Source organism: Cetorhinus maximus, chromosome 32 (genome assembly GCF_964194155.1).
Source record: "Cetorhinus maximus chromosome 32, sCetMax3.hap1.1, whole genome shotgun sequence".
Lineage (NCBI taxonomy): Eukaryota > Metazoa > Chordata > Chondrichthyes > Lamniformes > Cetorhinidae > Cetorhinus > Cetorhinus maximus.
This window is the reverse complement of record NC_135910.1, coordinates 18,511,135-18,652,589: the sequence shown is the minus strand read 5'-3', so window position 1 is coordinate 18,652,589 and position 141,455 is coordinate 18,511,135. Positions and strand designations below refer to the sequence as shown.

Below are 141,455 nucleotides of genomic sequence, written 5' to 3'. Positions count from 1 at the left end.
CAGACCTGTACCCAACAGTACTGTACCCCAGTATATACAGTGACAGACCTGTACCCAACAGTACTGTACCCCAGTGTTATACAGTGACAGACCTGTACCCAACAGTACTGTACCCCAGTGTTATACAGTGACAGACCTGTACCCAACAGTACTGTACCCCAGTGTTATACAGTGACAGACCTGTACCCAACAGTACTGTACCCCAGTGTTATACAGTGACAGACCTGTACCCAACAGTACTGTACCCCAGTGTTATACAGTGACAGACCTGTACCCAACAGTACTGTACCCCAGTATATACAGTGACAGACATGTACCCAACAGTACTGTACCACAGTGTGATACAGTGACAGACCTGTACCCAACAGTACTGTACCCCAGTGTTATACAGTGACAGACCTGTACCCAACAGTACTGTACCCCAGTGTTATACAGTTACAGACCTGTACCCAACAGTACTGTACCCCAGTGTTATACAGTGACAGACCTGTACCCAACAGTACTGTACCCCAGTGTGATAGTGACAGACCTGAACCCAACAGTGCTGTACCCCAGTGTTATACAGTGACAGACCTGTACCCAACAGTACTGTACCCCAGTATATACAGTGACAGACCTGTACCCAACAGTACTGTACCCCAGTGTGATAGTGACAGACCTGTACCCAACAGTACTGTACCCCAGTGTAATACAGTGAAAGACCTGTACCCAACAGTACTGTACCCCAGTGTTATACAGTGACAGACCTTTACCCAACAGTACTGTACCCCAGTGTTATACAGTGACAGACCTGTACCCAACAGTACTGTACCCCCAGTGTTATACAGTGACAGACCTGTACCCAACAGTACTGTACCCCAGTGTTATAGTGACAGATCTGTACCCAACAGTACTGTACCCCAGTGTTATACAGTGACAGACCTGTACCCAACAGTACTGTCCCCCAGTGTTATAATGACAGACGTGTACCCAACAGTACTGCACCCCAGTATATACAGTGACAGACCTGTTCCCAACAGTACTGTACCCCAGTGTTATAATGACAGACGTGTACCCAACAGTACTGTACCCCAGTGTTATAATGACAGACCTGTACCCAACAGTACTGTACCCCAGTGTTATACAGTGACAGACCTGCACCCAACAGTACTGTAACCCAGTGTTATAATGACAGACGTGTACCCATCAGTACTGTACCCCAGTATATACAGTGACAGACCTGTACCCAACAGTACTGCACCCCAGTATATACAGTGACAGAACTGTACCCAACAGTACTGTACCCAGTATATACAGTGACTGACCTGTACCCAACAGTACTGTACCCCAGTGTTATACAGTGACACACCTGTACCCAACAGTACTGTACCCCAAAATATACAGTGACAGAACTGTACCCAACAGTACTGTACCCCAGTGTTATACAGTGACAGACCTGTACCCAACAGTACTGTACCCCAGTGTTAAAGTGACAGATCTGTACCCAACAGTACTGTACCCCAGTGTTATACAGTGACAGACCTGTACCCAACAGTACTGTACCCCAGTGTTATAGTGACAGACCTGTACCCAACAGTACTGTACCACAGTGTTATACAGTGACAGACCTGTACCCAACAGTACTGCACCCCAGTGATATACAGTGACAGACCTGTACCCAGCAGTACTGTACCCCAGTGTTATACAGTGACAGACCTGTACCCAACAGTACTGTACCCCAGTGTTATAGTGACAGATCTGTACCCAACAGTACTGTACCCCAGTGTTATACAGTGACAGACCTGTACCCAACAGTACTGTACCCCAGTGTTATACAGTGACAGACCTGTACCCAACAGTACTGTACCCGAGTGTTATACAGTGACAGACCTGTACCCAACAGTACTGTACCCCAGTATATACAGTGACAGACCTGTACCCAACAGTACTGTACCCCAGTGTTATACAGTGACAGACCTGTACCCAACAGTACTGTACCCCAGTATATACAGTGACAGACCTGTACCCAACAGTACTGTACCCCAGTGTTATACAGTGACAGACCTGTACCCAACAGTACTGTACCCCAGTGTTATAGTGACAGACCTGTACCCAACAGTACTGTACCCCAGTATATACAGTGACAGACCTGTCCCCAACAGTACTGTACCCCAGTGTTATACAGTGACAGACCTGTTCCCATCAGTACTGTACCCCTGTGTTATAGTGACAGACCTGTTCCCATCAGTACTGTACCCCAGTGTTATACAGTGACAGACCTGTTCCCATCAGTACTGTACCCCAGTATATACAGTGACAGACCTGTACCCAACAGTACTGTACCCCAGTGTTATACAGTGACAGACCTGTACCCAACAGTACTGTACCCCAGTATATACAGTGACAGACCTGTACCCAACAGTACTGTACCCCAGTGTTATACAGTGACAGACCTGTACCCAACAGTACTGTACCCCAGTGTTATACAGTGACAGACCTGTACCCAACAGTACTGTACCCCAGTATTTACAGTGACAGACCTGTCCCCAACAGTACTGTACCCCAGTGTTATACAGTGACAGACCTGTACCCAACAGTACTGTACCCCAGTGTTATACAGTGACAGACCTGTACCCAACAGTACTGTACCCCAGTGTTATACAGTGACAGACCTGTACCCAACAGTACTGTACCCCACTATATACAGTGACAGACCTGTACCCATCAGTACTGTACCCCAGTGTTATACAGTGACAGACCTGTCCCCAACAGTACTGTACCCCAGTATATACAGTGACAGACCTGTACCCAACAGTACTGTACCCCAGTGTTATACAGTGACAGACCTGTACCCAACAGTACTGTACCCCAGTGTTATACAGTGACAGACCTGTACCCAACAGTACTGTACCCCAGTGTTATACAGTGACAGACCTGTACCCAACAGTACTGTACCCCAGTGTTATACAGTGACAGACCTGTACCCAACAGTACTGTACCCCAGTGTTACACAGTGACAGACCTGTACCCAACAGTACTGTACCCCAGTGTTACACAGTGACAGACCTGTACCCAACAGTACTGTACCCCAGTGTTACACAGTGACAGACCTGTACCCAACAGTACTGTACCCCAGTGTTACACAGTGACAGACCTGTACCCAACAGTACTGTACCCCAGTGTTATACAGTGACAGACCTGTACCCAACAGTACTGTACCCCAGTATATACAGTGACAGAACTGTACCCAACAGTACTGTACCACAGTATATACAGTGACAGACCTGTACCCAACAGTACTGTACTCCAGTGTTATACAGTGACTGACCTGTACCCATTAGTACTGTACCCCAGTGTTATACAGTGACAGACCTGTACCCATCAGTACTGTACCCCAGTGTTATACAGTGACAGACCTCTACCCAACAGTACTGTACCCCAGTGTATACAGTGACAGACCTGTACCCAACAGTACTGTACCCCAGTATATACAGTGACAGAACTGTACCCAACAGTACTGTACACCAGTATATACAGTGACAGAACTGTACACAACAGTACTGTACCCCAGTGTTATACAGTGACTGACCTGTACGCAACAGTACTGTACCCCAGTGTATACAGTGACAGACCTGTACCCAACAGTACTGTACCCCAATGTATACAGTGACAGACCTGTACCCAACAGTACTGTACCCCAGTATATACAGTGACAGAACTGTACCCAACAGTACTGTACCCCAGTATATACAGTGACAGACCTGTACCCATTAGTACTGTACCCCAGTGTTATACAGTGACTGACCTGTACCCAACAGTACTGTACCCCAGTGTTATACAGAGACAGACGCGTACCCACCAGTACTGTACCCCAGTGTTATACAGTGACAGACCTGTACCCATCAGTACTGTACCCCAGTGTTATACAGTGACAGACCTGTACCCGACAGTACTGTACCCCAGTGTTATACAGTGACAGACCTGTACCCAACAGTACTGTACCCCAGTGTTATACAGAGACAGACGCGTACCCACCAGTACTGTACCCCAGTGTTATACAGTGACAGACCTGTACCCAACAGTACTGTACCCCAGTGTTATAATGACAGACGTGTACCCAACAGTACTGTACCCCAGTGTTATACAGTGACAGACCTGTACCCAACAGTACTGTACCCCAGTGTTATAATGACAGACGTGTACCCAACAGTACTGTACCCCAGTATATACAGTGACAGACATGTACCCAACAGTACTGTACCCCAGTGTGATACAGTGACAGACCTGTTCCCATCAGTACTGTACCCCAGTGTTATAGTGACAGACCTGTTCCCATCAGTACTGTACCCCAGTATATACAGTGACAGACCTGTACCCAACAGTACTGTACCCCAGTGTTATAGTGATAGACCTGTACCCAACAGTACTGTACCCCAGTATATACAGTGACAGACCTGTACCCAACAGTACTGTACCCCAGTGTTATACAGTGACAGACCTGTACCCAACAGTACTGTACCCCAGTGTTACAGTGACAGACCTGTACCCAACAGTACTGTACCCCAGTGTTATACAGTGACAGACCTGTTCCCATCAGTACTGTACCCCAGTGTTATAGTGACAGACCTGTACCCAACAGTACTGTACCCCAGTGTTACAGTGACAGACCTGTACCCAACAGTACTGTACCCCAGTGTTACAGTGACAGACCTGTACCCAACAGTACTGTACCCCAGTGTTATACAGTGACAGACCTGTTCCCATCAGTACTGTACCCCAGTGTTATAGTGACAGACCTGTACCGAACAGTACTGTACCCCAGTGTTACAGTGACAGACCTGTACCCAACAGTACTGTACCCCAGTGTTATAGTGACAGAACTGTACCCAACAGTACTGTACCCCAGTGTTATACAGTGACAGACCTGTACCCAACAGTACTGTACCCCAGTGTTATACAGTGACAGACCTGTACCCAACAGTACTGTACCCCAGTGTTATAGTGACAGATCTGTACCCAACAGTACTGTACCCCAGTGTTATACAGTGACAGACCTGTACCCAACAGTACTGTACCCCAGTGTTATAGTGACAGACCTGTACCCAACAGTACTGTACCCCAGTGTTATACAGTGACAGACCTGTACCCAACAGTACTGCACCCCAGTGATATACAGTGACAGACCTGTACCCAACAGTACTGTACCCCAGTGTTATACAGTGACAGACCTGTACCCAACAGTACTGTACCCCAGTGTTATAGTGACAGATCTGTACCCAACAGTACTGTACCCCAGTGTTATACAGTGACAGACCTGTACCCAACAGTACTGTACCCCAGTGTTATAATGACAGACGTGTACCCAACAGTACTGTACCCCAGTGTGATAGTGACAGACCTGTACCCAACAGTACTGTACCCCAGTGTTATAATGACAGACCTGTACCCAACAGTACTGTACCCCAGTGTTATACAGTGACAGACCTGCACCCAACAGTACTGTAACCCAGTGTTATAATGACAGACGTGTACCCATCAGTACTGTACCCCAGTATATACAGTGACAGACCTGTACCCAACAGTACTGCACCCCAGTATATACAGTGACAGAACTGTACCCAACAGTACTGTACCCAGTATATACAGTGACTGACCTGTACACAACAGTACTGTACCCCAGTGTTATACAGTGACACACCTGTACCCAACAGTACTGTACCCCAAAATATACAGTGACAGAACTGTACCCAACAGTACTGTACCCCAGTGTTATACAGTGACAGACCTGTACCCAACAGTACTTTACCCCAGTGTTAAAGTGACAGATCTGTACCCAACAGTACTGTACCCCAGTGTTATACAGTGACAGACCTGTACCCAACAGTACTGTACCCCAGTGTTATAGTGACAGACCTGTACCCAACAGTACTGTACCACAGTGTTATACAGTGACAGACCTGTACCCAACAGTACTGCACCCCAGTGATATACAGTGACAGACCTGTACCCAGCAGTACTGTACCCCAGTGTTATACAGTGACAGACCTGTACCCAACAGTACTGTACCCCAGTGTTATAGTGACAGATCTGTACCCAACAGTACTGTACCCCAGTGTTATACAGTGACAGACCTGTACCCAACAGTACTGTACCCCAGTGTTATACAGTGACAGACCTGTACCCAACAGTACTGTACCCGAGTGTTATACAGTGACAGACCTGTACCCAACAGTACTGTACCCCAGTATATACAGTGACAGACCTGTACCCAACAGTACTGTACCCCAGTGTTATACAGTGACAGACCTGTACCCAACAGTACTGTACCCCAGTATATACAGTGACAGACCTGTACCCAACAGTACTGTACCCCAGTGTTATACAGTGACAGACCTGTACCCAACAGTACTGTACCCCAGTGTTATAGTGACAGACCTGTACCCAACAGTACTGTACCCCAGTATATACAGTGACAGACCTGTCCCCAACAGTACTGTACCCCAGTGTTATACAGTGACAGACCTGTTCCCATCAGTACTGTACCCCTGTGTTATAGTGACAGACCTGTTCCCATCAGTACTGTACCCCAGTGTTATACAGTGACAGACCTGTTCCCATCAGTACTGTACCCCAGTATATACAGTGACAGACCTGTACCCAACAGTACTGTACCCCAGTGTTATACAGTGACAGACCTGTACCCAACAGTACTGTACCCCAGTATATACAGTGACAGACCTGTACCCAACAGTACTGTACCCCAGTGTTATACAGTGACAGACCTGTACCCAACAGTACTGTACCCCAGTGTTATACAGTGACAGACCTGTACCCAACAGTACTGTACCCCAGTATTTACAGTGACAGACCTGTCCCCAACAGTACTGTACCCCAGTGTTATACAGTGACAGACCTGTACCCAACAGTACTGTACCCCAGTGTTATACAGTGACAGACCTGTACCCAACAGTACTGTACCCCAGTGTTATACAGTGACAGACCTGTACCCAACAGTACTGTACCCCAGTGTTACACAGTGACAGACCTGTACCCAACAGTACTGTACCCCAGTGTTACACAGTGACAGACCTGTACCCAACAGTACTGTACCCCAGTGTTACACAGTGACAGACCTGTACCCAACAGTACTGTACCCCAGTGTTATACAGTGACAGACCTGTACCCAACAGTACTGTACCCCAGTATATACAGTGACAGAACTGTACCCAACAGTACTGTACCACAGTATATACAGTGACAGACCTGTACCCAACAGTACTGTACTCCAGTGTTATACAGTGACTGACCTGTACCCATTAGTACTGTACCCCAGTGTTATACAGTGACAGACCTGTACCCATCAGTACTGTACCCCAGTGTTATACAGTGACAGACCTCTACCCAACAGTACTGTACCCCAGTGTATACAGTGACAGACCTGTACCCAACAGTACTGTACCCCAGTATATACAGTGACAGAACTGTACCCAACAGTACTGTACCCCAGTATATACAGTGACAGAACTGTACCCAACAGTACTGTACCCCAGTGTTATACAGTGACTGACCTGTACGCAACAGTACTGTACCCCAGTGTATACAGTGACAGACCTGTACCCAACAGTACTGTACCCCAATGTATACAGTGACAGACCTGTACCCAACAGTACTGTACCCCAGTATATACAGTGACAGAACTGTACCCAACAGTACTGTACCCCAGTATATACAGTGACAGACCTGTACCCATTAGTACTGTACCCCAGTGTTATACAGTGACTGACCTGTACCCAACAGTACTGTACCCCAGTGTTATACAGAGACAGACGCGTACCCACCAGTACTGTACCCCAGTGTTATACAGTGACAGACCTGTACCCATCAGTACTGTACCCCAGTGTTATACAGTGACAGACCTGTACCCGACAGTACTGTACCCCAGTGTTATACAGTGACAGACCTGTACCCAACAGTACTGTACCCCAGTGTTATACAGAGACAGACGCGTACCCACCAGTACTGTACCCCAGTGTTATACAGTGACAGACCTGTACCCAACAGTACTGTACCCCAGTGTTATAATGACAGACGTGTACCCAACAGTACTGTACCCCAGTGTTATACAGTGACAGACCTGTACCCAACAGTACTGTACCCCAGTGTTATAATGACAGACGTGTACCCAACAGTACTGTACCCCAGTATATACAGTGACAGACATGTACCCAACAGTACTGTACCCCAGTGTGATACAGTGACAGACCTGTTCCCATCAGTACTGTACCCCAGTGTTATAGTGACAGACCTGTTCCCATCAGTACTGTACCCCAGTATATACAGTGACAGACCTGTACCCAACAGTACTGTACCCCAGTGTTATAGTGATAGACCTGTACCCAACAGTACTGTACCCCAGTATATACAGTGACAGACCTGTACCCAACAGTACTGTACCCCAGTGTTATACAGTGACAGACATGTACCCAACAGTACTGTACCCCAGTGTTACAGTGACAGACCTGTACCCAACAGTACTGTACCCCAGTGTTATACAGTGACAGACCTGTTCCCATCAGTACTGTACCCCAGTGTTATAGTGACAGACCTGTACCCAACAGTACTGTACCCCAGTGTTACAGTGACAGACCTGTACCCAACAGTACTGTACCCCAGTGTTACAGTGACAGACCTGTACCCAACAGTACTGTACCCCAGTGTTATACAGTGACAGACCTGTTCCCATCAGTACTGTACCCCAGTGTTATAGTGACAGACCTGTACCGAACAGTACTGTACCCCAGTGTTACAGTGACAGACCTGTACCCAACAGTACTGTACCCCAGTGTTATAGTGACAGAACTGTACCCAACAGTACTGTACCCCAGTGTTATACAGTGACAGACCTGTACCCAACAGTACTGTACCCCAGTGTTATACAGTGACAGACCTGTACCCAACAGTACTGTACCCCAGTGTTATAGTGACAGATCTGTACCCAACAGTACTGTACCCCAGTGTTATACAGTGACAGACCTGTACCCAACAGTACTGTACCCCAGTGTTATAGTGACAGACCTGTACCCAACAGTACTGTACCCCAGTGTTATACAGTGACAGACCTGTACCCAACAGTACTGCACCCCAGTGATATACAGTGACAGACCTGTACCCAACAGTACTGTACCCCAGTGTTATACAGTGACAGACCTGTACCCAACAGTACTGTACCCCAGTGTTATAGTGACAGATCTGTACCCAACAGTACTGTACCCCAGTGTTATACAGTGACAGACCTGTACCCAACAGTACTGTACCCCAGTGTTATACAGTGACAGACCTGTACCCAACAGTACTGTACCCGAGTGTTATACAGTGACAGACCTGTACCCAACAGTACTGTACCCCAGTATATACAGTGACAGACCTGTACCCAACAGTACTGTACCCCAGTGTTATACAGTGACAGACCTGTACCCAACAGTACTGTACCCCAGTATATACAGTGACAGACCTGTACCCAACAGTACTGTACCCCAGTGTTATACAGTGACAGACCTGTACCCAACAGTACTGTACCCCAGTGTTATACAGTGACAGACCTGTACCCAACAGTACTGTACCCCAGTGTTATACAGTGACAGACCTGTACCCAACAGTACTGTACCCCAGTGTTATACAGTGACAGACCTGTACCCAACAGTACTGTACCCCAGTATATACAGTGACAGACCTGTACCCAACAGTACTGTACCCCAGTATATACAGTGACAGACCTGTACCCAACAGTACTGTACCCCAGTGTTATACAGTGACAGACCTGTACCCAACAGTACTGTACCCCAGTGTTATACAGTAACAGACCTGTACCCAACAGTACTGTACCCCAGTGTTATACAGTGACAGACCTGTACCCAACAGTACTGTACCCCAGTGTTATACAGTGACAGACCTGTACCCAACAGTACTGTACCCCAGTGTTATACAGTGACAGACCTGTACCCAACAGTACTGTACCCCAGTATATACAGTGACAGACCTGTACCCAACAGTACTGTGCCCCAGTATATACAGTGACAGACCTGTTCCCATCAGTACTGTACACCAGTGTTATACAGTGACAGACCTGTACCCAACAGTACTGTTCCCCAGTATATACAGTGAAAGACCTGTACCCAACAGTACTGTACCCCAGTGTTATAGTGACAGACCTGTACCCAACAGTACTGTACCCCAGTATATACAGTGACAGACCTGTCCCCAACAGTACTGTACCCCAGTGTTATACAGTGACAGACCTGTTCCCATCAGTACTGTACCCCAGTGTTATAGTGACAGACCTGTACCCAACAGTACTGTACCCCAGTGTTATACAGTGACAGACCTGTACCCAACAGTACTGTACCCCAGTATATACAGTGACAGACCTGTACCCAACAGTACTGTACCCCAGTGTTATACAGTGACAGACCTGTACCCAACAGTACTGTACCCCAGTGTTATACAGTGACAGACCTGTACCCAACAGTACTGTACCCCAGTGTTATAGTGACAGACCTGTACCCAACAGTACTGTACCCCAGTATATACAGTGACAGACCTGTCCCCAACAGTACTGTACCCCAGTGTTATACAGTGACAGACCTGTTCCCATCAGTACTGTACCCCAGTGTTATAGTGACAGACCTGTTCCCATCAGTACTGTACCCCAGTGTTATACAGTGACAGACCTGTTCCCATCAGTACTGCACCCCAGTGTTATAGTGACAGACCTGTTCCCATCAGTACTGTACCCCAGTATATACAGTGACAGACCTGTACCCAACAGTACTGTACCCCAGTGTTATACAGTGACAGACCTGTACCCAACAGTACTGTACCCCAGTGTTATACAGTGACAGACCTGTACCCAACAGTACTGTACCCCAGTATATACAGTGACAGACCTGTACCCAACAGTACTGTACCCCAGTGTTATACAGTGACAGACCTGTACCCAACAGTACTGTACCCCAGTGTTATACAGTGACAGACCTGTACCCAACAGTACTGTACCCCAGTGTTATACAGTGACAGACCTGTTCCCATCAGTACTGTACCCCAGTGTTATAGTGACAGACCTGTACCGAACAGTACTGTACCCCAGTGTTACAGTGACAGACCTGTACCCAACAGTACTGTACCCCAGTGTTATAGTGACAGAACTGTACCCAACAGTACTGTACCCCAGTGTTATACAGTGACAGACCTGTACCCAACAGTACTGTACCCCAGTGTTATACAGTGACAGACCTGTACCCAACAGTACTGTACCCCAGTGTTATAGTGACAGATCTGTACCCAACAGTACTGTACCCCAGTGTTATACAGTGACAGACCTGTACCCAACAGTACTGTACCCCAGTGTTATAGTGACAGACCTGTACCCAACAGTACTGTACCCCAGTGTTATACAGTGACAGACCTGTACCCAACAGTACTGCACCCCAGTGATATACAGTGACAGACCTGTACCCAACAGTACTGTACCCCAGTGTTATACAGTGACAGACCTGTACCCAACAGTACTGTACCCCAGTGTTATAGTGACAGATCTGTACCCAACAGTACTGTACCCCAGTGTTATACAGTGACAGACCTGTACCCAACAGTACTGTACCCCAGTGTTATACAGTGACAGACCTGTACCCAACAGTACTGTACCCGAGTGTTATACAGTGACAGACCTGTACCCAACAGTACTGTACCCCAGTATATACAGTGACAGACCTGTACCCAACAGTACTGTACCCCAGTGTTATACAGTGACAGACCTGTACCCAACAGTACTGTACCCCAGTATATACAGTGACAGACCTGTACCCAACAGTACTGTACCCCAGTGTTATACAGTGACAGACCTGTACCCAACAGTACTGTACCCCAGTGTTATACAGTGACAGACCTGTACCCAACAGTACTGTACCCCAGTGTTATACAGTGACAGACCTGTACCCAACAGTACTGTACCCCAGTGTTATACAGTGACAGACCTGTACCCAACAGTACTGTACCCCAGTGTTATACAGTGACAGACCTGTACCCAACAGTACTGTACCCCAGTATATACAGTGACAGACCTGTACCCAACAGTACTGTACCCCAGTATATACAGTGACAGACCTGTACCCAACAGTACTGTACCCCAGTGTTATACAGTGACAGACCTGTACCCAACAGTACTGTACCCCAGTGTTATACAGTAACAGACCTGTACCCAACAGTACTGTACCCCAGTGTTATACAGTGACAGACCTGTACCCAACAGTACTGTACCCCAGTGTTATACAGTGACAGACCTGTACCCAACAGTACTGTACCCCAGTGTTATACAGTGACAGACCTGTACCCAACAGTACTGTACCCCAGTATATACAGTGACAGACCTGTACCCAACAGTACTGTGCCCCAGTATATACAGTGACAGACCTGTTCCCATCAGTACTGTACACCAGTGTTATACAGTGACAGACCTGTACCCAACAGTACTGTTCCCCAGTATATACAGTGAAAGACCTGTACCCAACAGTACTGTACCCCAGTGTTATAGTGACAGACCTGTACCCAACAGTACTGTACCCCAGTATATACAGTGACAGACCTGTCCCCAACAGTACTGTACCCCAGTGTTATACAGTGACAGACCTGTTCCCATCAGTACTGTACCCCAGTGTTATAGTGACAGACCTGTACCCAACAGTACTGTACCCCAGTGTTATACAGTGACAGACCTGTACCCAACAGTACTGTACCCCAGTATATACAGTGACAGACCTGTACCCAACAGTACTGTACCCCAGTGTTATACAGTGACAGACCTGTACCCAACAGTACTGTACCCCAGTGTTATACAGTGACAGACCTGTACCCAACAGTACTGTACCCCAGTGTTATAGTGACAGACCTGTACCCAACAGTACTGTACCCCAGTATATACAGTGACAGACCTGTCCCCAACAGTACTGTACCCCAGTGTTATACAGTGACAGACCTGTTCCCATCAGTACTGTACCCCAGTGTTATAGTGACAGACCTGTTCCCATCAGTACTGTACCCCAGTGTTATACAGTGACAGACCTGTTCCCATCAGTACTGCACCCCAGTGTTATAGTGACAGACTTGTTCCCATCAGTACTGTACCCCAGTATATACAGTGACAGACCTGTACCCAACAGTACTGTACCCCAGTGTTATACAGTGACAGACCTGTACCCAACAGTACTGTACCCCAGTGTTATACAGTGACAGACCTGTACCCAACAGTACTGTACCCCAGTATATACAGTGACAGACCTGTACCCAACAGTACTGTACCCCAGTGTTATACAGTGACAGACCTGTACCCAACAGTACTGTACCCCAGTGTTATACAGTGACAGACCTGTACCCAACAGTACTGTACCCCAGTGTTATAGTGACAGACCTGTACCCAACAGTACTGTACCCCAGTATTTACAGTGACAGACCTGTCCCCAACAGTACTGTACCCCAGTGTTATACAGTGACAGACCTGTACCCAACAGTACTGTACCCCAGTGTTATACAGTGACAGACCTGTACCCAACAGTACTGTACCCCAGTGTTATACAGTGACAGACCTGTACCCAACAGTACTGTACCCCAGTATATACAGTGACAGACCTGTACCCAACAGTACTGTACCCCAGTGTTATAGTGACAGACCTGTACCCAACAGTACTGTACCCCAGTGTTATACAGTGACAGACCTGTACCCAACAGTACTGTACCCCAGTGTTATACAGTGACAGACCTGTACCCAACAGTACTGTACCCCAGTATATACAGTGACAGACCTGTACCCAACAGTACTGTACCCCAGTGTTATACAGTGACAGACCTGTACCCATCAGTACTGTACCCCAGTGTTATACAGTGACAGACCTGTACCCAACAGTACTGTACCCCAGTGTTACACAGTGACAGACCTGTACCCAACAGTACTGTACCCCAGTGTTATACAGTGACAGACCTGTACCCAACAGTACAGTACCCCAGTACATACAGTGACAGAACTGTACCCAACAGTACTGTACCCCAGTATATACAGTGACAGACCTGTACCCAACAGTACTGTACTCCAGTGTTATACAGTGACTGACCTGTACCCATTAGTACTGTACCCCAGTGTTATACAGTGACAGACCTGTACCCATCAGTACTGTACCCCAGTGTTATACAGTGACAGACCTCTACCCAACAGTACTGTACCCCAGTGTATACAGTGACAGACCTGTACCCAACAGTACTGTACCCCAGTATATACAGTGACAGAACTGTACCCAACAGTACTGTACCCCAGTATATACAGTGACAGAACTGTACCCAACAGTACTGTACCCCAGTGTTATACAGTGACTGACCTGTACGCAACAGTACTGTACCCCAGTGTATACAGTGACAGACCTGTACCCAACAGTACTGTACCCCAATGTATACAGTGACAGACCTGTACCCAACAGTACTGTACCCCAGTATATACAGTGACAGAACTGTACCCAACAGTACTGTACCCCAGTATATACAGTGACAGACCTGTACCCATTAGTACTGTACCCCAGTGTTATACAGTGACTGACCTGTACCCAACAGTACTGTACCCCAGTGTTATACAGAGACAGACGCGTACCCACCAGTACTGTACCCCAGTGTTATACAGTGACAGACCTGTACCCATCAGTACTGTACCCCAGTGTTATACAGTGACAGACCTGTACCCGACAGTACTGTACCCCAGTGTTATACAGTGACAGACCTGTACCCAACAGTACTGTACCCCAGTGTTATACAGAGACAGACGCGTACCCACCAGTACTGTACCCCAGTGTTATACAGTGACAGACCTGTACCCAACAGTACTGTACCCCAGTGTTATAATGACAGACGTGTACCCAACAGTACTGTACCCCAGTGTTATACAGTGACAGACCTGTACCCAACAGTACTGTACCCCAGTGTTATAATGACAGACGTGTACCCAACAGTACTGTACCCCAGTATATACAGTGACAGACATGTACCCAACAGTACTGTACCCCAGTGTGATACAGTGACAGACCTGTTCCCATCAGTACTGTACCCCAGTGTTATAGTGACAGACCTGTTCCCATCAGTACTGTACCCCAGTATATACAGTGACAGACCTGTACCCAACAGTACTGTACCCCAGTGTTATAGTGATAGACCTGTACCCAACAGTACTGTACCCCAGTATATACAGTGACAGACCTGTACCCAACAGTACTGTACCCCAGTGTTATACAGTGACAGACATGTACCCAACAGTACTGTACCCCAGTGTTACAGTGACAGACCTGTACCCAACAGTACTGTACCCCAGTGTTATACAGTGACAGACCTGTTCCCATCAGTACTGTACCCCAGTGTTATAGTGACAGACCTGTACCCAACAGTACTGTACCCCAGTGTTACAGTGACAGACCTGTACCCAACAGTACTGTACCCCAGTGTTATAGTGACAGACCTGTTCCCATCAGTACTGTACCCCAGTGTTATACAGTGACAGACCTGTACCCAACAGTACTGTACCCCAGTGTTACAGTGACAGACCTGTACCCAACAGTACTGTACCCCAGTGTTATACAGTGACAGACCTGTTCCCATCAGTACTGTACCACAGTGTTATAGTGACAGACCTGTACCGAACAGTACTGTACCCCAGTATTACAGTGACAGACCTGTACCCAACAGTACTGTACCCCAGTGTTATTGTGACAGACCTGTACCCAACAGTACTGTACCCCAGTGTTATACAGTGACAGACCATTCCCCATCAGTACTGTACCCCAGTGTTATACAGTGACAGACCTGTACCCAACAGTACTGTACCCCAGTATATACAGTGACAGACCCGTCCCCATCAGTACTGTACCCCAGTGTTATACAGTGACAGACCCTTCCCCATCAGTACTGTACCCCAGTGTTATACAGTGACAGACCCTTCCCCATCAGTACTGTACCCCAGTGTTATACAGTGACAGACCTGTACCCAACAGTACTGTACCCCAGTGTTATACAGTGACAGACCTTTACCCAACAGTACTGTACCCCAGTGTTATACAGTGACAGACCTGTACCCAACAGTACTGTACCCCAGTGTTATCCAGTGACAGACCTGTACCCAACAGTACTGTACCCCAGTGTTATAGTGACAGATCTGTACCCAACAGTACTGTACCCCAGTGTTATACAGTGACAGACCTGTACCCAACAGTACTGTACCCCAGTGTTATAATGACAGACGTGTACCCAACAGTACTGCACCCCAGTATATACAGTGACAGAACTGTTCCCAACAGTACTGTACCCCAGTGTTATAATGACAGACGTGTACCCAACAGTACTGTACCCCAGTGTGATAGTGACAGACCTGTACCCAACAGTACTGTACCCCAGTGTTATAATGACAGACCTGTACCAACAGTACTGTACCCCAGTGATATACAGTGACAGAACTGCACCCAACAGTACTGTACCCCAGTGTTATACAGTGACAGACCTGTACCCAACAGTACTGTACCCCAGTGTTATACAGTGACAGACCTGTACCCAACAGTACTGTACCCCAGTGCTATAATGACAGACGTGTACCCATCAGTACTGTACCCCAGTATATACAGTGACAGACCTGTACCCAACAGTCCTGCACCCCAGTATATACAGTGACAGAACTGTACCCAACAGTACTGTACCCAGTATATACAGTGACTGACCTGTACCCAACAGTACTGTACCCCAGTGTTATACAGTGACAGACCTGTACCCAACAGTACTGTACCCCAGTATATACAGTGACAGAACTGTACCCAACAGTACTGTACCCCAGTGTTATACAGTGACAGACCTGTACCCAACAGTACTGTACCCCAGTGTTATACAGTGACAGACCTGTACCCAACAGTACTGTACCCCAGTGTTATACAGTGACAGACCTGTACCCAACAGTACTGTACCCCAGTGTTATAGTGACAGAACTGTACCCAACAGTACTGTACCCCAGTGTTATACAGTGACAGACCTGTACCCAACAGTACTGTACCCCAGTGTTATAGTGACAGACCTGTACCCAACAGTACTGTACCCCAGTGTTATAGTGACAGACCTGTACCCAACAGTACTGTACCCCAGTGTTATACAGTGACAGACCTGTACCCAACAGTACTGCACCCCAGTGATATACAGTGACAGACCTGTACCCAACAGTACTGTACCCCAGTATATACAGTGAAAGACCTGTACCCAACAGTACTGTACCCCAGAGTTATAGTGACAGATCTGTACCCAACAGTACTGTACCCCAGTGTTATAGTGACGGAGCTGTACCCAACAGTACTGTACCCCAGTATATACAGTGACAGACCTGTACCCAACAGAACTGTACCCCAGTGTTATACAGTGACAGACCTGTACCCAACAGTACTGTACCCCAGTGTTATACAGTGACAGACCTGTACCCAACAGTACTGTACCCCAGTGTTACACAGTGACAGACCTGTACCCAACAGTACTGTACCCCAGTGTTATACAGTGACAGACCTGTCCCCAACAGTACTGTACCCCAGTGTTATACAGTGACAGACCTGTACCCAACAGTACTGTACCCCAGTGTTATACAGTGACAGACCTGTACCCAACAGTACTGTACCCCAGTGTTATAGTGACAGACCTGTACCCAACAGTACTGTACCCCAGTGTTATAGTGACAGACCTGTACCCAACAGTACTGTACCCCAGTATATACAGTGACAGACCTGTACCCAACAGTACTGTACCCCAGTATATACAGTGACAGACCTGTACCCAACAGTACTGTACCCCAGTATATACAGTGACAGACCTGTACCCAACAGTACTGTACCCCAGTGTTATAGTGACAGACCTGTACCCAACAGTACTGTACCCCAGTATATACAGTGACAGACCTGTACCCAACAGTACTGTACCCCAGTATATACAGTGACAGACCTGTACCCAACAGTACTGTACCCCAGTGTTATACAGTGACAGACCTGTACCCAACAGTACTGTACCCCAGTATATACAGTGACAGACCTCTACCCAACAGTACTGTACCCCAGTGTTATACAGTGACAGTCCTGTACCCAACCGTACTGTACCCCAGTGTTATACAGTGACAGACCTGTACCCAACAGTACTGTACCCCAGTGTTATACAGTGACAGACCTGTACCCAACAGTACTGTACCCCAGTGTTATACAGTGACAGACCTGTACCCAACAGTACTGTACCCCAGTGTTATACAGTGACAGACCTGTACCCAACAGTACTGTACCCCAGTATATACAGTGACAGACCTGTACCCAACAGTACTGTACCCCAGTATATAGAGTGACAGACCTGTTCCAATCAGTACTGTACCCCAGTGTTATACAGTGACAGACCTGTACCCAACACTACTGTACCCCAGTATATACAGTGACAGACCTGTACCCAACAGTACTGTACCCCAGTGTTATAGTGACAGACCTGTACCCAACAGTACTGTACCCCAGTATATACAGTGACAGACCTGTCCCCAACAGTACTGTACCCCAGTGTTATACAGTGACAGACCTGTTCCCATCAGTACTGTACCTCTGTGTTATAGTGACAGATCTGTACCCAACAGTACTGTACCCAGTATATACAGTGACAGACCTGTACCCACCAGTACTGTACCCCAGTGTTACAGTGACAGACCCATCCCCACCAGTACTGTACCCCAGTGTTATACAGTGACAGACCTGTACCCAACATTACTGTACCCCAGTGTTACAGTGACAGACCAGTACCCAACAGTACTGTACCCCAGTGTTATAGTGACAGACCTGTACCCAACAGTACTGCACCCCAGTGTTATACAGTGACAGATCTGTACCCAACAGTACTGTACCCCACTGTTATACAGTGACAGACCTGTACCCAACAGTACTGCACCCCAGTGTTATACAGTAACAGACCTGTCCCCACCAGTACTGTACCCCAGTGTTATAGTGACAGATCTGTGCCCAACAGTACTGTACCCCAGTGTTATACAGTGACAGACCTGTACCCAACAGTACTGTACCCCAGTATATACAGTGACAGACCTGTACCCAACAGTACTGTGCCCCAGTGTTATAGTGACAGATCTGTACCCAACAGTACTGTACCCCAGTGTTATACAGTGACAGACCTGTACCCAACAGTACTGCACCCCAATGTTATACAGTGACAGACCTGTCCCCACCAGTACTGTACCCCAGTGTTATAGTGACAGATCTGTACCCAACAGTACTGTACCCCAGTGTTATAGTGACAGACCTGTACCCAACAGTACTGTACCCCAGTGTTATACAGTGACAGACCTGTACCCAACAGTACTGTACCTCAGTATATACAGTGACAGACCTGTACGCAACAGTACTGTACCCCAGTGTTATACAGTGACTGACCTGTACCCAACAGTACTGTACCCCAGTGTTATAGTGACAGACCTGTACCCAACAGTACTGTACACCAGTGTTATACAGTGACAGACCTGTACCCAACAGTACTGTACCCCAGTGTTATACAGTGACAGACCTGTACCCAACAGTACTGTACCCCAGTATATACAGTGACAGACCTGTACCCAACAGTACTGTACCCCAGTGTTATACAGTGACAGACCTGTACCCAACAGTACTGTACCCCAGTGTTATACAGAGACAGACCTGTACCCAACAGTACTGTACCCCAGTGTTATAGTGACAGACCTGTACCCAACAGTACTGTACCCCAGTATATACAGTGACAGACCTGTACCCAACAGTACTGTACCCCAGTGTTATACAGTGACAGACCTGTACCCAACAGTACTGTACCCCAGTATATACAGTGACAGATATGTACCCAACAGTACTGTACCCCAGTGTTATAGTGACAGACCAGTACCCAACAGTACTGTACCCCAGTGTTATAGTGACAGAGCAGTACCCAACAGTACTGTACCCCAGTGTTATAGTGATAGACCTGTACCCATTAGTACTGTACCCCAGTATATACAGTGACAGACCTGTACCCATTAGTACTGTACCCCAGTGTTATAGTGACAGACCAGTACCCAACAGTACTGTACCCCAGTGTTATAGTGATAGACCTGTACCCAACAGTACTGTACCCCAGTGTTATAGTGATAGACCTGTACCCAACAGTACTGTACCCCAGTGTTATACAGTGACAGACCTGTACCCAACAGTACTGTACCCCAGTGTTATACAGTGACAGACCTGTACCCATTAGAACTGTACCCCAGTATATACCTGACAGACCTGTACCCAACAGTACTGTACCCCAGTGTTATACAGTGACAGACCTGTACCCAACAGTACTGTACCCCAGTGTTATACAGTGACAGACCTGTACCCAACAGTACTGTACCCCAGTGTTATACAGTGACAGACCTGTACCCATTAGTACTGTACCCCAGTGTTATACAGTGACAGACCTGTACCCATTAGTACTGTACCCCAGTGTTATACAGTGACAGACCTGTACCCAACAGTACTGTACCCCAGTGTTATAGTGAGAGACCTGTACCCAACAGTACTGTACCCCAGTGTTACAGTGACAGACCTGTACCCAACAGTACTGTACCCCAGTGTTACAGTGACAGACCCATCCCCACCAGTACTGTACCCCAGTGTTATACAGTGACAGACCTGTACCCAACAGTACTGTACCCCAGTGTTACAGTGACAGACCTGTACCCAGCAGTACTGTACCCCAGTATATACAGTGACAGACCTGTACCCAACAGTACTGTACCCCAGTGTTATAGTGACAGACCTGTACCCAACAGTACTGTACCCCAGTGTTATAGTGACAGACCTGTACCCAACAGTACTGTACCCCAGTGTTATACAGTGACAGACCTGTACCCAACAGTACTGTACCCCAGTGTTATACAGTGACAGACCTGTACCCAACAGTACTGTACCCCAGTGTTATACAGTGACAGACCTGTACCCAACAGTACTGTACCCCAGTGTTATACAGTGACAGACCTGTACCCAACAGTACTGTACCCCAGTGTTATACAGTGACAGACCTGTACCCAACAGTACTGTACCCCAGTATATACAGTGACAGAGCTGTTCCCAACAGTACTGTACCCCAGTGTTATACAGTGACAGACCTGTACCCAACAGTACTGTACCCCAGTGTTATACAGTGACAGACCTGTACCCAACAGTACTGTACCCCAGTGTTATACAGTGACAGACCTGTACCCAACAGTACTGTACCCCAGTATATACAGTGACAGACCTGTACCCAATAGTACTGTACCCCAGTGTTATACACTGACTGACCTGTACCCATCAGTACTGTACCCCAGTGTTATAGTGACAGACCTGTACCCAACAGTACTGTACCCCAGTGTTATACAGTGACAGACCTGTCCCCATTAGTTCTGTACCCCAGTATATACAGTGACAGACCTGGACCCATTAGTACTGTACCCCAGTATATACAGTGACAGACCTGTCCCCAACAGTACTGTACCCCAGTGTTATACAGTGACAGACCTGTACCCAACAGTACTGTACCCCAGTGTTATACAGTGACAGACCTGTACCCAACAGTACTGTACCCCAGTGTTATACAGTGACAGACCTGTACCCAACAGTACTGTACCCCAGTGTTATACAGTGACAGACCTGTACCCAACAGTACTGTACCCCAGTGTTATAGTGACAGACCTGTACCCAACAGTACTGTACCCCAGTGTTATACAGTGACAGACCTGTACCCAACAGTACTGTACCCCAGTGTTACAGTGACAGACCTGTACCCAACAGTACTGTACCCCAGTGTTATACAGTGACAGACCTGTACCCAACAGTACTGTACCCCAGTGTTATACAGTGACAGACCTGTCCCCAACAGTACTGTACCCCAGTATATACAGTGACAGACCTGTACCCAACAGTACTGTACCCCAGTGTTATAGTGACAGACCTGTACCCATTAGTACTGTACCCCAGTGTTATACAGTGACAGACCTGTACCCATTAGTACTGTACCCCAGTATATACAGTGACAGACCTGTACCCAACAGTACTGTACCCCAGTGTTATACAGTGACAGACCTGTACCCAACAGTACTGTACCCCAGTGTTATACAGTGACAGACCTGTACCCAACAGTACTGTACCCCAGTATATACAGTGACAGACCTGTACCCAACAGTACTGTACCCCAGTGTTATACAGTGACAGACCTGTACCCAACAGTACTGTACCCCAGTGTTATACAGTGACAGACCTGTCCCCAACAGTACTGTACCCCAGTGTTATACAGTGACAGACCTGTACCCATTAGTACTGTACCCCAGTGTTATACAGTGACAGACCTGTACCCAACAGTACTGTACCCCAGTGTTATATTGACAGACCTGTACCAAACAGTACTGTACCCCAGTGTTATACAGTGACAGACAAGTACCCAACAGTACTGTACCCCAGTGTTATAGTGATAGACCTGTACCCATTAGGACTGTACCCCAGTATATACAGTGACAGACCTGTACCCATTAGTACTGTACCCCAGTGTTATACAGTGACAGACCAGTACCCAACAGTACTGTACCCCAGTGTTATAGTGATAGACCTGTACCCATTAGGACTGTACCCCAGTATATACAGTGACAGACCAGTACCCAACAGTACTGTACCCCAGTGTTATAGTGATAGACCTGTACCCAACAGTACTGTACCCCAGTGTTATACAGTGACAGACCTGTACCCAACAGTACTGTACCCCAGTATATACAGTGATGGACCTGTACCCAACAGTACTGTACCCCAGTGTTATACAGTGACAGACCTGTACCCATCAGTACTGTACCCCAGTGTTATACAGTGACAGACCTGTACCCAACAGTACTGTACCCCAGTATATACAGTGACAGACCTGTACCCAACAGTACTGTACCCCAGTGTTACAGTGACAGACCTGCACCCAACAGTACTGTACCCCATTGTTACAGTGACAGACCCATCCCCACCAGTACTGTACCCCAGTGTTATACAGTGACAGACCTGTACCCAACAGTACTGTACCCCAGTGTTATAGTGACAGACCTGTCCCCAACAGGACTGTACCCCAGTGTTATACAGTGACAGACCTGTACCCAACAGTACTGTACCCCAGTGTTATACAGTGACAGACCTGTACCCAACAGTACTGTACCCCAGTGTTATACAGTGAAAGACCTGTACCCAACAGTACTGTACCCCAGTGTTATACAGTGACAGACCTGTACCCAACAGTACTGTACCCCAGTGTTATACAGTGACAGACCTGTACCCAACAGTACTGCACCCCAGTGTTATACAGTGACAGACCTGTACCCAACAGTACTGTACCCGTGTATATACAGTGACAGACCTGTACCCAACAGTACTGTACCCCAGTGTTATACAGTGACAGACCTGTACCCAACAGTACTGTACCCCAGTGTTATACAGTGACAGACCTGTACCCATTAGTACTGTACCCCAGTATATACAGTGACTGACCTGTACCCAACAGTACTGTACCCCAGTGTTATACAGTGACAGACCTGTACCCAACAGTACTGTACCCCAGTGTTATAGTGACAGACCTGTACCCAACAGTACTGTACCCCAGTATATACAGTGACAGACCTGTACCCATTAGTACTGTACCCCAGTGTTATAGTGACAGACCAGTACCCAACAGTACTGTACCCCAGTGTTATAGTGATAGACCTGTACCCATTAGTACTGTACCCCAGTGTTATAGTGACAGACCAGTACCCAACAGTACTGTACCCCAGTGTTATAGTGATAGACCTGTACCCAACAGTACTGTACCCCAGTGTTATAGTGATAGACCTGTACCCATTAGTACTGTACCCCAGTGTTATAGTGACAGACCTGTACCCAACAGTACTGTACCCCAGTATATACAGTGACAGACCTGTACCCAACAGTACTGTACCCCAGTGTTATACAGTGACAGACCTGTACCCAACAGTACTGTACCCCAGTTTTATACAGTGACAGACCTGTACCCAACAGTACTGTACCCCAGTGTTATACAGTGACAGACCTGTACCCAACAGTACTGTACCCCAGTATATACAGTGACAGACCTGTACCCAACAGGACTGTGCCCCAGTGTTATAGTGACAGATCTGTACCCAACAGTACTGTACCCCAGTGTTATACAGTGACAGACCTGTACCCAACAGTACTGTACCCCAGTATATACAGTGACAGACCTGTACCCAACAGTACTGTACCCCAGTGTTATACAGTGACTGACCTGTACCCAACAGTACTGTACCCCAGTGTTATAGTGACAGACCTGTACCCAACAGTACTGTACCCCAGTGTTATACAGTGACAGACCTGTACCCAACAGTACTGTACCCCAGTGTTATACAGTGACAGACCTGTACCCAACAGTACTGTACCCCAGTATATACAGTGACAGACCTGTACCCAACAGTACTGTACCCCAGTGTTATACAGTGACAGACCTGTACCCAACAGTACTGTACCCCAGTGTTATACAGAGACAGACCTGTACCCAACAGTACTGTACCCCAGTGTTATAGTGACAGACCTGTACCCAACAGTACTGTACCCCAGTATATACAGTGACAGACCTGTACCCAACAGTACTGTACCCCAGTGTTATACAGTGACAGACCTGTACCCAACAGTACTGTACCCCAGTATATACAGTGACAGATATGTACCCAACAGTACTGTACCCCAGTGTTATAGTGACAGACCAGTACCCAACAGTACTGTACCCCAGTGTTATAGTGACAGACCAGTACCCAACAGTACTGTACCCCAGTGTTATAGTGATAGACCTGTACCCATTAGTACTGTACCCCAGTATATACAGTGACAGACCTGTACCCATTAGTACTGTACCCCAGTGTTATATTGACAGACCAGTACCCAACAGTACTGTACCCCAGTGTTATAGTGATAGACCTGTACCCAACAGTACTGTACCCCAGTGTTATAGTGATAGACCTGTACCCATTAGTACTGTACCCCAGTATATACCTGACAGACCTGTACCCAACAGTACTGTACCCCAGTGTTATACAGTGACAGACCTGTACGCAACAGTACTGTACCCCAGTGTTATACAGTGACAGACCTGTACCCAACAGTACTGTACCCCAGTGTTATACAGTGACAGACCTGTACCCATTAGTACTGTACCCCAGTGTTATACAGTGACAGACCTGTACCCATTAGTACTGTACCCCAGTGTTATACAGTGACAGACCTGTACCCAACAGTACTGTACCCCAGTGTTATAGTGACAGACCTGTACCCAACAGTACTGTACCCCAGTGTTACAGTGACAGACCTGTACCCAACAGTACTGTACCCCAGTGTTACAGTGACAGACCCATCCCCACCAGTACTGTACCCCAGTGTTATACAGTGACAGACCTGTACCCAACAGTACTGTACCCCAGTGTTACAGTGACAGACCTGTACCCAGCAGTACTGTACCCCAGTATATACAGTGACAGACCTGTACCCAACAGTACTGTACCCCAGTGTTATACAGTGACAGACCTGTACCCAACAGTACTGTACCCCAGTGTTATAGTGACAGACCTGTACCCAACAGTACTGTACCCCAGTGTTATACAGTGACAGACCTGTACCCAACAGTACTGTACCCCATTGTTATACAGTGACAGACCTGTACCCAACAGTACTGTACCCCAGTGTTATACAGTGACAGACCTGTACCCAACAGTACTGTACCCCAGTGTTATACAGTGACAGACCTGTACCCAACAGTACTGTACCCCAGTGTTATACAGTGACAGACCTGTACCCAACAGTACTGTACCCCAGTATATACAGTGACAGACCTGTTCCCAACAGTACTGTACCCCAGTATATACAGTGACAGACCTGTACCCAATAGTACTGTACCCCAGTGTTATACAGTGACTGACCTGTACCCATCAGTACTGTACCCCAGTGTTATAGTGACAGACCTGTACCCAACAGTACTGTACCCCAGTGTTATACAGTGACAGACCTGTCCCCATTAGTACTGTACCCCAGTATATACAGTGACAGACCTGTACCCATTAGTACTGTACCGCAGTATATACAGTGACAGACCTGTCCCCAACAGTACTGTACCCCAGTGTTATAGTGACAGACCTGTACCCAACAGTACTGTACCCCAGTGTTATAAAGTGACAGACCTGTACCCAACAGTACTGTACCCCAGTGTTACAGTGACAGACCTGTACCCAACAGTACTGTTCCCCAGTGTTATACAGTGACAGACCTGTAACCAACAGTACTGTACCCCAGTGTTATACAGTGACAGACCTGTCCCCAACAGTACTGTACCCCAGTATATACAGTGACAGACCTGTACCCAACAGTACTGTACCCCAGTGTTATAGTGACAGACCTGTACCCATTAGTACTGTACCCCAGTGTTATACAGTGACAGACCTGTACCGAACAGTACTGTACCCCAGTATATACAGTGACAGACCTGTACCCAACAGTACTGTACCCCAGTGTTATACAGTGACAGACCTGTACCCAACAGTACTGTACCCCAGTATATACAGTGACAGACCTGTACCCAACAGTACTGTACCCCAGTGTTATACAGTGACAGACCTGTACCCAACAGTACTGTACCCCAGTGTTATACAGTGACAGACCTGTACCCAACAGTACTGTACCCCAGTGTTATACAGTGACAGACCTGTACCCATTAGTACTGTACCCCAGTGTTATACAGTGACAGACCTGTTCCCATCAGTACTGTACCTCTGTGTTATAGTGACAGATCTGTACCCAACAGTACTGTACCCCAGTGTTATACAGTGACAGACCTGTACCCAACAGTACTGTACCCCAGTGTTATACAGTGACAGACCTGTACCCAACAGTACTGTACCCCAGTGTTACAGTGACAGACCTGTACCCAACAGTACTGTACCCCAGTGTTATACAGTGACAGACCTGTACCCAACAGTACTGTACCCCAGTATATACAGTGACAGATATGTACCCAACAGTACTGTACCCCAGTGTTATAGTGACAGACCAGTACCCAACAGTACTGTACCCCAGTGTTATAGTGACAGACCAGTACCCAACAGTACTGTACCCCAGTGTTATAGTGATAGACCTGTACCCATTAGTACTGTACCCCAGTATATACAGTGACAGACCTGTACCCATTAGTACTGTACCCCAGTGTTATATTGACAGACCAGTACCCAACAGTACTGTACCCCAGTGTTATAGTGATAGACCTGTACCCAACAGTACTGTACCCCAGTGTTATAGTGATAGACCTGTACCCATTAGTACTGTACCCCAGTATATACCTGACAGACCTGTACCCAACAGTACTGTACCCCAGTGTTATACAGTGACAGACCTGTACGCAACAGTACTGTACCCCAGTGTTATACAGTGACAGACCTGTACCCAACAGTACTGTACCCCAGTGTTATACAGTGACAGACCTGTACCCATTTGTACTGTACCCCAGTGTTATACAGTGACAGACCTGTACCCATTAGTACTGTACCCCAGTGTTATACAGTGACAGACCTGTACCCAACAGTACTGTACCCCAGTGTTATAGTGACAGACCTGTACCCAACAGTACTGTACCCCAGTGTTACAGTGACAGACCTGTACCCAACAGTACTGTACCCCAGTGTTACAGTGACAGACCCATCCCCACCAGTACTGTACCCCAGTGTTATACAGTGACAGACCTGTACCCAACAGTACTGTACCCCAGTGTTACAGTGACAGACCTGTACCCAGCAGTACTGTACCCCAGTATATACAGTGACAGACCTGTACCCAACAGTACTGTACCCCAGTGTTATACAGTGACAGACCTGTACCCAACAGTACTGTACCCCAGTGTTATAGTGACAGACCTGTACCCAACAGTACTGTACCCCAGTGTTATACAGTGACAGACCTGTACCCAACAGTACTGTACCCCATTGTTATACAGTGACAGACCTGTACCCAACAGTACTGTACCCCAGTGTTATACAGTGACAGACCTGTACCCAACAGTACTGTACCCCAGTGTTATACAGTGACAGACCTGTACCCAACAGTACTGTACCCCAGTGTTATACAGTGACAGACCTGTACCCAACAGTACTGTACCCCAGTATATACAGTGACAGACCTGTTCCCAACAGTACTGTACCCCAGTATATACAGTGACAGACCTGTACCCAATAGTACTGTACCCCAGTGTTATACAGTGACTGACCTGTACCCATCAGTACTGTACCCCAGTGTTATAGTGACAGACCTGTACCCAACAGTACTGTACCCCAGTGTTATACAGTGACAGACCTGTCCCCATTAGTACTGTACCCCAGTATATACAGTGACAGACCTGTACCCATTAGTACTGTACCGCAGTATATACAGTGACAGACCTGTCCCCAACAGTACTGTACCCCAGTGTTATAGTGACAGACCTGTACCCAACAGTACTGTACCCCAGTGTTATAAAGTGACAGACCTGTACCCAACAGTACTGTACCCCAGTGTTACAGTGACAGACCTGTACCCAACAGTACTGTTCCCCAGTGTTATACAGTGACAGACCTGTAACCAACAGTACTGTACCCCAGTGTTATACAGTGACAGACCTGTCCCCAACAGTACTGTACCCCAGTATATACAGTGACAGACCTGTACCCAACAGTACTGTACCCCAGTGTTATAGTGACAGACCTGTACCCATTAGTACTGTACCCCAGTGTTATACAGTGACAGACCTGTACCGAACAGTACTGTACCCCAGTATATACAGTGACAGACCTGTACCCAACAGTACTGTACCCCAGTGTTATACAGTGACAGACCTGTACCCAACAGTACTGTACCCCAGTATATACAGTGACAGACCTGTACCCAACAGTACTGTACCCCAGTGTTATACAGTGACAGACCTGTACCCAACAGTACTGTACCCCAGTGTTATACAGTGACAGACCTGTACCCAACAGTACTGTACCCCAGTGTTATACAGTGACAGACCTGTACCCATTAGTACTGTACCCCAGTGTTATACAGTGACAGACCTGTTCCCATCAGTACTGTACCTCTGTGTTATAGTGACAGATCTGTACCCAACAGTACTGTACCCCAGTGTTATACAGTGACAGACCTGTACCCACCAGTACTGTACCCCAGTGTTACAGTGACAGACCCATCCCCACCAGTACTGTACCCCAGTGTTATACAGTGACAGACCTGTACCCAACATTACTGTACCCCAGTGTTACAGTGACAGACCAGTACCCAACAGTACTGTACCCCAGTGTTATAGTGACAGACCTGTACCCAACAGTACTGTACCCCAGTGTTATACAGTGACAGATCTGTACCCAACAGTACTGTACCCCACTGTTATACAGTGACAGACCTGTACCCAACAGTACTGCACCCCAGTGTTATACAGTAACAGACCTGTCCCCACCAGTACTGTACCCCAGTGTTATAGTGACAGATCTGTGCCCAACAGTACTGTACCCCAGTGTTATACAGTGACAGACCTGTACCCAACAGTACTGTACCCCAGTATATACAGTGACAGACCTGTACCCAACAGTACTGTGCCCCAGTGTTATAGTGACAGATCTGTACCCAACAGTACTGTACCCCAGTGTTATACAGTGACAGACCTGTACCCAACAGTACTGCACCCCAATGTTATACAGTGACAGACCTGTCCCCACCAGTACTGTACCCCAGTGTTATAGTGACAGATCTGTACCCAACAGTACTGTACCCCAGTGTTATAGTGACAGACCTGTACCCAACAGTACTGTACCCCAGTGTTATACAGTGACAGACCTGTACCCAACAGTACTGTACCTCAGTATATACAGTGAGAGACCTGTACCCAACAGTACTGTACCCCAGTGTTATACAGTGACAGACCTGTACCCATTAGTACTGTACCCCAGTGTTATACAGTGACAGACCTGTTCCCATCAGTACTGTACCTCTGTGTTATAGTGACAGATCTGTACCCAACAGTACTGTACCCAGTATATACAGTGACAGACCTGTACCCACCAGTACTGTACCCCAGTGTTATACAGTGACAGACCTGTACCCAACAGTACTGTACCCCAGTGTTATACAGTGACAGACCCATCCCCACCAGTACTGTACCCCAGTGTTAAACAGTGACAGACCTGTACCCAACATTACTGTACCCCAGTGTTACAGTGACAGACCAGTACCCAACAGTACTGTACCCCAGTGTTATAGTGACAGACCTGTACCCAACAGTACTGTACCCCAGTGTTATACAGTGACAGATCTGTACCCAACAGTACTGTACCCCACTGTTATACAGTGACAGACCTGTACCCAACAGTACTGCACCCCAGTGTTATACAGTAACAGACCTGTCCCCACCAGTACTGTACCCCAGTGTTATAGTGACAGATCTGTGCCCAACAGTACTGTACCCCAGTGTTATACAGTGACAGACCTGTACCCAACAGTACTGTACCCCAGTATATACAGTGACAGACCTGTACCCAACAGTACTGTGCCCCAGTGTTATAGTGACAGATCTGTACCCAACAGTACTGTACCCCAGTGTTATACAGTGACAGACCTGTACCCAACAGTACTGCACCCCAATGTTATACAGTGACAGACCTGTCCCCACCAGTACTGTACCCCAGTGTTATAGTGACAGATCTGTACCCAACAGTACTGTACCCCAGTGTTATAGTGACAGACCTGTACCCAACAGTACTGTACCCCAGTGTTATACAGTGACAGACCTGTACCCAACAGTACTGTACCTCAGTATATACAGTGACAGACCTGTACCCAACAGTACTGTACCCCAGTGTTATACAGTGACTGACCTGTACCCAACAGTACTGTACCCCAGTGTTATAGTGACAGACCTGTACCCAACAGTACTGTACACCAGTGTTATACAGTGACAGACCTGTACCCAACAGTACTGTACCCCAGTGTTATACAGTGACAGACCTGTACCCAACAGTACTGTACCCCAGTATATACAGTGACAGACCTGTACCCAACAGTACTGTACCCCAGTGTTATACAGTGACAGACCTGTACCCAACAGTACTGTACCCCAGTGTTATACAGAGACAGACCTGTACCCAACAGTACTGTACCCCAGTGTTATAGTGACAGACCTGTACCCAACAGTACTGTACCCCAGTATATACAGTGACAGACCTGTACCCAACAGTACTGTACCCCAGTGTTATACAGTGACAGACCTGTACCCAACAGTACTGTACCCCAGTATATACAGTGACAGATATGTACCCAACAGTACTGTACCCCAGTGTTATACAGTGACAGACCAGTACCCAACAGTACTGTACCCCAGTGTTATAGTGACAGACCAGTACCCAACAGTACTGTACCCCAGTGTTATAGTGATAGACCTGTACCCATTAGTACTGTACCCCAGTATATACAGTGACAGACCTGTACCCATTAGTACTGTACCCCAGTGTTATAGTGACAGACCAGTACCCAACAGTACTGTACCCCAGTGTTATAGTGATAGACCTGTACCCAACAGTACTGTACCCCAGTGTTATAGTGATAGACCTGTACCCAACAGTACTGTACCCCAGTGTTATACAGTGACAGACCTGTACCCAACAGTACTGTACCCCAGTGTTATACAGTGACAGACCTGTACCCATTAGAACTGTACCCCAGTATATACCTGACAGACCTGTACCCAACAGTACTGTACCCCAGTGTTATACAGTGACAGACCTGTACCCAACAGTACTGTACCCCAGTGTTATACAGTGACAGACCTGTACCCAACAGTACTGTACCCCAGTGTTATACAGTGACAGACCTGTACCCATTAGTACTGTACCCCAGTGTTATACAGTGACAGACCTGTACCCATTAGTACTGTACCCCAGTGTTATACAGTGACAGACCTGTACCCAACAGTACTGTACCCCAGTGTTATAGTGACAGACCTGTACCCAACAGTACTGTACCCCAGTGTTACAGTGACAGACCTGTACCCAACAGTACTGTACCCCAGTGTTACAGTGACAGACCCATCCCCACCAGTACTGTACCCCAGTGTTATACAGTGACAGACCTGTACCCAACAGTACTGTACCCCAGTGTTACAGTGACAGACCTGTACCCAGCAGTACTGTACCCCAGTATATACAGTGACAGACCTGTACCCAACAGTACTGTACCCCAGTGTTATAGTGACAGACCTGTACCCAACAGTACTGTACCCCAGTGTTATAGTGACAGACCTGTACCCAACAGTACTGTACCCCAGTGTTATACAGTGACAGACCTGTACCCAACAGTACTGTACCCCAGTGTTATACAGTGACAGACCTGTACCCAACAGTACTGTACCCCAGTGTTATACAGTGACAGACCTGTACCCAACAGTACTGTACCCCAGTGTTATACAGTGACAGACCTGTACCCAACAGTACTGTACCCCAGTGTTATACAGTGACAGACCTGTACCCAACAGTACTGTACCCCAGTTTATACAGTGACAGAGCTGTTCCCAACAGTACTGTACCCCAGTGTTATACAGTGACAGACCTGTACCCAACAGTACTGTACCCCAGTGTTATACAGTGACAGACCTGTACCCAACAGTACTGTACCCCAGTGTTATACAGTGACAGACCTGTACCCAACAGTACTGTACCCCAGTGTTATACAGTGACAGACCTGTACCCAACAGTACTGTACCCCAGTATATACAGTGACAGACCTGTACCCAATAGTACTGTACCCCAGTGTTATACACTGACTGACCTGTACCCATCAGTACTGTACCCCAGTGTTATAGTGACAGACCTGTACCCAACAGTACTGTACCCCAGTGTTATACAGTGACAGACCTGTCCCCATTAGTACTGTACCCCAGTATATACAGTGACAGACCTGGACCCATTAGTACTGTACCCCAGTATATACAGTGACAGACCTGTCCCCAACAGTACTGTACCCCAGTGTTATACAGTGACAGACCTGTACCCAACAGTACTGTACCCCAGTGTTATACAGTGACAGACCTGTACCCAACAGTACTGTACCCCAGTGTTATACAGTGACAGACCTGTACCCAACAGTACTGTACCCCAGTGTTATACAGTGACAGACCTGTACCCAACAGTACTGTACCCCAGTGTTATAGTGACAGACCTGTACCCAACAGTACTGTACCCCAGTGTTATACAGTGACAGACCTGTTCCCAACAGTACTGTACCCCAGTGTTACAGTGACAGACCTGTACCCAACAGTACTGTACCCCAGTGTTATACAGTGACAGACCTGTACCCAACAGTACTGTACCCCAGTGTTATACAGTGACAGACCTGTCCCCAACAGTACTGTACCCCAGTATATACAGTGACAGACCTGTACCCAACAGTACTGTACCCCAGTGTTATAGTGACAGACCTGTACCCATTAGTACTGTACCCCAGTGTTATACAGTGACAGACCTGTACCCATTAGTACTGTACCCCAGTATATACAGTGACAGACCTGTACCCAACAGTACTGTACCCCAGTGTTATACAGTGACAGACCTGTACCCAACAGTACTGTACCCCAGTGTTATACAGTGACAGACCTGTACCCAACAGTACTGTACCCCAGTATATACAGTGACAGACCTGTACCCAACAGTACTGTACCCCAGTGTTATACAGTGACAGACCTGTACCCAACAGTACTGTACCCCAGTGTTATACAGTGACAGACCTGTACCCAACAGTACTGTACCCCAGTGTTATACAGTGACAGACCTGTACCCATTAGTACTGTACCCCAGTGTTATACAGTGACAGACCTGTACCCAACAGTACTGTACCCCAGTGTTATAATGACAGACCTGTACCAAACAGTACTGTACCCCAGTGTTATACAGTGACAGACAAGTACCCAACAGTACTGTACCCCAGTGTTATAGTGATAGACCTGTACCCATTAGGAATGTACCCCAGTATATACAGTGACAGACCTGTACCCATTAGTACTGTACCCCAGTGTTATACAGTGACAGACCAGTACCCAACAGTACTGTACCCCAGTGTTATAGTGATAGACCTGTACCCATTAGTACTGTACCCCAGTATATACAGTGACAGACCAGTACCCAACAGTACTGTACCCCAGTGTTATAGTGATAGACCTGTACCCAACAGTACTGTACCCCAGTGTTATAGTGATAGACCAGTACCCATTAGTACTGTACCCCAGTATATACAGTGATGGACCTGTACCCAACAGTACTGTACCCCAGTGTTATACAGTGACAGACCTGTACCCATCAGTACTGTACCCCAGTGTTATACAGTGACAGACCTGTACCCAACAGTACTGTACCCCAGTATATACAGTGACAGACCTGTACCCAACAGTACTGTACCCCAGTGTTATACAGTGACAGACCTGTACCCAACAATACTGTACCCCAGTATATACAGTGACAGACCTGTACCCAACAGTACTGTACCCCAGTGTTACAGTGACAGACCTGCACCCAACAGTACTGTACCCCATTGTTACAGTGACAGACCCATCCCCACCAGTACTGTACCCCAGTGTTATACAGTGACAGACCTGTACCCAACAGTACTGTACCCCAGTGTTATAGTGACAGACCTGTCCCCAACAGGACTGTACCCCAGTGTTATACAGTGACAGACCTGTACCCAACAGTACTGTACCCCAGTGTTATACAGTGACAGACCTGTACCCAACAGTACTGTACCCCAGTGTTATACAGTGAAAGACCTGTACCCAACAGTACTGTACCCCAGTGTTATACAGTGACAGACCTGTACCCAACAGTACTGTACCCCAGTGTTATACAGTGACAGACCTGTACCCAACAGTACTGCACCCCAGTGTTATACAGTGACAGACCTGTACCCAACAGTACTGTACCCGAGTATATACAGTGACAGACCTGTACCCAACAGTACTGTACCCCAGTGTTATACAGTGACAGACCTGTACCCAACACTACTGTTCCCCAGTGTTATACAGTGACAGACCTGTACCCATTAGTACTGTACCCCAGTATATACAGTGACTGACCTGTACCCAACAGTACTGTACCCCAGTGTTATACAGTGACAGACCTGTACCCAACAGTACTGTACCCCAGTGTTATAGTGACAGACCTGTACCCAACAGTACTGTACCCCAGTATATACAGTGACAGACCTGTACCCATTAGTACTGTACCCCAGTGTTATAGTGACAGACCAGTACCCAACAGTACTGTACCCCAGTGTTATAGTGATAGACCTGTACCCATTAGTACTGTACCCCAGTGTTATAGTGACAGACCAGTACCCAACAGTACTGTACCCCAGTGTTATAGTGATAGACCTGTACCCAACAGTACTGTACCCCAGTGTTATAGTGATAGACCTGTACCCATTAGTACTGTACCCCAGTGTTATAGTGACAGACCTGTACCCAACAGTACTGTACCCCAGTATATACAGTGACAGACCTGTACCCAACAGTACTGTACCCCAGTGTTATACAGTGACAGACCTGTACCCAACAGTACTGTACCCCAGTTTTATACAGTGACAGACCTGTACCCAACAGTACTGTACCCCAGTGTTATACAGTGACAGACCTGTACCCAACAGTACTGTACCCCAGTATATACAGTGACAGACCTGTACCCAACAGTACTGTGCCCCAGTGTTATAGTGACAGATCTGTACCCAACAGTACTGTACCCCAGTGTTATACAGTGACAGACCTGTACCCAACAGTACTGTACCCCAGTATATACAGTGACAGACCTGTACCCAACAGTACTGTACCCCAGTGTTATACAGTGACTGACCTGTACCCAACAGTACTGTACCCCAGTGTTATAGTGACAGACCTGTACCCAACAGTACTGTACCCCAGTGTTATACAGTGACAGACCTGTACCCAACAGTACTGTACCCCAGTGTTATACAGTGACAGACCTGTACCCAACAGTACTGTACCCCAGTATATACAGTGACAGACCTGTACCCAACAGTACTGTACCCCAGTGTTATACAGTGACAGACCTGTACCCAACAGTACTGTACCCCAGTGTTATACAGAGACAGACCTATACCCAACAGTACTGTACCCCAGTGTTATAGTGACAGACCTGTACCCAACAGTACTGTACCCCAGTATATACAGTGACAGACCTGTACCCAACAGTACTGTACCCCAGTGTTATACAGTGACAGACCTGTACCCAACAGTACTGTACCCCAGTATATACAGTGACAGATATGTACCCAACAGTACTGTACCCCAGTGTTATAGTGACAGACCAGTACCCAACAGTACTGTACCCCAGTGTTATAGTGACAGACCAGTACCCAACAGTACTGTACCCCAGTGTTATAGTGATAGACCTGTACCCATTAGTACTGTACCCCAGTATATACAGTGACAGACCTGTACCCATTAGTACTGTACCCCAGTGTTATAGTGACAGACCAGTACCCAACAGTACTGTACCCCAGTGTTATAGTGATAGACCTGTACCCAACAGTACTGTACCCCAGTGTTATAGTGATAGACCTGTACCCATTAGTACTGTACCCCAGTATATACCTGACAGACCTGTACCCAACAGTACTGTACCCCAGTGTTATACAGTGACAGACCTGTACGCAACAGTACTGTACCCCAGTGTTATACAGTGACAGACCTGTACCCAACAGTACTGTACCCCAGTGTTATACAGTGACAGACCTGTACCCATTAGTACTGTACCCCAGTGTTATACAGTGACAGACCTGTACCCATTAGTACTGTACCCCAGTGTTATACAGTGACAGACCTGTACCCAACAGTACTGTACCCCAGTGTTATAGTGACAGACCTGTACCCAACAGTACTGTACCCCAGTGTTACAGTGACAGACCTGTACCCAACAGTACTGTACCCCAGTGTTACAGTGACAGACCCATCCCCACCAGTACTGTACCCCAGTGTTATACAGTGACAGACCTGTACCCAACAGTACTGTACCCCAGTGTTACAGTGACAGACCTGTACCCAGCAGTACTGTACCCCAGTATATACAGTGACAGACCTGTACCCAACAGTACTGTACCCCAGTGTTATAGTGACAGACCTGTACCCAACAGTACTGTACCCCAGTGTTATAGTGACAGACCTGTACCCAACAGTACTGTACCCCAGTGTTATACAGTGACAGACCTGTACCCAACAGTACTGTACCCCATTGTTATACAGTGACAGACCTGTACCCAACAGTACTGTACCCCAGTGTTATACAGTGACAGACCTGTACCCAACAGTACTGTACCCCAGTGTTATACAGTGACAGACCTGTACCCAACAGTACTGTACCCCAGTGTTATACAGTGACAGACCTGTACCCAACAGTACTGTACCCCAGTATATACAGTGACAGACCTGTTCCCAACAGTACTGTACCCCAGTATATACAGTGACAGACCTGTACCCAATAGTACTGTACCCCAGTGTTATACAGTGACTGACCTGTACCCATCAGTACTGTACCCCAGTGTTATAGTGACAGACCTGTACCCAACAGTACTGTACCCCAGTGTTATACAGTGACAGACCTGTCCCCATTAGTACTGTACCCCAGTATATACAGTGACAGACCTGTACCCATTAGTACTGTACCGCAGTATATACAGTGACAGACCTGTCCCCAACAGTACTGTACCCCAGTGTTATAGTGACAGACCTGTACCCAACAGTACTGTACCCCAGTGTTATAAAGTGACAGACCTGTACCCAACAGTACTGTACCCCAGTGTTACAGTGACAGACCTGTACCCAACAGTACTGTACCCCAGTGTTATACAGTGACAGACCTGTACCCAACAGTACTGTACCCCAGTGTTATACAGTGACAGACCTGTCCCCAACAGTACTGTACCCCAGTATATACAGTGACAGACCTGTACCCAACAGTACTGTACCCCAGTGTTATAGTGACAGACCTGTACCCATTAGTACTGTACCCCAGTGTTATACAGTGACAGACCTGTACCGAACAGTACTGTACCCCAGTATATACAGTGACAGACCTGTACCCAACAGTACTGTACCCCAGTGTTATACAGTGACAGACCTGTACCCAACAGTACTGTACCCCAGTATATACAGTGACAGACCTGTACCCAACAGTACTGTACCCCAGTGTTATACAGTGACAGACCTGTACCCAACAGTACTGTACCCCAGTGTTATACAGTGACAGACCTGTACCCAACAGTACTGTACCCCAGTGTTATACAGTGACAGACCTGTACCCATTAGTACTGTACCCCAGTGTTATACAGTGACAGACCTGTACCCAACAGTACTGTACCCCAGTCTTATACAGTGACAGACCTGTACCCAACAGTACTGTACCCCAGTGTTATAGTGACAGACCTGTACCAAACAGTACTGTACCCCAGTGTTATACAGTGACAGACCAGTACCCAACAGTACTGTATCCCAGTGTTATAGTGATAGACCTGTACCCATTAGGACTGTACCCCAGTATATACAGGGACAGACCTGTACCCATTAGTACTGTACCCCAGTGTTATACAGTGACAGACCACTAACCAACAGTACTGTACCCCAGTGTTATAGTGATAGACCTGTACCCATTAGTACTGTACCCCAGTATATACAGTGACAGACCAGTACCCAACAGTACTGTACCCCAGTGTTATAGTGATAGACCTGTACCCAACAGTACTGTACCCCAGTGTTATAGTGATAGACCAGTACCCATTAGTACTGAACCCCAGTATATACAGTGACAGACCTGTACCCAACAGTACTGTACCCCAGTGTTACAGTGACAGACCTGTACCCAGCAGTACTGTACCCCAGTATATACAGTGACAGACCTGTACCCAACAGTACTGTACCCCAGTGTTATAGTGACAGACCTGTACCCAACAGTACTGTACCCCAGTGTTATAGTGACAGACCTGTACCCAACAGTACTGTACCCCAGTGTTATACAGTGACAGACCTGTACCCAACAGTACTGTACCCCATTGTTATACAGTGACAGACCTGTACCCAACAGTACTGTACCCCAGTGTTATACAGTGACAGACCTGTACCCAACAGTACTGTACCCCAGTGTTATACAGTGACAGACCTGTACCCAACAGTACTGTACCCCAGTGTTATACAGTGACAGACCTGTACCCAACAGTACTGTACCCCAGTATATACAGTGACAGACCTGTTCCCAACAGTACTGTACCCCAGTATATACAGTGACAGACCTGTACCCAATAGTACTGTACCCCAGTGTTATACAGTGACTGACCTGTACCCATCAGTACTGTACCCCAGTGTTATAGTGACAGACCTGTACCCAACAGTACTGTACCCCAGTGTTATACAGTGACAGACCTGTCCCCATTAGTACTGTACCCCAGTATATACAGTGACAGACCTGTACCCATTAGTACTGTACCGCAGTATATACAGTGACAGACCTGTCCCCAACAGTACTGTACCCCAGTGTTATAGTGACAGACCTGTACCCAACAGTACTGTACCCCAGTGTTATACAGTGACAGACCTGTACCCAACAGTACTGTACCCCAGTGTTACAGTGACAGACCTGTACCCAACAGTACTGTACCCCAGTGTTATACAGTGACAGACCTGTACCCAACAGTACTGTACCCCAGTGTTATACAGTGACAGACCTGTCCCCAACAGTACTGTACCCCAGTATATACAGTGACAGACCTGTACCCAACAGTACTGTACCCCAGTGTTATATTGACAGACCTGTACCCATTAGTACTGTACCCCAGTGTTATACAGTGACAGACCTGTACCGAACAGTACTGTACCCCAGTATATACAGTGACAGACCTGTACCCAACAGTACTGTACCCCAGTGTTATACAGTGACAGACCTGTACCCAACAGTACTGTACCCCAGTATATACAGTGACAGACCTGTACCCAACAGTACTGTACCCCAGTGTTATACAGTGACAGACCTGTACCCAACAGTACTGTACCCCAGTGTTATACAGTGACAGACCTGTACCCAACAGTACTGTACCCCAGTGTTATAGTGACAGACCTGTACCCATTAGTACTGTACCCCAGTGTTATACAGTGACAGACCTGTACCCAACAGTGCTGTACCCCAGTGTTATACAGTGACAGACCTGTACCCAACAGTACTGTACCCCAGTGTTATAGTGACAGACCTGTACCAAACAGTACTGTACCCCAGTGTTATACAGTGACAGACCAGTACCCAACAGTACTGTACCCCAGTGTTATAGTGATAGACCTGTACCCATTAGGACTGTACCCCAGTATATACAGGGACAGACCTGTACCCATTAGTACTGTACCCCAGTGTTATACAGTGACAGACCAGTACCCAACAGTACTGTACCCCAGTGTTATAGTGATAGACCTGTACCCATTAGTACTGTACCCCAGTATATACAGTGACAGACCAGTACCCAACAGTACTGTACCCCAGTGTTATAGTGATAGACCTGTACCCAACAGTACTGTACCCCAGTGTTATAGTGATAGACCAGTACCCATTAGTACTGTACCCCAGTATATACAGTGACAGACCTGTACCCAACAGTACTGTACCCCAGTGTTATAGTGATAGACCTGTACCCAACAGTACTGTACCCCAGTGTTATACAGTGACAGACCTGTACCCAACAGTACTGTACCCCAGTGTTATACAGTGACAGACCTGTACCCATCAGTACTGTACCCCAGTGTTATACAGTGACAGACCTGTACCCAACAGTACTGTACCCCAGTATATACAGTGACAGACCTGTACCCAACAGTACTGTACCCCAGTGTTACAGTGACAGACCTGTACCCAACAGTACTGTACCCCATTGTTACAGTGACAGACCCATCCCCACCAGTACTGTACCCCAGTGTTATACAGTGACAGACCTGTACCCAACAGTACTGTACCCCAGTGTTATAGTGACAGACCTGTACCCAACAGGACTGTACCCCAGTGTTATAAAGTGACAGACCTGTACCCAACAGTACTGTACCCCAGTGTTATACAGTGACAGACCTGTACCCAACAGTACTGTACCCCAGTGTTATACAGTGAAAGACCTGTACCCAACAGTACTGTACCCCAGTGTTATACAGTGACAGACCTGTACCCAACAGTACTGTACCCCAGTGTTATACAGTGACAGACCTGTACCCAACAGTACTGCACCCCAGTGTTATACAGTGACAGACCTGTACCCAACAGTACTGTACCCGAGTATATACAGTGACAGACCTGTACCCAACAGTACTGTACCCCAGTGTTATACAGTGACAGACCTGTACCCAACAGTACTGTACCCCAGTGTTATACAGTGACAGACCTGTACCCATTAGTACTGTACCCCAGTATATACAGTGACTGACCTGTACCCAACAGTACTGTACCCCAGTGTTATACAGTGACAGACCTGTACCCAACAGTACTGTACCCTAGTGTTATAGTGACAGACCTGTACCCAACAGTACTGTACCCCAGTATATACAGTGACAGACCTGTACCCATTAGTACTGTACCCCAGTGTTATAGTGACAGACCAGTACCCAACAGTACTGTACCCCAGTGTTATAGTGATAGACCTGTACCCATTAGTACTGTACCCCAGTATATACAGTGACAGACCTGTACCCAACAGTACTGTACCCCAGTGTTATAGTGATAGACCTGTACCCAACAGTACTGTACCCCAGTGTTATAGTGATAGACCTGTACCCATTAGTACTGTACCCCAGTGTTATAGTGACAGACCTGTACCCAACAGTACTGTACCCCAGTATATACAGTGACAGACCTGTACCCAACAGTACTGTACCCCAGTGTTATACAGTGACAGACCTGTACCCATTAGTACTGTACCCCAGTATATACAGTGACAGACCTGTACCCAACAGTACTGTACCCCAGTGTTATAGTGATAGACCTGTACCCAACAGTACTGTACCCCAGTGTTATAGTGATAGACCTGTACCCATTAGTACTGTACCCCAGTGTTATAGTGACAGACCTGTACCCAACAGTACTGTACCCCAGTATATACAGTGACAGACCTGTACCCAACAGTACTGTACCCCAGTGTTATACAGTGACAGACCTGTACCCAACAGTACTGTACCCCAGTGTTATACAGTGACAGACCTGTACCCAACAGTACTGTACCCCAGTGTTATACAGTGACAGACCTGTCCCCACCAGTACTGTACCCCAGTGTTATACAGTGACAGACCTGTACCCAACAGTACTGTACCCCAGTGTTATAGTGACAGACCTGTACCCAACAGTACTGTACCCCAGTGTTACAGTGACAGACCTGTCCCCACCAGTACTGTACCCCAGTGTTATACAGTGACAGACCTGTACCCAACAGTACTGTACCCCAGTGTTATACAGTGACAGACCTGTACCCAACAGTACTGTACCCCAGTGTTACAGTGACAGACCCATCCCCACCAGTACTGTACCCCAGTGTTATACAGTGACAGACCTGTACCCAACAGTACTGTACCCCAGTGTTACAGTGACAGACCTGTACCCAGCAGTACTGTACCCCAGTATATACAGTGACAGACCTGTACCCAACAGTACTGTACCCCAGTGTTATAGTGACAGACCTGTACCCAACAGTACTGTACCCCAGTGTTATAGTGACAGACCTGTACCCAACAGTACTGTACCCCAGTATATACAGTGACAGACCTGTACCCATTAGTACTGTACCCCAGTATATACAGTGACAGACCTGTACCCAACAGTACTGTACCCCAGTGTTATACAGTGACAGACCTGTACCCAACAGTACTGTATCCCAGTGTTACAGTGACAGACCTGTACCCAACAGTACTGTACCCCAGTGTTATACAGTGACAGACCTGTACCCAACAGTACTGTACCCCAGTGTTATACAGTGACAGACCTGTCCCCAACAGTACTGTACCCCAGTATATACAGTGACAGACCTGTACCCAACAGTACTGTACCCCAGTGTTATACAGTGACAGACCTGTACCCAACAGTACTGTACCCCAGTGTTATAGTGACAGACCTGTACCCAACAGTACTGTACCCCAGTGTTATAGTGACAGACCTGTACCCAACAGTACTGTACCCCAGTGTTATACAGTGACAGACCTGTACCCAACAGTACTGTAACCCCAGTGTTATAGTGACAGACCTGTACCCAACAGTACTGTACCCCAGTATATACAGTGACAGACCTGTACCCATTAGTACTGTACCCCAGTGTTATAGTGACAGACCAGTACCCAACAGTACTGTACCCCAGTGTTATAGTGATAGACCTGTACCCAACAGTACTGTACCCCAGTGTTATAGTGATAGGCCTGTACCCATTAGTACTGTACCCCAGTATATACAGTGACAGACCTGTACCCAACAGTACTGTACCCCAGTGTTATAGTGATAGACCTGTACCCAACAGTACTGTACCCCAGTGTTATAGTGATAGGCCTGTACCCATTAGTACTGTACCTCAGTATATACAGTGACAGACCTGTACCCAACAGTACTGTACCTCAGTGTTATAGTGATAGACCTGTACCCAACAGTACTGTACCCCAGTGTTATAGTGATAGACCTGTACCCATTAGTACTGTACCCCAGTATATACAGTGACAGACCTGTACCCAACAGTACTGTACCCCAGTATATACAGTGACAGACCTGTACCCAACAGTACTGTACCCCAGTGTTATACAGTGACAGACCTGTACCCAACAGTACTGTACCCCAGTGTTATACAGTGACAGACCTGTACCCAACAGTACTGTACCCCAGTGTTATACAGTGACAGACCTGTACCCAACAGTACTGTACCCCAGTATATACAGTGACAGACCTGTACCCAACAGTACTGTACCCCAGTGTTATACAGTGTCAGACCCATCCCCACCAGTACTGTACCCCAGTGTTATACAGTGACAGACCTGTACCCAACAGTACTGTACCCCAGTGTTACAGTGACAGACCTGTACCCAACAGTACTGTATCCCAGTGTTATACAGTGACAGACCTGTACCCAACAGTACTGTACCCCAGTGTTATACAGTGTCAGACCTGTACCCAACAGTACTGTACCCCAGTGTTATAGTGACAGACCTGTACCCAACAGTACTGTACCCCAGTGTTATACAGTGACAGACCTGTACCCAACAGTACTGTACCCCAGTGTTATACAGTGACAGACCTGTACCCAACAGTACTGTACCCCAGTGTTATACAGTGACAGACCTGTACCCAACAGTACTGTACCCCAGTATATACAGTGACAGACCTGTACCCAACAGTACTGTACCCCAGTGTTATACAGTGACAGACCTGTACCCAACAGTACTGTACCCCAGTGTTATAGTGACAGACCTGTACCCATTAGTACTGTACCCCAGTGTTATACAGTGACAGACCTGTACCCAACAGTGCTGTACCCCAGTGTTATACAGTGACAGACCTGTACCCAACAGTACTGTACCCCAGTGTTATAGTGACAGACCTGTACCAAACAGTACTGTACCCCAGTGTTATACAGTGACAGACCAGTACCCAACAGTACTGTACCCCAGTGTTATAGTGATAGACCTGTACCCATTAGGACTGTACCCCAGTATATACAGGGACAGACCTGTACCCATTAGTACTGTACCCCAGTGTTATACAGTGACAGACCAGTACCCAACAGTACTGTACCCCAGTGTTATAGTGATAGACCTGTACCCATTAGTACTGTACCCCAGTATATACAGTGACAGACCAGTACCCAACAGTACTGTACCCCAGTGTTATAGTGATAGACCTGTACCCAACAGTACTGTACCCCAGTGTTATAGTGATAGACCAGTACCCATTAGTACTGTACCCCAGTATATACAGTGACAGACCTGTACCCAACAGTACTGTACCCCAGTGTTATAGTGATAGACCTGTACCCAACAGTACTGTACCCCAGTGTTATACAGTGACAGACCTGTACCCAACAGTACTGTACCCCAGTGTTATACAGTGACAGACCTGTACCCAACAGTACTGTACCCCAGTGTTATAGTGACAGACCTGTACCCATTAGTACTGTACCCCAGTGTTATACAGTGACAGACCTGTACCCAACAGTGCTGTACCCCAGTGTTATACAGTGACAGACCTGTACCCAACAGTACTGTACCCCAGTGTTATAGTGACAGACCTGTACCAAACAGTACTGTACCCCAGTGTTATACAGTGACAGACCAGTACCCAACAGTACTGTACCCCAGTGTTATAGTGATAGACCTGTACCCATTAGGACTGTACCCCAGTATATACAGGGACAGACCTGTACCCATTAGTACTGTACCCCAGTGTTATACAGTGACAGACCAGTACCCAACAGTACTGTACCCCAGTGTTATAGTGATAGACCTGTACCCATTAGTACTGTACCCCAGTATATACAGTGACAGACCAGTACCCAACAGTACTGTACCCCAGTGTTATAGTGATAGACCTGTACCCAACAGTACTGTACCCCAGTGTTATAGTGATAGACCAGTACCCATTAGTACTGTACCCCAGTATATACAGTGACAGACCTGTACCCAACAGTACTGTACCCCAGTGTTATAGTGATAGACCTGTACCCAACAGTACTGTACCCCAGTGTTATACAGTGACAGACCTGTACCCAACAGTACTGTACCCCAGTGTTATACAGTGACAGACCTGTACCCATCAGTACTGTACCCCAGTGTTATACAGTGACAGACCTGTACCCAACAGTACTGTACCCCAGTATATACAGTGACAGACCTGTACCCAACAGTACTGTACCCCATTGTTACAGTGACAGACCCATCCCCACCAGTACTGTACCCCAGTGTTATACAGTGACAGACCTGTACCCAACAGTACTGTACCCCAGTGTTATAGTGACAGACCTGTACCCAACAGGACTGTACCCCAGTGTTATAAAGTGACAGACCTGTACCCAACAGTACTGTACCCCAGTGTTATACAGTGACAGACCTGTACCCAACAGTACTGTACCCCAGTGTTATACAGTGAAAGACCTGTACCCAACAGTACTGTACCCCAGTGTTATACAGTGACAGACCTGTACCCAACAGTACTGTACCCCAGTGTTATACAGTGACAGACCTGTACCCAACAGTACTGCACCCCAGTGTTATACAGTGACAGACCTGTACCCAACAGTACTGTACCCGAGTATATACAGTGACAGACCTGTACCCAACAGTACTGTACCCCAGTGTTATACAGTGACAGACCTGTACCCAACAGTACTGTACCCCAGTGTTATACAGTGACAGACCTGTACCCATTAGTACTGTACCCCAGTATATACAGTGACTGACCTGTACCCAACAGTACTGTACCCCAGTGTTATACAGTGACAGACCTGTACCCAACAGTACTGTACCCTAGTGTTATAGTGACAGACCTGTACCCAACAGTACTGTACCCCAGTATATACAGTGACAGACCTGTACCCATTAGTACTGTACCCCAGTGTTATAGTGACAGACCAGTACCCAACAGTACTGTACCCCAGTGTTATAGTGATAGACCTGTACCCATTAGTACTGTACCCCAGTATATACAGTGACAGACCTGTACCCAACAGTACTGTACCCCAGTGTTATAGTGATAGACCTGTACCCAACAGTACTGTACCCCAGTGTTATAGTGATAGACCTGTACCCATTAGTACTGTACCCCAGTGTTATAGTGACAGACCTGTACCCAACAGTACTGTACCCCAGTATATACAGTGACAGACCTGTACCCAACAGTACTGTACCCCAGTGTTATACAGTGACAGACCTGTACCCATTAGTACTGTACCCCAGTATATACAGTGACAGACCTGTACCCAACAGTACTGTACCCCAGTGTTATAGTGATAGACCTGTACCCAACAGTACTGTACCCCAGTGTTATAGTGATAGACCTGTACCCATTAGTACTGTACCCCAGTGTTATAGTGACAGACCTGTACCCAACAGTACTGTACCCCAGTATATACAGTGACAGACCTGTACCCAACAGTACTGTACCCCAGTGTTATACAGTGACAGACCTGTACCCAACAGTACTGTACCCCAGTGTTATACAGTGACAGACCTGTACCCAACAGTACTGTACCCCAGTGTTATACAGTGACAGACCTGTCCCCACCAGTACTGTACCCCAGTGTTATACAGTGACAGACCTGTACCCAACAGTACTGTACCCCAGTGTTATAGTGACAGACCTGTACCCAACAGTACTGTACCCCAGTGTTACAGTGACAGACCTGTCCCCACCAGTACTGTACCCCAGTGTTATACAGTGACAGACCTGTACCCAACAGTACTGTACCCCAGTGTTATACAGTGACAGACCTGTACCCAACAGTACTGTACCCCAGTGTTACAGTGACAGACCCATCCCCACCAGTACTGTACCCCAGTGTTATACAGTGACAGACCTGTACCCAACAGTACTGTACCCCAGTGTTACAGTGACAGACCTGTACCCAGCAGTACTGTACCCCAGTATATACAGTGACAGACCTGTACCCAACAGTACTGTACCCCAGTGTTATAGTGACAGACCTGTACCCAACAGTACTGTACCCCAGTGTTATAGTGACAGACCTGTACCCAACAGTACTGTACCCCAGTATATACAGTGACAGACCTGTACCCATTAGTACTGTACCCCAGTATATACAGTGACAGACCTGTACCCAACAGTACTGTACCCCAGTGTTATACAGTGACAGACCTGTACCCAACAGTACTGTATCCCAGTGTTACAGTGACAGACCTGTACCCAACAGTACTGTACCCCAGTGTTATACAGTGACAGACCTGTACCCAACAGTACTGTACCCCAGTGTTATACAGTGACAGACCTGTCCCCAACAGTACTGTACCCCAGTATATACAGTGACAGACCTGTACCCAACAGTACTGTACCCCAGTGTTATACAGTGACAGACCTGTACCCAACAGTACTGTACCCCAGTGTTATAGTGACAGACCTGTACCCAACAGTACTGTACCCCAGTGTTATAGTGACAGACCTGTACCCAACAGTACTGTACCCCAGTGTTATACAGTGACAGACCTGTACCCAACAGTACTGTAACCCCAGTGTTATAGTGACAGACCTGTACCCAACAGTACTGTACCCCAGTATATACAGTGACAGACCTGTACCCATTAGTACTGTACCCCAGTGTTATAGTGACAGACCAGTACCCAACAGTACTGTACCCCAGTGTTATAGTGATAGACCTGTACCCAACAGTACTGTACCCCAGTGTTATAGTGATAGGCCTGTACCCATTAGTACTGTACCCCAGTATATACAGTGACAGACCTGTACCCAACAGTACTGTACCCCAGTGTTATAGTGATAGACCTGTACCCAACAGTACTGTACCCCAGTGTTATAGTGATAGGCCTGTACCCATTAGTACTGTACCTCAGTATATACAGTGACAGACCTGTACCCAACAGTACTGTACCTCAGTGTTATAGTGATAGACCTGTACCCAACAGTACTGTACCCCAGTGTTATAGTGATAGACCTGTACCCATTAGTACTGTACCCCAGTATATACAGTGACAGACCTGTACCCAACAGTACTGTACCCCAGTATATACAGTGACAGACCTGTACCCAACAGTACTGTACCCCAGTGTTATACAGTGACAGACCTGTACCCAACAGTACTGTACCCCAGTGTTATACAGTGACAGACCTGTACCCAACAGTACTGTACCCCAGTGTTATACAGTGACAGACCTGTACCCAACAGTACTGTACCCCAGTATATACAGTGACAGACCTGTACCCAACAGTACTGTACCCCAGTGTTATACAGTGTCAGACCCATCCCCACCAGTACTGTACCCCAGTGTTATACAGTGACAGACCTGTACCCAACAGTACTGTACCCCAGTGTTACAGTGACAGACCTGTACCCAACAGTACTGTACCCCAGTGTTATACAGTGACAGACCTGTACCCAACAGTACTGTACCCCAGTGTTATACAGTGTCAGACCTGTACCCAACAGTACTGTACCCCAGTGTTATAGTGACAGACCTGTACCCAACAGTACTGTACCCCAGTGTTATACAGTGACAGACCTGTACCCAACAGTACTGTACCCCAGTGTTATACAGTGACAGACCTGTACCCAACAGTACTGTACCCCAGTGTTATACAGTGACAGACCTGTACCCAACAGTACTGTACCCCAGTGTTATACAGTGACAGACCTGTACCCAACAGTACTGTACCCGAGTATATACAGTGACAGACCTGTACCCAACAGTACTGTACCCCAGTGTTATACAGTGACAGACCTGTACCCAACAGTACTGTACCCGTGTTATACAGTGACAGACCTGTACCCATTAGTACTGTACCCCAGTGTTATACAGTGACAGACCTGTACCCATTAGTACTGTACCCCAGTATATACAGTGACTGACCTGTACCCAACAGTACTGTACCCCAGTGTTATACAGTGACTGACCTGTACCCAACAGTACTGTACCCCAGTATATACAGTGACAGACCTGTACCCAACAGTACTGTACCCCAGTGTTATAGTGACAGACCTGTACCCAACAGTACTGTACCCCAATATATACAGTGACAGACCTGTACCCAACAGTACTGTACCCCAGTGTTATAGTGACAGACCTGTACCCAACAGTACTGTACCCCAGTGTTATACAGTGACAGACCTGTACCCAACAGTACTGTACCCCAGTGTTATACAGTGACAGACCTGTACCCAACAGTACTGTACCCCAGTGTTATACAGTGACAGACCTGTACCCAACAGTACTGTACCCCAGTGTTATACAGTGACAGACCTGTACCCATTAGTACTGTACCCCAGTATATACAGTGACTGACCTGTACCCAACAGTACTGTACCCCAGTGTTATACAGTGACTGACCTGTACCCAACAGTACTGTACCCCAGTGTTATACAGTGACTGACCTGTACCCAACAGTACTGTACCCCAGTGTTATAGTGACAGACCTGTACCCAACAGTACTGTACCCCAGTGTTATACAGTGACAGACCTGTACCCAACAGTACTGTACCCCAGTGTTATACAGTGACAGACCTGTACCCAACAGTACTGTACCCCATTGTTATACAGTGACAGACCTGTACCCAACAGTACTGTACCCCAGTGTTATACAGTGACAGACCTGTACCCAACAGTACTGTACCCCATTGTTATACAGTGACAGACCTGTACCCATTAGTACTGTACCCCAGTATATACAGTGACTGACCTGTACCCAACAGTACTGTACCCCAGTGTTATACAGTGACTGACCTGTACCCAACAGTACTGTACCCCAGTGTTATACAGTGACTGACCTGTACCCAACAGTACTGTACCCCAGTGTTATAGTGACAGACCTGTACCCAACAGTACTGTACCCCAGTGTTATACAGTGACAGACCTGTCCCCATTAGTACTGTACCCCAGTATATACAGTGACAGACCTGTACCCATTAGTACTGTACCCCAGTATATACAGTGACAGACCTGTACCCAACAGTACTGTACCCCAGTGTTATACAGTGACAGACCTGTACCCAACAGTACTGTACCCCAGTGTTATACAGTGACAGACCTGTACCCAACAGTACTGTACCCCAGTGTTATACAGTGACAGACCTGTCCCCATTAGTACTGTACCCCAGTATATACAGTGACAGACCTGTACCCATTAGTACTGTACCCCAGTATATACAGTGACAGACCTGTACCCAACAGTACTGTACCCCAGTGTTATACAGTGACAGACCTGTACCCAACAGTACTGTATCCCAGTGTTACAGTGACAGACCTGTACCCAACAGTACTGTACCCCAGTGTTATACAGTGACAGACCTGTACCCAACAGTACTGTACCCGTGTTATACAGTGACAGACCTGTACCCAACAGTACTGTACCCCAGTGTTATACAGTGACAGACCTGTCCCCAACAGTACTGTACCCCAGTATATACAGTGACAGACCTGTACCCAACAGTACTGTACCCCAGTGTTATACAGTGACAGACCTGTACCCAACAGTACTGTACCCCAGTGTTATACAGTGACAGACCTGTACCCAACAGTACTGTACCCCAGTATATACAGTGACAGACCTGTACCCAACAGTACTGTACCCCAGTGTTATACAGTGACAGACCTGTACCCAACAGTACTGTACCCCAGTGTTATACAGTGACAGACCTGTACCCAACAGTACTGTACCCGTGTTATACAGTGACAGACCTGTACCCAACAGTACTGTACCCCAGTATATACAGTGACAGACCTGTACCCATTAGTACTGTACCCGTGTTATAGTGACAGACCAGTACCCAACAGTACTGTACCCCAGTGTTATAGTGATAGACCTGTACCCAACAGTACTGTACCCCAGTGTTATAGTGATAGACCTGTACCCATTAGTACTGTACCCCAGTGTTATAGTGACAGACCAGTACCCAACAGTACTGTACCCCAGTGTTATACAGTGACAGACCTGTACCCAACAGTACTGTACCCCAGTGTTATAGTGACAGACCAGTACCCAACAGTACTGTACCCCAGTGTTATAGTGACAGACCAGTACCCAACAGTACTGTACCCCAGTGTTATACAGTGACAGACCTGTACCCAACAGTACTGTACCCCAGTGTTATACAGTGACAGACCTGTACCCAACAGTACTGTACCCCAGTGTTATAGTGACAGACCTGTACCCAACAGTACTGTACCCCAGTATATACAGTGACAGACCTGTACCCAACAGTACTGTACCCCAGTGTTATAGTGATAGACCTGTACCCAACAGTACTGTACCCCAGTGTTATAGTGATAGACCTGTACCCAACAGTACTGTACCCCAGTGTTATAGTGATAGACCTGTACCCATTAGTACTGTACCAGTGTTAAAGAGGGGTAGACCTGTAGTTTTGGGTGTTTCACAGTCGAATGAACAGAGAGAAAGTGATAAACTCCTACTGGTGTGCACTATTACAGTGTGTGTACCATGTTATTAACAGGCTGGTGATCCACACCTGAGAGTCCCCATCAGCCCACAGACAGACTGTCTTTCGGTATCTGGGTGAGCGGAGTGGGAGAAACTGTGAACGAAAGCAATGCTGCCAGGCGTGGATGCAAACAGCTTTAATTATTGAGGCTCAGTCCCGGGCACGAGTTTAATAACACGCGGCCTTTTACTTTTTCTTTTGAACGTGAGCACAGTCGTACTTCCCGCGCACGACTTTTAGCTTGACGCCCGGGAGGTCTTGCGTGCGGCCCCCCTCCACCAGCACGATGTTGTGCTCCTGGAGATTGTGGCCCTCTCCGGGGATGAAGACGATCACCTCCTTGCCGTTGCTCAGCCGGACGCGGGCACACTTGCGGTTGGCTGAGTTGGGCTTCTTGGGTTTGCGGATCATGGTCTTCAGCACCACCCCTTTCAGCTGGGGCCGGCTGAAGGTGGGGCCCACCCTGGGGGGCGGCCGCTTAGGCTTGCCCATCTTGTGCATCTGGTGGAGGGTGGCCATGGTGCGGCTGCTCTGCTGGCAAACGGAGGGAGGCAGCGTGACCCCGGACGGGAAAGCTCGCTGGAGATGGGAAGCTGGCGAGGAGCTGATCAGTCTCGTGGCTCCTAAAGGAACATTAACAATTTCTTTAATGAGAACAAATAATATTGTAACTACAGCAGAGAAACAGTAGCAGCAGTGTGTGCACCATCTACAAGATAAACTGCAGGAATTCACCAAGCCTCCTTCGACAGCACTTTCCCAAACCCACAACCACTACCATCTAGAAGGACAAAGACACATGGGAACACCACCACCTGGAAGTTCTTCTCCAAGCCACACACCATCCTGACTTGGAAATATATCGCCGTTCCTTCACCGTCTCTGGGTCAAAATCCTACAACTCCCTCCCTAACAGCACCTACACCACATGGACTGCAGCGGTTCAAGAAGGCAGCTCACCACCACCTTCTCACGGGCAATTAGGGATGGGCAACAAATGCTGGCCTAGCCAGCAACATTGAAATCTCATGAATGAATATAAAAAAAATACAGAAACAGGCCATTTTCCCAACAGTTCCCTGCCAAAGTTTACACTCCACACTAACCGCCTCCTGCCCATACTGCACCTCGACCACAGCAGGGGGGCACTAAAGAGGAAACAAGAAAGAAATAGTTTCACTTTTTAATAGCTTTTCACTATCCTAATTAGCCAGTGTTCTCAAGTTATGATCTTATTCTATTTGTCACATTGATCAGTGGAATTCATGCTGACAGGAGAAAGGAATTAGATTAGGAATTGATCTATTTATGATCATGATCTCCATTGATCAGGAATGGATCACCATGTCTCCTCCATCACCATAACTACTGCGATTCCTCTCTCGTCCCAGGCTCTCTCCTCCATTCTTCAACAGGTTGGAACTCTATAAATGGCGTTGGATGACGACGATCTTGGAGAACTTTGCTCCTTTCACCACCTCAGGACATAGAAAAGTGCTTTACAACTAACAAAGTAGCTTTCGCGGTCCCTGGGGAACAGGCCAGGTTTATCAACGCGAGTGTGGAACAGAAAGCTAATGAGGTAAAGATTATGCAGTCAGGATCTGGAGATGAATCGAGAATGTGATGGAGAGTTAGGGCTGGGAGGTGCAGAACGCTGGTTGGCAGTGGGTTTTGAGGCTCTTGGTGGAGCTTTTATATCTACAGAGGTGAGGAGGGTCAGGGGAGGGGTTTTGGTCGTAGCAGAGATTGGGGTTGTCCTTGTCCTGCAGGATGGTTCTGCAATAAATGGGAGATTAATTGGTGGAGAGGCACAACAGTTTGAGCTGGTCTGGCTGATCTAGCACTGGACAGACAGGCTGGTCTAATGTCTGGGGCATGAGCCTGCCAGGAGGACTGGGTGAGAGTGTCCAGGGATCTTTTGCCCCCCCAGGGGTGCAGAAAGGGGGTAGAGGCAGCAAGTCAGCATATTTGCTGAAAAATGGAGGAAACACAGTAAAATTAACCAACCAGTGCTAAATTCTCGAATGGTTACAGCAATGGAGGCCACTCGCCCATCATGTCATAGAATCATGGTTTACAGCACAGGAAGAAGCCACTTGGCCCATCGTGTCTGCACCAGCCAAAAAACGAGCCACCCTCTGAATTCAACCAATGCCTTTCCCCCTTAGCCCTGCACACCTTTCCTTTTTGGATAATGATCCAGTTCCCTTTCTCCACCACAACCTCGGGCAGCGCATTCCAGATCCTAACAACACGCTGTGTGAAAATGATTTTCCTCATGTCATCATTGCTTCTTCTGCCAAATGTCTCATTCCTAAAACAATCTACACATCACAAACTTTTCATAAGAACAATATTATCCTCCCTGCGAATTACATTTCTCCTGATTCCTGCGTTCCACAGGCACCAGCTCTCTATTCAACAAGCTATTTGTCCAAAAGGCACAATGCCTGAGTTTGATCCTATTCCTTCCTGACACCCACTTGCTAAAAAACGATCAGGGGCCAGGGGAGGGGCACTGTCCTCTAGAATTCAAAGCCAATCGAAAGAAAACAAATTCTGACATGAATAAAACTCTCACCCAAAGTCACCGATGATATCCAGGTCCTCATCACACCTGTGGAGAACATCTCTTCAGGTGTGTCCACACCAAGGGAGCTAAGCAGCTTTCAGTCCTACACAATGAAAACAAATAAGCGTGGTGAGGCACTTCAGTTATGTGGAGAGATTGGAGAAACTGGGACTGTTCTCCTTAGAGCAGAGAATATTAAGGGGAGATTTGATAGAAGCGTTCAAGAATAAATAAGGAGACACTTTACTTTGGTAAGAGGGTAAGTAACCAGAAGGACACCGATTAAGGTACAAAAGCAAAAGAACCAGAGGGGGAGATGAGGTGAATATCTTTTATGCAGTAAGTACTTGTGATCTGGAATGTGCTGCTTGAAAGGGCAGTGGAAGTAGATTCAATAATAACTTAAACTATTCATTAGATATGAGCATCGCTGGCTGGGTCAGCATTTATTGCCCATCCCTAATTGCCCTTGAGAAGGTGGTGGTGAGCTGCTTTTTGAACCGCTGCAGTCCATGAGGTGTAGGTACACCCACAGTGCTGTTAGGAAGGGAGTTCAAGGATTTTGACCCAGCGACAGTGAAGGAGCGGTGATATATTTCCAAGTCAGGATGGTGAGTGGTTTGGAGGGGAACTTCCAGGTGGTGGTGTTCCCATCTATCTGCTGCCCTTGTCCTTCTAGATGGTAGAGCTCAGAGATTTGGAAGGTGCTGTCTAAGGAGCCTTGGTGAATTCCTGCAGTGCATCTTGTAGATGGTACACACACTGCTACTACTGTGCGTCGGTGGTGGAGGGAGTGAATATTGAGCCTGGTGACAATTTTAACTGATATTCCAGATGAACTTGTATTTGGGAAACCTTTCATCTGAAGTGAATGAGAGGAACTCGGGAAATCAGTTTCACTCGGATGCCAAGTCCAGGGTATTTATGGTTCCCCTTTTGCAGGGAACAGAGGGGTTTGTTTACTGGAAATCTAAGATCAACTTCCTCCCTGAGATTTTGGGTGCAGGGACCACAGTTGACAGCCAGTGTTTACCCCCACCCAGCCGCTCCACCCCCAACCAACAGGTATTCAGCACCCCCCATGCAGGCACCTTGATCACAGTCGCCAATGAACAAGCAGGGCAATGAGGGTGAGCATGATATTTGACTGGGTGGTGCATCATGCCCAATTCTGTCTAGCAAGAGTCATTGGTAAACGATTGGCCAACTGACCACTCCAACCCGATCCCAGGGGTACTGAGGACAACTGACCACTCCAACTCGACCCCAGATGTACTGAGGCCAACTGACCACTCTAACCCGACCCCAGGGGTACTGAGGCCAACTGACCACTCCAACCCGACCCCAGGGGTACTGAGGCCAACTAACCACTCTAACCCGACCCCAGGGGTACTGAGGACAACTGACCACTCCAACTCGACCCCAGATGTACTGAGGCCAACTGACCACTCTAACCCGACCCCAGGGGTACTGAGGCCAACTGACCACTCTAACCCGACCCCAGGGGTACTGAGGCCAACTAACCACTCTAACCCGACCCCAAATGTACTGAGGCCAACTGACCACTCCAATCCGACCCCAGAGGTACTGAGGCCATCTGACCACTCCAACCCGACCCCAGAGGTACTGAGGCCAATTCCCGGCCCCAGGTGGGAGCAGCACAGGGCGAGGAAGGAGCCTGGGGTCCGGAAACCGTGGGGAGGGAGGATATGGACCGAATAATGGAGCCCGTGGCTCGGGGCCTACCCTCCTCCCTGTGGGTGATCGCAGCCCCGCCGGGGCCGAAATTCGGCAGAAACTCACCCGCGGAGCCGGCACTCGATTCAGGCTTGGGGAGCGGATCTAGGCCGCGTTGCCATGGGAGCGGCGGACGGCGGCCGGGGCGGAGCGAGAACTCGAAATGATCCCGGGAGCTGGGAGTCAGCGAGAGAGAAATCAACCCGACCCCAATAAATCAACCCCAATAAACCCTAATACATCAACCCGACCCCAATAAACCCCAATAAATCAACCCGACCCCAATAAATCAACCCCAATAAACCCTAATACATCAACCCGACCCCAATAAACCCCAATAAACCCTAATACATCAACCCGACCCCAATAAACCCCAATAAATAAACCCGACCCCAATAAATCAACCCCAATAAACCCTAATACATCAACCCGACCCCAATAAACCCCAATAAATCAACCCGACCCCAATAAACCCCAATAAATCAACCCGACCCCAATAAATCAACCCCAATAAACCCTAATACATCAACCCGACCCCAATAAACCCCAATACATCAACCCGACCCCAATAAATCATCCCCAATAAACCCTAATACATCAACCCGACCCCAATAAACCCCAATAAATCACCCCGACCCCAATAAACCCCAATAAATCAACCCGACCCCAATAAATCAACCCCAATAAACCCTAATACATCAACCCGACCCCAATAAACCCCAATAAATCAACCCGACCCCAATAAATCAACCCCAATAAACCCTAATACATCAACCCGACCCCAATAAACCCCAATAAATCAACCCGACCCCAATAAATAAACCCGACCCCAATAAACCCCAATAAATCAACCCGACCCCAATAAATCACCCCGACCCCAATAAACCCCAATAAATCAACCCGACCCCAATAAATCACCCCGACCCCAATAAACCCCAATAAATCAACCCGACCCCAATAAACCCCAATAAATCAACCCGACCCCAATAAATAAACCCGACCCCAATAAACCCCAATAAATCAACCCGACCCCAATAAATCAACCCGACCCCAATAATTCCAACTTTAATAAACCTTAATCAATAAATCCAACTCTAATAAACCTTAATCAATAAATCCAACTCTAATAAATAAACCCAACCTTAATAAATAAACCCAACTCTAATAAACCTTAATCAATAAATCCAACTTTAATAAACCTTAATCAATAAATCCAACTCTAATAAACCTTAATAAATAAACCGAACTCCAATAAATAAACCGAGCCTTAGTAAACCTTAATAAATAAACCCAACTCCAATAAACCTTAATAAATAAACCCAATTCTAATAAACCTTAATAAATAAACCCAACTCCAATAAATAAAACCAACTCTAATAAACCTTAATAAATAAACCCAACTCCAATAAATAAAACCAACTCTAATGAACCTTAATAAATAAACCCAACTCTAATAAATAAACCCAACTCCAATAAATAAACCCAACTCTAATGAACCTTAATAAATAAACCCAACTCTAATAAACCTTAATAAATAAACCCAAGTCCAATAAATAAACCCAACTCTAATGAACCTTAATAAATAAACCCAACTCTAATAAACCTTAATAAATAAACCCAACTCTAATAAATAACCCAACTCTAATAAACCTTAATAAATAAACCCAACTCTAATAAATAAACCCAACTCCAATAAACCTTAATAAATAAACCCAACTCTAATAAATAAATCCAACTCTATTAAACAATAAATAAACCCAACTCTAATAAACAATAAATAAACCCAACTCTAATAAATAACCTAACTCTAATAAACCTTAATAAATAAACCCAACTCTAATAAATAAACCCAATTCTAATAAACCTTAATAAATAAACCCAAGTCTAATAAATAAACCCAACTCTAATAAACATTAATAAGTAAACCCAACTCCAATAAACCTTAATAAGTAAACCCAACTCTAATAAACCTTAATAAATAAACCCAACTCTAATAAATAAACCCAACTCTAATAAACAATAAATAAACCCAACTCCAATAAACCTTAATAAATAAACCCAACTCTAATAAATAAATCCAACTTTAATAAACTAATAAATAAACCCAACTTTCATAAACCTGGGGGCGGGGTTCTCTCTCTTTCTGTCCCTGGGGGTGGGGGTCTCTCTCTCTCTCTCTTTCTGTCCCTGGGGCTGGGGGTCTCTCTCTCTCTCTGTCCCAGGGGGTGGGATCTCTCTCTCTCTCTCTGTCCCAGTGGGTGAGGGTCTCTCTCTCTCTGTCCCTGGGGGTCTCTCTCTCTGGGGGTGGGGTCTCTCTCTCTCTCTGTCCCTGGGGGTGGGGTCTCTCTCTCTGGGGGTGGGGTCTCTCTCTCTCTCTGTCCCTGGGGGTGGGGATCTCTCTCTCTCTCTGTCCCTGGGGGTGGGGTCTCTCTCTCTCTCTGTCCCTGGGGGTGGGGGTCTCTCCCTCTCTCTCAATCCCTGGGGGTCTCTCTCTCTGGGGGTGGGGTCTCTCTCTCTCTCTGTCCCTGGGGGTGGGGGTCTCTCCCTCTCTCTCAGTCCCTGGGGGTCTCTCTCTCTGGGGGTGGGGTCTCTCTCTCTGTCCCTGGGGGTGGGGTCTCTCTCTCTCTCTGTCCCTGGGGGTGGGGGTCTCTCTCTCTCTCTCTGTCCCTGGGGGTGGGGTCTCTCTCTCTCTCTGTCCCTGGGGGTGGGGATCTCTCCCTCTCTCTCAGTCCCTGGGGGGTGGGGTCTCTCTCTCTGTCCCTGGGGGTGGGGTCTCTCTCTCTCTCTCTGTCCCAGTGGGTGAGGGTCTCTCTCTCTCTGTCCCTGGGGGTCTCTCTCTCTGGGGGTGGGGTCTCTCTCTCTGGGGGTGGGGTCTCTCTCTCTCTCTCTGTCCCTGGGGGTGGGGTCTCTCTCTCTGGGGGTGGGGTCTCTCTCTCTCTCTGTCCCTGGGGGTGGGGTCTCTCTCTCTGGGGGTGGGGTCTCTCTCTCTCTCTGTCCCTGGGGGTGGGGATCTCTCTCTCTCTCTGTCCCTGGGGGTGGGGTCTCTCTCTCTCTCTGTCCCTGGGGGTGGGGGTCTCTCCCTCTCTCTCAGTCCCTGGGGGGTGGGGTCTCTCTCTCTGTCCCTGGGGGTGGGGTCTCTCTCTCTGTCCCTGGGGGTGGGGTCTCTCTCTCTGTCCCTGGGGGTGGGGTCTCTCTCTCTGTCCCTGGGGGTGGGGGTCTCTCCCTCTCTCTCTGTCCCTGGGGGGTGGGGGTCTCTCTCTCTCTGTCCCTGGGGGGTGGGGGTCTCTCTCTCTCTGTCCCTGGGGGTGGGGGTCTCTCTCTCTCTCTCTCTCTCTGGGGGTGGGGGTTTTTTCTCTGTCTTTCGGCGACTTCCGGGTCTCTACCGGAAGCGCTTCCGGTTCGTTTCCGTGGCAACAAAAGGATGGAGAGAATGTGAGAGAGAGAGGGAGGGTGAGAATGGAATGGAGGAAGGATGGAGGGAGTGTGGGAGGGAGGATGGAGGGAGTGTGAGAGGGAGGATGGAGGGAGTGTGAGAGGGAGGATGGAGGGAGTGTGGGAGGGAGGATGGATGGAGTGTGGGAGGGAGGATGGAGGGAGTGTGGGAGGGAGGATGGAGGGAGTGTGAGAGGGAGGATGGAGGGAGTGTGGGAGGGAGGATGGATGGAGTGTGGGAGGGAGGATGGATGGAGTGTGGGAGGGAGGATGGAGGGAGTGTGGGAGGGAGGATGGAGGGAGTGTGGGAGGGAGGATGGAGGGAGTGTGGGAGGGAGGATGGAGGGAATGTGGGAGGGAGGATGGATGGAGTGTGGGAGGGAGGATGGAGGGAGTGTGAGAGGGAGGATGGAGTGTGGGAGGGAGGATGGAGGGAGTGTGGGAGGGAGGATGGAGGGAGTGTGAGAGGGAGGATGGAGGGAGTGTGAGAGGGAGGATGGAGGGAGTGTGGGAGGGAGGATGGATGGAGTGTGGGAGGGAGGATGGAGGGAGTGTGGGAGGGAGGATGGAGGGAGTGTGAGAGGGAGGATGGAGGGAGTGTGGGAGGGAGGATGGATGGAGTGTGGGAGGGAGGATGGATGGAGTGTGGGAGGGAGGATGGAGGGAGTGTGGGAGGGAGGATGGAGGGAGTGTGGGAGGGAGGATGGAGGGAGTGTGGGAGGGAGGATGGAGGGAATGTGGGAGGGAGGATGGATGGAGTGTGGGAGGGAGGATGGAGGGAGTGTGAGAGGGAGGATGGAGTGTGGGAGGGAGGATGGAGGGAGTGTGGGAGGGAGGATGGAGGGAGTGTGAGAGGGAGGATGGAGGGAGTGTGGGAGGGAGGATGGAGGGAGTGTGGGAGGGTGGATGGAGGGAGTGTGGGAGGGAGGATGGAGGGAGTGTGGGAGGGAGGATGGAGGGAGTGTGGGAGGGAGGATGGAGGGAGTGTGGGAGGGAGGATGGATGGAGTGTGGGAGGGAGGATGGAGGGAGTGTGGGAGGGAGGATGGAGGGAGTGTGGGAGGGAGGATGGAGGAAGTGTGAGGGAGGATGGAGGGAGTGTGGGAGGGAGGATGGAGGGAGTGTGGGAGGGAGGATGGAGGGAGTGTGGGAGGGAGGATGGAGGGAGTGTGAGGGTGGATGGAGGGAGTGTGAGAGGGGAATGTGATGGGAGGTGCGGGAGTGAGCGATGGAGTTGATGAAGGTAAGATGGAGAGCAGGTGTTTGCAAGGAGGAGGTGTCACAAGTGTCCCTGTTTTATTTCAGTCTGACCAGTGCTGGTGAGGAGTCCGGTCTGTAGCGAGATGCCCCGTGCCAGTGACATCTGGAAATATGTAACCAGGAGAGATGAGAAAACCACCGTGTGCAACATCTGCAGCAAGGAGCTGGTCACTTCGGGCAGTGCCACTGTCCTCCGGCTACACCTGGAGAGGAATCATCGCATCCACTTTACAGAGGAGGCTGTTGACCACAATAAGCTGCAGGGAAACAGCAGAGCTGAGCGAATCCCTCGCATCCTGGCCAGCAAGGCCAGAACTCCAAAAATCACACAGCTTCTTGGGATAGATAGTCCTGTGAGTTATTGTTCCCAACTTCAATATCCGAACATGAAATTGTGAGACTGGTTTCTCCTCCTCTCCTGCCGCAGATTGCGAGTAGCAGCTCCGCTGGTTTCTGACTCAGTTCAGCGAGCTCGGGATGGGCGTTGAATCTGTGACCCTTTGGTCTGTGTAGCTTAACAAATAATAAAGTTACAATGCGCCCCACCTCCCACCCCCGAATCTCCCTGTCCACACCCACACCCTCTCTCCTCACAACCCCACCTCCCCACAACTTCCCCCTCCCCGTTTCAGTCAAACACTGAGATGAGAATGTGTAGATTCTGTAGCCAATTTCTTCCCATCGCAGGGCAGGCTTTGAAGAAACTATTAATGTTGTTCCTTTATTCCGTCAAGGTAACCTTCACGACATACAGCAGTAAGAGGATATCGGATATGCTGCGAGAGTGTGCAGCTCGATTAGAGGCTGACGAGGACCAGGAAATCAACCCCTTTGCTGGAGTTAGTGAATCCTGTACTGCATTAGCTGAAGGTACAGTCACAGCCTAGGGTGGAATGTTAGTTTAAATTTAGCCAGTGCTCACTAACTCTGTCAGTAAATTCAACCCCACTGCCCCGTGCCTGTACCCCACTGTCCGGTGCCTGTACCCCGCTGCCCGATGCCACCACTGTCCGGTGCCTGTACCCCACTGTCCGGTGCCTGTACCCCACTGTCCGGTGCCTGTACCCTGGTGCCTGTGCCCCGGTGCCACCACTGCCCGATGCCTGTACCCCACTGCCTGGTGCCTGTACCCCACTGCTTGTACCCCACTGCCCAGTGCCACCACTGCCCGTTGCCTGTACCCTACTGCCTGGTGTCACCACTGCCCGGTGCCTGTACCCCACTGCCCGGTGCCTGTACCCCACTGCCCAGTGCCATCACTGCCTGGTGCTTGTAACCCAGTGCCCATACCGTGCTGCCCAGTACTACACTAGGGAGGATGGAGAGAGGGTGAGAGGGAATGTGAGTGGTGCCCAGTGCCTGAACCCCACTGCCTGAACCCCACTGCCTGGTGTCCATACCCACTGGTCAGTGATCTGCTATTATTAAGTTTGCAGGTGTTGGTGTCAGGATAATGAGGAAGGGTCTGCGCTTCTGAATGGAGATAGGAAACTAAAGAAAGAGCAGATGTTTTAAATAGGACAGGCGGTTGTCAGGAAGCTGGGGGATCTGTGAGAGGAGGAGAGGGAACAGCAGCAAATCCCAGTGCAGTCGTTATTGTATAACCAGGCTGGACGAAGGCTCAGACTGACTTGGGCAGAAGCTGCTGAGGATTTGCAAAGTGGGGAGCATGGCAAATGGTACAGGACTGAAGTCACCAGATCTCTCTGATCATTTGCAGTCAGTTCCACAATATTACTGTGCTGATCTGGAATGCAGTGCGTGAGAGACTGGTGGAAGTAAACTTCATAATAACTTTCAAAAGAGATTTGGATAAATATCTGAAGGGGAAATATCTACAGGACAATGTAGAGAGAGCAGGAGAGTGGGATTAATTGGATAGCTCTTTCAAGGAGCTGGCAGAGGCACAATGGGCTGAATGGTATTGCTGTGTGACATGTTGTGGCCTACTCCTGCTCCTAATTAATATGTTTGTATGTGTGCTCTTTCATTCTGGAAATGCTGAACAAGATGAGGGCTCTTTTCTCTGGAAAAGAGAAGGCTGAGGGGCAACCTCTTGGGGTCTTTAATATCATGAAAGGATTTGATCAGTAGGTGTACAGAAAATGTTCCCACTTGTCGGGGGCGGGGAAGACCAGAACTCGGGGTCATCAATCTAAGACAGTCACTAATAAATCCAATGGGGCATTCAGGAGAAACGTCTTTATCCAGAGAGTGGGGAGAATGTGGAACTCACTCCCACAGGGAGCAGTATAGATACATTTAAGGCGAAGATGGATAAATACATGAGGGAGAAAGAAACAGAAGGATATGTAGATAAAGTGAGATAAAGATAAGAGGGAGGAGGCTTGTACCATGAACAGCACAGATCTGTTGGGCTGAATGGCCTGTTTCTGTGCCGCACATTCTGTGTTATGTTCTGATTCTGTGAACTGGACGTTTGGCTGTCCTGAATGTTTTTGTGTGTTCATGTGCAGACGAGCTCTCCATGGTGCTGCGATCTTACCACTTGGCCAGGGAGGGGAGTGCGGGGTCCAGGAGGAGGAAGGGAGGCGAGCTGAACTTCAATCGAGCCTCACCCGTGAGCTGCCAAGAAAAGACCCAAACCTGGGAATTCTTCAAGAAGCTGAACGAGCGCTGTGTGGAGTGCAGTCTCTGCCGGAAGCAGCTGTGCTACCACAACAGCATGACCAGCCTCCGCGAGCACCTGAGACGCAAACACAACCTGAGTGAGCTCGATCTTCGCCAGTCCCAGGACGAGGGCTCCTCGTCCTCTGAGTCCATGGGGCAGGAGCCTGAAGTGAAGAAGAACAAGCCAGTGAGCATCTCCGAACTTGTCCTGCACGACGTCAGGCCCTGCTCGGAGAAAAGAGAGGAGGTGATCAGCGACCTGATCCTGGGAATGGTTTTCCGAGACCTTCAGCCCCTCTCTCTCATCAACAACGAGGGCTTTAGGAGGCTGCTTGGCTTTCTGGACTCGAGTTATAAAATACCCTCAAGCACACTTTTAGCCACTAGCCTGAGACACAAATTCACCCTTGCCAAGTTACAGTTGGAGCACTATCTACACTCGGTCCCATCTCTGACTCTCTCCACTGATACCTGGACTTCACAGGGCAAACAGACCTACCTCACCATCGTGGGGCATTTCATTGACTGTCGCTGGCGCCTGGCGCGCTGCGTACTCAAGACCACCCCCCAGTACAACCCAGCACCGGATTATATCGGTGAGCTGCTCTTCTCGGTCATCGGCGAGTTTGGCATCTCCAGCAAGGCGGTGAGCTGCGTGGTGCACGACAGTGCGGGCAGCCTGCTGAGCAGCTCGCGCCTGCTGCAGGAGCAGTTTGGCTGGTCCAGTCTGTGCTGCGCCGGCCGCATGCTGCAGCTGTGCATCAGGCTGGGGCTGCAGGTGGAGCAGGTGCAGCACACGCTGAGCGTCGCTCGCCGCGTCGTCAACCACTTCATTCACAGCACCCGGGCAAATGCCGAGCTCAATGCCAAGCTGGCAGAGATGAACAAAGAGCGGCTGACGCTGGTCATGGACGCTGCTACTCACTGGAGCAGCACCTTGGACATGTGCGAGAGACTGCTGGAGTTGCGTTGGACAGTGAGCATGGTGCTGGAAGAGGATCGAACTGGGCACCTGACTGTTCCAAACCTGTCTGATCACCAGTGGAAACTTCTGCAGGATCTACTGCCCATCCTCAAGACTCTTAAAGTGGCCTCATCTTTCTTAAGTGAAGAGCAAAATGCCTCCGTGTCCTCCTTGGTCCCCTGTCTCCATGGAGTGATAACAGCCCTCATGCATCACCACAGTGACCAAGGCTGTATCGTCAGAACAGTGAGTGCAAAGATCAGGTCAGAGATTGCCAAACGCTGGCACCTCCCTGACGATGATGAGATGATGGAGAGTCCCGCAATAGTGGCATCCTTTTTAGACCCTCGATTCAAGGACCTTCGCTTCCTGAGCGCCGACACACGGGACAAGGTCCACAACAAGGTGAAGAACATGCTGTCCAGTGCCGTGCCCAGTCCCCAGTCCCACTCCTCCAGCTCCTCCTCAGACGAGCACAACGCCACGGTACACGAGCTAGGCAGCAAGCACCGAGATCGCAAGGGCAGCCACAAGCCCAGCCAATGCGAGTACGACCTCCTGTTCGGTGAAGATCCCACTGAACGGATGCCAGAGATTCACCAGCAGCTGGAGAGTTACCTTGCCGAGCCCCTGCGTAAACGCAACACCAACCCCTTCGAGTGGTGGAGAAACAATGAGCATCGCTTCCCCGCTGTGGCCAGCCTGGCCAAACAGTACCTGGCCATTCCCGCCACCTCTGTCTCCGCCGCCACAGCTTTCTTCTGTTCCAGTAACATTCCAGACCAGACCAGATCAGCTCTGCTACCAGACGACATCGACCAGATCCTGTTCTTGCACAAAAACTTTGATTATATCGAATCACTAAAGAGATACAGACAGTGAGGCCCATGGACACTCGGTTTCTACAGATTTGCAGGGACAGATTTAATTTGTTTCTTTCTCAACTTGTTCATTAATTGGGGGTTTATTTGAATCTCTGGCCAATAGTATTTTGTCCCCCCCACCTCTGCAACTGTTGATGACCTCCAATTTCCCCTCCACACCCACGGGTTCCATCAGGTTTCCAATTGTACACCCGTAACAGCCAAAGCTGTGAGTTTTGGCAGGTAGATCGACTAAGGTTGGCATCCCAGCTGAGGCCAATCCTGCCGTAGGGTGCCGGAAAACTGGCATATCTCTCCTCCCCGGTAAAAGTGGAATTCAAGCTCCCCTTGGGGGAGCCTCACAGCCTCACACAGGGTGTGTTCAGATAACTCGGCAATGACCAGGACTCCAGGAAGAAATATCTCACCCAAGAGAAACTCTTAATGTCAGTCCATTAGATTTGACAAGTTGTTTCTCCACAGCCCTCAGCAAAGCAGCTGAAAGCACTTTCATTTCTGGAGCTCCTTCTACCTCCTCAGGATGTCACAAAACACTTTAGGGCCATTGAAAGCTTCTGAAGTGCAGTCACTGTTGTAATGTACGACATCAGTGTAATCTGGCTGGTCATGCACGACAAGATCCCCCAGGCTGCTTTGAGATGAGCACCTGTCAGACCAACGCCTGGGAGGCGGTGGCACAGTGGTATTGTCACTGGACTGGTAACCCAGAGACCCAGGGTAATACTCTGGGGACCCAGGTTCAAATCCCACCGCGATGGTGGCATTTGAATTCAATTAAAAGTCTAATGAAAACATTGTCGATTGTCATAAAAACCCATCTGGTTCACTAATGCACTTTAGGGAAGGAAATCTGCCGTCCTTACCCAGTCTCGCTGACATGACTCCAGACCCAACGTGGTTGACTCTTAAACATGCGCTCTGAATGAGGGCAGTTAGGGATGGGCAATAAATGCTGGCGAACAAATAAAAAAAAAACAGTATTCAAAAGCCTCGGATCCAGTGTATAACCTAACCTGATCCGCTTTAACTCACTCGGTGTTCAGGAACATGACACATGCTGGCCTTCCTGTAACATCCCATGGTGGGTCAGACCTGGCAAGCGGGTTTCTGCTGCCATGGGTTACAAAAGGCAAGTTTCGGGGGTGTGGGGGTTGGGTTTCTGGGGGTTTGCCTTCACCCAGAACCATAACAACTGGAGCCTGTAGCCCAGGAGGTGGCTGAGGCCATTAAAGGAACAGTTGAATGGGGCAATGGAAAGAATAGGATCAGATGAGCTGAATGGTCATTCCCAGACTGACTCGGAGAGTGCACCTGGGAGAGGCAGGTGCAAGATGTACAAAGCTTGAAACATAAAAGAGCTTCTCAGGAGCTGGACATGTTTCCTGATGTCACAAACTAAATGAACTGTCAGCTCACTCCCCAAACCTTGTGTTTCGGAGAACAGGAGAATAACATTACTGGCAAAACGATAGAAAGGAATCTCAGTCAGTGTGCTTCCGCAGAGTCATGTCAGTTATTTTCTGTTTATGAGATGAATATAGAACCGATACATTATCTTCAATGCTTACATCCCTTGTGATTCAGTGAAATGTATGATTTTTTGGGATCGATGTTTTAATGTGTGCAGGAGCAGCAGTGAAATTCTGATGGGCAAAGTGTGGATTAACCTTGCTCCCTTTAAACCGGTGGGGACCAACAAGTGACCTGTTGTCTTGTGTAATGTTCCTCTTTTGAGGATCCACCTGCTTTGAACCTTGTGCTGCTGTGAAGAGGTGTGCAGACTCTCTCTTGGACTGAGCCAGTGATCAGGAGGATCCAGGCACTACCTGGGTGTAACTTCTGAATTATCTCCCCACTGTTTGGGAGCCTAGGACTAAGGGTAGAGCCTAAAAATTAGAGGCGGTCCTTTCAGGAGTGAAATTAGGAAACACTTCCACACACAAAGGGTGATAGAAGTTTGGAACTCTCTTTGTCAAACAGCAGCTGCTGTTAGATTAGTTGTTAAATTTAACTCCGATTGATAGATCTCTGTTATCCAAAGGTATTAAGGGGAATGGGGCAAAAGCCGATATATGGAGTTAGATCACTGATTAGCCATGATCTCATTGAATGGCAGAAAGGTTCTATGGGCTGAATGGCCTCCTGCTCTTATGTTCATCCAGGCAGGGAGGTGCTGCAGCTTCAGTTCAGAAACAAAGTGGTGCAGCAATGGATCTCAGCCTGTCCTGTATACTGTGGTTCTGTGCACTGTTCACAGGAAGGCTCAGCATCTCCATATTATCCTGGTGTCAGTGATTCAGCTGAACGAGGTCTGTGTTCTCAATTCTCCATTCTCCACTCCACCAGCCCAACCACAGACCAGCAGAAAGGCCAGGAACGAACCAGCAGAGATATGTCACAGGAGGAGGCCATTTGGCTCATCATGCCTGTGCTAGCTCTTCCTCTTTACTCAGTCATTAGGAGGTGTGTATGTGGTATCTGGGAATGTTCCCCCACCCCCACTTCCCCCACACAGCCCAGCACCGAAACTGCACCTCCCGGCTCTGTCCTAACAAACAAACAAAGATCCTCCTCACCAGATATCACAGGGTACAAGTTCTGAACAACCATTTATTCCAAGTTGAGTCATTGCCCATCAAGGCACCAGAATCGGGAGATGTATTTCCAAGCGAGGGGAGGTGTAAATTGTTGAGGTTAATGGGTGACTTGGGGGATTGAGATTCAAAAGTAAAGAGCTGCCACATTTTAGAAAATGATGGAGCAGCCTCAATGTGCTGAATTGACAGTTCCTACCAGGATAAAATATTACTTTGTCTAAAAGTGCTCGAATCCACCACAGGATTAGGAAACACTTCCACACACAAAGGATGGTAGAAGTTTGGAACTCTCTTTGTCATACGGCAGCTGATGTTAGATTAGTTGTTAAATTTAGCTCAGAGGTTGAGGTCAGGGAGTAGCACGCGATAGTTCATCAACCTGGAATAGTACCAAAACCACAAAGCATTGGCGCAATCTGCAGGCGTATTATCCAAAAGTGCTGTATCCCATTCTTTCCTTTTGTAAGGATAATGACTGGGAATGGGGGAAATTCAGGGTGTTCACAAAGTAGTAACCTACTGCCAAACCAGTTAATGACCTAACACAGCACAGGGCTGGGAATGAACTTGGAACCTGATTAACTGTGGACAATGCATTGAGCAACCGCTCCGCAAACATAGCTGCTCAGGCAGCCTCGAATGTTCTCAAGAAAAGGAAATTACAAAGCGAGTTTACACTGAAATTTCTGTACCATAAGAACATAAGATCAAAAGAAACAGGAGCAGGAGTAGGCCATTCAGGCCTTGAGCCTGCTTTGCCATTCAGTAAGATCATGGCTGATTTGATTGTGGTCTCAACTCCACTTTCCTGTCTGTTCCCCCATAACCCTTGACTCCCTTGTTGATCAAAAATCTATCTAACTCAGTCTTGGATATATTCAATTATTGAGCCTCCACTGCTCTCTGGGGAAGAGAATTCCAAACACTAATGACCCTCTTGAGAGAAGAAATTCCTCCTCATCTCGTCTAAAGTGGGAGACCCTTTATTTTTAAACTGTGCCCCCCTAGTTCTAAATTCCCCCATGAGGGGAAACGTTCTCTCAGCATCTACCCTGTCAAACCCTCTCAAAATCTTATATGTTTCAATAACATCACACCTCATTCTAATCTCCAATGAGTATAGGCCCAACCTGCTCAACCTTTCCTTATAAGACAACCCTGTCATCCTTCAAGTCAGCCTTGTGAACCTTCTTTGAACTGACTCCCACGCAAATATATCCCTCCTTAAGTAAGGAGACCAAAACTGTATGTAGTACTCTAGGTGTTCTCTCAATGCTCTGTACAGTTGTAGCAAGACTTCCCTACTTTTATATTCCACCCCCCTCACAGGAAAGGCCAACATTCCATTTGCCTTCCGAATTACTTGCTGTACCTGCATGCTAACTTTTTGTGATTCATGTACCAGGACACCCAGATCCCTCCGTACTGCAGTATTCTGCAGTCTCTCTCCATTTAAATAACATTCTGCTTTTCTATTCTTCCTGCCAAAGTGAACAACCTCACATTTTCCCACATTATACTCCATCTGCCAATTTTTTTGCCCATTCACTTAACCTATTTGGACGCTTTGTAGCCTCCTCACAACTTGCTTTCCTAGCTACCTTTACATCATCAGCAAAATTGGCTACAATACAGTCAGTCCCTTCATCCGAGTCATTAATATAAACCATAAAATGATTGTGGTCTCAGCACTAATCCTTGTGGCACTCCACTAGGTACAGTTTGCCAGCCTGAAAATGGCCCATTTATCCTGACCCTCAGTTTCCTGTTAGATAGCTGATCCACTACCCTTGCTAAGATATCACCCCCAACACCATGAACTCTTACCTTGTGCAGTCACCTTTTCTGTGCAACCTTATGAATGCCTTTTTGGAAATCCAAATACACTACATCTACTGGTTCCCCTTTATCCACCTTACTTGTTACATCCTCAAAGAACTCTAATAAATTTGTCAAACACAGTTTCCCTTTCACAAAGCCATGTTGACTCTGCTTGATTGTAATGTGATTTTCTAAATGCCCTGCTGCCACTTCCTTAAGAATCGATTCTAGCATTTTCCCAGTGATAGATGTTAGACTAACCGGCCTATAGTTTCCTGCTTTCTGTCTTCCTCCTTTCTTGAACAGAAATGTTACATTTGTGGTTTTCTGATCCTCCAGGACCTTTCCAGAATCCAGGGAATTTTGGAAGAATAAAGCATTATCTCTGCAGCTACTTCTTTTAAGATGCGAGGATACAGGCCATCAGGTTCAGGGGACTTGTCCGTCTTTGAAACCATTAGTTTTCCTAGTACGCTTTTCTTTAGTGATTGTGATTGTTCCTTTCTCCCTTTTTACCTCCTGCTTTTCTACGATTCTTGGGATGCTTTTTGTGTCTCTTATTGTGAAGACAAATACAAAATACTTGTTCAAAGTCTCTGCCATTTCCTTGTTTATTGATCCCCCAGTCTCACCCTCTTAAGGGACCAATGCTCACTTTAGCTCTTTTCCTTTTTATATACTCGTAGAAGCTTCTGCTGTCTTGTTTTTATATTTCTTGCTAGTTATCTCTCATATTCCATACGCTCGCTATTTATTAATTTTTTAGTCACCCTTTGCTGGTTTTTAAAATTTTCCCAATCTTCCAGCCTGCCAATAATCTTTGCAGCTTTGTACATCTTTTCTTTCAAATGATACAATTCTGAACTTCCTTAGTTAGCCACAGGCGGTGCATCCTTCTCAGAGTCTTTCTTTCTCAATGGAATATATCTTTATTGAGTTATGAAACATCTGCTTAAATGTCTGCCACTGCTTCTCTGCTGTCTTACCTCTTAACCTGTTTTCCCATTCCAGCTTAGCCAACTCTGTCTTCATACACTTGTAATTGCCTTTAATTAAGTTAAAAACTCTGGTTTCAGACCAACATTGCTCACCTTCAAACTTAATGTGAAATTCTATTATGTTGTGATCACTCTTACCAAGAGGATCCTTTACTATGAGGTCATTAATTAATCCTCATTGCATATTACCTAGTTTAAAATAGCCTGTTCCCTGGTTGGTTCCAGAATTTATTCTAAGAAACTGTCCTGAATAAATTCTATGAACTCGTCCTCCAGGCTACCTTTGTCAATTTGATTCACCCAATCTATATGAAGATTAAAATCTCCCACAATTATTGCAGTACCTTTCTGACAAGCCTCCATTATTTCTTGATTTATACTCTGTCATGCAGTATAGCTACTGTTAGGGGGCCAATAAACTACCCCCACAAGTGACTTCCCTTTTCTTATTTCTTATCTCTACCCAAACTATTTTTTTATATTCATTTACAGATGTGGGCAGTACTGGCTAGACCAGCATGTATTGCCCATCCCTAATTGTCCTTGAGATGGTGGTGGTGAGCCTTCTTGAACCGCTGCAGTCCATGTGGTGTAGGTACACCCACAGTGCTACTAGGAAGGGAGTTCCAGGAATTTGACCCAGAGACAGTGAAGGAACGGCAATATATTTCCAAGTCAGGATGGTGAGTGACTTGGAGGGCAACTTTCAGGTGATGGTGTTCCCATCTATCTGCTGCCCTTGTCCTTCTAGATGGTAGTGGTTGTGGGTTTGGAAGGTGCTGTCTAAGGAGCCTTGGTGAGTTTCTGCAGTGCATCGTGTAGATGGTACACCCTGCTGCCACAGTTCTCTGGTAGTGGAGGGAGTGAATGTTTGTGGATGGGATGCCAATCAAGCAGGCTGCTTTGTCCTGGATGGTGTCAAGCTTCTTGAGTGTTGTGGGAGCTGCACTTATCCAGGCAAGTGGGGAATATTCCATCACACTCCTGACTTGTGCCTCGTAGATGGTGGACAGGCTTTGGGGAGTCAGGAGGTGAGTTACTCGCTGCAGGATTCTTAGCCTCTGACCTGCTCTTGTAACCCCAGTATTTAAATGGCTAGTCCAGTTCAGATTCTGGTCAATGGTAACCCCCAGGATGTTGATAGTGGGGGATTCAGTGATGGTAATGCCATTAAGTGTCAAGGGGTGATGATTAGATTCTCTCTTGTTGGAGATGGTCATTGCCTACATCTTGATCTTCTGAACCAAGATCATTTCTCACTACTGTACTGATGCCATCCTTTATTAACAGAGCCATCCCACCTCCTTTTTCTTTCTTTCTGTCCTTCCAATATTCAGGTCCCAGCAGTGGTCACTTTGCAACCACATCTCTTTTATGGCTTTCATATCATACTCATATATTTCTATTTCTGCTATCAATTCATCCATCTTGTTAGGAATGATGTGAGCATTCAGATAATGAGTCTTTAATTCTATCTTTTTACAGTTTTCCCTACTCTGACCTTATTTGCTGGTGTAATCTTATGTTTGTGTCTGCTCTGTCCCTGTCACACTCTGGTTATTGTTACCTCTACTGCAAGCCTGCACTATTGCCCTGTCCTTCCTCCTCAACCTTCCAAATTCCCTCTCACATGAACCCTCCCACCCACTATTTAGTTTAAAGCCTTCTCTACAAATGAAATTATTGATTAAATTAGTGGTTCAGAAGAAAATTGCTGATCTAGAAAAGCGACTGTTGAAAGAACGAACTTGCATTTATAGAGCGACTTTCAGAACTGCAGGATATCCCAAAGCGCTTTACAGCCAACAAAGTCTTTTTGAAGTGCAAACGCTGTTCTAATGCAGGTAATTGTACACAGCAAGATCCCACCAACAGCAATGTGACATTGACCGGATAATCTGCTTCACTGGTGGTTGAGGGATAAACATTGGCCAGGACAGTGGAGAGAACTCCCCTGCTCTACTTCAAAATAGTGGCCATGGGATCGTTTCCATTCACCTGAGGGGGCAGATGGAGCCTCAGTTTGATGTCTCATGCTGAAACATGGCGCCTCCTACAGTCAAAGTGTCAGTCTGGATTTTATGCTCAAGTGTTTGGAGTGGGACTCAAACCCATTAACCTCTGACTATAGTGCCACCCGCTTAGCCACTGCCATTGATTAAATATGAGCAGACCAGTGGCTTCTGTTTGTGTAAATATGTGTTTGGTGCTTGCGCCAGCTACCAGTTCGCAGACTGAGTAATTGCCTCAGTCTGTAGGCATTAAATAGTTTGAGTATTTTGTTCAACAAGATATCCCAGACTCAGGCCTGTCCTCCTATCTGAGTGTCACAGATCTGAATAAAAAGCACTGCGGCCAGTGAGACTGTCGGATCCTAAGTAAGCCTCCGTTAGAGTGCCACTTGCTCAGGATGGGCGTGAACACATCTCCCAGCCTGCTTCCCTTCACCTGGCCAGGAGTCACTGCAGCTCCTCAGGGATGAGCAGGATGGCGAGTTGTTATTTAACTGTTGCCCTCCTCCTCCTCCGGGTGCAGTCAGCTACCCTGGAGCAGAGCAAAGAGGAGCTGAGATGAGTGACTCAATATTCCTGAGTCATTCCAAAACTCTTACAGCACAGAAGGTGGCCATTCAGCGCATCGTGCCTGCACCAACACTCTGAAACAGTTTTCCAATCAATTCTGCTCTCTCCTGCTTTTTCCCTAAAGTCGTGCAATTTTTTATTTTCCTATTCAAGTCTATATCCGATTTCTTTTTTGAAAATTGCTATTATATCTGCTTCTAACTGCTTTCGAGTATAATAGTGCATTCCAGATCATGTCAACTGTCCTTGTCATCTCCTGTCTGATTATTTTGCCAATTATCTTTGATCTGTATCTCTGGTTACCAACCCTCCTTCAGGTGGAAGCAGATTCTCCTTATGTACTCTTGTCAAAACTGAACACCCCTTTTAAATCTCCCCTTAACCTTCCCTACACAAAGAAAACCTATCCCAGCTTCTTTAGTCCCTTTCACACGGTTAAAATCTCTCATCCCTGGCATTCTACTAAATGTTGGCACTCTCTTCATTAACACATTTCCTAAAGTGCTTTGCCAAGAATTGGGCCAAGATTCTCAGCTTGGTCCTGTCACCTTCAAAAATTTGTATTTGTGAACCCCCATGTGTCCCTTCCTGCACCCCCTCAAAAATTGTAGCATTTAATTTATGATGCCAATCTTCATTCTTCCATCCAGAATAAATCACCTTTCTGTATTAAATTTCAGCTACAATGTGTCTGCCCATTTCACCAGTTAATACTGCAGTCTCTGCTAGTATCCACAAACTTGCAAACTTTGAAATTGTGCTCTGTATATCCAAGTCCAGGTCATCAATAAGAGCAGTGGTCAAAACACGTCAGGTGGGGAACATCGCTGTTTGTGCTGGTCTGAGGAACAACTGTTCACCACTGCTCTGCTTTCGGTCCCTTAACCAATTCCATACCTATGCTGCCACTGTCCCTTAATCCCATGGGCTTTAATTTTGCTATTAAGTGGTACCTTGTCAAATGCCAGATCCACAACATCAACTGTACTTTTCTCACCGAACTCTCCATTTACTTCGTCCAAGAACTCAAATCAAATTGGTCAAACGGAGATATCGGTAATGCCACTGGACTAAGAATCCAGAGGCCCCGGGCTAATGCTCTGGGGACGTGGGTTGAAATCCCGCCACGGCAGCTGGTGAAATTTATAAATTCAATTAATAAATCTGGAATTGAAAGCTCGTCTCAGTAGTGGCGACCGATTGTTGTTTAAGCCCTTTAGGGAAGGAAATCTGCCGTCCTTACCTGGTCTAACCTAGATGTGACTCCAGACCCACAGCAATGGGGTTGACTCTTAACTGCCCTGTGAAATAGCCAAGCAAGATACTCAGCTCAAGGGCAGTTAGGGATGGACAACAAACGCTGGCTTTGCCAGAGACGCCCACATCCCATAAAGAATAAATTTTAAAAATCATCCCATAAAGAATAAATTTTAAAAATCATCCCATAAAGAATAAATTTTAAAAATCAATTTAATTTTTCCTGGATCATTGTTTCTAAAAGTTTCCCCAAAAACTTGTTATAAAAGGATGTTAAAGTTTGTGAGAAGCTTCAGGCTTTGTTCAGTAAACCCAGTGTCCAATGTGAGACGTTTATTCCTGAAGTTTCAGCAAATTTTGCAAAACTTTTCCTGAACTTTTGTTGAAGTTTTTTTTGGGGCGGGGCTGACGTCAGCGCGTTTCCGGGTTAAAGGTCGAGGCTTCCGGCTTCCATTTTTTTTCTCGTGAGGCATCAAACCAGCGAAAAATAAAAATGGTGAGAAACCCCAGGCCGGCTCCGGGCGGGGGGGAGCGGGGAGAGGGCGGGGGGGTCCCGGGGGGAGAGGCGGTGGATCCCGCCGGGGTCCCGGGTGGGGTTAGGGGGAGGGAGCGGGAACCTTCCCGGGGCCTGGAGCCCACCGACCCGGGGAGGGCGGCTCAGAGGCAACAAAACCCCGATAACCCCCCAAAACCCCGATAAACCCCCCAAGAACCCCGATAAACCCCCCAAAAACCCCGATAAACCCCCCAAAAACCCCGACAAACCCCCCAAAACCCCGATAAACCCCCCAAAACCCCGATAAACCCCCCAAAAACCCCGATAAACCCCCCAAAAACCCCGATAAACCCCCCAAAACCCCGATAAACCCCCCCAAAAACCCCGATAAACCCCCCTAAACCCCCCAAAAACCCCGATAAACCCCCCAAAAACCAGATAACCCCCCCAGAAGCCCCGATAAACCCCCTAAAAACCAGATAAACCCCTCAGAAGCCCCCCAGAAACCAGATAAACCCCCTAAAAACCAGATAACCCCCTCAGAAACCCCGATAATCCCCTCATAAACCCCCTTAAACCCACCAAAAACCCGATAAAACCCCCAAAAACCCGATAAACCCCCTAAAAACCAGATAAACCCCTCAGAAACCCCGATAATCCCCTCATAAACCCCCTTAAACCCACCAAAAACCCGATAAAACCCCGATAATCCCCTCATAAACCCCCTTAAACCCACCAAAAACCCGATAAACACCCCAAAAACCAGACAAACCCCCCAAAACCCCGACAAACCCCCCAAAAACCAGATAAACCCCCCAAAAACCCCGATAAACCCCCCAAAAACCCCGATAAACACCCCAAAAACCCCGAGAAACCCACCAAAAGCCTGGATAAACCCCCCGATAATCCCCTCAGAAACCCCCCAAAACCCCGATAAACCCCCCAAAAACCAGATAAATCCTGATAAACCCCCCAGAAACCCCAATAAACCCCCCCGAAACCCGATAAACTCCTCAAAAGCCCCGATAAACCCCCCAGAAACCCAATAAACTCCTCAAAAGCCCCGATTAAACCCCCCCAAAAACCAGATAAACCCCCCACAAACCCCAAAAAACACGATAAACACCCCTAAACCCCCGAAGAACCCGATTAAACCCCCCAAAAAACCCAATTAAATTACCCCCCAAACAAACCGATATACCAACCCGGGGAGGGTGGCTCAGAGCCAACAAAACCCGTTTAAACCCCCCCCAAAGAAACTCCAAACCCAACAACCCAGGAGGGTGGCTCAGCGCCAATAAATCCCCTCCTATTAAAAACCCAATCCCCCATAAAAAACCCAAAGCCAGCAAAAACCCCCAACCTTCCAAAAGTCCCCATTAAAAACCCAACGCTCTCCCAAAGCCCGACCATCCTCCAACAAAAACCCCTAAAATCCAACAAATCCCCCCTACCAAGAACAAAGAAAAACCCCAAAATACCTCACCCAAAAAAACCTCAAAACCCAACAAAACTAAAAAAACCTCCCCCCATCCCCCAACACCCCATCCTATCTCTGTAATCTCCAACAGCCCTCCAAAATCTCTGCTCCGCCAATTCCGGCCTCTCGCGCATCCCCTGATTTCCATCGCTCCACTATTGGCATCCGTGCCTTCAGCTGCCTGGGCCCCAAGCTCTGGAGTTCCCTCCCTAAACCTCTCCGCTGACCCTTTAAGACGCGCCTTAATACTTTACCTCTGTGACCAAGCTTTTGATCACCTGACCTAGTATGTTGCTGTTTGAAGTTTTGTTGGATAGTCGCACCATGGGATGTTTTATTACATTGATGGTGCTGTATAAATGCAGGTTGTTACAGTTTAGGAATTGAAAATGGTGACGGGGATTCACAGGGTAACCAGTGAAGGACCCATCCCTCAAACGGGAAACCCAGAACGAATAACAGTAGCTTAAGAAGTGAAGTCAAACCAGATGAAATTGCCCAAATCGTTGGGAGAATGTGGAATACACTATCGCCGGAAGACATCTGCAGTGTTTAGGAGAAAGTTTGGGTTACAAGGAATGGAGGAAAGGTTGAGGTTTGGGATTGAAGCAATCAAACTGTTGTAGTTGGTGATGACCAAATAGCTTGAATGAGAGGAGTGTCTTCGTACTGTTCCTATAGCTTCTAATTAATCTCTTTCCCGTTTATTTTATTTTAGTCACACACCATTCTCCTCGTACAGCCTACAAAACGACCAGAGGGAAGGACCTATGCAGATTATGAATCGGTCAATGAATGTATGGAAGGTATGGCACAGGAATCAGTCTTTATATACCTCTGCAGTTTTAATTTCAGTATTTTAACATGAATCTGTAGGAGGGTTTCTCTCTTGACCCATTTGTCTATTCAGGAACAGGACATTAGAGTCGGGTCAATTGCTGTCTTGAGAAAACGGTTTAACTACCTTGGACTTTTTGTTTACTGGAGCCTGCTTTGTATTTGCAACTTATTTCCTACCCGTCCTGCTGAAGGCAGCTCTCGCTGTGCTTTGCGTTTCAAGGGTACCATTCCTAACGTGTGAGTCAACCAACATATTTGTCGTCAGGATATTCTGCTGTGGAAACCCTTTGTCCAAAATCTATGTCCGCAAACATTGTGGTTTCTCTTCTGCCAGTTCCTGATGCCATTTCTGCCTCTCGAATGTGATCCGACAGGAGCCACTGATGCTGGTTGTAAGACGTTCCTTAAAACCCACCTCTTTGACCAATCTTTTGGTCCTAATATATCATGTAGTGTGGTGTCAAATTTTTCTCACCCTCCTGTGTATTGCCTTGGGGTGTTTTACTTTGTTAGAGGTGCTATATAACTGCAAGGTGATATTGGATTATCTAGATTTGCATGGCTTGTTTTTTGTGTGGCAGCTCCCAACCACTTGTTTTCTTGTGGTCTCCCCTTTGACACCCCAGTTACTTTCCTTCTAAGAAAACTAGCCAGTACATTGTGGTAGATCTGCTAATCCTGATATGCAACAAAGTTCTGGGAGCGGTGATTGCAGGGGGTGAGTGGGGAGGGGGGTGGGGGAAGAGTTTGGGGAAAAGGTGTGCATGCAGGGACTCTTGTTTTGTTTTCCTTGCGAGAATTCACCGTTCCTTCACTGTCACTGGATCAAAATCCTGGAACTCCCTCCCTAACGGCACTGCCTGTGTTCCTACAACACATGGACTGCAGCAGTTCAAGAAGTCAACTCACCACCACCACCACCTCAAGGTCAATTAAGCATGGGCAATAAATGCTGGTCTAGCCGGCAAAGCCCACATCCCACAAAGGAATAAATACAAGTTCAGCAGCTCCCAGCATGCTAGAGGTTTCAAACTAAAGTTAAAAGATATTGAGACTCACCCAGAGTTTGCTTTTGTTCCTCCCCAGGTGTCTGCAAAATGTTTGAAGAGCATTTGAAGAGGATGAACCCAAACAGTCCATCCATCACGTATGACATTAGCCAACTCTTTGACTTCATTGATGACCTTGCTGACCTCAGCTGCCTTGTGTAAGTGCTGTTGCTGTTACTTCTTCACCTGCGCCATTTGTCCCCTTGAGCCTGTCCACCAGTCAGTTAGATACGCCTGATCTGTCTTAATTCCATCGACCTGTCTTTGTTCTTTAACCCTTAAAACTCCAAGAAAAATTTTATCAATCTTGGTTTTGAAATTTTTAATTGACCCCCAGCTCAGCCACAACAGGTTTTATGGGGGGAGAGAGTTCCAGATTTTCACTAGCCTTTGTGTGAAGAGCTTCCTGAAATCACCACTGAACGGTCTAGAAAATTCACGTGCGTCTGCCAATATTAACAGCTCACAGCATGTTTGCCCGCATTGATACTAGCCTGGGGATCCTGTCGTTAACTTATCAGAGAATTTTAGAATGCACAAGGAAGCCAGTAAGCCCATTGTGTCTGCTCCAGCTCTTTGAATTAGCTATCTGTTTAGTCCAACCCTGAAAGGTTGTTAGCTACCCAAAGAATAATGGCATTATCATTGCAGAGAACACTTTTACTTTAGTGTACAGCAGCAGGAATGATTTTCTAGTAAATCAACACTTGCCCTGTGGATGGCCTCTAAATCCCGATGTACATGAATCTGATGATCTTTGACCTCCCAGCCTGGAAACCAGTTTTTAAATGAAAAAATGCCTCACGATTTTTGATGGAATAATTAAATCTGTGCATAAAAGGTAGCTCCACACTTCTGCCGTTTTTCCTTTTGCAAATAATTGAGAGTCAGTGTGCACAGACGCAGGGCAAGGCAATGTGCTTTCTGACACTTTGGTTGCAAAATCACTGTACCCTCTAAAAATGGCTGAGTAGTGGGAGGGGTGGGGGTGCGTGCTGAAGATTGAAAGCTGAACATCAGAATGCATGAGCCTTCCGGTTTTACAAGCTGCAGGAGTCTGGTATTGAACAATGAAGCTTTTAGATAAAACACTTTGATTTTTGCTCTCCAGATATCGAGCAGACACGCAGACTTACCAACCTTACAACAAGGACTGGCTCAAGGAGAAGATCTACATCCTGCTCCGCCGACAAGCCCAGCAGGCAGGGAAGTAGCTGCTGTCCTGGCTCAGCGGATCAATGCTCTGCAAGGAGAGTGATTGCACCAATTTTTTTTTTTAGCTCAGATGTTCCTCTTCAGATCTTGGGAGCACCTCATTGTGCTGCTTTGTAGATCTCAGTATTTTTGTAGAAATAATTTGATTTATTCTCACCACCCCCTACACCCCCCCACAACCAGCCCATTAGAAAGCTTGCTCCTTTTTATTATACATTGGTGTTTTAAAACAGGAACCGTGATTGAATGGAATGAAGGGCCCTGCTCTTACATTCACACACCAATGTCGAAAACATACCTGACTGCTTTTGTCATTCATGGGTGGACTCTGACATAATACTGGCACTTCGGCTTGTTTGTGTTCAGACCAAGATCATCATAGATGAGAGTGGTTTTACAAACACTTTTTCTGTAACCTGTCCTGTTGATAGAACTGAGGACTGAACAGACTGTCTTGGAAGAAAAGCTCTTTTGGGTTAAACATTTTTCTAGAAAGTTGAAATTTCTTGTCTGATGTGTTGTTTCTGCAGAGTTGTTTCTGTGGGACCAAAGTTCTGGTTACCCAGTAATTTGGTTTTTTTTTGTTGCTTCAGGTTATGGTTTTTGCAGATTAAATGTTTTTGTTTTAATATGAAAACTGTTATTTCATCAGTTTCATTTATACATTGCCATCAGAATGGGATGTCACACAGAGTGTAGGCTGGAGGGTGCCTCGAAATCTAACACCATTCTGCTTCCTCAGAGAGGGGAACATTGCCTGGTGATTCACTCCTGGCTACCATGTCTTGGGGTTGGGAAAAGTTGTCCTTTTAGGTATGTCTTGTGTATACTTCAGCCAGTCAGTCTGTTAAACACACTCACCTTCACTGGAAATGAGAGGAATCTGGCTGCGTAGTTAGTCCTGGTTATGAAAATAATGCTTTGTGTTGGGAAATACAATGATTGCTGGAGTGGAGGAATTAAAGGAAGTTAATGAGAACGAAAAGCATTAAATGTTAAGCTGGCTCATTTTTGGTATAGGTTACATGGCTAGCATTCAATAAAATCCCAGTACTGCATTGGGACTTAAAACTCATAACCCTGAAGATTGATACCATTCACGTGTTTAATAGTCTAGGCATCAGGTAAGGGCAGGATCGGATTCCTTGGTTTGTATAGCTGCTTGCAATCACTGTCTGGGCAAGGTGGGGGGCAGAGGTCACACTTAAGAAAATCCATACTGTAAAACTCTGGTCCCAACTAACCTGAAGCAATCTCAGCACTGTTATCTCCACAGCAACAGTGATCGAACAGTTATCATTTAATTCTGCTCAAACCGGCACCCTCATTACTTTTGGGGGGGGTGGGGGTGTGTGAGTGGTGGTAAACTCAGGATTGTGGAGCGTAACTAATTGTCTCCAACAGCAGTTATTTTTCCTGATTTTTTTTTTTGACCCAGTAAAAGGTTTTTGGGGCTAGAAGAACTGACCAACTCTGGAGAAAAGTATCTGATTAAACAAATTGATCGCACTGCATAAAAGGTCAGTCAGCATCTGAATGAGACCATTACTGAGGTTTCAGGTGTAAGGAAGTGTCACATATAAAATACTGCCTGACTGAGTATTTCCAGCATTTTCTGTTTTTATACCTGGCTAGTTGTGTTTCCTGAAGTTGAGTAACTTACTAGTGTTCTTTCAGGGAGTGAAAAAGGAAAACCAGTTGTGCTCTTTCCTCTGCCCCAAATGTTTGTGCATACCCTGCTTTCCTTACAAAGCTGAAATAATACTTCCAACAGTCAACATCACATTTATTGAAACAATCCTGCACACTTGTAAAGCAACAGGGCCATGTGCTTACAGCATTGGTGGGTTTTCACCTAATTATTTAACAGATTTTATTTTCCACACAAACAAAACCCCAACTCGATGAATCTGAAACACTTCAGTGCTGCTGAACACTGGCAGCACACGGCTTCAAGGAGGAATCGAGGTAATTGGATCAGAGAGGGCAATCTCCACTCCCTTCCTCCTTTTACCATCTTCAACAGAAATGCAGAAACACACTTAGGTATGCAGCATTTGTAAAAATTCTCTTATATACAAAAAAACTGCACTTATCAGCAAAAAAAGTAAAAATACATCCACTCGTAATGCAATTTTCTAGTGATCTATGAACTGCCTTTTGGATTTGTACTTTTAAGGAAAATATACAGCAATGTACAATAGAAAATTAAGAGATAAATCTCGTATGTAAAGCAAAAGCTGTTTCATTTTTAGATTTTCCAGATTGTGAAATAATCTAAAACTGAGATTAGGTTTACTTTTTAAAAAAATCTTTAGTTTGGGTGAATTTATGAAGGAAACTTATTAGACCACATTCCTCATCTCACCTGTCAAACAGAAATAGTTAAAGCTCTGATACTTTCTAGCGCCCAACTCAATTATGTTATCATGCATTTTTTAAAGAGTTGTTCATGTATTATTATAAACCATGACTTTAATCAAAAATGTGAAACAGAACTACAGAAATAGTTGCTCTGGTGCTTAATGCATTCCCATTCTCTTGTATAAGACAATAATTCAACCTGTGAGACTGAGAGTTAGTCTGGTGTAAACTAACAGGAGACAGATCTACACTGGCTGGTTGGAGGCTCAATTTACAGATAATGCTGGGACTGCATAGCACGTCTTGTCAAGCTGCGTAACGTTACCAGATCCTAGAGGTGTACACCCCAATATTTAACCCATCCCTCTATACAGAGGCTGATAGATCGGCTGTGCATTTCTGAAACATACTGGTTTTATTTCAGCTTTTCAGTGTTTGGTGTTGCCTGGCTTTTTAGGGATTCCAATTTGAATGGATTTTGGGACAGCTAGAGTCAAATTCTTAGAGGATGACGGTGTGTAGCGCAAAGCGTTATATAAATTTGACATGAATTCTGTAGTCTCACAGACTACATGAACAGGGATGAGGAAACAAGACAAACTTAGTAGGAGGCCTCGAAGTTAAAATACTTTGGGGTTACTTTCAATCTAAAATACTTGCTCCTCTCCCATAAATTAAAAAAATTCTCCTTAATGAGGAAATGCTGACCTCTGTTTTCTGATAAAAGATTTCTTATAATGTAATATGATTGCAAAAAGTTTATAATTTGAATACTGCCCCACAGCTTCCCTAAATGAAAATTAATAATAGGGCAGGTTGGTTTTCAGCTGGCTCAACATTGAATCTTTCCCACTCCTCGATGTATACCTAATGCTCGGGTACAAAGTTTGATGCCTTTCAGGTCCAGCCGCCATAAAAAATAGTCTGTGCAAATCCTACCCAGAGATTTGGCATAAAGACATCTCGGTGATTGTCTTCAGTTAAAAAAGTTTCCTGCTCCTGCCTGAAGTGACTCGTGTGTTGACCAGACTCTTGGAGATAAGAGGGCACAGTCTCCCACTGGCCCAGCTTTACCTCTGGTTTAAAACCACTAAAATTTACTGCAAAAGTTTTATCTTAAAATGGTACATAAAATATAAGACTATAGCAATTATCTTTGCATTGCCACAGACAGTGAAAAAATCACCAATGTCAAAAATGCTTGTTAAAAATGCAAAGCAAGAGGATAAAAACAACATTGAGCATTTTTTCAGGGCAGGACAACTATTGAAATGCTAGTTACCCTCAGCACCTGTAAACGTAGAGTTGAAATATTGTTCGTAATTCCTGCTCACTATCTAGTCACTCTTGCCGGAAGATATTCGTGTGTGAACATTACACTGGGTTGGAGCAGCAAAGTGGGTGTCTCAGAAGCAGTGTGGTACAGCTTCCATCCCCTGCATTGCTGAGCAGGCATCTACCAACTGAAACCCATGCCCTGTTCTCGTAGGGAGACTTGCTCCTGAAACAAACTTGTGCACCTCCTAGTGACATTGGGCACAAGACTTGTACAGGTCATTTCCCCAGCCCATCCTCTGGTTGCCCTTAGTGCACACACCCTGGTAGAGACCATAAAGGAGAAACAGAGGAAAGTTATCCTCAAATTTAAAGGAAGAACTTCCCTGGGAGGCAGAGTGCTAGATTATGGAAGATCTTGTCCATGTGCCCTGCCAGAAGCAAGGAGTTCACTCCTCAGGACAGAAGGAAAGATCTGAAGTTGTCACCTGTTTCCTCCCTCAAATCAGCTGGTTACAAAAGACACTGATAGAAGCCGACCAACCATTATCTGCTTACCTGCCCTGTGGAGATCTCAGCTCATAGAGACCAAAAGTAGCTCCAAAGCCTTTTTATACCACATAGTTACAGATTGGACATTGCACTAGGTAGCAGCTAATATGCAGTTTATCCACTCACAACACTAACCTCCCCGCTTGTCTCTCATTTCCATGAGAACTTGGAGATGGTGTTTGATCATCATTGCCTGTTTATAAACTGTTCCTGAAGTTAGCTTCTGCTGTGATGCATGGAACCCCTGTGCTCACATCCCCTAGTCTAATCATCTTCCCTTTTCCACTATCCTACGTTTTCCATTTTGGGAGAAGGGATTTCTTTCCTTGAACCTCTGCCTTTTTGCCTGTTATTCATGTTCCACATCCCTACTGTTTTGCTGATCTTGATCAGTGATTTTACTTTAGAATCTAGGGCATCACCAGTTTCTATCTGTCCACTGGCTGGTTAGTAGGGCAGCAATAGAACATTCTCTAACGATGACTGAAATACAATGGTACTGGTGTTTATTACCTTTTGAGAGCTTCTATGTCTCTACACTAGACCAAGGTCATTTTGGGCAATAGATTACTGCAAGCTTAGCACCTCAGTGTTGGGAGTACAGGTTTAACACGTCATTATTGAACCAGGTTTTCTCTATCCCACTAGTAAATCTTGTGGCTTACACTAAGCACATAGGTCAGGAGCTGTCTTCACCTTGAAAAGTGTCCAAAGTAAGATTAAAATAAAAATTCAACATTTTTTTCTGCAGACTCCAGAGTGTTTTTGTGCATCTGGCAGTCTAGACTTATAAGATGTTATGAGTGGTAATGTGCACTCCCTCCCTGCCTCCAGATAAACCAAATCAAAATACCTAGAACCAGAGATATTTACAGTACAGGGCCAACTGGCCCTGTCTCTGTGCTAGCTCTTTGTACAATCCAAAACTCAGACTACTGCTCCATGCTCTCCCCATAGCCTTCTTTCTACCTCTGCTAATCACAAGATGCTGGAAACGTCTTTATGGTGTCGTAATGTTTGACAGATTGTTAGATGTGAAGACCAGAGTGGTCTCCTCTGGTTCCTCCTTTGGCTCAACTTTCAAACGTATCCTCGATCGTTTCATCTCTGCCTGTCTTTCTTGCTCCTCCTGCTGCCTGTGGCATTTCATGTGAGCATTTCGACTTTTCACTTTGTCAAACACTCTGAAATATACGTGCATAATAAAGATTAATATGTGGTAACAAGGGTTCTTAGTTTATAAGTCAATTATGGTTATTTGACATCAAAAATAATCAAAGAAAGCTCTGCTGATAACAGAAGGAAGTAAACCTCAGCTCTTTGTCAACTATGTGATGCTGTAGTGCAAAGCACAGTTTAAAAAAGTGTGACGGTATGAGGTCTCTTGTCATTGCAAGTTGCTGTTTACACTGTAATACTCAAAAGTGCTCCTTCGCAGAGAATGAAGGTTTACACCCACATGCAGCTCTGAAAATAAAATGCTTTGAAGAGTTGATCATGGTTGAAAACTGCAGCAGAAAGGTTTCAGACAGTGAAGAACCATCGGTGCCCTAACGGTTGTACAACTAACTCTTCACAATTCACTCTGCTTAGGGGGAAAACTAGTTCAGAATTTCACACACCATGTATCTCCCCCAACACCAATTGATTCCATGTACAACCCTAAAACTAATCCTTTATTTTAAAACGGTGAGGTTATCAGAGTGAGTATCTCCAACCTGAAACTCCTCATGCCTTAAGGCCATGTTCTCTAGCTGTGGGAGATGGTGAGTTCAGGGCCATGTTAATAACTGAACACCCAATCCCCCCACCCCCCCCCCACCACCTTATTTAGCCTCGGGTTCTTCATATGTTTTATCCTCTTGCAAGAGATTGAGTGCTGATGGGAGGGAAACCTGGGAGCCATGATTAGTTGTGTCACAACTGATTTTTGTCCAATAACTCCCCTGTAAAGTGCCTTGGAATGTTTCACTGTGTTAAAGGTGCTATCCAAGTGCAAGTCGTTGTTGATTTCTGTCTTGGAACAGGTTAGATGGACCAAGCTGTTTATCTTTTCGTACTTGTTGCAGTTTCACCACAACAGGAAGATAAAGTGGGAACTGGCTCTGGAAGATTCACAGAGCATGAGGGAGTGGAGAAGTGAGTGAAGTCATAAACCTTCCTGAGCAAAGGTTAAAGAGAAGGCTGCTCATTGGGTTTGGAGTCAGAAGTGGAACCCAAAACTCACCTAAGAATGGTAGAGGAACATTATCCTGTTACTAAACAAAAACAAAAATACCTGTAAAAACTCAGCAGGTCTGAGAGCATCTGCGGAGAGGAACACAGTTAACGTTTCGAGTCCGTATGACTCTTCAACAGAACTAAGGAAAAATAGAAAAGAGGTGAAATATAAGCTGGTTTAAGGGGGGTGGGACAGGTAGAGCTGGATAGAGGGCCAGTGATAGGTGGAGATTGCCAAAAGATGTCATAGACAAAAGGCTCTACCTGTCCCACCGCCTTAAACCAGCTTATATTTCACCTCTTTTCTATTTTACCTTAGTTCTGTTGAAGAGTCATACGGACTTGAAATGTTAACTGTGTTCCTCTCCACAGATGCTGTCAGACCTGCTGAGTTTTTACAGGTATTTTTGTTTTTGTTTTGGATTTCCAGCATCCGCAATTTTTTGCTATTATCCTGTTACAGTTGTGGGAGCTTGCTGTGCACAATTTGGGTGCTCCATTTCACTATATTTCAACAGTGACTGTACTTCAAAAGCACTTAAAAGTACTATAAAGTGCTTTGGGATGACTTTAGGTGGTGAAAGGTCCTATATAAACGCAAGTTATTTAATTGTGGACCTTAATAGCAGTTAACCAGAAAATCACAACTTGAGTATTGCTGAAGAAAGACTTATTATCAAAACTTTTCATCCCCTGACATTGGTATTTTCTTGCAAATTGTCCTGATGAGTGCATGATGAAAAGTTTTGACAAAAAAGTCTCTCTCTTTCAGCAATACTCAAGTTCTGTACTATCAAACGAAAATCACAACTGTTAGAAACACTGCAGTATCACACAACTTTCACCCAGACCCCACCACTCACAGCTCTACCTACTTTGTGCATTCTTTACATGGGAAATTTCCCACGGTAAATTTTTTCTCATTCTTGTTCTGGACTCCTGTCTGACAGTGAACTGATGGAGAAGGGCTCGGCTTAGCCCGTGTAATTTTCTTCTTTAGTTTTTCTCGGCTCTCACTTGTCTGGGAAGGAATGCTCATACCCTGTGAGGTTAAGAACGACTGGAGGGGGGGGTGAAAAAAGCTGAGTTGAAATTATTTACCCACTGTTTCTGATAAAATATTACAACTAATGATATTTACTATTGCTGTTACTAGAACTTCTTTCTTATGTAGAAGCATAGGACAGTGCAGGAAAAGAATGCTGCAGTCCACCTGGTCAGCGCTAGAAACAAAACAATTCTCTCTTAATGGTCTCACATTACTTGCTTGCACTGCCTCCATAGGTAGTAGTCCCAACCACATTTTCACCATGCTCTGCCTCAACTGATGGTGCATCTTCCCTTTTCTAATGCCCTCTTAAAAACATCCCAGGTTTAGCATCTCATTCAAGGGACAGTAGCTCTGACAATGCAGCACTCCATCAATACTGCACTGGAGTCTCAGCCTGATTTATAAACTCAAACTCTGGTGTAGGGCTTGAAGATCCAGAGGTCAATGGCGCTAAGCTGAGATCTATCCCTGACACAATCAGCAAATTCACTACCTTTCTGACAGGTGCTAGTCTGCTTGTCCCAATCTATATGAAAGTTAAAATCTCCCAGTAAAACTATTCAGCATTTGTTACATGCTTGTCTAATCTCTGTACTTATACAACCTACAACTTCACACTTGCTACAGGGGGTCTATAAACAAATCCCATTACAGTCTTATTCTTTTCTATCAATTCTATTCATGCAGTTCCCATAGTCTGCTTAACCTCTCACTATATCCTCTCATATCATTAGTGATTTAGAACGAAATCACTTCAATACTATTGCTCCCTTCTACTGTTTTCTGGTAAAATTTAGTTTCCAGTCCTGATCGTCTTACAGCTATGCTTTAGTAATGGCTACCATGTCATACCCTCCACATTGAATCTGTGTCCTCAATTCATTCATTTTGTTCCTTATACTCCATGGGTTTGGATAAATAACACCTATTTGAGCCACACAACCTTTCTTGTCCTTCTGCTCTAATGTTTTACTGACACTTTGCTTATTCTTTTACCCCTGTTTAATTTCTTTAAATCTTTTGGTTTTTCCCAATATCTGTGGCGTCTAAAGCTCAATTTCTGACAATTAATCTACTGTCTTCCCTTTCTTTTGTTTTTGAGCTATTATCTATACTACCATTGAGCCCCACTCCCCTCCAAACGCCCTTTTGATCAATTTGATCAAAGCCTTTCTGACATCCTATTTAACCTTTCAACTAGGCGACTAGGGCCCTAGTCTCAGCCCAGTTCAGGTGGAGCCTGCCCAAATGGTATAGTTCCTCCTTGTCCCACTACTTGTGCCAGTATTCCATGAAATGGAAACTTCTTTTTCCTACTCCACTCCTTTAGCCATTTACCTCACTAATCATCATATCCCTGTGCCAATTTACAGGTGGCTTGGGTAATCCAGAGATTAAAATGCTTGAGGTCCTGTTCTTTAATTTAGCTCCTAGTTCCTGGTAGTCACTTGCCTGCCCTTCCCTATGTTGATGTGCCAACACGAACCATGACAAATGGATCCTCCCCAATCCTTTCCAGCCATGTCAAGATGTCCTAAACCCTGACACTGGGCAGGCAACATAACCTTCAGAACTTCTAGTCGTGACTAGTGAACAGTATCCATCCCCTCTCACTAAACTATCCCACTACCATATTCTTTTTCACTTTCCCTACTTCAGTGGCCTCCTGTACCATAGTGCCGTGGTCAGTTTGTTATTCACCCTGCAGAGTTTGCCCTCATCCACACAGGCAGCAAAAATCTCATACCTGCCAGATAAGGACAAAGACCAAGGCTCCCCCTGCGCTGGGCTTGAGTTCCCCTTACTTGCCTGCATATCACCTCACTGGCCTAAGCATAATCAGCAGCATTTCTAACCAGCTTTTTTATTTCTTTTCCATCACCGGGACTGTCTGCCTCATGCTTTATCTCCTCTTCCTCAAGCAAGTGTGTTCTTTTCCACTCAAATTTTAGCTGTTTCTTCCAGGTGTAGTAATATTCGACACACTGTGCCACAGTCTTGTGTTTTATCTGTAAAACAGCAGGTCCCATGAATGCAATAATCCTTTTCTATCAGGAATGATTTTCCAAGTGTGTGCTAATAGTGGGGAGTCTCACCTGGGGCAATGCACTTGTGCAATATTTTGGATCCAAAACTCCTGCGATTTCTCAATATGTACAGAGTGTGTGGTTCCCAATGGTAGCAGTAATTTGTAAAATCAGCCCTATAATCTATAGCAAGTCTGCCGCCGCCTCCTATTCAATTTTAAATCATTCCTATATTTTACTCTTTAAAGAAACATGTTTTGAGTTCAGTAGGTTGCGGGATGTTCTTGCACTTCCTGGTATCATTAGCGTGGACACATACAGGATTTTAAACTGGACAGTCTGATTTCTGGCCTGGTGGCTTTTCATTACACAATTTTTAAGAACAATATTCTGTAATGGTGCCTCAATGGCTTATCTGTCCTACATTCACCAGCCATTCTGTCCTGATATTCACTGTGAGTCTGTCCCAACTAGAAATTCCCAGTTTTAAACCTTTAGATGTAGAATTAAGCTATCTCTGTTGTAAAAACAGCAGCCTCTAATAGTTCCACTGACATCAGCCCTTGCAATGGTCTCTTTGTGGAAAATAGTACTGTATGCTGTGAGCTCACAGGAAGGGGACTGGGACTGTCCCCAACTCGTTTCATTCAAGCTAGTAGACCAGGAGGAAAGATTTATTTAAGGAATAGTTACATCTTGGAATAGGAAGGTGTTTGTGTTAGAAGGATGAGCTGAAAGGCTTTCTTCATCCAAATGTTTTTCGTGCAGACACTTTCATTCTGTGCATTGGACTCAAACCCAAGTTCCACAAATGTGAAGTAATTATTTGGATGTTGACTGGCTAAAGGTCATCTTGCAGTTTCAGTTAAAATCCTAACAGCAGCAGTCTTTTTCTTTTATCACTGGGTGGTAGCAGCAAACTGGAGTACTGCAGGGAATTCTAACAGTGAACCAACAATCCAAAATTGTAGAAATAGAACTTTATAATGCCCGAATTACTTGATTAAACTATAATGTGATTGTTTTTCCAAGGGTGTCCCAGGTGTATGGTTTAAAACATTTATAGGTAGAATAATATTGCACTTTACAATGATACCACTTCAGGCTGCTAACCAAAATATGCTGTTTTAACTGCGTCATCTGCCATTAAACTCTTACAATTCCATGGTGCGATATAACAATAAATAGATCACACACCAGTAATAAGGTGTCAGTGTTTGTGCCGGCTGATAAATGTTTCCAGGAGCTGGGCAATGCGATGGAATGCAGTGAGAATGGGATTCTCTCTTCTGAGACCTGGAGTTTCATTAAGATCAATAGGATGAAAGCTCCCTCTCCATTTATGAACTGTAAAGATCGAAATTTCTTTGGACAGGACTCTAATTTTCAGTAGGAACTGAGATTAAGATAGCAGTGTAACCTAGGAAACTAGGAGGTTGACAGTGTGGGGAAAGTAAAATGGGCGGCTTCCACAACAGACAGGTACCCTGCTCTGTCAGTTTACTGCCCACAGTGAAGGTGGGAATTGCTCCCAAAAAATTCAATATTGTATATAGAGTCAATTTTGACATGTTGAAGAATTGTGCATTTAACTGCCTTTTATACACTGGCTTTGCTATTTGATTATCTCTTACCATCTTCTGCATGAGAAAGAAATCCTTGTTGTGAAAGCAAATTGCTTTATTGAACATCTTTTTCTCTGCAGTAGTCCACTTCTCAGTACCTAAATTCAAAAGATACATATTGAAGAATTCAAAATGTAGATAAAATGAAAAACTGCTAATGTCCAAAGTCTGGAAAGGGGACAGAAAGTTCTGGAACTACACTACAAGCCAGTTGGCATATGAAAGGCAAGAAGTCATTAAATTTTAGTAAGATTCTTCATCATTCTGAGGAAGTGTTCAATTAAGAGTCTCGTTCAGATGCTGACTAACCTCTGTTATTCATGTAATTTTCTGAAAGTCATCTTTTCATTTTTAGCTGTTTATTTATGGCATACATATATATCATCATTGTAACAGATTGGGTATTATTAATGACATTAGTACCAAACTATATCACCCTTAGAAATGAGACAAAGATTGCCTTAAGGAATGGACAGAAGTAAGCTGTCCCACTCACCCTGCCTGATAAAAAAAAAGTGTATGGTCTCCGGGTTCATTCATTTCGTGATGCCTGCCATACATTACCAAAGTACAATGGAGCTCCACATCGCCATGGACTGACAGGACAATGGAGCTCCAGCACATCACCATGGACTGACAGGACAATGGGGCTCCAGCACATTACCATGGACTGACAGGACAATGGGGCTCCAGCACATCACCATGGACTAACAGGACAATGGGGCACCAGCACATCACCATGGACTGACAGGACAATGGAACTCCAGCACATTTCTATGGACTGACAGGACAATGGAGCTTTAGCACATTTCTATGGACTGACAGGAGAATGGAGCTCCAGCACATCACCATGGACTGACAGGACAATGGAGCTCCAGCACATCACCATGGACTGACAGGACGTCACCATGGACTGACAGGACAATGGGGCTCCAGCACATCACCATGGACTGACAGGACAATGGGGCTCCAGCACATCACCATGGACTGACAGGACAATGGAGCTCCAGCACATCACCATGGACTGACAGGACAATGGAGCTCCTGCACATCACCATGGACTGACAGGACAATGGAGCTCCAGCACATCACCATGGACTGACAGGACAATGGAGCTCCAGCACATCACCATGGACTGACAGGACAATGGGGCTCCAGCACATTTCTATGGACTAACAGAACAATGGGGTTCCAGCACATCACCATGGACTGACAGGACAATGGAGCTCCAGCACATCACCATGGACTGACAGGACAATGGAGCTCCAGTACATCACCATGGACTGACAGGACAATGGGGCTCCAGCACATCATCATGGACTGACAGGACAATGGAGCTTCAGCACATTTCTATGGACTTGACAGGACAATGGAGCTCCACATCACCATGGACTGACAGGACAATGGAGCTTCAGCACATTTCTATGGACTGACAGGAGAATAGAGCTCCAGCACATCACCATGGACTGACAGGACAATGGAGCTCCAGCACATCACCATGGACTGACAGGACAATGGATCTCCAGCACATCACCATGGACTGACAGGACAATGGAGCTCCAGCACATCACCATGGACTGACAGGACAATGGGGCTCCAGCACATCACCATGGACTGACAGGACAATGGGGCTCCAGCACATCACCATGGACTGACAGGACAATGGGGCTCCAGCACATCACCATGGACTGACAGGACAATGGAGCTCCAGCGCATCACCATGGACTGACAGGACAATGGAGCTCCAGCACATCACCATGGACTGACAGGACAATGGAGCTCCTGCACATCACCATGGACTGACAGGACAATGGGGCTCCAGCACATCACCATGGACTGACAGGACAATGGAGCTCCAGCGCATCACCATGGACTGACAGGACAGTGGAGCTCCAGCACATCACCATGGACTGACAGGACAATGGGGCTCCAGCGCATCACCATGGACTGACAGGACAATGGGGCTCCAGCGCATCACCATGGACTGACAGGACAATGGAGCACCACATCACCATGGACTGACAGGACAATGGAGCTCCTGCACAAGGTGCCATAGAGTGGTAGATGAATGGAGCACCAGCACACAGTGACATGGAGTGATAGAAAGACTTGCATTTCTATAGTGCCTTTTATGAATGTAGGATGTCTTAAATTACGTTACAGCTATTAAAGTGTGGTCACTGTTGTAGGAAACGCAGCAGCCAGTATGCACACGGCAAGCTCCCAAAAACAGCTATGTGCTAATGGCCAGATCATCTGTTTTTGTGTTGATTGAGGGATAAATATTGGTCAGATACTCTAGCTCCAGCACACAGTGATATGGATTGGCAGCGCAATGGAACTCCAGCACAGTGGCATTAGCAATAATTGGGGAACGAACTGTCTGTTTGCCACTTTGACCAGGAAATAGTGAATCACAAAGTGACATTTCAAATGAGGAGAGAAGAAAACTGCTTAGAAAAAATGAGGGGGAGCGGAGGGCTGTTCAGATTGAAACGTTCTCCTCCCTAAAATAAAACAGGATGCTACTGCCTTGCTACCACATAATACCTTATTTACTTCCCATTCTTTTCCTCTCCTATACAGAAGAGGGCAGGATTTTCCGCTCGGTGTGCGGGTGTGCCCGAGTGTGAAATAGCACGCGATATTTTGGTCGGTGGGCACGCACAAGAGTCGGCAGCGCGCCTGCTGGCGATTAAGGCGCCTATTATGCCATTAATCAATTAACTTTTTTTTTGCTGCCCATCCAACATTACGGTTGGCGAGCGGGCGAATCGGGCAGGCGGTCTTTGCATTTTTTAGGAAACCTCATCCACGGGCAGCATGAGGTTTCTGCAATTAAATTTTTTAAAAATAAAAATTTTGGGGCAGAATTTTTATTACATTTCTGTTCCTGTGAGTGAGTCCTATGTGGGGACATTTTTTTCAGTTTTCAAAATCTTTGTTCTTGATTTTAAAATTCTTCAGCTCCCTTGCCTTCAGGGAGCTTTCAGTATGCGCTCCCCGCACATGCGCAGACTTTTGCGCTCGCCCTCCTCCCGCCCCCACTGAGCTTCTCAGCGCGCCTCTCACGTGAATTTGCAGCCATGGGCTGCAGGCCGTTTCCCAGCTGCTCCCAGGCCCACCCGACAACCGGAAAATCCTGCTCAGTTAGTTCAGCGCTCAGTGGCAAATTAACCAGCCGTAAACAGCAGGTTTGATGCTTGATTTGTGCTGAAGGGAGGGAGAAAACAAAAATCAGCTAGCTTCTGGCTATCAAGCTGCAAAGTACAGGTGTATGTGGATGTCGAATGAGGACAGGATTGAACTCAGCCCCTTGACCATCATTGCTGAACAGCCTGCTGACACCAAGTAGGCACAGGCATGAAGGATGACCATTCAGGTGAGATACTAGATGGTGCCTGTGAATCATACTCCAACATGGAGAAGACAGGTAAGGGAGGAGCGGGGTGAGGTGTGGTGCTGAACATAAGAATGTTTATTTCTCACTCTCCTACCCACGCGTGGACTCTCTTCCTTATCTCAAGCAGTTCAAAAAGACCGGCTGATAGTTTTACATATTCATCCCCTCCTGACAGGTACTGATCTAATTTATTAATTGACACAGACATTTTGAAGCCAAAGTTTTAGGGCTTTCCCTTACCATCCAGCACTATAACTGACTGCAAACTAAACGTGCCCAATAAGATCAGGGTGGTTTAGATACTAGTTAATGGTGTGACCCCATGGCTGTGAGCTCAATGCTGTACCCACTAAACCACCTGAATGTTCAATCTATCTTCTATGTAAGTGGCTTTGTTCTTACCAGTGTAGTGGTAATCTCCCAGGGGGTGACAAGGGTCTCGCCTCACACCTTTCATTAGTAACATATCCAGGGCAGCCTAGAAAAACAAAAAAAAAAGAGCTGGAAGTAAGACAAATCTGGAAACTGTTGTACTGTATTAACATCTGAATCAAATTGTTCTCAAGCTACTTTGAGAAGCTTAATGCATCTTAAATATCAGACGAAGAAATTTAATATAAATATCTAAAGCGTTTTTACAGTAAGTGCTATCTCCATGCTGTAATTACTAAATGCAACTGAATTCTTCCAAATCCACACATTTTGCTGTGCAACACTTGAAGCAGGGGCTTTATTTACAGGGATAGGAGTTATGACTTGCCATTTTAAGCAAACTGAGGTAGGAATTAGTCTAGACCAGTTTTCAGTCCCAACTCAAGTGTTGTGCAAATTGTACACACCCCAACCAAGAAAACAAAGCCAGAAGGGGACAACGGGGTGGTGGGGGTTGTGACTATTGTGGAGTCAGGGGAGCACTACAGGGAGAGAGAGGCATCCCTTATACCCAGTGTTGCCAGGGCACAAGCAACAGAATATAAACATATAACATTTGTGTCTAATTCCAATGCACCCACCTAGATTTATTTTCCCTAACACATACTTGTTTCAAACCTCTTAACTCTTAGTTGCCCTTCCTCTATCTTTACTGATTTCATACTATTAGTGTGCTTATAAGAAAGTATTTTTTAATTACACTCTGGGCAGAATCGTCCCAGATTTGCACAAAGTGCGGTAGCGGGCGGAAAAAAAGTAGTTTTACCCGCCGGTCGCAATGGTAGATTTTGCGCCATATCGTCCGCTTCCCGCCTTATTAATTATGCAGCCACAGGAAACATGCTGTCTCACTGGCGAGCAACCTCTGAATCACTCACCACGCCGAGACGTCAGTTTCCTCATTCCAGGTGCCATATCTAAACTGTAGCTACGCGCGCACAGTTCTCAATGCTTGCAGCTCAGGACTGCTCCAGTGAAGACATGGCCCTGAAAGCCAGGAAGATTCAATGACCAGTCACTGGAATGCCTTTTGGAGGCCCGCCGTGATGTCCTCCACCTCTGCTCTGGCCACAGGAAGTCCAGAAATCTCTCCTACAGCTTGGGAGGCGGTGGCAGTGGTGGTCAGTGCCAATGCTGCACAGAAGAGGTTGGCCATCCAGTGCAGAAAAAGGATGATAGATCTCATCCATGCCACCAGGGTTAAGCAATCATCTCATCACTCTAAAGTCACACTGACAAGGTCAACACACATTTCACTGGCATCTCACTCACTGCCAGCTCAAGGGACATCACCACTCACTCTCTCACACTCAACCTCAAATCTCCATCGGGCCTCATTTCAATGAGAAAGAAAAGTTCCAAGGATACAGCCCACCATCCATGGTTAACTAAAAAAGTCAGTATCAAACTTAAAGAAAAAGCATATAATTACGCAAAGACAGGTGGCAGGTCAGAAGATTGGAAAAAATATAAAGAACAGCAAATAATGACAAAAAGATTAATCGGGAGGGAAAAATTAGAGTATGAGAGAAAACTAGCTAGTAATATAAAGACAATATAAAGATAAGAGTTTCTATAGATATTTAAATAAGAAAAGAGTTAATAAAGTGACCGTTGGTCCTATAGAGAATGCATCTGGGGAATTGATAATGGAAAGTAAGGAATTAGCGGATGAATTAAACAGGTATTTTGCTTCAGTCTTCACTAGTGGACACAAGTAACATCCCAGAGATAGCTGTAAATCAGGGAATGGAAGGGAGGGAAGGGAGGGAGGAACTCAGGAAAATTACAATCACCAGGGAAGTGGTATTGAGCAAATTGTTGGGGCTGTGGACTGACACATGTCTGTCCTTGGCTTGCTGCATTGTTCCAGTGAAGCCCAACGCAAACTGGAGGAACAGCACCTCATCTTCCGACTAGGCACTTTACAGCCTTCTGGGCTGAATATTGAATTCAACAACTTTAGATCTTAAACCCCCCTCCCCCCATCCCCACCCCGTTTCTTTTCCCCCCCCACCCGCCTTTTTTTTCAATAATTTATATAGATTCTTCTTTCCCCACCTATTTCCATTATTTTTAAATCTAAAACTAAAACCTTTAGTCCTTCCACCCCACCCCCACTAGAGCTGTACTTTGAATATCCTGTCTTGCATTCTTAATTAGCACTTTTCTCAGACAAAGACCGCCACCTTCAACACCTCTTTGACCCTTTTGTCTCTGACATCTTTTGATTATCTGCTCACACCACACCCTCAATGTGTCTCTTCCCCCCCACCCACCTTAAACCAATTTATATTTCTCCCTTGTTGAAACTATGCTTCAGTTCTGCTGAAGGGCCATGAGGGCTCGAAACGTTGACTGATTTCTTCTCCGCCGATGCTGCCAGACTTGCTGAGTTTTTCCAGGTAATTCTGTTTTTATTTTGTTTTGGATTTCCAGCATCCGCAGTAGCTTTTAGCTTTTTGTTTTTATCCCCAGGTCCAGTTGGACTTCACACTAAGGTCTTGAAAGGAGTGGTTAGTGAGATAGTTGATGCACTGGTTTTAATTTTCCAAAATTCTCTAGATTCTGGGAAGGTTCCATTATATTGGAAAATAGCAAATATAAATCCTTTATTCAAAAAGGGAGGGAGACAGAAAGCAGGAAACTAAAGTCTAGTTAGCCTAACATCTGTTATTGGGAACATGTTAGAAGCTATTATTAAAGATGTTATAGCAGGACACTTCAAAAAATTCAAGGCAATCAGACAGAGTCAACATGGTTTTGTGAAAGGGAAATCATGTTTAACCAATTTATTGGAGTTCTTTGAAGGAGTCACGTGTTGTGGATAAAGGGGAACTGGTGGATATACTGTACTTGGATTTCCAGAAGGCATTTGATAACGTGCCACATCAAAGGTTACTGCAGAAAATAAATGCTCATGGTGTAGGGGGTAACATATTGGCATGGATAAAAGATTGGTTAGATAACAGGAAGCAGAGAGTTAGCATAAATGGGTCTTTTTCTGGTTGGCAGGATATAACAAGTGGTGTGTCACAGGGATCAGTGCTGGGGCCTCAATGTTTTACAATTATATAAATTACTTGGATGAAGGGACTGAGGAATGATTGCTAAATTTGCTGATGACACAAAGATAGGTAGGAAAGTAAATTGTGAAGAGGACATAAGGAAGCTACAAAGTGACATAGATAGGTTAAGTGAGTGGGCAAAGATCTGGCAAATGGGGTATAATGTGGAGAAGATGTTTCCTCTTGTCGAAGACTCTAGGTCACTGTTTAAAAATAAGGGGTTGCGCATTTAAGACAGAGGGTAGCGGTAAATGGTGCTCAGTGTAGCTAATGCAGAGTAAGAAATGCAACGAAACTCCAATTATGAAAGTTCAGAACAAGCACTATGCTCTTTCAAAAAAAAACATAACCAGTTACCAAAATGTCTCCTTGAGTGTCATGCAGGCAATGCAGAGCTAGTTCCAGATTAGTACCTCCTCCAGGCAGCACACTTGAACAAGCTAAGTTCAGCAGGTCCGTCACTGCAGAAAAGTAAGTTACAGAAAATAGTCACCGTAAGGAACTACTTTTTAAGCAGTAAAATGCAGTAGCATGGTCTGTTGTTTCCTCGCTCTCCAACCTCCGAAATACTCCAATTTTCTATCAACGGTGCCAATTCCAACATCCACCGATGTATATACGCCCTCTACTGAATAATGACCCATAGCAAGAATTGATGCTATACCTCATCCAAAGGCTGATTACCTTTGTATGGAAATTAGTACAAAAAAGGCATGATTTCAAGAAAATACCACAGATCCAGAAACAGGTGAGGAAAATGAAAATCTGTTGTAAAAAAAAAAGACCTTTGGAGCCACTCAAAAACAAGACTTCCAGTCGTAAACCAGACAGGTAAAAAATAATGGGGGGAAAAGCTAACAGGAGCAAGATTTCTTAATAACATAGTTCTATTATTCATTATGATTAGATGATGGAAATTTCTCCCAAAGATTACAAATTACAAGAAAATTTCACTAAGATCTCCCTCAACATAAATAAACCAATTTTCAGTTTGTTAAATCATGTGAGCTATTAGAGCTTCTTTAAATGCACACTTATTTGCAAAAGAATAATTTATAGCAGTTCATGATCAGAAATCAAAACTCTCTGAACTGGAGCATTACAGGATAGGAAGAGTTTTCATATTTGCATCAAGTAATCTAGTTACATCAGATCCCAGGGCTTTGGCATATTTCAGTCCCTCCAGTTTTGCTCTGCCGCTATTAATTTCCTCACTCTTTTTAGTCCCTAGGTTACCGTATATTTCTGGAACTTGTGTCTTCTACTGTGAAGACAGACGTAAAATATTTGTTCAATGCCTCTGCTACTTCCTCATGATACTTTCTCCTATCTCTGTTTTTAAGGGACCAATGTTTACTTTAGCTACTCTCTTCCTTCTCTTACAATCTGTTTATATTCCTGGCTAGTTTACTCTCATTCTATTTTTTCCTTTTTTAATCAACCTTTTGGTGTGTCTCTGCTGGTTTCTAAAACACTCCCAATCCTCAAACTTGCTACTGTTTTTGGCAACATTGTAAGCCTCTTCTCTTAACCTAATACTAGCCGTAACTTCCTGAGTGAGCCACGGATGGGTCTTTCTTGCTGAGTTTTTGTTTTTCAATGGAATGTATTTTCGTCGAAGATTTTGAATTGTTTCTTAAAATGTTTCCCACTGTTCATTCACCCCCTTGCCTGTTAGTCTATTTACCCAATTAACCTTAGCCAGTACTCCCCTCATACCTATGTAATTGACAATTTTTTTAAGTTTAAGGTTTTTGTTTGCTATTGGAGAATGTCACTTTCAAACTTAACATGAATTCAATGGTGTTATGATCACTATTTCCCAGTGGATCTTTTACTATGACATTACTAATTAACCCTGCTTCATTACACAATACTAGATCCAAGATAACTTTATCCCTAGTCGGTTTCACAACATATCACTCCAAGAAACTGTCACGAACTCATCTTCTAGCCCACTCTTGCTAATTTGATTGTCCCAGTCTATATGAAGATTAAAGTCCTCCACAGTCATTACATTTCCTTTGTTACAAGCTCTAATCATTTCTTGTTTAATGCTCTCCCAATGGTATAACTACTGTCAGGGGGCCTATAAACTATTCCCACTGGTGTTTTCTGACTCTTGCTATTCCTAACTTTCACCCATACTGATTTTACTTCATGATCTTCTGAAGCCAGATACTTTCTCATTAATGTCCTTTTCATCCTTTACTATCAGGGCTACCCCTCCTCCTTTGCCATTCTGTCTGTTTTTCCTAAATATTGTGTTCCCTGGAATATTTATTTCCCATCCATTACCTTGTGACCATGGATGGAATTTTACACCTCTGTCGCAGTGGAGCGCGGGGTCGGAAAATGTGGTGAACTGTTCAAAAGTCCGCAATGGGAGGGGTTTTAAAATTCCACCCCGTGTCTCTGTAAAGGCGATTAAATCTAAATAATTTATCTCTATTTGTGCCAACTGAGACAACCAATTTCCAAAAGAACAATCCTATAGGCAAACTCACCTCTCGCCTGAGTGACTTTATTGGTTTCAATGTCCTCCCATGGTTTCCATACTAGATCTGCTTGGTGAACACTATCATCAACCAACGACTTGTCTTGCAGTAGCGGAATCTCTGCCTGGAACCGTGTCCCAATGTTAATGTGCCTAAAGTGAGTTACACAGGAGTTATGACAAATATGCGGGAACACAGGAGATTGAAATGCCCATTTTCTGAGAATGGAGAACCCGGAATTCTTCATACACAAAGATCCTAATCTCAATTGGCTTGCCTGTGAGGAGACACCAAAGGAAGAAAATATCCGCAGAACATGTTACTAAGTTTAGGAAACCAGTATTTTGTTTTCCTCTATCATCAATTAAGGGGTATGGTAGCATAGTGGCTATGTTATTGGACTAGTAATCCAGAAGCCTGGACTAATGATCTGGTGAAACAAGTTCAATTCCCACCACAGCTGCTGAGGAATTTAAATTCAGTTAATAAATCTGTAATGAAAAAGTTAGTATGAAACAATTGGATGGTCATAAAAATCCACCACTAATGTCTACTGGGAAGAAAATCTGTTATCCTTATCTGCTCTGGCCTAAATGTGATTCCAGACCACAGCATTGTGGTTGACCCTCTGAAATGGACTTGCAAGCTACCTAACTGTTCTAGGAACAGGAGAAGGCCATTTGGCCCCTCAAGCCAGTTCTGCTATTCAATGAGATCACGGCTGGTCTGCATACTGTCTTCATATAATCGGTTTTGCCCTTTATCCCTTAATACCTTTGGTTAACAAAAATCTTACAATGCCAGATTTAAAATTAACAACTGATCCAGCATCAGTTGCCATTTGCAGAAGAGAATGCCAAACTTTAACTACTCTGTCTGTAGAAGCATTTCCTAACTTCACTCCTGAAAGGTCTGGCTCTAATTTTTAAACTACATCATGCATCCGCCCTCACACCTCCTTCTCCCTCCCAGAAACATGATAGGGTCCCCCTTGTCCTCACTTATCACCCCACCAGCCTCCGCATTCAAAGGATCATCCTCTGCCATTTCCGCCAACTCCAGCATGATGCCACCACCAAACACATCTTCCCTTCACCCCCCCAGCGGCATTCCGTAGAGATCGTTCCCTCCGTGACACCCAGGTCTACTCCTCCATCACCCCCTACACCTCAACCCCCTCCCACGGCACCTTCCCATGCAACCGCAGAAGATACAACACCTGCCCCTTCACTTCCCCTCTCCTCACCGTCCAAGGGCCCAAACACTCATTTCAAGTGAAGCAGCATTCCACTTGCACTTCCCTCAACTTAGTCTACTGCATTCGTTGCTCCCAATGCGGTTTCTTCCACATTGGAGACACCAAATGCAGACTGGGTGACCGCTTTGCAGAACACCTTCGGTCTGTCCGCAAGCATTACCCAGACCTCCCTGTCGCTTGCTATTTCAACACTCCACCCTGCTCTCATGCCCACATGTCCGTCCTTGGCCTGCTGCAATGTTCCAGTGAAGCTCAACGCAAACTGGAGGAACAGCACCTCATCTTCCGACTAGGCACTTTACAGCCTTCCGGACTGAATATTGAGTTCAACAATTTTAGATCATGAACCCTTTTGCTCCATCCTCACCCCCTTTCCAATTTTCCCCCCTTTTTATTTTTTCCAATAATTTATGTAGATTTTTCTTTTCCCACCTATTTCCATTATTTTTAAATGTATTTCCATCCATTGTTTTATCTCTACCTTTTAGCCTTTTTCGATTCCTTCACCCCACCCCACCCCCACTAGGGCTATCTGTACCTTGCTCGTCCTGCTTTCTACCCTTAATAAGCACATTCCTTTAGATAATATCACCACCTTCAACACCTCTTTGTCCTTTTGTCTGTGACATCTTTTGGTTACCTCCACTTTTCACTGGCCCTCTATCCAGCTCTTCTTGTCCCACCGCCCCCCCCGCCCCAAACCAGCTTATATTTCACCCCTTTTCTATTTTTCCTTAGTTCTGTTGCAGAGTCATGCGGACTCGAAACGTTAACTGTGCTCCTCTCCACAGATGCTGCCAGACCTGCTGAGTTTTTCCAGGTATTTTTGTTTTCATTTAAGTCCTAGCCTGATGACTTAGCACCACCTTCTCAAGGACAATTGGGGACAAACAATAAAAGCTGACATTCCCAGTGATGCCCACATTCCATAAATGTAGAAAATAATTTGCTAATTAGGCGTGTATACAAGGATAATGCACGTTAGCGATCTACTCAGCTGGCAGGTGGGTGGGAGGAAATCACACCTGCACTTGATCTCCCCCACTCCCTTACTCATCATCCACATGAGCACATTTTCCAGCAAAGCTCAACGTACTGTAATCAGCAGAAGGAAACCAATGTTTTACAACATTCCTACTAATGTTGACTCTTAACATAATGCAAAAATTGTCCTCACTCCAAAGGAACAAATTAAAAGGGTTTTTGTTCTATCTTCTGGACAATAAATGCTGATATAGTGGACTGAAATTTAATAAATAACTTACGGTTCTATGGAAACTATGGAGTCATCTTTAACCACAGAGATGCCACAAATTCCATCTACACCATCTGGAAAGGACAGAATTTTATAAAGAATAAAACAAAACTTAGTCCAACACAAAAAATATATCAGGCCAGTGCACACTCGTTCCTGATATTCACAATGTGTCTCAAGTTATGGGCCTGAATTTTTGCTACAGAGGCAGATAGCTTGAGTTGGGAAATTTCCCAGCTTGCCCCACCAACCAAGAAAAAAGGCCCCCGAATGTCACAATCTTCACTCAGGGGACAGATGTGCGATAGAGTCAGGCCACTGATCCCAGATAGAGAATAGGTGGCCACAGGAACAGGCAAATGCCAAGGCTGGTTGGTTTGAAAGTTTGCCTGAGTTTTCTGGTACTTGGATGTCCCGGTTGTGTTATAATATTTTAGGCCTTCTAGCATCGCCCCCCACCCCCCTCAAAGACTCATTATACCCCCATGCCAACATGCCCCCTACACAACCCCCAAGGCTCCTTATACCCCATACCAACTTAAGTCAACTCACCCAGTATCCATTCTGGGCAGACCTCAGGAGCCATGTGGAGATTAAATGAAGCTCTGAAAATCTAATATAGATTTCACTATACACACTTGAAATTTTAAAAATCCCATACATAATAGCCCGAACATTTTTTTTCAAGTTAAGTGCTTAATCTCTTCTAAAAACAAACTTCTATTCATACCCCACATCAAAGACAGCTAATCCTTTAATAGCCTCTTTATCTGCCAATCTAACTGTGAGCTCAGAATCCCCTGTTGAGATAATTGTAGCTTTTGGAAGTTAACCAAGCATTTATAAAGATCCCTTAGGGAAATGTCAACATTGACTCGTGAAACTGCTAGAACAGTTTTTTATTTAACTCTCACTGACACCTTAATAACTTTACATCATACAGATCTTCTCCATCAAGAGCCTTTACATCTACTCCATAAATATGTGAATCCCACACTGCAAGTTAAGTCCTTTGCAGCAGCAAAAATGGGGTGCTTTGAACTCAGCACTGAGCTCAAGTGGCCCTGCTGAGATCGAGTTTCCCTCATGCGTGAAGCCTGCCCCGCCCCCTTTCCCCTACCGCAAAAATTTCATGAAGGAAGTGGGGGCTGGACTTCCACATCCAGGTCCCACTCGCTATTAATAGAAGCTCCACATAGTCTCCATGACTTGTTTTCTTCGGTTGATGGATATTAGCACTGGTGAATGGTACATATTTCCACTTTAGCCACCCTGCATCAGAATCAAGCTCCTGGAGGTCAGATTTAATGGATGCAAAGTAAAATTCTCTCCATCTTGCCCCAAAAGTGCCTTAGCCTTGATCGCATTAGATGCCCCCCAACTGTCACCAACGCAATACTAATAAATTTCCCACATCAGCCATCATGTAGCCTCTTGGAGTGAAACAGCCAATTTAATGTTGACCTGTGACAGTTTTACGTTAGGATATTAGGATACTACAATAGGAATTGTGAGGTAACATAGAGGGCACTATACCCTGTATTTAACCTGTGCCAAATTTAACCTGAAATGCTTAAATCTGACAGTGGTTACCTAAAATGGAAGCGTTCTATTCCTCAATACTGATATCTCAGACATTTCTAAAATACACTTTAAAAAGCGTAAATGTGCATGGACATTATTTTGAACTACTGTTTTTTTCTAAATGGTTTTACAGATTATCTGGTGAGACTTCGGTAACAACCACCCAACGATTTAACTTCCTTTAACGGGATACTGCTTTACATATTCAAATAATCCGTTATGCCTTATTTTAATTTGGTCGTTAAACCTTTTAACATGATCTTCACTCATTTTAAATGAATTAACAACTGCATTAAAATTGTATAGATTAATTTTACACAAAAATCTTAAGTACTACATAGCAGCAAAAATGTTGTAAAGACAAATATTAGTAAAGCATTAAAAAACAGTTTACCTATAACGCTGCCCAGGATTCCTTTAGGAGCGTATGTATTGTGCGGTCCCTTGCTCCCTGGCAAAGAACAGATCCTGTTAAAGTAAAGCCCTGAGCCATGACGGATGGGACTTAACATCGGTGGAGGCGTGTATGGCGGAGGTTGAAAATTTTTCTCTAGAAGATGATCAGCTAAGCAAACGGGGGAACGCATATGGCTCTGGTACAGCACCATCCCTGGCAGCACCCCAGTTTGATTTGATGCTGGAGTTGGGATAAATAGGGGTTCTGGACGAGATCGCTTCCTTCGTTGCTTTTTGGAGTGGCCTCTACAATTTACGTTTGCTTGTTTGCCAGTTTCCGTGACCTACAACATATAAATCTCAAAAGTAACACACATTTCAAACTATAAATCTCCAAAGTAATATACATTTTAGTGCAACACTGAGGGAGTGCTGCACTGTTGGGAGGTGCTGTCTTATGCTGTGTGATGTCACCATAGAAATATTAATCCCTTATAACATAATGTGCTGACTCATAAGAGAAAAGCGGCTGTGGCTATTATAGTGAATGCAACACTGTTCATACATACAGTCCCAAGTCACTCAGAGGTAAGAAAAGCCACAAATGCTGGAAATCTGAAACCAAACCAAAACCTCCCTCACTGGATCTAATAAAGATCCCTTCTGAAATATAGTCCTATTTTCCTATTTCAAGTGCCTGACTCTCTGCTCGTTTCCAGCTACTTCTGTTTTCACTTCAGTTACATGCTGCTGGGGTTGACGCTCAAATCCGTTTGCGTGATGACTACACCGGAATAGTTAAACTTTACAAGACCATTCTCACCTGGGCAGAGCTGTCATTTGAGGACACTACTAAATCAGTCAGCCTTGTTGTGACCGACTTCCTTGGTGTAACCGGTGAATTTTCAGATTTCCCTGTTTTGCCATCTTTCTTGGGTCCAGTAGATTTCACAGGTACAGAGACTGGAATCACTAGAGGCATCGTCACACTTTCCTCTAATGGCTTCTTGAGCAGAAGAGCACTGAGTTTATCCTCCAGGTACTGAAAGAACAATCCACCATGCTCCATTTTCTCAATTCCATTATCAGTCACCTAAAGTTAGAATTACAAAATAATATTTTGTCACATTACTTAGAAATAGCCTATTATAATGGTTCGAGTTGATAAAAGAAAACCTACTGATATCATCCTTTCTCTCTATATATAATATATACTCATATATGCATTTAAAAAAATATTCATTCGCAGGATGTGGGCACTGCTGGCAAGGCTAGCACTCACTGCCCATCCCCAACTGTCCTTGAGAGATGCTGGTGAGCTGCCTTTATGAACCGCTACCATACACTCACTGGCTTTTTAGTACAGATTTGGTACAACTGGACCCATTTCAGAGGGCATTGCTTTGTCTGCAGTCAAATATAGGCCAGGTCAGTAAAGACAGCAGCTTTCTTTCCTTAAGGGATGCTGGTAAACCAGACGTCTTTTTTTTTTTACAATAATCCAGTAGATACATGGTCATTTGATAGAACAGAACTTGAGTATTGCAGAAAAGACATGTTGAAGCTTTTCATCTTGCACTCATCAGGACACCGCAAGAATACCAATGTAAGGGGAAAACAACAATTTATACAGTATGAAGAGAGTGCTGGTTGATTGGCATGTGGACCCTGATTGGTAGAGGCATTGCCATGGAGAATGCACCAGTCATGGTGACTGACAGTTAACTGCCAAACATTGTTTGAAATTTAAACCAGGCAGCTTGACCCTGATTGGTCAAGGCATTGCCCTTAGGAATGAGTCAATGAGTGGCTGTCACTTATTTTGTTTAGCTAAAACAGGCACAATATGTGCACATTTTCTTTCTGTTTGAAAAGAACAGGCCCTGAGTATTAACATATGTAGATTCCAGTACACGCAAATATGCCACTCCATAAATACATTGCGCCTGTTTCAGCTAATCAATGTAAGTGACAGCCATTCACTGAATCATTCCTCAGGACAATGCCTTGACCAATCAGGGTCAAGCTGCCTGGTTCAAATTTCAAACAATGTTTGGCAGTTAACTGTCAGCCACCATCACTGGTGCATTCTCCATGGCAATGCCTCTGCCAATTAGAGTCCACTTGCCAACCAATCAGCACTCTCTTCTAACAGTACAAATTGTTGTTTTCCCTTTATATTGGTAGTCTTGCGAAGCATGCAAGAAAGCTTTGATACGTCTCTTTTTTCAGCAATACTCAAGATACTTGATCACTATTACTGATACTAGCTTTTTATTCTAGATTTTTTTTTAAATTTCACAGCTGCCATGTTTGGATTTGAACCCATGTTTCATGAATTCAAGATTAGCCCAGACCCCTAGATTACTAGGCTAATAACATAAGCACTCTACTAGTATATTCTTAATTTATCTATGGAGAGAGATTATAGAACTCTTGAAGTACAGGGGGATTTGGGTGTCCTGGTACATGAATCATAAAAAGTTAGCATGCAGGCGCAGCAAGTGAATAGGAAGGCAAATGGAATGTTGGTATTTACTGCAAGGGAAATGGAATATAAAATTGTTAAGTTTTGCTACAGTTGTAGCAACAGAACGTTGGTGAGACCACGTCTGGAGTACTTAGTATAGTTTTGGTCTCCTCATTTAAGAAAGGATATAAATGCGTCAGAAGCAGTTCAGAGAATGTTCACTCAACTGATACCTGGAATGGGGGGGGGGGGGCGCGTGTTATCTTATGACGAAAGGTTGGATGGCTGGGCCAATGCATCCATTGGAGTTTAGAAGATTGAGGGGTGATCTTATTGAAACATATAAGATCCTGAGGGGACTTGACAGGTTGGATGCTGAAAGGACGTTTCCCTTTATGGGAGAACCTAGAACTATGGGACAGTTTAAAAATAAGGGGTCTCCCATTTAAGATGGAGATGAGAAGGAATTTTTTTCTCTCTCAAAGGGTCGTGAATCTTTGGAACTTTTCTCCAGAGAGCGGTGGAGGCAGGATCATTGAATATTTTTAAAGCAAAGGTAGCTATACAAGGTTATCAGAAGCAGGCGGAATGTGAAATTGAGGCCACAATCAGATCAACCATGACCTTATTGAATGGCAGAGCAGGCTTGAGGGGCCTAATGGCCTAGTCCAACTCCTAATTTGTATAATCGTATGTATGTATTTTGATAAAGTAGTATACTAAGGGGTTGGGTAGGCTGAAATTTCTCAGCAGTTCCCCAAACTGGTGAAACCCAATGGTAATTACAGATGATCTTTGCCAGTTCTGAGTTCATTGTAAGGGGTGAAACCTCAGCCTGTGAATCAGTAAAGTTCAGAACATTCTGAGTTGAGCTGTACTATCTTCCAGACGGGGAGCTGTGGGCCCCAGCAACAGAACAAAAAGCATCAGAAACCAGATTAGTTCCTTGGAACAGAGGTAACAGTTAAATTTTTTTATGACAACCTGGTCAGCTTTCAACGGCATTTTCCTTGGTAACAAGTTCACCCATGGTGAGATTATAACTCACAATCATCTAGGCTGCCATTCAGCATCATATCTATTAAGCTATCATATTAAACCGCTGTGCTTCTTGTAACTAATTGAACCACGCCGTTTCTTACTCAAGAGTGGTTCTGTGGCACAATCGCAGCTGCACTAGCACTCTGCTAAAGCCAAAAGTAAGTTCACAAACTTCAGTAGTTGCAGATCCCTTTACTTATGCCTACAGCATCACTAATGCACTGAGAGTAATTCCCTTGATCCTGACTTCCCAAATGACTCCGAATGTGTATAATTTTCCTAACCTTCTGTGACTTAATGCCATCTTCCAATAAATGCTGCTTTCCCATTCCTTCCCGTGGACAAGTGTGGCAGTTTAGTCCTTTTAGAAAATGGAAAACACCTTGACATCTTTCGCACCTGAAGTTCTCTTCATTTTCATCCAAATTTTGGGAAGTGCTGCTACTCACCAAGTCCCTGCTGTGTATTGAAGGTTAGGTAAAATCAAGAAAAAAGGAAGACGGTTAGTGCTGGAAGCCTCAAATACAGGGTGGAATCTTGTTGAGGCATCAAGGCTCTTGCCTGCCGGCTGGAGAGCCGACAAGAGACCTGCGCTGCCACTTTTCAGGAAACCTGCTAAACCACAAGTCAATCAGGCAGTGGTGAGGCCACCAGCTGGCTTTCTCCTGGGTAGCTCTTGTGCACAGCAGAGCCACCGGGGGGGCTGTGGCTGCTGCCAGTATGCACCAGAGTCTCAGGAGTCACCCAGGCCACAGGTTAAGTAATGGAGGGCGAGGTCATGAAGACTGCAGGAGTGTCATGAGACGGAGAACTGAGGGCAGATGTTTCTCAGGAGTGTCATGAGACGGAGAACTGAGGGCAGATGTTTCTCAAATTCCCAAATTGCACCAAGAAAAGGAAGGAAGATAAGAAAATTGGGCACTAATCTCTTTCCCCTGTTCTGCATCTGAAATAACCTTAGCTATGACCTTGCTCTATTGGTTTTTCTCGTGGTCACACCTGAGTGTGTTTGAAGAGACTGCAGCGACATAATTTATCTGCAGATGGGTGTCATATGGGTTTACACGCAGATTTTATTTAATGTCATGAAGTACGGATCAGGGCAAAATGCTCGTATAAGACCTAGCAGTACTGCTTCCTCAGCTAAGTTTTGGTGCCTTCATCACTTCAGTGTACACAAAATGGTGAACTGCACAGCAGCTTCTGGGAAAGTGTATCTGGGGAAAATGGTCTTAGCTGTATTATAGTTACAACAGTATTCTAAAAACACATCTGTAACAAAGTAAAAATCTATAATTGGTTACCGTATAATTTTCTAAAATCACGTGTACAAATTCTTCAGCCTGAATTTTTCATTTGGCAGACGGGCTCGGTGGTCACAGAGCCGACTGCTGCCCGCGATCAGCTCCACGCCGCCATTTTATGCAGGCAAGCCAATTAAGGCCCACCCAGCATAAGACGTGAGCCGTAGCGCTCAGAACTACCTATGTGGGCGGGGGTGGGGGGGAGGGAGAGTCAGGGCCAGCGCTGAGTACTTCAATCTCCCTGAGGCACAAGCTGCCTCAGGGAGATTGAAGCGATTGCTAAAAAAAAATAAATGGATTAAAAATTTAATTAAACATGTCCCCTCATGGGATGTTTTTATATTTCAGGAATTTTTAAAATTTAATTAATAAAAGCTTTAGGAAACCTCATCCCACTTGTGGATGAGGTTTCCTAAAAATCGAGGAGGCCACTTCCCTTTTCGAGTGCCCGCCAACCTTAATGTTGGATGGTCAACGTAAACAATTACATTAATTAATTTGTCAAAGGCCTTAATAGGCCTATCAGTTATTGGTGGGCGCGTAACTGACTCCGGTGTGCGCCCACTGAACGAAACATCGCGACGACGTCGGTGTCATCGCGCATCATTTTACACGCTGGCGTGTCAGGCCCGCACGCCGACTAAAAAATTCAGGCCTTAGAATTAGGACAAAATGGAATAGTGCTGGGGATCCTCCTGCTCCAGCCCCTTTAACATTGTTGTTTAATGTACTTTCAAGGCACCTGCCAAGCTGTGAGCTTGCACTGTATAATGCATTCTCACACGTGCGGGATTACTTACATTAGACCCAAGAGGAGGTTGAGGAGCTAAGCTTTTGGTATCAGTGGTACTCATTTGCGGTGCACTCTGCCAAAATTATCCCAGATAGGGCTAACAAAGCAAATTTGGCACAGCACATCGTTAATCTTTTTACTAGCATATTCTTAAAATATTTCTCTGATTTCCCTTATGTTTCATACCCACCACATCCCATTTTTGACTAGAGGACAGGATGGTGGTCTGCTCCAGGCCTCTGACTAGATATCTGATAGAGTGCCCTTCAGGATATCAACTGTCTTTTACTCAAACACCAAAGTGATCACACAAAAATCAACAGCTCACTGTTCAGGGACACAGGTAGAAACTTGCATCCCACTACTCAATGGCACTAAAATCTCCGCTCACCCACCCCCAAATCAATGGAACCATGAGCAGATGTCATCCATCCTCTCTACATATATATTTTTACAAAGGAAAATCTCATACCACAACACTGTTGACGATCCATCTCCCTCTTGTGGCATGCTGGAAAGACTGTAAATATCTTCACCCTGAAAAGTCAAAGCTCATTACATACAGGATAACAGAAGGTTAAAAGAGCTTTGCAAGTGGGGATATTTTGGATCGAGGGTTTTTACGGGAAATAGAATCAAAAAAACATTTAAGTGCTTTATGTTGTTGAGTCTAAAGTGCTGTTCTATACTTTTATTTCTATAATATAAAATATAAGTATTCAAGTTGGGACTTGTGTTCCTAAGAGGTCCGAGATGATCAAATTTCTGAATATCTGGAGCCAGCTGTACCATACATTTCAGGCAGTGTCTTGAGAATTCTATATTTTCTCTCTTTTGTATTTGTTAAGTTTGTGGCATTGTTTCCCTTCAGGCAGCTGACAGTCTTTTGGAATTTAGGGCAGTGGATGGCTGAGGGAGTGTCAACATTTGTAGGGAGTCCCCAGGAACATGTCAATATTTCCAGGGGCTCGCTATACAGAAAGGTTTTAAAACTGTTACAGAACAAATACAGTGCTTGTGGTCAAAAAAATTCTAAAACATTATGCTAAACAAGAACATTGCTCTGACAGTGTCTCCGTTATCAGTTTCCGATCTCGTATATAGGAAGGTGTTCAGCTTGCCTCAAAGGAACGGAAAATCAAAGGTTATCACCTCAGTCACCTCATGTCCCATTAGGATGGCCTGGGAGACTGTGTTCCATGAAGATATTTCAAAATTTAAAAAAAAAACACAAGAACAAAAGGTCTGAAATTCTATTCTTGTGGTCCAGATACAGAGCGGGTTTGGCTCCAACTGCTCAACTTTGCTTGTCCTGTGTTTTCTCATGGGCATGAGCTGGAGCTGTTCTATTCTGCGCCATTCGTGTGTCCCACCTGCTCCAGAATTCCAAGGTGTTGCCCCATTGGCAGGTCAGTGCTGTGCACTTTTAAAAGCTGGAACAAAGCACACTCCTACTAGCACACATCCACCAGTAATAGTCTTCGAAATACCCATCCTATGCTTCTGGGGAGATCAGTTTTTGCGCAGGTATTTTTCAATATCATATTGCTTGTTTCTTTGGTTCAAATCAATTTGCTCCTTTTTGTGTGTACTGTACTACTGACATTCAAGAGAATTCACCAGATATAGGCTGCCCTACTTGCCCTTCAGCACAAAAAACAGAAAATGTCCTATTTCAACCTGCATTACCAACAGTGGCTTTGTACCTACCCCACCTGTATATTTCTGCTCTCGCCCCGGATATACAGCTCCCAGGCCTCTGTAGGAGGACAAACACTGCACCAGGAGTGTATGAGCACTGTGTAGATGAGGGGCCAGTGGAAATTGCATGTAATGTCTCTCAGGGCACCAGCAGTGCAGTGCCACTCATGTTAGCACTGTGCTCATATTCAATTTCAGCCCATATTTTCCACTGGATTACAGTTAGCATATCAATAAATGCTGGAAAACTCAAGAAATCTCCCCCCTATGGAAATGAAGGAACATGCATTGCTCTGTGGGGTAGGTACTAACCCACATAAACTGCAAGATCTTAGATCCAGTTCCACCCTGTGGTGCATTAACTGATCTTATCTGGGGCTACAGTTGGAGCGTCACAATTGTTCTTGGTTAGGAAGAAGTTCCTGTTCCTCCTGCAATCTTTAGATGTCAGTTGAAAGAAGGATCAGGCTCAAATGTCCTCACAGTTAAAATGCCTGCCAACATTCACTATTTAGACTTACCAAGGAAAACTGAATACTTGGGAGAGGCACTGGAGAGCTGCTGCCACATGCAGAATTGCACTCTAGTAAGAGTCAGTGCCTTCAGGAGAGGAGGCAAGAAAAGCGGGTTAAAAGGAAAACCTAATGAGAAATTAAGTTAATTACCTGGACACTAGCATGAAAAGATGCTTCCTGAAGACAGTCTTCCATACTCCTCGTCAAAGAATTCTGAACAGAAAAGGAGTTCATAGCCACCTGACTAGGAGGAGCAGTGCAATTGGGATCTAACTTCTGTCGCTCCTTTCGAGAAACTGACACACTCTTACTGGATTTACCTGCAACAGTGTAATGCTTTATACACACATCTTTATTAGAGATTCTGCCTCTCTTGTTGCTACAGGGTGGAAGTGACCAACCCTCCAGCTGCTCTGACTGTGACTGAAGCTGATTCTGAACAACTTCTTCTTCACACACTGACTGAAGAGGATGTTGTGCCTTGAATGGACTCTTCTTGGATATCTTGTGACATTCTGAGATACCTCTTAACGCAGACTGCAAACCAGGTCCTGTCTGCTCCTCTGTATTTTCTGTCTCTTGTGGATAGCAAGGGAGAATGTTCTTGGAGAGTTGGCACTGTTTTGTGGTTTCAAATTGTAAAAATGGAGAAGTGGTTTCCTGCCTTAAGGAATGCTGGAAATCTTGTGCTAATTCTGAGGGATGATGCAATTGGGATTCATTATTCTGGATCTGGGATGAAATTTTCTGGGCAAGTACATGCTGGGACTGGGTAACTAGCACTTGTGATTGACTTACCGAATTCTGGGATTGAGACAGATTGTATTGAGTGTCAGAGATCAGCTGGAGCATATGGTTTTGAAATTGGTCTTGGTTCTGCATTGGGGAGGCCTCCTGATCTCCCATGTAGACCTGTGTAAAGAGTGAAGTTGCTATCTGCTGTTGATGTTGCTGGTGCAGAGAGTACTGTTCCTGCAGTATTTGATGCTTCTGTTCAGGAAAGGCTTGCCACTGGTTCAAATTAGCTTTGTAACTCAAAAGCTGTCTGAAGACATTTCCACAAGCATCAAATTCAGACACTGCTGAATTTTCACCCTGGGTCTTTGCAACAGAGGAATTTGACTGAATATCCAAATTCTGTCTTGTAAATGCCTGAGCAAATGAGTCAAGTTTATGCAAAGCACCACTGGAAAAAGTGGCAGACACCTCTTCAGGAGGCTGGGAATTGGGGACAATATAAGAATAACTTCCTTTGCTGCCACTATAAGTTGCCAAGTTGTTGGTCCACACAAGATCTTGACTTGGTTGTTGCTTGGTAGAAACAGTTTCATTTCTTGATAATGTATGATTTGTGCTCACAGCTTGTGGCCAACTTGCCGGTCTTGATGACTCCAAAGTATATTGTGCAGGCTGTGAGGGTCTACCGGGAATCACTGAATCCGTAATGTAAGAATCTAGACTTTCTACACAAGAGGCACTGGGGTCTGCTGCAGAAAAATGAGGAGGGTTTACTCTGTTGTATGGATCTGACATGTTACAGTTCAAGCCAGAAGAATGCTCTCTCTGCATTATGCTATATTTGGCTTGTCTAACAGTTCCTGACCTTTCTGACAAACAAATACTTGGGCTAGTAAGCACACTTGCTGTACGGTGGGTTTGTGTGGGATAGTGCAAGGTGATTTTGCTTCCACTGGTTCCAGTTTCACATGGTATTTTTTGGCTTAAGCTGCTTGTTAGGGGCCTCAGCAGTTCTCGGTTAGGCACAGAGGATCTTTGAGAAAGAGACTCAACTTGTGATGTAGGCCTCTGTGCCATTCCCATTTCACACTGAAGGGTCTGAGTATGTCCACTCTGTAGGTACAGCATGCTCTCTGTTGAATCCACATCTTTGGAGCTGCTGTCAGCAAAGGGCTCCCTCTGACAATACAAGCCATGCTGGACTTCATAGTGACGTCGTAAGGATCGGGAGTCACAATAACTCTTGTCGCATCCATGTTCCATACAAACATAAGGTTTATTTTTTTGGTGCGTTAACAAATGTCCAGATCTAAGGAGAATGCAGAATAAAATGTTTCACTAAATTCACCTACTAGTAAAATTTTGCTCCCTACATTTGTTACATGACAATACTTTGCAATCCCATTATTATTCCCTCATGGAACTGACCTGTGTTAAGTATCATAAATAATCATTAGTCGGATGCTTGGAAAACAATCACATACACACACTATACTCTTGCCTCTCTTTCTATCCTTTGATGAAATTAGCATAAACCAGTTTCTCTCCTACCTTCCCTCATTCATTCGCCAAGCTCATCTTGACTATGAGGAAATGCTGCTGCCCCTTTGACCCCATTCTTACTTACTGCTGATCACCCAGCTTGTTGTGAATTTCAATTATGGGCCTGGCCAACAAGCAACTCTGACCAAACTATCGCAAACAAATCTCATGTGGAATTCTTACTGCCACTAGGATGGGGACACTGTGACCCTTTCAATCTCACCTAAAATCAAACATAGGTTCCAGAGATTAAACGGTGTACCAACCTCCTGTGCAATCCAGTAACATAGCATTAGCAATCAGTGGAATCAGTCTGTATAGGAAGCAATCAATAGTTTTTTTTGTCTAGCCTCCACTGAGGATTTGGGCTGTTGGCTTACGGTCAAGTAACTTAAAACTGTTTCCTACGGTTTATTTTTAAATTCTTTTTATTCATTCACAGGATGTGGGCTTCGCTGGCTGTGCCAGCATTTGTTGCCTGTCCCTAGTTGCCCTTGAGAAGGTGGTAGTGAGCTGCCTTCTTGAACCGCTGCAGTCCATGTGGTGTAGGTACACCCACTGTGCTGTTAGGGGTTCCAGGAATTTGACCCAGAGACAGTGAAGGAACGGCAATATATTTCCAAGTCAGGATGGTGAGTGACTTGGAGGGCAACTTCCAGGTGATGGTGTTCCCATCTATCTGCTGCCCTTGTCCTTCTAGATGGTAGTGGTCATGGGTTTGGGAGGTGCTGTCTAAGGAGCCTTGGTGAACTCCTGCTGTGCATCTTGTAGATAGTACACACTGCTGCTACTGTGCATTGATGGTGGAGGGAGTGAATGTTTGTGGATAGGGTGCCAATCAAGCAGGTTGCTTTGTCCTGTATGGTGTCAAGCTTCTTGAGTGTTGTGGGAGCTGCACTCATCTAGGCAAGTGGAGAATATTCCATCACACTCCTGATTTGTGCCTTGCAGATGGTGGACAGGCTTTGGGGAGCCAGGAGGTCAGTTACTTGTCGCAGGGTTACTAGCCTCTGACCTGCTCTTGTAGCCAAAGTATTTATATGGCTAGTCCAGTTCAGTTTCTGGTCAATGGTAACCCCCAGGATGTTGATAGTGGGGGATTCAGTGATGGTAATGCCATTGAACGTCAAGGGGCGATGGTTAGATTCTCTCTTGTTGGAGATGGCACTTGTGTGGTGCGAATGTTACTGTCACTTGTCAGCCCGAGCCTAGATATTGTCCAGGTCTTGCTGCATATGGACATGGACTGCTTCAGTATCTGAGGAGTCATGAATGGTGCTGAACATTGTGCAATCATCACCGAACATCCCCACTTCTGACCTTATGACGAAAGGTCATTAATGAAGCAGTTGAAGATGGTTGGGCCTAGGACCCTCCCTGAGGAACTCCTGCGGTGATGTCCTGGAGCTGAGGTGACTGACCTCCAACAACCACAACCATCTTCCTTTGTGCTAGGTATAACTCCAACAGCAGAAATGTTTCCCCCTGATTCCCAGTGACTCCAGTTTTGCCAGGGCTCCTTGATAACATGCTCGGTCAAATGCAGCCTTGATGTCAAGGGCAGTCACTCTCAACTCACCTCAGGAGTTCAGCTCTTTTGTCCATATTTGAGTCAAGGCTGTAATGAGGTCAGGAGCTGAGCGGCCACTGAGCATCAGTGAGCAGGTTATTGCTAAGCAAGCCACTTGATAGCATTGATAATGACCCCTTCCGTTACTTTATTGATGATTGAGAGTAGACTGATAAGGCAGTAATTGGCCGGATTGGATTTGTCCTGCTTTTTGTGTACAGGACATACTGGAACAGTTGGCTAGGGGTGCGGCAAGTTCTGGAGCACAAGTCTTCAGTACTATTGCCAGAGTATTATCAGGGCCCACAGCCTTTGCAGTATCCAGTGCCTTCAGCCGTTTCTTGATATCACATGGAGTAAATCAAATTGGCTGAAGACTGGCATTTATGATCCTGGGGACCTCCGGAGGAGGCTGAGATGGATCATCCACTTGGCACTTCTGGCTGAAGATTGTAGCAAATGCTTCAGCCTTATCTTTTGCACTGATGTGCTCCCCCATCATTATCTATCAGTAAATGCTTACCACTTAAATACCAACAACTCAGTTATCATCTCTTTTAACTTTGGTCGATAATTGATCTTTTTAAAGGAGCAAGTCCAGTCTCAGTGACATTTTCCTCCATGTAACTTGATATTACTATACAGAATCACAGAGTGCAGAAGAGGCCCTTCGGCCCATCGAGTCTGCTCCGACACGTGAGAAACACCTGACCTACCTACCTAATCCCATTTACCAGCACTTGGCCCATAGCCTTGAATGTTATGACGTGCCAGATGCTCATCCAGGTACTTTTTAAAGGATGTGAGGCAACCCTCCTCCACCACCCTCTCAGGCAGCGTATTCCAGACCGTCAGCACCCTCTGGGTAAAAAAGTTTTTCCTCACATCCCCCTAAACCTCCTGGCCCTCACCTTGAACTTGTGTCCCCTCATGATTGACCCTTCAATTAAGGGGAACAGCTGCTCCCTATCCACCCTGTCCATGCCCCTCATAATCTTGTACACCTCGATCAGGTCGCCCCTAAGTCTTCTCTGCTCCAACGAAAACAACCCAAGTCCATCCAACCACTCTTCATAACTTAAATGTTTCATCCAGGTAACATCCAGGTGAATCTCCTCTGCAACCCCTCCAGTGCAATCACATCCTTCCTATAATGTGGCGACCAGAACTGCACAAACAGAACAGCTGTGGCCTCACCAAGTTCTATACAACTCCAACAAGACCTCCCTACTTTTGTAATTTATGCCTTGATTGATAAAGGCAAGTGTCCCATATGCCTTTTTCACCACCCCACTAACATGCCCCTCCGCCTTCAGAGATCTATGGACACACACCAAGGTCCCTTTGTTCCTCAGAAATTCCTAGTGTCATGCCATTCATTCAATACTTTTTTGTCAAATTACTCCTTCTAAAGTGTATCACCTCACACTTTTCAGGGTTAAAGTCCATCCGCCACTTATCTGCCCATTTGACCATCCCATCTATATCTTCCTGTACCCCAAGACACTCAACCTCACTGTTAACTACCCAGCCAATCTTTGTGTCATCCGCAAACTTACTAATCCTACCCCCCACATAGTCACCTATGTCGTTTATACAAATGATGAATAATAGGGGACCCAGCACAGATCCCTGTGGTACGCCACTGGACACTGGCTTCCAGTCACTAAAGCAGCTTTCTGTCATCACCCTCTGTCTCCTACAACTAAGCTAATTTTGAATCCACCTTATTAAATTACCCTGTATCCCATGTGCATTTGCCATCTATACAAGTCTCCCATGTGGGACCTTGTCAAAGGCTTTGCTGAAATCTATATAAGCTACATCAACTGCACTACCTGGTCACCTCCTCAAAAAATTCAATCAAATTTGTTAGGCACGACCTCCCTCTGACAAAGCTATGCTGACTATCCCTGATCAAACCTTGTCTCTCCAAGTGGAGATAGATTCTACCCTCAGAATTTTCTCCAATAGTTTCCCTACCACTGACGTGAGACTCACTGGTCTGTAGTTCCCTGGCTTATCTCTACAACCCTTCTTAAATAGCGGAACCACATTGGCTGTTCTCCAGACCTCTGGCACCTCCCCCATGGCCAGAGAGGAATTAAAAATTTGGGTCAGAGCCCCTGCAATCTCCTCCCTTGCCTCCTTCAGCAGTCTGGGACACACATCATCCAGACATGGAAATTTGTCCACTTTTAAGCCTGCCAACACCTCCAATACCTTGTCACTCCCTATATCAATTTGCTCAAGAACCTCGCAGTCTCTCTCCCCGAGTTCCATACCCTCATCCTCATTCTCTTGGGTGAAGACAGATGTGAAGTATTCGTTCAACACTACCGATGTCCTCTGGCTCCACCTATAGATTGCCCCCTTGGTCCCGACTCTTTCCCTAGTTATCCTCTTCCCATTGATATACTTATAGAATATCTTGGGATTTTCCCTACTTTTACCAGCCAGAGCTTTCTCATATTCCCCCTTTGCTCTCCTAATTGCTTTCTTAAGCTCCGCCCTGCACTTTCTGTACTCCACTAATGCCTCTGCTGATTTGCTTCCCTTGTACCTGCTAAAAGCCTCTCTTTTCCTTCTCATCGTATCCTGAATATCTCTGGTCATCCATGACTCTCTAGGCTTGTTACTCCTTCCTAACACCCTAGAGGGAACATATTGAGCCTGTACCTTCCCCATTTCCTTTTTGAACGTCCCCCACTGCTCTTCTGTAGATTTCCCCACAAGTAGCTGTTCCCAGTCTACCTTGGCCAGATCCTGCTTTATTTTACTAAAATCCACTCTCCCCCAATCCAAAACATTTTTTTGCAACTTGTCTATTTCTTTGTCCATAACAAGCTTAAATTGTACCATGTTGTGGTCACTATCACTAATGCTACCCCACCACCACCTCAGCCACCTGTCCGGCTTCATTCCCCAGAATTAGGTCCAGTACTGCGTCGTCCCTTGTTGGACCCTCTACATATTGACCTAAAAAGTTCTCCTGTACACATTTCAAGAAATCCATTCCATCCAAGCCCTTAACACTATGTCTATCCCAATTAATGTTGGGAAAGTTGAAATCACCTCATATAATTACCCTATTTTTATTGTTTTTATACAACTCCACGAATTGTGCACATATTTGCTCCTCAATTTCTCCCTGACTATCCGGGCATCTATAATAAACACCTAACAATGTGGCTGCCCCTTTTTTGTTCTTAAGCTCTACTCACAAAGCTTCATTCGATGCCCCCTCCAAGATATCATCTCTCCTTACTGCAATAACTGACTCCTTAACTAATAATGCAATGCCTCCTCCTCTTTTACCCCTTCCCCGGTCTTGCTTGAAGATTCTATATACGCATCAACAGACTTAATTTAAAATCATCGATGGATGTAACACAGGAGGAGGCCATTTGAAAGAGCTATGCTAACCAATTAGTCCCATTCCCCCTGCTCTTTCCCTGCAAATGTTTTCTTTCCAAGTATTTATTCAATTCCCTTTTGAAAGTTCCCTTTGGAACATGCCATTCACATACAAGTGTAGTATTAGAGAAGAACCTCACGTATGGACAACTTTATATTTAGACCTAGAACCTGTGTATTCCTATTAGCTTTTAGTACTATCCCTTTGAATCTAGCATTGTTTTCTGTTCTATGATTCAGGTCAATAATCCTTCTTCAACCAAGGCCCAGAACTACAGATTAACTGGTCGTTCATCTCATGGCAGTTTGTGGAGTGCTGCCAGGCAGTCACTTTTACTCTTACAAGATTGTAGCCTGTTAACTACTTGAACACTGGGAGTGCCTAATTTCATTCCACAAATCCAACCTTCATCTTACTTGGAATGAATAAAAAGAAATCCATAATTCAGTTTCACTCTGGGTGCACAAAGGAAGTCTGTTTAAAAAATAACTAACTCAAATTCCTGAGTTAAATAATGTTCACATACAAGTGGTCCTGTCTCTTAAAGGCCTTATTGCAGATCCTGCAGACATGCCGACGTTCATGACTATGCGTCAGGTAGTGTTTGCTCAGGGCACTGGCACTGCTGAATGACTTTCCGCACTGGCTACACTCCTAGACAATAAAGTATAGAAAATTATTGTTTATTTTTGCTTCAAATTCAATTCACTATAAATGTAAAATATTGACAGGTTTTAATATTTAAATTATTATTGATCTCCCTAATATATTCTATTATTACAGAACAAACCAGGACTTACTACTTTTGACAAAATTTGTACGTGTTCTCAGATTTGGAGTTTTTTTTTAAGTAGGTAGGTCAAGTATACTGTAGATTACAAACCATCTGATGCAACGTTTTTTTAGGACTCTAAAACCAGGCTGACTGGAAGAACAAGCATATGCTGTGCTAACCTGGAATGCTTGCTGTGGAGAATGCCTCGTGGAGAGACGCCTTCTCTTCTGCAGCCCTCCGTATTTCCCTTCACTTTTACTTGCACATTTCTCAGGGGTATTCTTTTGAGGGAGAGGACTGATACCTGTACAAAGTCGACAGGAAAAACCAGTAATATTTCAGTTTTTTTTTTGTTGCTGTTTCAACCTTTTACAGAAGAAATACGTACTTAAATTATAAATCGGCACATATGAGTTGGGCTGAATGGCCAGCTTCTGTGCTGCCTTTTCTATGTATTATTAAGTCATTCCCTGTGTCAAAAAGGTCCTTTATCAAAAGTAGGTAAAGTGCAAGTTCAATGCCAAACATCAGGGTTGAACTTATTGCTCCCTTTACTCCAGCATAAATTGGGCAGTGTGCTTTTTCAATTTTTCAAAAACAAAGTCTAAATGATCTCCAGTCCTGTAGGGCGGCCCTCTGCACACAAGAAACCAAAATTAAACTAGAGGTCTCAGGAGATTGCTAGCTGCCTTTTACAGACCCTTCAATCTGTAAAAGGGAGGTAGCGGCATTGTCACTGGATTAGTATTGAACCCTGGTTCAAATTCCACCACGGCAGATGGTGAAACTTGAATTCAATAAAAATCTGGAATTAAAAGTTTGGTGATGACAATGAAACCATTGCCGATTGTTGTAAAAGCTCATCTGGTTCACTAATGTCCTTTAGGGAAGGAAATCTCATGTCCTTACCTAGTCTGGCCTACATGTGACTCCAGACCCACAGCAATGTGGTTGACTCTTAAATACCCTCTGAACAAAGGCTGTTAGGGATGGGTAATAAATGCTGGCCTAGCCAGTGGTGCCACATCCCATGAATGAATAAAAAAATAAATCTGAAGTGATAGCTCAGCAACCTCTAACGTGTAGTTTCCAAGAGTGGCTTTCAGCACTCCTCCAATTCTGTCCTCCTGAGCAGCCCCAATTTTAAACACCACCTTTGGCAGCCATGCCTTCAGCTGCCAAGGCCCTAAGTGCTGGCGTTTCCTCCTTAAACCTCTCTGCCTTACTCTCTTTTAAAACTCTCCTTAAAACCTACCTCTTTCACCAAGATTTTGGTCGCTTGTACAAAGTAACTGTGCTTTGGTGTCAAATTTTGTTTGATAACACCCCTGTGAAGCACCTTGGGATAGGTTGCTGCATTAAAGATGCTGTATAAGTCTAAGTTGTGTAGACATCAGGTGGGGACAGGGTTAGGTTCAGCTATAATGCCTTCCAACAAAAAAACCTGCTGACAATCATATTTAGGCTTAAACAGATGAAGTACCACAATAAGTCCCACTTGTGAACTGAACCCTAACCTTAAGAGGAAAGATAAGTGGAGGAAAACAAAAAGAGTATGTAGGAACATAGGAAATAGGAGCAGGGGAAGGCCATTCGGCCCCTCAAGCCTACTCATCCATTCAACTAGATCATGACTTTCCTCAATGCCATTTTCCCATACTATCCCCATATCCCTTGCTATCTTTAATATCTACATAATGTAAAAGCGTTAATATCGCAAATTATAAACGTAAATCATCCATACATACAGATTTTGTTGTAGCTGTTAAGTGCAAGGAACATAGTTACAAAAAGGATTTCACATAGCATTTACCAGCAGCACTACAAACTATGTCACAAAATCTGTGTTAGCTGCTTTTAGGAATCACTAGAGTCAGGGAGGGTCCCAGGGGACTGGAAAATCGCTAATGTAACCCCCCCTGTTTAAGAAGGGAGTGAGGCAAAAGACGGGAAATTACAGGCCGATTAGCTGACCTCGGTCGTTGGTGAGATTTTAGAGTCCATTATTAAGGATGAGATTTCAGAATACTTGGAAGTGCATGGTAAAATAGGGCAAAGTCAGCATGATTTCATCAAGGGGAGGTCATGCCTGACAAATCTGTTAGAATTCATTGAGGAGGTAACGAGCAGGTTAGACAAAGGAGAGCCAATGGATGTTATCTACTTGGACTTCCAGAAGGCCTTTGACAAGGTGCTGCACAGGAGGCTGCTCAGTAAGATAAGAGCCCATGGTGTTAGAGACAAAGTACTAGCATGGATAGAAGATTGGCTGTCTGGCAGGAGGCAGAGAGTGGGGATAAGGGGGTCCTTCTCAGGATGGCGGCCGGTGACTAGTGGAGTTCCACAAGGGTCAGTGTTGGGACCACAACTTTTCACTTTATACCTTAATGGTCTAGATGAAGGAACTGAGGGCATTCTGGCTAAGTTTGCAGATGATACAAAGATAGGTGGAGGGACAGGTAGTATTGAGGAGGCGGGGAGGCTACAGAAGGATTTAGACAGGTTAGGAGAATGGGCAAAGAAGTGGCAGATGGAATACAACGTGGGGAAGTGTGTGGTCATGCACTTTGATAGGAAGAATAGAGGCATAGACTATTTTCTAAATGGGGAGAGATTTCAGAAATCTGGAGTGTAAAGGGACTTGGGAGTCCTAGTCCAGGATTCTCTTAAGGTTAACTTGCAGGTTGAGTCGGTAGTTAGGAAGGCAAATGCAATGTTGGCATTTATTTCGAGAGGACTAGAATATAAAAGCAGGGATGTGCTGCTGAGGCTTTATAAGGCTCTGGTCAGACCACATTTAGAATATTGTGAGCAATTTTGGGCCCCGTATCTCAGGAAGGATGTGCTGGCCCTGGAGAGGGTCCAGAGGAGGTTCACGAGAACGATCCCAGGAATGAAAGGCTTAACATATGAGGAACATTTGAGGACTCTGGGTCTATACTCGATGGAGTTTAGAAGGATGAGGGGGGATCTGACTGAAACTTACAGAATACTGAAAGGCCTGGATAGAGTGGACGTGGGGAAGATGTTTCCATTTGTAGGAGAGACTAGGACCCGAGGGCACAGCCTCAGAGTGAAGGGAAGACCTTTTAGAACAGAGATGAGGAGAAGCTTCTTTAGCCAGAGAGTGGTGAATCTATGGAATTCATTGCCACAGAAGGCTGTGGAGGCCAGGTCATTGAGTGTATTTAAGACCAAGATAGATAGGTTCTTGGAAAAACTCAGCAGGTCTGGCAGCATCGGTGGAGAAGAAAAGAGTCGACGTTTCGAGTCCTCACGACCCTTCAACAGAACTGAGTATAGTTAGGAGAGGGGTGAAATCCTAACTATACTCAGTTCTGTTGAAGGGTCGTGAGGACTCGAAACGTCGACTCTTTTCTTCTCCACCGATGCTGCCAGACCTGCTGAGTTTTTCCAGGTAATTCTGTTTTTGTTTTGCATTTCCAGCATCCGCAGTAGTTTTTTGTTTAGCTAGGTTCTTGATTGGTAAGGGGATCAAAGGTTACAGGGAGAAGGCAGGAGAATGGGGTTGAGAAACTTATCAGCCATGATTGAATGGCGGAGCAGACTCAATGGGCCGAATGGCCTAATTTCTGCTCCTAAGTCTTATGGTCTTTTATAATGAAACACACAAGTGGAAAAGGCAACCTTTGCAGCATTAGCTTTCTGATAAGAGAACAAATGAAAAGAACACCAGACCAGCAGGAACCATCCAGACAGGCAGATTGACTTACCTGTGCTAATGACCTACTTGTATATTGGGGGTAAAGGTCTCTCTTACTCACCATGCTAATTTATGATTCCTGCCTTACTATTATGGAGAGCTTCCACAATTAAGTCATTCAAAATGCATTCATGCATCTTCTACAGATGCTGGGAATGAATAAAGTGCATTCACTTTAGAATATTATCTTGCTTAACAAGGCTAAATAAGGAGAGCAAAATGATACACATGAAGTAGAATACAGTACATTTACACTAATACACAGGAAATTCTTTCTTCTAGGTGGCGGCTAATACCTGGTGCGTGGTAAACAGATTGTAAGTTTGAATTGTCTTGTTAAAGGGCAAACTGGCCATTTTGGTATAAACCTACACCTAAAGATAACCATGAAGCACCCATAAAATTAAACTTTCAGACTTTATGGGGTAAGCTTTCCTTAGGCGTTCTCTGATCTCCTGCCATAATTTCAGCGGAAACCTTCGAAAAGCAGCATCAACTGCTGTTTCTGCCGTTTCTGAGTGGATTCTGCCTACAGTGAGAGAAGGAGATCAGAAAAAACATGTAGAAATTCCAGGTGCTTAATTTGTTTCCCCAGTATTCTCATCTGGTCTTCTGAAAGAACTGACTTATGGTAAGGGATAGTTACAGCCCTCTGTTATTATTCTTTATGTGTAAAGCTAAGCAATGAAAGTTATCAGGTTATTCAACTAAGAAGGGAATCACATTCAAGTTCTGATTCATCCTGCATGCAGCATTCATAGATTTTTTTCTACCCTGCAGGATTTATCTAAATTGGAGTTGGGAACTCTGAATGAAGCCAACTGTAGTGCCCACTGTTGCTCTGGTTAACTCAGCACCAACAAGATATGAAGTGTGGACCTGTCCATTAGGCAGCCTCTTTACCAAACAGCCATTAAGCAATTCAACAAGTAAATTTTAACGAGATCTACTACCAATCAGAATTGTAGAAGTTTTATGTTAGTAATTCTGGTTGGGGATTTACTTTGAACCAGCAGCAAAACAAATTTATCCCAGCAGCAAAACAGTTACAATAGCACTGCTGCACTTAAAGAAAAATGCATGCACATTCAAGTACCTAGCAACATGGGTGGAGAATCTGTGTCCGTGGAGTCACTGGGAATCTTTGGGGAGTCACATCCCTTATCTACAGTATACAGGGATAGATCTACATTGTCAGCAAATGGATCGCCAGGAATTTCTGCAGCCTCCAGGTTAGAATCAAGTTCTATACTTGTCATTCCTGCATAAATAATATCATCAGGGTCTGAGATGAATTCTTGTCTCTGGATATTACTTGCAATGGGCAACTCACTGTCTGATAGCAAAGGCAGATGCATTTCAGTTTGGAGAGAGCTTTCATCGGTGAAGCTGTAGCAATCCATGGCTCCCGATTTGGCAAAGTCTTTCTGCAGAATTAAACAGCAGGCAACTAATTTTCACAGCATGAGCCTGAACAAAAGCATCCTCTTCTTTGCTCTTTTTGTATTGCTGCAGCTTTAATAAAATACAAATATAAATAAGTTTAGAGATAGATTTAATTTCCAGAAATTTGATAGACCAATTATACACAATTAATTTTCTAGTTTTTCCTCATAATGTATTTAACTTTCTACTCAAGTTTCTCCAAACCGCACATTATTCTCCAGCTGTAACAAACAATATGCTTTAAAATAACTGTCAGTAGTTGCAAAGGGGAGGGATGGGGAGAGGTGACTCACCCTGATTTCCTTTCTCCTGCCTTGCTTCCATTCTGCACCTCCCTTTCACAGGGAAGACAGGTGAAATTTGGAACAGACTGGGTGAAGAATTGCAGCTACAAATTCACACCCTACAATTGTGCAGGCAAACCCCTCAACTGTCAAGTTAGCAACTGCTAAAATCCTCCTTTTATCTAGCCTGATATAGAAAATTTAGAATTACAATTTCTTTGATTTGTTCATGGGATGGGGCATCACTGGCTAGGCCAGCATTTATTGCCCATCCCTAATTGCCTGTGTTCAGAGGGCATTTAAGAGTCAACCACCTTGCTGTGGGTCTGGAGTCACATGTAGGCCAGAACAGCAGATTTCCTTCCCTAGAGAGCATTAATGAACCAGATGGGTCCCATTAGTTTGTCAAATACTTTGTCCCTCATGATAGAGACTGTTACAAGATCTTTTCTCCCATTAGCTCCTTGCTTATCTGACATCTTTGGAATGTTTATAGTATCATCCACCGTGAAGACCAATGCAAAATATTGGTTTATCTGCCATTTCCCTGTTCCCCGTTATCAATTCTCCAGTCGCATCCTCCAAGGGTCCCACGCTCACTTTAGTTACTCTCATTTTATGTACCTGTAGAAGCTCTTGCTGTTTGTTTTTATATTTCTTGCCAATTTACTTTCATAATCAATTTTTTATACTTTGTGCTACAGTGAGGCAACTCTTCAGGGGCCTACAAACGACTCCCACCCGTGATTTCTTCCCCTTGCTATTCCTTATTTCCACCCAAACTGATTCCACGTCACAATCTATTGCACCAAATCACTACTCATCATCGCACTGATACCTTCCTTTATTAACAAAGCTACCCCACCTCCCTTTCCTATTTTGCATATTTTTCCGGAATGTCAAATACCCTTGAATATCGAATTCCCAGTCTTGGTCACCCTGCAACCACATCTCTCATCTCTGTAACAACTATCAAGTCGTACTCAATTATTTCTATTTGTGCCGTCAACTCAACTATCTTGTTACAAATGCTAGGTGCGTTCAGATAAAGAGCCTTAAGCTTTGGCTTTTTACCATTATTACTCATTCTGGTTCTAATTTCTGCTGCACTCTTTCTGCCTATATTTTCTGCCCCTTCCTGTCACACTTTGATAGCATTCGCCTCTTCACTACCCTGCACCTCTGCTCTGTCATTTCTTTTTAATTTTTTAACTTCCCTTCAATTGAATCCCCCCCACCCTATCCAACCCCCACTCCCCCCATCTCCCTACCTCTATGCAATTTAAAGTCATATCTACAACCCTAGTTATACGATTCGCCAAGACACTGGTCCCAGCATGGTTCAAATTAAGCCTGTCCCAAGGGAACAACTCCCTCCTCCTCCTCCAGTACTGGTGCCAGTGCCCCATGAATCGGAACCCATTTCTCCCACACCAATCTTTGAGCCACGCATTTACCTCTCTAATCTTATTTACCCTACACCAATTTGCATGTGGCTCAGGTAGTAATGCGGAAATGATCACTTTTGCGGTTCTTTTTAATTTAGCCCCAAACTGCTCGTTGTCCCTCAGCAGAACCTCTTTCCTAGTCCAATCTATGTCATTGGTACCTACGTGGTACCAACGACAGCTGGGAAAGCAGAAAAGGGAGAAATCTAGGGTAGGGATGTTCTCTCTCACTGGTGTCCTACTTATTACTCAAACAACATCAATTAAAAAAAAAACACAGGTTATCTGGTCATAATCCCATTGCTCTTTGTGGTAGCTTGCTGTGTGAAAACTGACTGCCACACTTCCGTGCATTACAACTGTGAGTAGCGTTCAAAAGTACTTAATCACTTGTAAAGTCTTGTGATCAAGAAAGCGCTATATAAATGCAAATTCTTTACAACCCATTAAGCAGAGATGGAAGTACAGCTGTATTTTCAAAGTAAATGTTTATAAAGGGATCAGAGGAAATATACAACCTTTAAACAAAACACATCTTTCCTCATTTGAGAATGTTCTGTTACATTGCCCCCTTAATTTTATATGCTTTTTCTGAGCTATTCTTGAATGCTAAATCACAATGGATGTACACTAGAGGGCGGTCTTGCTTTCAATCTACAGCAATGCCTTGTTCTCAGTAGTAGATACGTTCCTGAAACCACTACTTATAGCAAAGCAAGGTTTCCCATTTAAATGAGTGTAAAATCAGGAGATACATTCCCAACCCAAGATTTTCAGCCGCAGAACTTAACCTAAATATGAAATACACAATTATTTATTCATCAAAAATAAACACAACACAATGCACAATTCACATGGTTAACACGATCAATGAGGTGCTTTGTCAGTTTGAAGAATGTGCTAAAAGATTGTTGGTACAGGCTCTTGTAATCTCTTTCTGACCTTTAATAAGACCATAAAGACATAGGGGCAGAAATTAGGCCATTTGGCCCATCGAGTCTGTTCTGCCATTCAATCATGGCTGATAAGTTTCTCAACCCCATTCTCCCGCCTTCCCCCCGTAACCTTTGATCCCCTTACCAATCGAGAACCTATCTATCTCGGTCTTAAATACACTCAATAACCTGGCCTCCACAGCCTTCTGTAGCAATGAATTCCATAGATTCACCACTCTCTGGCTAAAGAAGTTTCTCCTCATCTCTGTTCTAAAAGGTCTTCCCTTTACTCTGAGTCTGTCAAAAAAGAGAATGATCCTTCTGTGGAAAGGAGTTTGTCTTTGAAATTTTTCAGTGCTTCCTCAATGAGGAGCTTAGAACTCCTCCGACATGTGTTGCAATGTTTGTTACTTGCTTGGTGATGCTTCCCCCTCTTCTTCATCTTCCCCAGATACAGCTCATTCTGGCTCAAGCTGCATAAGCTCCTCATTGGCCAGGGCTTTGCTGAGGCTCCAGCACATTTTCAACATTATCATGGCCCACTTATGTTAGTCATAATCACTCCCCCCTTGCTGAACAAATTCAGTTGGCTCAAAGTTGTGGAAGTCGTGAATGGCTTCAGGGAAGATCTTGCATCACACACCGTTCATGGTTGACTGTTTTACCTCCTCCTAAGCATTTGCAGCGCTGTTAACTGTCTGAACAATGCTGTAACCACGCCAGAATATGCATACTATTGTCTTTCCTTCACCGACCTCCTTGATGAGTTTTGCGAAAGTCCTGCAGAAAGTAAGCCTTAATAACACCTTGATCCATGCGTTGGATCAATCATATAGTGTTCTTAGGGAGATATTCTACACAGACTTCTTTGGAGAGGTCGTTGAAGTTCGAAGGATGTCCTGGGACATTGTCCAAAAAGTAACAAAGCATTATGAGCGATATTTTCCAAGCACAATATTAGACCATAAGACATAGGAGCAGAAATTAGGCCATTCGGCTCCGCCATTCAATCATGGCTGATAAGTTTCTCAACCCCATTCTCCCACCTTCTCCCCGTAACCTTTGATCCCCTTACCAATCAAGAACCTATCTATCTCCGTCTTAAATACACTCAATGACCTGGCCTCCACAGCCTTCCGTGGCAATGAATTCCATAGATTCACCACTCTCTGGCTAAAGAAGTTTCTCCTCATCTCTGTTCTAAAAGGTCTTCCCTTTACTCTGAGGCTGTGCCCTCGGGTCCTAGTCTCTCCTACTAATGGAAACATCTTCCCCACGTCCCACTCTATCCAGGCCTTTCAGTATTCTGTAAGTTTCAATCAGATCCCCCCTCATCCTTCTAAACTCCATCGAGTATAGACCCAGAGTCCTCAAATGTTCCTCATACGTTAAGCCTTTCATTCCTGGGATCGTTCTCGTGAACCTCCTCTGGACCCTCTCCAGAGCCAGCACATCCTTCCTGAGATATGGGGCCCAAAATTGCTCACAATATTCTAAATGTGGTCTGACCAGAGCCTTATAAAGCCTCAGCAGCACATCCCTGCTTTTATATTCTAGTCCTCTCGAAATAAATGCCAACATTGCATTTGCCTTCCTAACTACCGACCGACTCAACCTGCAAGTTAACCTTAAAAGAATCCTGGACTAGGGCTCCCAAGTCCCTTTGCACTCCAGATTTCTGAATTCTCTCCCCATTTAGAAAATAGTCTATGCCTCTATTCTTCCTATCAAAGTGCATGACCACACACTTCCCCACGTTGTATTCCATCTGCTACTTCTTTGCCCATTCTCCTAACCTTCTGCAGCCTCCCCGCCTCCTCAATACTACCTGTCCCTCCACCTATCTTTGTATCATCTGCAAACTTAGCCAGAATGCTCTCCGTTCCTTCATCTAGATCATTAATGTATAAAGTGAAAAGTTGTGGTCCCAACACTGACCCTTGCGGAACTCCACTAGTCACCGGCCGCCATCCTGAGAAGGACCCCCTTATCCCCACTCTGCCTCCTGCCAGACAGCCAATCTTCTATCCATGCTAGTACTTTGTCTCCAACACCATGGGCTCTTATCTTACTGAGCAGCCTCCTGTGCAGCACCTTGTCAAAGGCCTTCTGGAAGTCCAAGTAGATAACATCCATTGGCTCTCCTTTGTCTAACCTGCTCGTTACCTCCTCAAAGAATTCTAACAGATTTGTCAGGCATGACCTCCCCTTGATGAAACCATGCTGACTTTGCCCTATTTTACCATGCACTTCCAAGTATTCTGAAATCTCATCCTTAATAATGGACTCTAAAATATTACCAACGACCGAGGTCAGGCTAATCGGCCTGTAATTTCCCGTCTTTTGCCTCACTCCCTTCTTAAACAGGGGGGGTTACATTAGCGATTTTCCAGTCCTCTGGGACCCTCCCTGACTCCAGTGATTCCTGTAAGATCACCATCAATGCCTCCACTATCTCATCAGCTATCTCCTTCAGAACTCTGGGGTGTAATCCATCTGGTCCAGGTGATTTATCCACCTTCAGACCTTTCAGTTTTCCTAGCACCTTCTCCTTGGTAATGGCCACCATACTCACCTCTGCCCCCCGACTCTCTTGAATTTTGGGGATGTTACTCGTACTCATATTCCTGGGCATAAATGCACTGAAAGCCACTCGCAAAACATGCCCATTGTCACAAGTTTTCTTATTTGACCTGCAAATTACAGGAAGATGTCCCCAATTGGTACCTTTTATTGCTTGTGGATTTTCTGCATGGTACACAAGCAAAGGCTTAATCTTTGAGTAACCTTCTGCAGTGCAACTCTACATCAAAGTCAACAAATCCTTAGCTAGCTTGAATCCTGGTACAGTTTTCTCTATGGTGGAAATAAATATCTTGCAGGATATTCTCTGCCAAAAAAAGCCACATTGAAGGTCTGTTGCGGTGTGAATAGCTTCCTCATTAATGATGGCCTTCTACTCTGCAAGGTACCTTACTGGCTGCTTCATTGTCCACACTCGCAGCTTCACCATTCATTCTGACTTTGTGTAGGCTATGGCATCTCTTGCATCTATCAAGCCAAGCACGACTTGCAATAAAAGTTTCGATGGTAGAACTCTCATCTCATTATTGTTTTCTTGGATAGACAGCATGTTAATGAACATGTTCCTTTGGTCCTGGTCCTCAATCCCTGCATTCAATAATTGCTCCATTTGTTCTAGTACGCTGCACCGAGTATGGGTGATCTTTGCCCACTAACCTTTATCTTTGTTCTTCTTGATGGTGCTCAGTCATTAGTAGAAGCCCAAGTGAACTCATTATGGCCACTGCCTTCTCACCAGTATCATCACTTCTAATTTCTGTTCCAAAGAGGTTTGCCTCTTACTTTTGGGAGTAGTGGAATCCTTGTCACTTAATGCAAGTTTATTAGCCATTTTGCAGACTTAACTTGACCCTGTAAAAGTGAGTAAAGTAAAGCAACACCTTGGACAATGTTTCTAGTTGCCTGTCTCCTGGGGCACTCCTTCTCGAACTTTCCAGGCACGTGCACAGAATGCTGTCTCAAGGGCCGTATCAAACTTCCCATGCACAGGCACACAAACTTGCCTCTTTCATGCCTTTGAAAGAGCTCCCTGGACATGCGCAGAATGTTGATCCAGCAGTTGGTGTCTTCCAGCATCTATCTGAACTGCATCAAAACAGCTGCAGTTTTTGCAATGCACATGCTATTTCAAAATCAGCTGACAGATTGCTGGCAATTGCAGAGCCTAGATATGTGAATCTATTAACAACCTCAGCGTCACATTGGCAAGGCTGATTGATGGCAGTATGGCAATGTCCTGGACCATGACATTTGTCTTCCTGATTCTGATAGTCAAACCAAACTCTACAAACATAGGAGAGTCTATCCATTTTCCACTGAGAGTGTTGCTCAGTATGGAACGCTAGTGCGGCATCACTGCTGTAGAGTAATGAGGACTTGGCACATTTTTGCCTTGGATCTCTGGCGAGCAGGCTGATCAGCTTTCCGTCAGCTCTAGTACATAAGCAGACACCCACTGTAGATGACCTGAAGGTATTTGACAGCAGTAAAGAGAATATACCAAAGAGTGTCGGTGTCAGGGAGCAACCCTGTTTAATCCCACTGCGGATTTCAAAGGATTCCAATATTACTCCATCATAGCTGACCTCACCTATCATGTTCTCATGGGAAGAGATCACACTGAGTAGCTTGGAGGGAAGCCAATTTTCTTTAGCAGCTTAAAAAGACCACCTATGCTCACATGGTTGAATGCCTTGGTGTGATCAATGAAGGCAATATTTAGTGACATCTTTTGTTCATGGCATTTCTCTTGTTATCTGCTGGACTGAGATCATATCAATTGTGGATATTCCAATTCCAAAAGCACACTGGGATTGGGAGTAGATGCACTCAGCCAGGATCTGCAATCTGGCAAAGACAACACAGGCAAATACTTTTCCCACAATGCTCAGCAGGAAGATGCCTCGATAGTTGCTGCAATTGCTGACCTCTCCCTTGTTCTTGTACAGGATCACAATCTTTGCATCATGCCCCTGAAGCACTGCCCTCTCCTTTCAGCAGAGAAAGAAGATCAAGCAGACGCTAGCATGCTGGCTTCCTATGCTCAGATATCAAGTGGTATAGCATCAGCACCCGAAGTTTTGCCAATGACAAGCGAGTCAATAACTCCTCCACTATAGGTTTGATATCCAGTTCTTCCAAGACAGGCTGTGTGTCCAGAGCTGCCTCAGGTATCATGTTCTCAACTCAAGGTAGTGTTCAACCCATCTCTCCAACAGTTTATACCAGTTGTTGATGACCTCCCCATGCCTTTGCTTTCAATGTAGCTGTTTCTTTGCTGATGGACCTGTTGCCTTTTTGATCCCATCATACATGCCCCTAGCATGCCCTTGAGACCAAAACATTGTATGTTTTCAAGGAGGATTTAGATATAGCTCTTGGGGCGAAAGGAATCAAAGGGTATGGGGAGAAAGCGGGAGCAGGCTAAACGTCAACTCTTTTCTTCTCCACCGATGCTGCCAGACCTGCTGAGTTTTTCCAGGTAATTCTGTTTTTGTATTGAGTTGGATGATCAGCCATGATCATAATGAATGGCTGAGCAGCCTCAAAGGGCCGAATGGCCGACTCCTGCTCCTAGTTTCTATGTTTAGCATCCCGTGTTGAAGGAAATCTGAAAATTCTGGTAGGGTTGTAACCAGTAGTTGCTGGCGCAATGCCTAGCAGTCTGTTGGACTTTACTTTGAGCAGTTCTTAGTGCAGTCAGCAGTCTTCTCACCCGGATCTCCTTTACAATTAATGAGAACGGATCATTTGACGTAATTAACTGGTTCCATCACAGTGATACAAAGGGCAGGTATTGCAGATACTGGAAATCTAAAATAAAAACAAACATGCTGAATATACACATCAGGTCAGACAGCATGTGCAGAGAGAAAGAGTTAATGTTTCAGGTCGTCATGATCCTTCATCAGTTCTGAACCTTAATTCCATTATAGTGTTAGCCTTGAACCTGTCAGCTTTTTTCCACTCTTGCTTCTCCTATGTTGACAGAGCAGTATTGTAAATGGTGTCTCCAATTGTATTCCATTTGGCTTGTGTGTGGAAATGCCAGAGAGTGCCTGTTCAATCGAGTCGAGGGACTGTTGGTTCTTAAAGCCTAGGCTGTATGGCTAAAGTTGCTACGAGGGCAGCCTTTCTGTTTTGAATAAAAAAAAGCTTCAAAGGTAGCATCCTAACCCTGGTGCACAGCAGGGAGTGATTTATATCACAGTCAGCGCTGTCGTAGTTGTGTGTTGAGAATGCTGTTGAGAGTCAGGCCTGGTGATGATCAGATCCAGTTGGTGCCAATATCCTGCTGATCTTGGGTGTCTCCAGGGCACCCTGTGCATGGTTTGTTCTGAAATTGTTAGTTACACAAAGCTCATGGCAGCAAAGCTCAACCAGTCGCTGTCAATTTTAATTTACCTTTCCCAAGCCATAATGTCCGAGGCAGGAGGGCCATGCCTCATGGTCCACACTCACTCTTGCTTCCAAATACCCAGTAGGTAAAGATGTTCTTAGGGATTCTACTGATAGCAGTGTCAAGCTCCTTGTAACACTTAACAGCAAAGCCTACACCCTGCTCCCGCGTTTCCTCTGAACTCTTCCCCAGCCAGATGAATATATAATGTTTTTCTTTCAGTAATCTACTCAGCAAGCCTTGTCTCTTGTAGGCTTAATATTGACATGGCTTCCCTATCAAGTTCCATATCAATGACACTCATCTTACAGGTGTTATCAAAGAGCTGCAAGTCATCTATTAATCCCGTGTACATGGTCCTTACGTTCCAAATGCTAACCGAAGAGTTGGCATCTTCTTTCTTTTTGTTTGTTTCATTTGCTTGGTGGGATGGATTCAGTCCACTTTTTGAGCAGAGACTCTTAAGCTCCAAGCACCCAACACAACAGGTCAACGCTTTATTATCTGGGGTCTGCCTGACTTGAGGTGGGTGGCGGTTGACTAGTGCGACATGATGGTTCCTCCTACAGAAGTCAGCCAGTAGCACCTGTTCTCTATCATTCCCCCGTGTTGTGTTAATGCTCTGCAGCAGTGTCCTTTCCAGGGTGCTAGCCTGGGCAAAATTTATGGAGACCCTTGGCTGTCTAATCATCAGGGTCCTGCTCTTGACCCAGTTGAGTCCAAGGAATACAGCGCATTACGTTTGGCAACAGCTTGGTTGCAGGAGTTGCTGGAAAAATGACATATTTAGACATCAGTCCGCCTTTGAGCGCCACTCCATATTTTTTGTCAGGGTTTACTCCCTTAGCCTTCGATTCTGCCAATGTATCCACGAGGCAGTGGATATATTCATCCATAAATCCTAAATGACTTATAGATTTATCATCTAATCTTAATCTAATAAGGAACAAGTAGGTAGGATTATTTTTTATTGTAGAAAACCCTGTTTCCCAAGTAGGTTTTTTTTTAAAAAGTTCCCCAATGATTAGAATTTATTAAATCTTGAAAAACCACTGAATCTATCATTTTGATATTCTTAAATTAATCAGCTGACGTCAGATACAGTGAACGTATTCAAAGAAATTAGCAAAATGACAGCTTTGGAAAGTGCAAGCCAGACATCAGAGTGCTTTTCTGATATTACTATTAAGATATTTTTACAGTAACTATACAGGAATCTGCCTGCTATCGGCCACAGGGAGGGTCATCTCAAGAATCCTCCTCAATCGCCTTTTCCCTGTGGCTGAAGAGCTCCTCCCAGAGTCGCAATGCGGATTCTGCCCATTAAGGGGTGCAACGGACATGATCTTCTCTGCGTGGTAACTGCAAGAGAAATGTAAGGTACAGCACCAACCATTGTACATGGCCTTCTTTGACCTCACAAAAGCCTTCAACACTGTCAACTGCCAAGGATTATGGAGCATCCTCCTCCTTTTCGGCTGCCCCCAAGTTTGTCACCATCCTCTGCCTGCTCCATGATTACATGCAAGCCATGATCCTGACCAAACGACCCACCAGAGACCCAACCCACATTTGGACCGAGGTCAAGCAAGGCTGTGTCATCGCACTAACGCTCTTCTCAATCTACCTTGCCACAATGCTCCATCTCACCCTCAGCAAGCTCCCCGCTGGAGCGTAGCTAAACTACAGGAGAAGCGGGAACTTGTTCAACCTCCGCCGCCTGCAGGCCGGATCCAAGGTCATCCCATTCTCTGTCATTGAACTACAGTATACAGACAACCCACCCTCCTATATGGCTCAGAGATGTGGACTGTGTACAGCAGGCACCTCAAAGCTCTGGCGAAGTACCACCAGCGCTGCCTCCCCAAGATCCTGCAAATCCACTGGCAGGATAGGCGCACCAACGTCAGTGTTCTCACTCAGGCCATCATCCCCAGCATTGAAGCATTGACCACACTCGTTCAGCTCCGCTGGGCGGGTCACATCATCCACATGCCTGACACAAGACTCCCGAAACAAGCACTCTACTCAGAGCTTTGACATGGCAAGCAAGCCCCAAGAGGGCAGAGGAAACGCTTCAATGAAACCCTCAACGCCTCCTTGAAAAAGTGCAGCATCCCCGCTGCCATCTGGGAATCCTTGGCCCAAGACCGCCCGAAGTGGAGGGAAAGCATCCAGGAAGCAGCTAAACAGCTCAAGGCCCATCGCCAAGGACTAGCTGAAGCCAAGTGGTCAACAGCAAAAGGAGTGTGTGGCAACCCGGACACCCCACCAGCCCGTTCCCCATACCACCGTCTGCCCCACCTGTGACAGAGACTCTAGGTCGCGCATTGGACTCTTCAGTCATCTGAGAACTCATTTTTAGTGTGGAAGCAAGTCATCCTCGACCCCGGGGGACTGCCTAAGAAGGAGATTTTGCTGGACAAGAGTACCTTTACCCTGAATCTACTACATACTCATTTGCAGAGGAACATAAGAGGTGCAACTGGTTCAGTTTATAATTAACTCTTTCTGTAATATTTGGTATTATATGGCATTCATTAGCATATACTGCTCAGGTAAAAGGTGACTGATTGCAAGATCACAAAGTAGCATATTTTACTAATCCTGAGCTGCTAATGTCAGCTTCATGATCTACAAGTGCTAATAATAACCCAGTAAACACAGGTGTGGCTATAGCTGTACCTTTTAGTCACAAGTTCTAACTTCAGTAGAAAACAGAGTATAATTGCAATCCAGATAAATGTATTTTGTACATGTATATTTCCTCAACAAACATCCACCACGAATTAAGGAGGTAGAGCACTTGCAACAATGAACAAAAAACTACGCACTCTGCTTTTCCATTTATCAACAAACATACAAAAATGCTTAAAATACATTTGCATACACGTTGCAAATGAGTACTGAGATCATATGCCCAATTACATTGTCTACTACTCATTTTTAAATAGAATCATAGAATTGTTATAGCACAGACAGGTGAACACACCTGTCAAATCCCCAATCACAATTGCTTTCCTAGTCTTCTTCCTGCATCTGCCCCACCCCCCCACTGTACAGTTGAGCCAACCGTGGTGCCATGAACTTGGCTCTTGCTGCATTCGCCCAAGGAACCATCACTCTCACAAGTGTCCAGAACTGAAAACTGGTTGGAGAGCGAGATGCACTCAAAGGACTCCTGTCTATTCCTGCTTGACTGACGGTTACCCAATCCTTCTCTGCTTGCACACTCATCAGCTGAGAGATGACAACCGCTAGAAATGCACTATTCTCAAAACTCTGTCTCCAGATGCACCATCGTGACTCCAGCTGCCTACAATTCCTGAATGTTCAGGACATGAGAACCATCCTGGAGTTCTCACTTGGAACAGATGGGCATTCCACAAGAGTTGCCCTACCATGTCTCTATTTACTGGATTATTAACTAAACATTTTCAATCAGCTTCTCCCAATTTACTTGAGGTCGCTGGTTGATCACCCCTTTCCATTTCCTCCTTTCAGTCACCATTCTTCTTCCAGACCCACTGTATTTAAGTCTCTAGTCACTCCATCCTTTTATCTGATCTTGGGCCTTTCTTTTCTCCTTCTTCCTGGCAGTCCCATCTCTACTACTTGCCTCACCACATGTCCTCTCTCTCCACGCAACAGATGACCATACCATTTTTATCTCTTCTCGGCTACTTTCTTTGATACTTCCACAATCTTCACTGACTGCCTTAAGTACTGGTTCCTGATTCTGTCCTTTCATGTCACTCCACACACCCATCCGAGCATCCATGTCTCATCAGTACCCACTTGTCATTCCTCGCTTCTTGATAATGCCCAAGTTTCTGCACTGTATTGTCTCACGACTGTCTTCTAAATTGTTCCTTTCAATTTTATCAGTACTTTTCTACTACATTCCAATGCACTTCTGATTACTCTAGCCAGAGGTAAACCATTGATTAATTTCTATTCCCATGCTTCCATCTTCTGACACCACTGACCCCAGGTACTTGGAGCTACTCACTTTCTCCAGACCTTCAACCATAATCTTTTACACCTACACTCTGATTATGCTCCCTAGATTCAAACTGGCAGTCCATATATTGGGTCTTTGGTCCACTGATTTTCTTACTCATGTTTTCCAGTGTTTCTCTCCAGTCATGTTCTCATCATCCCCACCACACAGCTCAATGTCATCTGCAAACATCATTCACAATGGCACTTCCTGTCACACTTGCTTAGTTTGAACATCCATGACTATTAGGGAGAGCAAGGGGCTCAATGCCGATCCTTGGTACAATTAAACTTTGACTTCAGAACTCAGATGATGGTCAATGGTACTACAAACTAAACTTTAGAAATGAAACTTAAGATTTAAAAACAAAGTAAAGATTTAAAATCTGATCTAATATTCCTAGTTTTTTTTAACCTTAGATCCTCACCTCAATACTTACCCTCTACACTGATCTTAGTTCCCTTGGGTTCTGCTGCTCCTTCCTCTCTGCACTGACACTGACCTCATTCTTCCAATTTCTGTCTGTGCTTCTTTGGGCCACAGCCTGCTCTGCCGCTGTGCCTTTTATCTCACTTCTCTCTTGCTCAGCTCCCACTCCTCCTGGTTAATGAGAAATGCAATTAGCCACATCCGGATTCCTAAATAGCCACATGTAGTTAACGTATTGAACAAACGTTTCAACTTTTGGTTGGACCAGCATTAGCTCAATGGCAGTATCGCCACCTCAGAATGTACAGGATTTGAAGCATCTCTCCAGATATTCCTGGCAAGTGAAGACTGGTCCTCTGATTCTAAATTCTGACTTGAGATTCGAAAGGATATTCGCATTAGTGGGTATGGGTCATCTCGACCTCATCATACAGGCTGTGGGAGCCAGTAAAACCTCCCGCCACATAGAACGAAAGAACAAATTCATATAAAGATCATTATAGTCATGGAAGGAACATTAATGTTGCAGCTTGTCATACTGCAAATACTTCCACTGCTTCACAATATTCACCATGGGAAAGATGTGAAGATACAAAACCAGCCAATCACTTCTGTTATCAGTTCACAAATCATAGAACCTTACATCACGAGGTCATTCGGCCCATCATGCCTTTGAAAGACTTGCTAGATATCTTATCCTGCGTTGTTAGTGTACTCCCTGAGACTCATCTACACAGGGGTTGTGGTAAAATTAGTAAAATGAGCTGGCCTTGCATTGCAAAAGAAGTCAGCTGTACTTGCTACTTTTATCTGCAATGCATAGGGTGCCATCATCAGTGTGACAGGACCCCATATTTGGTTCCAATTTGACATATTTTGATTTTGGATTGGGTGGATATGGTGAGACAGGTAATTAGGATTGATCCATCATGGAACATGGTTATACTGGTGCACTCTCTCTAGTTTCTAGGAATTTTTATGCTTATTTTTCAGATCAAAGACTTTCACCTATGGAGTGTCTGAACACAGTTTTACTGATTTTAAATCTTTGTGATATAGCTTCTTAAATAACAAGGATCTTCAACAGTTTCCAAAATGGGCAATCTTTTGGATACTATTTATAACTTTTTCCTCTTTCCCCATTTTCTCCTTTAATAGCCCTGAACCACTAATCACCTGCTGAGAAGACATGTGACTTAACTGTTCGTAGCATCTAGAAATGCTGCTTTAAACCAGCTGCCAGGAACGTATAAGCGACCTTTCAAAGCTTAACAGCCAGAAACAGAAAATGTTATTTGACAAAGAGCTGCAAGTCTTCAAGCCCTTTGTGCATTGCAGCTCTGGTCCTGGAACAGATGTGCCAAAAGTAGATCTTCGTACCTGTTGGCAGAGATCGAGTCATTTATGGTCAGAAGTGCTGTAGAGAGCATGAGAACCATGCATGCACAGTCCACAAAAATACCACTATGGTTAAAAGTGCTTAAAATTAGAGTATCAGTTAGTCAGTATAAATTATGGGCACTTTTTAAAACAAAAGTAGGGCTGTAACAAAACAATATTCTCTCTCCAAATTAATGGTTATAATTATTAGTTTCCAAAAACTGAAACAAAGCTAAGAATGTGAACCAAAATTCAATAAATTCTCATCAACAATGGAACACTAGCGTTACCAATAGCAAAATTTGTATATTCAGTAATATTCTCACTACCAACAAAAATATGCTTGCATTGCAGAAGGTAGGTTTAGGCACACAATTCAATATGTTTGATATGGTTCCCACTTAGTTTTGTATGAACATTGACAACTCTGCAAAATGAACTTCAGTCAGAACTGATCTGTACTTTTATTTCACATCGGGAAAACGCAGCTCCACACACAAACATGGATACGAACATCAAAATCAGATGAAGTCTTAACGTTCAATGCTTGTCACTTGGCAGAAAGTTCCAAAATTCATCTCAGACTCAAGGTTGTTGCAATAGTAACTGGACATCCTGCACTTCACACTTCATTAAAAGCTCAGCTCCAACAATTAGAACTCCTGCATGACATATCTTGACTGAGTATTTTCATTTGTCTTTTACCCTCATCTCAATCACATTTATTAATTTTAAAAATATTATTCCACAGCAGCTTTTACTATCTCCCCCACTCC

The 141,455-nt window shown here is 45.4% G+C and overlaps 4 protein-coding genes across 4 annotated transcripts; 2 read left to right on the top strand and 2 right to left on the bottom strand.

Annotated features, from left to right (window-relative positions):
- Window positions 1-52,475: 52,475 nt before the first annotated feature.
- Window positions 52,476-56,878, bottom strand: mrps12 (mitochondrial ribosomal protein S12). The gene is made up of 3 exons (XM_078533415.1): window positions 56,734-56,878; window positions 54,940-55,033; window positions 52,476-52,978 (listed from the first exon to the last, which is right to left on the bottom strand). Exons 2-3 carry the CDS (start codon window positions 54,986-54,988, stop codon window positions 52,542-52,544), a joined length of 486 nt encoding a protein of 161 aa, XP_078389541.1. The 5' UTR covers window positions 54,989-55,033; window positions 56,734-56,878; the 3' UTR covers window positions 52,476-52,541.
- A 7,091-nt stretch (window positions 56,879-63,969) lies between these two features.
- LOC144671308 (E3 SUMO-protein ligase ZBED1-like) lies at window positions 63,970-65,835 on the top strand. The gene has a single exon (XM_078533120.1). The coding sequence runs from the start codon at window positions 64,045-64,047 to the stop codon at window positions 65,833-65,835; it is 1,791 nt and encodes a 596-aa protein (XP_078389246.1). The 5' UTR covers window positions 63,970-64,044.
- A 9,655-nt stretch (window positions 65,836-75,490) lies between these two features.
- erh (ERH mRNA splicing and mitosis factor) lies at window positions 75,491-80,809 on the top strand. The gene is made up of 4 exons (XM_078533179.1): window positions 75,491-75,588; window positions 77,787-77,874; window positions 78,995-79,115; window positions 80,069-80,809. Exons 1-4 carry the CDS (start codon window positions 75,586-75,588, stop codon window positions 80,169-80,171), a joined length of 315 nt encoding a protein of 104 aa, XP_078389305.1. The 5' UTR covers window positions 75,491-75,585; the 3' UTR covers window positions 80,172-80,809.
- Window positions 80,810-85,228: 4,419 nt separating this feature from the next.
- Window positions 85,229-128,827, bottom strand: LOC144671307 (zinc finger protein 541-like). Its single transcript, XM_078533118.1, has 19 exons — window positions 128,797-128,827; window positions 125,868-126,286; window positions 121,227-121,351; window positions 120,799-120,926; window positions 113,803-115,051; window positions 113,406-113,622; window positions 113,155-113,324; window positions 111,261-111,325; window positions 108,976-109,150; window positions 106,004-106,273; window positions 105,179-105,524; window positions 103,211-103,274; window positions 100,697-100,839; window positions 98,547-98,650; window positions 95,092-95,167; window positions 91,296-91,384; window positions 89,491-89,643; window positions 87,459-87,643; window positions 85,229-85,547 (listed from the first exon to the last, which is right to left on the bottom strand). Exons 2-19 carry the CDS (start codon window positions 126,172-126,174, stop codon window positions 85,364-85,366), a joined length of 4,050 nt encoding a protein of 1,349 aa, XP_078389244.1. The 5' UTR covers window positions 126,175-126,286; window positions 128,797-128,827; the 3' UTR covers window positions 85,229-85,363.
- Window positions 128,828-141,455: the final 12,628 nt, after the last annotated feature.

Bases quoted from the DNA above. Each gene is read 5' to 3' on its own strand.
- LOC144671307 (XM_078533118.1), bottom strand. From the start codon at position 126,174: ATGGATTGCTACAGCTTCACCGATGAAAGCTCTCTCCAAACTGAAATG. The intron at 91,385-95,091 runs GTAAGAACAAAG...TTTTGAATTTAG, and splicing joins GGGAGATTACCACTACACTG to GTACTGAGAAGTGGACTACT. The intron at 89,644-91,295 runs GTAAGAGATAAT...GCTGTTTTACAG, and splicing joins TCTTTCTCATGCAGAAGATG to ATAAAACACAAGACTGTGGC.
- erh (XM_078533179.1), top strand. The intron at 77,875-78,994 runs GTATGGCACAGG...GTTCCTCCCCAG, and splicing joins GGTCAATGAATGTATGGAAG to GTGTCTGCAAAATGTTTGAA. The intron at 79,116-80,068 runs GTAAGTGCTGTT...TTTGCTCTCCAG, and splicing joins GCTGACCTCAGCTGCCTTGT to ATATCGAGCAGACACGCAGA.
- LOC144671308 (XM_078533120.1), top strand. From the start codon at position 64,045: ATGACCAGCCTCCGCGAGCACCTGAGACGCAAACACAACCTGAGTGAG.
- mrps12 (XM_078533415.1), bottom strand. From the start codon at position 54,988: ATGTTCTCCACAGGTGTGATGAGGACCTGGATATCATCGGTGACTTTG. The intron at 52,979-54,939 runs GTGAGAGTTTTA...ATGTTCCTTTAG, and splicing joins GATATCATCGGTGACTTTGG to GAGCCACGAGACTGATCAGC.